Source organism: Corvus hawaiiensis, chromosome 17 (assembly GCF_020740725.1).
Source record: "Corvus hawaiiensis isolate bCorHaw1 chromosome 17, bCorHaw1.pri.cur, whole genome shotgun sequence".
Classification (NCBI taxonomy): domain Eukaryota; kingdom Metazoa; phylum Chordata; class Aves; order Passeriformes; family Corvidae; genus Corvus; species Corvus hawaiiensis.
The window spans coordinates 8,359,335-8,490,096 of NC_063229.1; the positions used below are offsets into that span (position 1 = coordinate 8,359,335).

At 59.2% G+C, this 130,762-nt stretch overlaps 12 protein-coding genes across 29 annotated transcripts in view; 5 read left to right on the plus strand and 7 right to left on the minus strand.

The window, feature by feature from the left end:
* Positions 1 to 11,147: 11,147 nt before the first annotated feature.
* CD40 (CD40 molecule) lies at positions 11,148 to 17,039 on the minus strand. Of its 4 annotated transcripts, none has more exons than XM_048322115.1 (9): positions 16,933 to 17,039; positions 15,589 to 15,670; positions 14,899 to 15,024; positions 14,652 to 14,795; positions 14,326 to 14,425; positions 13,343 to 13,404; positions 12,995 to 13,093; positions 12,547 to 12,572; positions 11,148 to 12,234 (listed from the first exon to the last, which is right to left on the minus strand). In XM_048322115.1, the coding sequence occupies exons 1-9, from the start codon at positions 16,978 to 16,980 to the stop codon at positions 12,079 to 12,081; spliced, it is 843 nt and encodes a 280-aa protein (XP_048178072.1). In that variant the 5' UTR covers positions 16,981 to 17,039; the 3' UTR covers positions 11,148 to 12,078. The 4 variants fall into 4 exon arrangements, with proteins under 4 accessions (XP_048178072.1, XP_048178073.1, XP_048178074.1 ...); XM_048322116.1 differs by lacking the exon at positions 16,933 to 17,039 and adding an exon at positions 16,646 to 16,789 and having other exon boundaries at positions 11,148 to 12,156; XM_048322117.1 differs by lacking the exon at positions 16,933 to 17,039 and adding an exon at positions 16,646 to 16,788 and having other exon boundaries at positions 11,148 to 12,008.
* Positions 17,040 to 18,784: 1,745 nt separating this feature from the next.
* On the plus strand, positions 18,785 to 37,694 carry NCOA5 (nuclear receptor coactivator 5). 3 transcript variants are annotated; one of them, XM_048322110.1, is made up of 10 exons: positions 18,785 to 18,877; positions 21,661 to 21,847; positions 22,351 to 22,458; positions 26,400 to 26,466; positions 29,940 to 30,299; positions 30,549 to 30,640; positions 30,756 to 30,882; positions 32,845 to 33,044; positions 34,965 to 35,288; positions 35,705 to 37,694. In XM_048322110.1, exons 2-10 carry the CDS (start codon positions 21,685 to 21,687, stop codon positions 36,361 to 36,363), a joined length of 2,100 nt encoding a protein of 699 aa, XP_048178067.1. In that variant the 5' UTR covers positions 18,785 to 18,877; positions 21,661 to 21,684; the 3' UTR covers positions 36,364 to 37,694. The 3 variants fall into 3 exon arrangements, with proteins under 3 accessions (XP_048178067.1, XP_048178070.1, XP_048178069.1); XM_048322112.1 differs by lacking the exons at positions 21,661 to 21,847; positions 22,351 to 22,458 and having other exon boundaries at positions 18,822 to 18,877; XM_048322113.1 differs by lacking the exons at positions 21,661 to 21,847; positions 22,351 to 22,458; positions 26,400 to 26,466 and having other exon boundaries at positions 18,800 to 18,877.
* Positions 37,695 to 38,319: 625 nt separating this feature from the next.
* On the minus strand, positions 38,320 to 70,012 carry SLC12A5 (solute carrier family 12 member 5). Of its 3 annotated transcripts, XM_048322108.1 has the most exons (27): positions 63,421 to 63,689; positions 56,430 to 56,524; positions 56,067 to 56,198; positions 55,711 to 55,857; positions 55,022 to 55,076; positions 54,032 to 54,162; positions 53,658 to 53,899; positions 53,370 to 53,581; positions 51,311 to 51,478; positions 50,258 to 50,356; positions 50,029 to 50,086; positions 49,200 to 49,374; positions 48,214 to 48,332; positions 47,825 to 47,923; positions 47,612 to 47,731; positions 47,335 to 47,439; positions 47,078 to 47,246; positions 45,976 to 46,171; positions 45,726 to 45,895; positions 45,508 to 45,639; positions 45,208 to 45,315; positions 44,912 to 45,034; positions 44,645 to 44,832; positions 44,292 to 44,306; positions 43,609 to 43,742; positions 43,012 to 43,120; positions 38,320 to 42,872 (listed from the first exon to the last, which is right to left on the minus strand). In XM_048322108.1, exons 1-26 carry the CDS (start codon positions 63,470 to 63,472, stop codon positions 43,029 to 43,031), a joined length of 3,336 nt encoding a protein of 1,111 aa, XP_048178065.1. In that variant the 5' UTR covers positions 63,473 to 63,689; the 3' UTR covers positions 38,320 to 42,872; positions 43,012 to 43,028. The 3 variants fall into 3 exon arrangements, with proteins under 3 accessions (XP_048178065.1, XP_048178066.1, XP_048178064.1); XM_048322109.1 differs by lacking the exon at positions 63,421 to 63,689 and adding an exon at positions 69,930 to 70,012 and having other exon boundaries at positions 38,320 to 43,120; XM_048322107.1 differs by having other exon boundaries at positions 38,320 to 43,120; positions 63,421 to 63,688.
* An 851-nt stretch (positions 70,013 to 70,863) lies between these two features.
* On the minus strand, positions 70,864 to 75,451 carry MMP9 (matrix metallopeptidase 9). The gene is made up of 13 exons (XM_048322175.1): positions 75,181 to 75,451; positions 74,738 to 74,976; positions 74,254 to 74,402; positions 73,917 to 74,045; positions 73,661 to 73,834; positions 73,412 to 73,585; positions 73,107 to 73,280; positions 72,806 to 72,961; positions 72,465 to 72,717; positions 72,204 to 72,343; positions 71,942 to 72,092; positions 71,738 to 71,841; positions 70,864 to 71,457 (listed from the first exon to the last, which is right to left on the minus strand). The coding sequence occupies exons 1-13, from the start codon at positions 75,319 to 75,321 to the stop codon at positions 71,348 to 71,350; spliced, it is 2,094 nt and encodes a 697-aa protein (XP_048178132.1). The 5' UTR covers positions 75,322 to 75,451; the 3' UTR covers positions 70,864 to 71,347.
* A 9,812-nt stretch (positions 75,452 to 85,263) lies between these two features.
* On the plus strand, positions 85,264 to 94,972 carry ZNF335 (zinc finger protein 335). Of its 9 annotated transcripts, none has more exons than XM_048321923.1 (28): positions 85,264 to 85,281; positions 85,752 to 85,983; positions 86,329 to 86,602; positions 86,988 to 87,065; positions 87,296 to 87,625; positions 87,771 to 87,899; positions 87,977 to 88,135; positions 88,249 to 88,507; positions 88,599 to 88,776; positions 88,857 to 88,969; positions 89,153 to 89,171; positions 89,378 to 89,494; positions 89,580 to 89,656; positions 89,736 to 89,896; positions 90,021 to 90,250; positions 90,326 to 90,434; positions 90,516 to 90,610; positions 90,735 to 91,015; positions 91,119 to 91,260; positions 91,331 to 91,720; positions 91,808 to 91,950; positions 92,282 to 92,415; positions 92,843 to 92,946; positions 93,075 to 93,152; positions 93,291 to 93,374; positions 93,544 to 93,609; positions 93,784 to 93,865; positions 94,216 to 94,972. In XM_048321923.1, the coding sequence occupies exons 2-28, from the start codon at positions 85,783 to 85,785 to the stop codon at positions 94,332 to 94,334; spliced, it is 4,152 nt and encodes a 1,383-aa protein (XP_048177880.1). In that variant the 5' UTR covers positions 85,264 to 85,281; positions 85,752 to 85,782; the 3' UTR covers positions 94,335 to 94,972. The 9 variants fall into 9 exon arrangements, with proteins under 9 accessions (XP_048177880.1, XP_048177879.1, XP_048177888.1 ...); XM_048321922.1 differs by lacking the exon at positions 85,264 to 85,281 and adding an exon at positions 85,388 to 85,402; XM_048321926.1 differs by lacking the exon at positions 85,264 to 85,281 and having other exon boundaries at positions 85,589 to 85,983; positions 94,219 to 94,972.
* Positions 94,973 to 96,942: 1,970 nt separating this feature from the next.
* Positions 96,943 to 98,173, plus strand: LOC125334927 (iroquois-class homeodomain protein IRX-2-like). The gene is made up of 2 exons (XM_048322167.1): positions 96,943 to 97,242; positions 97,548 to 98,173. The coding sequence occupies exons 1-2, from the start codon at positions 97,060 to 97,062 to the stop codon at positions 98,034 to 98,036; spliced, it is 672 nt and encodes a 223-aa protein (XP_048178124.1). The 5' UTR covers positions 96,943 to 97,059; the 3' UTR covers positions 98,037 to 98,173.
* A 308-nt stretch (positions 98,174 to 98,481) lies between these two features.
* Positions 98,482 to 100,408, minus strand: LOC125334926 (E3 ubiquitin-protein ligase RNF182-like). The gene is made up of 2 exons (XM_048322166.1): positions 100,306 to 100,408; positions 98,482 to 99,820 (listed from the first exon to the last, which is right to left on the minus strand). The coding sequence occupies exon 2, from the start codon at positions 99,787 to 99,789 to the stop codon at positions 99,064 to 99,066; it is 726 nt and encodes a 241-aa protein (XP_048178123.1). The 5' UTR covers positions 99,790 to 99,820; positions 100,306 to 100,408; the 3' UTR covers positions 98,482 to 99,063.
* A 1,588-nt stretch (positions 100,409 to 101,996) lies between these two features.
* Positions 101,997 to 113,605, minus strand: PCIF1 (phosphorylated CTD interacting factor 1). 2 transcript variants are annotated; one of them, XM_048322154.1, is made up of 17 exons: positions 113,503 to 113,605; positions 113,160 to 113,268; positions 110,362 to 110,500; positions 110,068 to 110,192; positions 109,484 to 109,621; positions 109,195 to 109,325; positions 108,825 to 108,979; positions 108,450 to 108,597; positions 108,174 to 108,257; positions 107,333 to 107,432; positions 106,974 to 107,136; positions 105,598 to 105,770; positions 105,064 to 105,150; positions 104,389 to 104,573; positions 104,200 to 104,293; positions 103,819 to 103,994; positions 101,997 to 103,060 (listed from the first exon to the last, which is right to left on the minus strand). In XM_048322154.1, the coding sequence occupies exons 3-17, from the start codon at positions 110,483 to 110,485 to the stop codon at positions 102,808 to 102,810; spliced, it is 2,136 nt and encodes a 711-aa protein (XP_048178111.1). In that variant the 5' UTR covers positions 110,486 to 110,500; positions 113,160 to 113,268; positions 113,503 to 113,605; the 3' UTR covers positions 101,997 to 102,807. The 2 variants fall into 2 exon arrangements, with proteins under 2 accessions (XP_048178111.1, XP_048178112.1); XM_048322155.1 differs by lacking the exon at positions 113,160 to 113,268.
* Positions 113,606 to 115,426: 1,821 nt separating this feature from the next.
* LOC125334921 (phospholipid transfer protein) lies at positions 115,427 to 119,795 on the plus strand. Its single transcript, XM_048322156.1, is given in 16 exon segments — positions 115,427 to 115,570; positions 116,355 to 116,470; positions 116,656 to 116,755; positions 116,829 to 116,957; positions 117,085 to 117,240; positions 117,383 to 117,446; positions 117,563 to 117,626; positions 117,743 to 117,834; positions 117,972 to 118,148; positions 118,301 to 118,360; positions 118,464 to 118,625; positions 118,807 to 118,874; positions 118,950 to 118,992; positions 119,146 to 119,209; positions 119,295 to 119,371; positions 119,465 to 119,795. Coding segments are annotated over 15 exon segments (1,506 nt in total). The 5' UTR covers positions 115,427 to 115,570; positions 116,355 to 116,361; the 3' UTR covers positions 119,606 to 119,795.
* Positions 119,796 to 120,089: 294 nt separating this feature from the next.
* On the minus strand, positions 120,090 to 124,430 carry CTSA (cathepsin A). The gene is made up of 15 exons (XM_048322157.1): positions 124,328 to 124,430; positions 123,959 to 124,119; positions 123,776 to 123,887; positions 123,607 to 123,657; positions 123,233 to 123,319; positions 122,976 to 123,131; positions 122,558 to 122,649; positions 122,171 to 122,255; positions 121,962 to 122,053; positions 121,678 to 121,756; positions 121,391 to 121,539; positions 121,244 to 121,319; positions 121,046 to 121,135; positions 120,833 to 120,934; positions 120,090 to 120,698 (listed from the first exon to the last, which is right to left on the minus strand). The coding sequence occupies exons 1-15, from the start codon at positions 124,376 to 124,378 to the stop codon at positions 120,615 to 120,617; spliced, it is 1,467 nt and encodes a 488-aa protein (XP_048178114.1). The 5' UTR covers positions 124,379 to 124,430; the 3' UTR covers positions 120,090 to 120,614.
* Positions 124,431 to 124,523: 93 nt separating this feature from the next.
* Positions 124,524 to 127,481, plus strand: NEURL2 (neuralized E3 ubiquitin protein ligase 2). Of its 2 annotated transcripts, none has more exons than XM_048322165.1 (2): positions 124,524 to 125,732; positions 127,114 to 127,481. In XM_048322165.1, exons 1-2 carry the CDS (start codon positions 125,053 to 125,055, stop codon positions 127,223 to 127,225), a joined length of 792 nt encoding a protein of 263 aa, XP_048178122.1. In that variant the 5' UTR covers positions 124,524 to 125,052; the 3' UTR covers positions 127,226 to 127,481. The 2 variants fall into 2 exon arrangements, with proteins under 2 accessions (XP_048178122.1, XP_048178121.1); XM_048322164.1 differs by having other exon boundaries at positions 124,524 to 125,728.
* A 701-nt stretch (positions 127,482 to 128,182) lies between these two features.
* Positions 128,183 to 130,762, minus strand: part of LOC125334980 (zinc finger SWIM domain-containing protein 1-like) — a 6,101-nt gene continuing 3,521 nt past the window's right edge. Inside the window, 1 exon segment of the mRNA XM_048322220.1 lies at positions 128,183 to 130,762. This exon segment is cut by the window's right edge and continues 597 nt beyond it. The gene's annotated coding sequence lies outside the window, so the exon portion shown is untranslated.

Consider the following 130,762-nt stretch of genomic DNA (forward strand, 5'->3'; position numbering starts at 1 on the left):
TGTCCCCAGGTGGACTGTCTCTGCCAGGCTGGGGCAAACCTGCCCAGCCCTTGGTAGAGAAATGCCTGCAGGGGACACAGGGCTCTGCTGTGGGGGGATACAGGGCTCTGCTGTGGGGGGACACAGGACACACACCATCTCACATCTCCCCTGCCCTCCCTGCTGTCCTCCCACCTCGGCAGGAAGAGCTCCTCTCTGCAGGTGAGCTGGCAGCACTCGCACCTGCTGCTCTCCTCAATCAGGAGATTGCTGTGCACAAGAGGCAGCTGACGCATCTCTTCCTCAATCAGCTGCTCTTCACGCCCAGCTCCGTGCCACTCGCTGTGCCACTCTCTGTGCCATCGCTGCTGATTGCCCTTTGTCTCCTGCAAGGCCGTGCTCGGTGGCAGCGCAGACAGCAGGGCCAGGGCGCTCCCATGGCACTCCCGTGGTGTGGTTTTTCCTTCCACTCCCCATGAACCCACAGTTCCCAGCAGGGGAAGATGCTGGGGCTCTCCCAGTTCCACGGGCTTGAGGGGAGCCCCGGGGATAGGCTCTCTGCAGGGGGCTGGCTTTGGCCCCACGTGGATGCAGGACCCTGCTGCTCCTGCTCCCAGGAAGGTGTCCGAAGAGCCTGCAGCCGGCTGGGTCTCCAGGTCTGTCTGGTGATCAACCATGGGGCAAGCAGATGGTCCTGAAGCTGGCAGGGCAGGGAGAAACGCGGGTGAGCAAAGGGCTGATCTGGGAGCCGGGCAGAGCGCCCGGGCTGGGCACAGGGCAGGAGGGGTACAGCCGCCCCGAGCATCGCCCCGAGCATCGCTGCCCGGCCACGCCACCGCAACATCTCCAAAGCACCAGGGAGCAAAGCACCTAAATCTTTCCTGCCAGGCCCTCCGGAGATGTCCCCCTTTATTCACAACTGCTTTTTAATTGCCTTTTGTCAATTACAGCGAGATGGATCGGGTTCCTCGGGGAGGCAGCAATTAGCGCGGGGATGAATGCCGAGGCAACCAAGCTCCCTCTGCACGCAGCAGTGGTGATTTGTAAACCTGTCACCCAGACACCGAGCTCCGCTCCGAGCCACAGCGGTCGCACGGCCTCACCATCGCACCTGCCCCCGGAGCGACAGGACCTGGGCACCCGCCCCAGCCTCTCCCTGCAAAGCGCCCCAGCTGTGTCCCCTCGGTGCGGCCCCGGGGAGGGGGTGTCCGGCCAGTGCCCAGGTAGGCTGTGCCCCGCCGATGGATGTTGAATATTTAGGGCAGGGTGAGGACGGGGACACAGTGCCAGGGCCGATGGGAGCTGCCCCGGACAGGCTGGGTGGAAGGAGCCCCTCTGGACGGGGCACCACCCCCGCCAGAAAGAATTAACACCTACAGTTTCCAGCTGGCTGTGGCCAGCCTCCTAATTAGGTGTGGTGACAATGGCAATTAGTCATCCAGGTTCCCCAGTGCCGTGCAGGGAGCTCTGACCAGGTCACTGCTTTCCACGCTGCGACTCCAGGTGTCGTCTCCATGGCTCAGCCTGCATGGACACACTGCCTGCTGCTGCACAGCCACCACAGCTGACTGTCCTTGAGCTCAGGATGCTCTCATTCATCTCAAATTCATCCCTCCAGATAACCTGGTCAGTCATAGTGATGCCATGAAGATTTTTGCCTTTTCTTTTATACCCCTGTTATACCTTTTTACAACTTCTGTATTCCTAGTGCTTTTTCCCTACATTCTTGGACTTGTTTGTCAAGCCGAGAGACTAAACATTTTAGAAGCTTCGTAGCTAGGGATCAGTGTGCCCCAGACCCCAAGGTCCTCTCCAGAACACATTCTGTAAACCAAGATAGAACCATCCAGGGGAAGGTTCCTTGGGGAGGGGGGCTCACTCGAGCCTCTCATTGGGGAATCTTTGATAGATATGCTAATTAGTAAAACCTATAATGTTACAGCCGAGGTTGGGGGGACACATACTTGGCGGGGTACATCTCGATGCATATGACCTGGACGTGTACACCTAAGGATCCTTAAAATAAATACCAAAGTAAAATCCCTTTTCCCCTTCTAACCGTGTATGACTCTTGATTTTAAGACCAGGAAAAGGCATCAATAGGGCAACTTAGGCAGGGCTTGTCTTGGCTGCATCCAGAGGTTCAGACTACCAGGGCCTTGTTCTCCCTCACACACATCCCTTCCTGGCACTCACTGATGTCTCTCACCATCCTGGTCCCAGTTCTGCAGGGCTTTGGGTACCAAGGACATTTGGCCATCAGCCCATTCTGGGGCTGCAGCAGCCCCTGCCTGCTCCCCCTGAATTCACCCAATCCTCCCTCTCTGCTTCATGGCCTTTGTCTAATTCCCTACGCCCCTTTCCTATTTTTCTTCTTGACAGAAGCAGCAGCCTCATGCATCCAGAGACTCCACAGCCCTTTCTTGTAGCTGTAGATTAAATTTCCCAGCTCAGAGTCTGTTGGCCTCTGGCTGAGTCACTGTGCACAGGTGTCCTCCTGTCCCCAGGAGCAGCAGGCAATCCTGGTGGTGCCAGAACCTGGGGAGAGGGTGCGTACAGGGACACAGGGTGATCCCTGCCAGCTGAGACAAGCTGAGCTAAACTAAGCCAAGCACTGACAGCCTCCTGGCCCATGGCTGTGGGCAAAGAGAAGGGGTAAATCTTGTGTGGGCCCAGCAGCCAAACTCTGCCAAGCATTCCCCAACTCCTGCTTCCCTCACTCCACTCTGTCCTTGACCCCGGGGAGGGTACAGCATGTGGAGGGAGCCCGGCTGCTCTAATTAAACCATGTTTGCAAACTCCCATGGCAAGCATCACTAATTATAATTAGGGAGAGCAAATCTGCCTTCCCGGCCTCTTAGACACGTGAACAAGCTCCCTGCATGCCGACCAGGCTCAGAGGGCACTGAGGGCTGGCACATGGCGCAGCTCAGCCTCCCCTGGGCTGGGCACATCCCTGGAACAGCCCCCATGGGGCAACAGCAGGGGTGCCAGGCTGGGGGCAGAGTGTCACAGTGCAGCTGGCACCAACCCCTGCACCCAGGCATGGCGTGACTGCACCCCTCTCCCTCAGCACGTGCTCTTCATGCTTGAACCATTGGCCTAATGATTTCAGGTTTTTCCCCATTTTCCTGTATTATTATTTGTCGTTGTTCCTGTTACAGTTCAGTGACCATGAATTATTGAACGTCTGCTTGCTCAGTAACTCTTTACTTCCACCTCGGCAGACTGCTGCCGTGCCGCCTGCGTGGGGCGGCCGCCAGCTCCTGCCCCCGGCCCCTCCTGCTGCCATGGGACCCCTCGCCACACTTGGCACACAGCAGGGCCCCACACGCCATGCAGGCTCTGGGTCCACCAAAGGCCCTTTCTCTGGCTCCACTACAGCAGTGCAAGGGGTCTCAGCCATGCGACCCCTGGCTGGGACGTGGGATGCACTGGGATGTACTGGGGTGCACTGGTGGGCATTGCAGTGAGCGCTCTTGGGGCAGCACTCACAGGCATGAGGGGATTTGCCTGGCACCCATCCCTGCTGTCAGGAAGTCTGTGTCCATCCATGGGCAGGGACATGTTGGTGATCATTGTGCTGCTCTGGTGGTGATGGCAGGACAGGGGTTGGAGCTGTGGCTGACTCATGGTGTTTGCAGGAGTGAGGAGGTTTCTGGTGGATGACAGTGCCTGGCCGGGCCACCAAGGCACAGCGAGGGCTCAGGCAAAGCCTGCTGATGCTCCAGAGCTGCTCTGGGCAATGGCACAAGCATTGGGGATGAGCTAGAGAGGTTCATGTCAGAGCCCAACCCAGCCTGGGATGGGAGGACTGGGCTTTCCCAGGACTGTGGAACATGTCCCTCCCCTGTGTCATACTCAGGATGCCTTTGCCAGGGACAGAGGGAAGTCCCGAGGTTTAACAGGCCTTGCAAGTGGCCCTGGGTGGGTGTGAGGACACAGGATGGTCTGTGCCAGCGGAAGCCAGTCCTGGCAGTGCTGGGATAGCCAGGGTGGCTGTGGTAGGAGCTGCTGCCCTTGCAGACCCACTACTTTCCCTGAGCAGCTTTTGTACTTGGGGCAGAGTTGAGAAATATCTGCTGGTATTGTGGGATTTCACAGACATGAAGGATAAAGTCTCTGAACTCCCACAGCTGCATTTTCTGAGCACTGCAACACTCCGATACCTCTGATACGCTATTAAGCACCTGGTGCTGGTTTGTCTTTGCAACTGTGTCCCCTAAATAAATCCCTTCCCCATGCTGAGCCATGCTAATGGCCTATTGTTAAATGGCCAGCCAGTGCACTGTAAGCTGAAGTCATTATTTTTTCCACTCATCACTGGGAAAAAATCTCTCTCCAGCATCCATCTTGTGGGATAAGACTGAAACGTGGAAGCTGCAAGCCCCTGTTCAGGGCACATGCCTCTTGCCCTGAAGCATCAAATGGGGGCCACTCAGGCCCCTGCAGGGCTCCTCACAGGAAGCAGTGAGGGTTTGCCATTATTGGGCTGATGAGGCACCTCTGTGGTGGGACAGGACGGCACCAGGGCTGGGGAGCAGCGTGGCAGCAGCTTCTCCGTCAGGGTGGGCTGGTAGCATCCACAGGGACCCTTGGCCCCCTCAGGCTGTCCTGGACCCACCAGCCCTGTTGGCCTCCCTTGTTGTGAGCCTGGGCAATCGCTGCCCGGTTCTGGGCTGCCTGGACTGATGGTGAGGCCAGGCAGGGGACCTGGCCCTTGGCACATGTGTGTGCCTGGCACAGCCTCCCACCGCATCCCACCCCGGCTGCTCCCTCGCACCCACACCTGTCTCTGTCTGCTGCCATCTCACACATAAGTGGCTCCCTGGGAGATTTGCTCCATTTTTTTTTCCTTTAACCTTGAAATGCAATTTCCTCCCCCAAATATCCTTTTTCCTGTAAACAACATCTCTTTAGTGAGATTACAGCAGAAATCCCTGAGCTCCCAGGTCCCGGGCGCTTTATCACCTGGTGAGCCCCATCCGTCACAGCCACGCGTGGGTTCCCGGCACCCCGCCCTTGCCGACGGGTGATGGTCTTTTCATCATTTTTACAGATTTATTTTACAATAATTTAATTTCACCCTCAACCCTGGGAAGACGAATTGGCCCCTGATCTGACTGGGGATTCAGAGCCAGTGTCATAAATTTGCCGCCTCTACACAAAGCTCTATTTGGAGTCCCTGATGCAGCCGTGAGCGAGAGTTCTTAAACAACAGGGGACGGGCTGTAAATCCCCTGTGTGGCAGAGGGATGTCGTGGTGCCAGTGCTACTCCCTGAGCCTCAGCCTGACTTGGTGGCTCTGGGTGGTCACAGGGGCCAAAGGGCAGGGCAGGGGGCTGGGAATGGGGCAGACAGGGCTTTGCAGGCTGCCCCAGCATGTCCTATGTGGCACTAGGTGCTGCCCGTGCTGCACTGCCAGGATGCCATCTGCCCACATGGGTACTGCTGCCCAGGTGCCCTGGAGTGGCGAGTGCCCAGGACCCATCTCTGCCAGCACGTGCCTCACTTCCTGACTCACTGGAACCGGTGCTGTGCCGGTGCTGTGCCGGGCACAGGCGCCAGGGTGGTGCCACCAGCCCTGCCACCAAGCTCTGCACATTCCTGCACATCTGTGCTTGACACATCTGGGACTTGCTGTGCTTTTGCTGCAAGAGGCTTGCCAATGTAATTAAACTCGAGTGACTCCCCTGCCCCCAGGCACAGCCCCTCATTTCCCTTTGATTTATTATGTCTTCTTAATTTATTTAAATGAGCCTCTGTGTTTGCACAGGCTCGGAGGGGGCTGGCTGGAGCTCTAATTGCCGGAGCGAAGGGAAGGCGGCTGGAGGGCTCCAGGGGATCTCTGCAGGGGTGTGTGCTGTGGGGCAGGGGGCTGCGGCCAGACCTCCAGCTGAGCCCCAGGCGTGGGAAGTGCCTTTGGAGCAAAGCTTCCTGCACATGTGATGGTGGTTTGGCCCCTGGTGCTAAGCTGTGCCAGCACCTGGGGATCTGCCTCAGTGGTGCTCTGTAGGAAAGGCTGAGCATCTTTTGGAGCTGGCATAGGGGCATCTCCCTGGGGCGTCACAGGGCAGTGTGTGCCCGGGCTCTGAGCTGGAAAAGGCAGGGGATGGAGAAGCCTAGCAGGGAACCTCTGCTCAGCCACACACCTGAAGTGTACAGGGGCTGATGCTGCTGGATCTCACTGTAGCTCCTGGCCAGGTGGGAGGGGTGTGTGGGACTGCAGGGGAGGCAATGGCACAGCTCCAAGGGGTCAGTCTGTGCTTGGGGCCAACAGAGGTTTCTGTCATTCCCTCCATCCATTCCTCCTGCTTCCTCATGGCCGTACTCCCCCAGCTCAGAGTGAGCAGACAGCATGCCTCCTGCCTGCCCTGTGCCTGCCCCGTGCCTGCCCCGTGCCTGCCCCGTGCCTGGGTGGCCTCATGCCCGGCTGGGCTCCATGCCACTGGCCCTGCTTGTGTTTGCACAGCTGATTGTTCCCCTGCTCGGCGTACTGCCTTGCACTTGTCCCTGTTGAATTTCATCCTATTTTTTCCAGTCCATTTCTCCAATTTGTCAAGATCATTTTGAATTCTAATCCTGTCCTCCAAGATACTTGTAGTCCCTCCCAGCTTCGTGTCATCTGCAAATTTAATAAGCACTTTCTCTATTCCATCATCCAGGTCCTTAATGAAAACATTGAGCAAACCAGAACCAGGGCAAGCCCTTCGCCATCCGAGCAGCCTGACGCACTGTGCTCACCATGCTGTCCCCAAATGTGATGGAGAAGGGTACCAGAGCTTTGCCATGTTGGCTGTGCCTCACTCCACCCCCAGCTCACATGGTACCGCTCTGTTCTGCTGTCCTGGAGCAGTGCTGGCACCATGGTGTGCGGCCTGGGGCAGCTGCCATGTGCTGAACACTGTGGGGCCATGCCTCACAAACCCCTGCTGTGGGACATGCCAGAGGCACAAGGAGGGCATGTGGAGCAGTGGTGGGACACAGTTCTGATGGTGGCTGGTGCATCCCAAGCTGGGGTGTGTGGCAGTGACCATGGCTACAAGCGGGGTGCCAAGGCAAGCAGGCATCTAGCAGTGGGACAGCAAGAAGCCCTTCACCCCAGTGGGCAGTGTGGGCACAGGGGCAGCAGCCCCTGATGGGGGCCATCTTTCCCCCTCACAGCTGCCCACGTCCTTTTCCAACAGGTGAGCTCTGCCCAGCCCCGCTATCTCCCCATTCTGAGGCTGCTCCCTTGGGGCTGGGACTGCTCCCGGAGCTGTACGGCAGGGCTCCCAAACCAGCCCCAACCTGGAGCCATCTCGCGTGCCACCTCTGGCCACAGCCATCTCTTTTCTTTAATTGATTGTAGAAAGCAATTTACAAAATACAAACTTCTGCTTGTGCCAAGCCCTGCATGTCCAGGCAAAGCCTAATTTCACAGTAAAATTTCAAGTGCAATGCATGGCTTTTCCCAGTACCAGTCCATGCCCAAGCCAAGAGCTTTTCAGTCTGCAGAGGCTGTGCTGAGCAGCCCAGAAATGGCTTTGCACTGCCCTGCAGAGCACGCAGCTTGCTGGGCTGGCTGTCACAATAGCCATGGCAGCTCTGCCAGCACTCACTTCTGGGCTGGTGCTGCCTGGGTTGGCATGGCTGTGTGGGACCACCATGGCTGCAGCCCAGTCTGCAAAGAGCCAAAAGCCCCAGCTCTTCATGCAGCCAGCTGGATGATGCAGGGATCCTGCGTAGTCCGTGTGGCCATCAGGGAGGTGTCTCAGCAGGGCTGGCCAGAGCTGCAATAATGAGGGCTCAGATGAGAGATGGTGCTCCCGGCTCTATCTCCTTTCATGTCAAAGTCATAATTTCATGGTCAGGGTCTAGGAGGTTTGTACACACAGATGCATTAATTCTGCATTTAGTGATACAGGAATAATTGGTGTCACATCAATTAGATCAGTTCTTGGATACTGCAGTGATAAGTGCTGTGCAAAGGCCTCTGGGCTGCAAGATGTGAGGAATTCCAGCAGCGAGTGAGCCTGGTGGGGCTGGCAGCAGCAGGCAGAGTGAGGCTGGCAGTGATGTTGGGTACTCAGAGAGTGGTGGAGTGTCCAGCACTTTTGGCCTTTGCAGGAGAACAGTGAGGCCTGGGGCTCTCACGGTGGTCAGTGCCTGAGGCTGCTGTGCTGGGGGCTGCTGCACAGCCTGTGGGTGCAGGCCTCTGCTTGGGGAGGGGCTGGAAACTTGGCAAACCTCTGAGCCTAATGTCCCAGTCCCATCAAGGTGATCCTCTGTGTCAAGCCACTTGCTGGGCCCCTTGTTCAGCATCATCAGCTGTATCCCTCATCCCTGTGGCATGGCTTTGCACGCACAGTGGATTTCCTGGCTCGCTGCTGCCCGCCCCACCAGCTAATGGGATGAGGCTCAGGTGGGTCTGGGGCAGTGTGGAGACTCCCTGTGCTCACACTCCCACAGTACAGATCGGTGCCATCAGTCCCATCCCTGCTGCAAACTGTAGGCAGAGGTAATTTGCAGATGACAAATATCCCTGACAGTAAATATTTTTCCCACCCTCATCTTTCTACAAGCAGATAAGGTGGCAGCACTGTAGCAATACAGTTGCTGGAGGGAGACAAACTCTTTGGCAGACTTAAAAGTCTATTGTGTCCCCGCAATTATTTATAGATAAAGAGAAGAAAGCCAATAAGCAGAGAATGGAGCTGCACAACTGCATTTGTTATGATGATGATGATGTTATCTCTCCCTCACACCCACACGCACATCTCCAGTGCATGGAAACTCGCTGCTGGCAACGAGTTTCAAATCCCTAACCAGGACAAGGCAGGACAGACTGGAAGTTTTACCCTCTCCTCACTGACTTGTGCCCAGCCTCTTTTCCCCCAGTGAATCCACCACACAACTCCAGTGGCTTCTCTGGAATAGCACCTGCAGGGCCCCAGGGTGCCTCTCTTTCTGGCTGCAGGATATGGAGACCAGGTGGTCTTTGTCCCTGTAAACCAGCCCCTGGTGTGCTGGATCCCTTGTGGTGACAGGGGTCCAGGGTTGCCTGCAGGGAGTATGGGTCCTCACCACCTCGTCCTCACCCAGGGTGTGGGTGCTCCCCACTGATGGCAGGGTGCAGGCAGACTCTGTCAGCTTTCCCTGTTCCGCATGGCCAGGACCTCCTCTCCCATCCCACACCACTACCGAGAACAGAAATGTGAGTGTTTGGAGGGATCTGGGATTAAAAGACGTGGCAGGCAAGAGTGATGGAGGTCACTGCAAATGAGTGCATTTCGGCAACCAGTGGAGCAGAGACACCTTGAGTGAGAAACATTGACTGCAGCGTGGGAAGAGGCTGGGAAGCACCATGTTCTCCCTGTTCAGTGAGCACTGCAGGAGCCAGTGGAGGAGATCAGGGCCCTGGCAGGGCTGGACCCACAGAAGGGAAGAACAAGGAAGCTGAGGGCTCAAGACCTGGAGTGCTACTGCACCAGGCATTGGGGTCCCTAGGTGACCTGTCACATGTGTGACACTGGGGCCCTTGACCAGCCCACGTCTCCCCATGTTCCAGGGTGCTGCATGGCATTGCTTGGCTCCTCCTGGGGCAGAAGTCCTGCACCTTCCCAGCGCATGCACAGCCACTGCTCCTCCCCAGCACTGGGGGTGAAGGAGGGGTATGGGCTCCTGCCAAGTGCTCGGCCCTGTCTCAATGCGACCTCCACCCTGGGAAAGCCCCAGGGTGAGCTCTCCAGCTGGTGAGATATTGCCCAAGACAGCGACTGGGAACCCTTAACTGGAGAGCGGGATGATTTTTCACTGCTTCCTCATAATAAGAGGACAGGAGTAAGTGACTAGTACAGTCCGTTCACTCGGTAAAGATTTATACAATCACTTCATCCGGTAATTGGTATTCTGGAGAGGGAGAGCGAGCTGCAGCTCCAGCATCCGCCTCTATTTGTTTTATCTCTGTCTTTCTCTCTTTCTCTCCCCTTTTCAGAATGAGTAATTCTGTCCCTCACAATCCCATTTAAACAGAGCATTTGCAGAGTGAATAATTAGTTACATTCAATTAGGCCTCACACATTCTCCCTTCTCACTTTGGGGGACAGACGCGCTAATGAGATGGTACATGTGTGACACACGGGAGCAGGCACTGCACATGCTGTGTGCCAGCAGGGAAGGGTCAGCCTTGGGGGAAGTGGGGACATGGCCCCAGAGAGATCAGCCTGCCATCTTGGAGAGACAGTCCTTTGGAAACCATCTGGGGCTAAAGGCTTAATGTTTGGGGCCAAAGGCTTAATGTTTGGGGCCAAAGACTTTGCATCTGTGGCCCACATAACAACCAGCCTTCTCCAGCTGGAGTGGGATCACATCTGTCCCCAGAACTGGGTGTTCTCTGGGCTGGTGCCAAGGGAATGCTGCCCAGCCTGGGACCATCCCACCAGCACTGCTGGGAGCACCAAGCCCTGAGAGGAGGGAAAGCTGCTGCCATGTTTTTATCTCCCTTATTAAACCTAACATTAGGTTTTAAGAGGAGCATTAAATAATGTGCCACTGCCTGTACAGGCAAAGTTGCTCCATGCTCCAGCTGCTCCTGCTCTGGGATTTATAGCCTTTCTCATGCCATGCTGCCTGTGTTCAGGTAGTGGTGGGTCACAGGCTGAGGCTGCTCCCAGTACCTGAAGTCTGCAGTGAGCTCAGTGCCACTGCAGCCCCACACCAGTGCTTTGGAGCGAGTGGTGACTCCACTGCTACACCCCAGCACCCCGCAGCGCTGCCCTGCAGTGGGATGGACCCCACCTGTGCGTTTTACTGCCAGAGCAGAGGCCCAGAGGTGCGGGGCATGGAGCTACGTGCTGCAGGCAGCCCTGCCCACATCTTCCATCTCCTCTGGCGTGGGACACGGGGAGGGCACGGCTGTGCTGGGGGCAGCTCCTGCTGTGGGGGTCAGTGAGGGCAGCCACAGGGGACGCGCATGCACGGGAACGGGCCCAGAGAGGGTGTGCTGGGGAGGGCTTGGGGCCACGGTGGGGGTCAGCATAGCTGGTAGCGGCCCTTCCCTCCCTCCTCCGATGGGAGCCTCTGCCTTGGGAGCACCCGCCCATTCCCAAAGCATCCTTCCCGGAACATCAGAGCTGGGAGCGCCGGTCCCGGGGGCACCGGGGGCTCAGGGCTGCTCACGCACAGGGGCCAGATAATCAATCACGTTTAATCACAGGGTTTCGCCAGCGTGGGTGGAGGGTGAAGGAGCGCGGCCGCTCCCGCACGTACGGGTGGGTGTGTGGGGGAACCGCGGGAGGGGGCCCCGCGCTGGGCAACCCCTTGGGCAGGGCCCCCCGTGCCCACCCGGAGCCTACGCGGGACGGGACGGGGCGGGGGCGGGCGGTGCCGGTCCCGCCCCGCGCAGCCCGCGCCGGTCCCGCAGCACCATCTCCCGGCCGCCGCACGCCGGTGTCTGCGCTCCGGCCCCGCCGCCGCCATCCCCGGCCCCTGCCCCACAGCAGAGCCGTGGGCCCGCCGGTCCTGCCTTTGCTCGTCCCACGGAGCCCGGCAGCGCTGGGCGGCATGGGGGGCCGGGGCCGGGACGGGGTGCCCTATCCGGGTGCAAGCACCGGGCCCTGCTCCAGCACAGGCAACGCTTCCACAGCGCCTCAGACAGGTGACTGAGCTCTGCCGTGGTGGTCTCACACCAGCAGCCCTCCCTTTCCCACCCCTGGCTTCTCCAGCACTCAGGGAGACTGGGCTCTGTGCTGGAGTCTTCCTGTCAGCAGTGACACTGCTGTGGCCAGGGGATGCACCAGGTTCTGCCAGGGCTCAGCAGGCGAGCAGCCACTGAGCAGCTGGGCTCCATTGCAGCACCTGGGCAGGAAGCAGGATGGGGTTCTGTTGCATGTCCCCATGCGGGCAGCCAAGCCTTGCTCCACCAGAGCAGCCCTGTGCAGGTGACCAGACCAGGAGTTGTGGTGGTATTCCCATGGGGTGGTTGTGCCATGGTCCACTGCAGCATCACGTCATTTGCAGGCAGGCCAGATGCCAGATTTCCTCCCCAGCTGGAGAGGGGACAGAGGAGATGGTGCTGTCCTCAGTCTGTGCTCCTGTTGGAGGCAGTGCCCTGTGCCTTCACAGCATCTCCTGCTCTGAGATGCGGCTCTCCTTGCCATCTTCCTGGGCCACAGGCTGGCACCTGAGTAGGGTCTCCTGCACAGGCAAGACATTCTCATCCTGCTCCGTGGGCTGCGGGGTATCTGGGTTCTCTCCGGGCTCCCCAGCCTCTATCTGCACAGGGGCAGGGGTCAGGGGCAAGCAGCTACATCCCCCCGCTCAGCACCCATGTCTTTCCACAGGTTCCTGCTACACTCCTGTGTAGGCCAGAGTATGGGTCCCTCCCAAATGCTCAGCACTTGCCAGCAGCACCCTTGGGTTGCCCCAGCCCTTGTCCTGCCCCAACCAGGCAGCCTAGTTCAGCCCCCACCCCTCCTGCATTGCAAAGCCACAGCCCCTGCTCTGCTGCTGGCACATCCCCAGCTGTGCCCTGGAGGGATCCCAACCCACCCAACCCACTGCTGGAGGGGGCTCTCGTAGACTCACCTCGTTTGGCACCCGTCGCCTGGAATCTGGATGGAAAGAGGGACAGAGAAGGCAATGTTCAGGGGCAAGTGCTCCTGCCCTGCAGGGAGCTTCCTGGGGTCAGAACCAGGGCTGGTGCTGCTGCACAGGTCCTGCAGCTCACATTATGCCTGCTGCTGCTGACAGGTTGGGGCTAACAGTGGGAGCTAGAATGGACTCGTGGGGCACCAGCACTCTCCCCCAAGAGCTGACCCAGCTTGGGCTTGCAGCAGTGCCAACACACCTGCTCCCAAAGACAGAGCAGGGCTCAGTGAACCCTTTCCTGGTGATGTCCCCAGAGGGGCTTCCCCACTCCCAGCAGAGCTGCTGCTGTCCTCCCTGGCTCAGCCCCTCAGGCCTTTACGGCCCCTCTGGCCAAGGTTCTCCCTCCCTCAGCCAAGTCAGCACTTCCTGCGCTTTAGCCCCTCACCTGTGTGGACCAGGCAGTAGATGCAGACACCCAGGAGGCACGTGAAGACTGCAGCCGTGATGGGGATCAGCACTGACAGCGAGGAGCGCCTGCTCGACTCTGTGGGAGAAGATGGGGTCAGTGAGGCACCCACGGGACACCCAGCACAACACAGAGTGCTCTGTTCCAGCCCCACAGGGATCCCTCATAGAGACGGAGGGACACGAAGGCATCACACAGGCCACGCACTCAGACCTTCCTCTCCCAAAGACACCACGGACCAGGCCAGCTTTTCTGAGTGCTGCAGGAGCTGGAGCCCTGGGGGGTCTCTGCTTTGCACCGGATCAGCCCTGGGCACCAGGCACTTACCGCAGATCACATCCGAGGAGTTCGTCCCTTTCACCTTCACCACCAGCCCCTTTTCCTCACAACTGCAGGGAAGAACAAGACCATGTAACCACAGCAGTAACCCGAGTTCAGGGAATAGTTGGGGCTGGGCAGGCACCCAAGCTGCCCCAAAACACATCCTGCTCTGAGCCCGCTGAGCTCCAGCAGGGTGAGCAGGGGGACCCCCACTGACACAGAATGATGCAGACAGCAGGAACACAGCAGGATACCAACCCAGGAGCTTGGCCTGAAGTTGCTGAAACTGCTGAGGATGGGAACAAGTTTAGGGACAAGGCACAGGAGGGAGCAGACCTGCCCAGTCAGGGAAGCCCCCAGGGCTTGAGCACTGTAGCTATGACAGAAAAGCTCAGATAGGCTACAAGTGGCTCTGTGGGGAAGTAATTTCTGGGCATGGATAAAAGCAAAGTGAAATCCAATGGCTGGCAGCTGAAGCAAGACTAATTCAGCTTGGAAATAAGGCTCATGTTTCTACCAGGAACTGCAATTAACCCTCAAGCAGCTTTCTAAAGACAGGGATGACCTGCCAGTTCATGGCATCCTCAAAGCAAAACTCCCCATGGAGAGGGCTTATGCTTTGGCTGATGACTACAGCTACAGAGAGCACTGGGAGGGAGAACCTGAACAGGGCATGGGGCATCCCCATAGATCCTGATCCCTTGCTTCCAGCATGGATGACAACATGGACACCCCTGAAGGGACAAGCAGTCTGTGCTCAAACTGAGGGACAGACACAAGTGCCTGGATGTCTGCCTCGACCTCAGACAATGCTGCCCTGGACCTCACCATGCTCCTAGCCCTGTTTCTCTCACTCTGGCCCTATGCCAGCCAGATGCTGTATCCCTCAGAGGCCAGCCCGGCTGTCCAGTCCCCAAGGCCACCAAGGAAACTGGCAGCAGAGGATGTGCTCACTGGGGCTGGCGGAAGGACGCGTACTCAGACAATACCTTGTCCAGGGATAGCACGGCTCGGTTTTAGAAGAGACATTGGAGAAGGTGCCTTCTGCACAGGGTTCACAGGGGGATGACATCCGGTTCATGGCCTTGGCTGAAGAGGAGCAGAGGTGACAGGAAGGTCAGTAGAGGCTGTGGGGCGTGAGGGCCTGAGGGGGCAAGGGGCTGCAGAGGAAAGGTGTGCAGCACACCCTGTGGCAACAGCACGGCTCTCCCAAAGCCCTGCCAGGGGGCACCATGCCACGGGGAGCCCCCATGCCCTGAGGTTGGTGCTGACAGGGCATCAGTCCTGTTGAGTGGGAACACCTTGTCAGACTTACCTGCCACGAAGCCAGAGCCAAGCTGGCAAGGCTGGTTCTCCACACAGGTCTGGCAGCTGATGTCAGAGCAGTGCATGCCGGCCCGGCACTGGCACACCGTGTTGTGTGTTGCATTTCCTTGCATCTTCACAATGAGGCCAGCATCTGGGCAGAGGGAACATGGGCGAGCTGAGACACTGGGCAGGGAAGCCAGTCCCCCCCCCCCAGTCCCCACAGGTTGGGGTCAGCGGGCACAGGGAGCACTTACTGCCTTCACAGGTATCATGAGGAGCACAGTGCTTCTCCTTGGTCCAGCTCGGCTGATAGTGCCCGCTCCCACAGGGGGCACAGACAGAGTCTTCTGTTTTATTGCACTCAGAGACCAGCTTTTTCCCTGCAATAGAGGCTGGTGAGGAAGGGGCAAGGGGGCTTTCCCTCTCTCCAGACAGCACCTCTGCCAGCAGGACAGGGGAATGCTGGCAGCTGTAGATGCCAGCATTGCTGCAGCATTCTGCATGGTATCCAAGGCTGAAGGAGCCAGCTTGCCTGATGACTACAAACATTGCAAGGGAGGGAGGGCTGTGGGGCCACTCCAGCACTTCAGGGACTGGGAGATGACCTGACAGTGACAGCAGGAGGTGGCAAACACCATCACAATTTGCTACTGCCAGTGGCAGCACTCTCCCTGCAAAGCTGCCTTTGCCATGGGATCCTGCAGCTGCAAGAGCACAAACAGTCCCAAGAGAGCTGTGGCACATTTGGTGAGGTCCAGGGGGTGTCCTAGAGCACCCACAAGGTCCCAGTTGCTCTGAGATGACACAGGGAGGTGAAGCTGTCAGCATTGCTGTCAATGGGGTGGAGGGGCTCAGTCACACCGAGCAGAGCTTGCCCCGCTGTGGCCAGGCAGTAGGTCCTGGCACAGCCCAGCTATGAGGCCCCCAGGAAAGGGTTTCCATACCTGGCTGACACCGGTTGCAGCATCTGCCCTTGTACATATACTGCTTATCAAAGCATGTTAAGGCATCACCAGGCTCCCAGCACTGGAAGAAATAAGACCTGTCAATTCATATCCAACGGTCCCACACCACCACGCTTCCACAGACTAGCCTGCACCCTGAGGTGAGGGCTTCCTCACACCACTATTCCCACACCTCCACTAACCACAGACCACAGCAGCCACCCACGCTGCCTGATGCCATCACTGCTGTCTTTGAAGTGGGGTGGCAGTGATTCTGGTAGAGTTGCTCCACATTTCCCCAGATTTCCTACCATAAGGTGATTGCACATCACCCTGTGCCCCTGCCAACAGTACTGCAGCCTCACACAGAGGGAGCAGCGTTCACCACGATTTCACGCCCAGAGCACTGGCAGCCCCTTCCCAAGGCTGACACATCATCCCTGAGGCACAGGAAAGCCCCAGCCAAGCGCATTACCTATGCAAGCTTTGCCAGAGCCTGCCCTTGCTCCTCCTGGCAGGGGACTAGCTGCACAGGGAAGGGTAAAAAGGAGGCAGGGAATGAGCTCTCGGGCCAGACAGGATGCAGGAGGGCACCCGGAGCACCGTTCCTCTCACAGAGCCAGCCCCTCGCCGCCCACCCGCAGTAGCCCGGCAGCTCCTGGCAGATCCGCCCGAGCCTGGCCATCCTGGGGAGGGGGACGGGGGCTCCGGCAGAGAGCGGGGAAGAAAGGCCCGGGCCGAGGGTGCTATGGACGAGCAGCCAGCACGGCCGGGCGCTGCCCAGCCCCGTGGGCACCTCGAGCAGCCCCGGCTCGGAGACAGCGCTGAGGCCGCGGGGCCGTCCCAGCCGTCACACCCGCCCCAATGGAACCGAAGAGAAGTGAAAGAGGCACTAGAACCGGCTGCCGACATCCGCCCGACTGAGGGTCCCGGCCGAGGGCCCCGGGGCTCGCCGCTGCCCGTCCCTGCCCGTGGGGACCCCCGGGCCAGCGCAGGGCGCGGCTGGGCTGCCGGGCCCGCGCCATCGGTGGAAAGCGAAAGCGCGTGGGTAGAAGACCTGGAGATACCGGGCAGTCCAGATAGCTCCTCCGCCCTGGCGGGGTCCCGGGAGACCGGACCGAGGGACCCGACCGGGCATCGCTGCCGGGTCCCGTCAACGCCACCCGCGCACAGCCCCGGGGCTCCCCGGAGGGGGACGGCTGCGCCGAGGGGACGGGCCGGAGCGGCCGGACCGTGCTCCTTCCCGGAAAGCCCGGCGGCACACAGACACGGGGATGGAGGGATCCCCTCAGCCTCTGCCCCTGTCCCGCTCCCAATCCATGGCCCGATCCCGGCCCCACTCACGCCCAGCAGCGCCGCGCAGAGCAGTCCCAAAAGCCCCAGCCGGTTCATTTCTCTGCGCCCCGGCCGCCGCCGCCGCCCTCCTAAGAACGCCTCGGTCCGTTCCCGCCCAGGAAGGGGCGTCGGGCCGCCCGCCCCGGGGCTTCCCCGCCGGCCCCGGCTGGGGACAGCTCCCCGCCGGCCCCCCCGAGCCCCGCGCTGCCCGCCCGCCTGCGGGCAGGCGCTGCCCCAGCCGGGACCCCGGAGAGCAGGGAGAGGGGTTGGCCGCGGTCCGCGGGGAGGGAAGCGCCCGTGCAGACCCCAGCAGGAGCTCCAGGTTTCACTTCTTCTTTCCGACAGCAGCTAAGAGAGGGCTTTTTTTTTTTTTTTTTTAGCCTTTAAGAGTCCCTGAGCTGTCGCCCTGGAGAGCCCCTCTGGCTGCAACCCTGGAGAGCCCCCACAGCCGCCACGAGCCCTGGCCTCTGCGGAGTGTCCCCGCAAACACGCCAGCCCTGAAGGGGGAAGGGGCAACAGTGCTGAGGCCTGGCTGTACCTCTGTCTCAGTTCCCCAGAGAGGTTCCCAGTAACCCCCAGGGAATTTCCAGGATCCCTGCCTGCTCCGGAGACGTTCCCTGGACTCCCCTTGGCATTGCGGTGGCTGGGCAGCGAACGGTGGTTCCTCAGCACCCCTCGGTACCCCGGTCACTTATGGCACTGCCGCCCCATCCTCCGCGGCCACATAGTGCCCACACTGCCGCCATGCCTGAGAGGACACACGGCAGCAGCCGCCTCCCCGCTCATGGTCACGGTCACGGCCACGGCCTCGGCCCCAGCCGGAGGCTGGTGGCCACAATCGGCCATCGCCAGGTCACAGCTGCTCGCGGAGAGAAGGGCAGCGTGCTCCCCGCGGGCAGCGAGAATTGGGAACCCAGTGCTCTGGATTCCCCAGCCCAATGTCACTTCCCAGAACTGACTCACTCGGGAGCACGAAGGGTCCCTGGGGAATCTCGAGGGCAGAGGGGGCGGCCGCGGCGGGAAGGGGATTTCTGGGCCCGAGTCCCGCGGGCCCGGCCTGGGAAATCCCCGCGGCGCCGGGCACTGCCTGAGCAGGGTCTCCTGTGGCCACGGGCTGTGAGCGCCTCTTGCTCCCGGGAGGCAGCGGGGGCCCGGTCCTCCCGGTCGGCAGGAGCTGCTCAGGCGGGAGCCCCTACGAGAGCCCCCGGTCCCGCCACTCGGAGAGCGGGGCAGCGTATCGGGACAGCTGCTGCTCGGGGCGGCTCCGGGGCTGGCGGCGCAGCACGGGGACACCGCCCCTTGAACGGGGCAGGGGCACTCCGGTCCTGGCCCTGGCCCCGGGTCCGGTCTGATCCCGATGCCGGTACTGATCCAAACTCCGGTCCCCGTCAAGGTCTGATCCCAATCGCTGCCCCGGTCTGGGCTGCTCCATACCCCTACCCGGGTCCCAGTCTGATCCCGACCCCGATTCCGGTCCCTGTCCCGGTCTGATCCCCACCCCGGTCCTGATCCTGACACATGTCCGGTCCCGGTCTGATCCCGACCTCGACTCCGGTCCCAACAGCAGTCTGATGCCGATCCCGACCCCAGTCCCGATCCCACTCTGATCCCGATCCCGATCCCGATCCCGTCCCCGATCCCGTCCCCGATCCCGCCGCCTCCCCCGCGTGAGGTCCGATAGCGCCACCCAGCGGCCGCCCGGCCCCTTCGGCACTACAACTCCCGGCCTGCCTTGCGGTGCCGTACCGTGGGGCGTGCCGGGAACCAGGGCAAGTGGCCTTTGCCTCGGCAGGCATGGCGGTACGCTGCCGCACCGTAAAGTGCGGTACGTCGCCATAGCGACTGTTCTCCCCCCTCCTCCTCTTTGCGACGGCGCCGTGCGGTAGCGGCGGGTGGCGCCTTTGTCCTGGCGGCGGCGGCCTGACGGGGCACCGGGTCCGGGCCGGGACCGGCGGTGAGTCTGCGGGTCCGCGGCCCCGGTACGCGGAGCGCCCACGTGAGAGGCTTACGGCAGCGAGCCCCGCGGAGGGCCCGGTCCCTCCCGGCCCTCGGCTGGGGCTGGGCCGGGCGTGCCTCGCGGCCTGCGGGCGGGCCGCGCCTCCGCCTCGCGTCCGGGCAGCGCGGGACCACCGGGATTCGGTGGGGCTCGGTGGGGCTGCTCCGCACCCCCGGAGTAGCCGGTGCGCGGGTTGAGCGGCGCTGGCAGCGCCCAGGCCCGGGCGGAGGTGGGGGAAGCACGGGTGGGAGCGGCGGCCGCCGACGAAGCTCCCGCCCGGGGGTCCCTCCCCGCTGCGCCAGGAGCTGCCCGGGGTGAGCGGGGGCCCGGGGCAAGGGCGGCGCGGGGCGCGTTCTGCCGGCGGGAGGAAGGCGGAGGCGCTCTCCGGGTTACCGTGTGGGCGGCACCGCGTCTGCCCAGGTACGGGGTGCCGGACGAGCGGTGCCAGCGCTGCCCCAGGAGGACCCTCCCGGCTTTCGGGAGGGCGCGTGTCTGCTCCGGGGGAAACTCCTTGGCACTTCTGCCTTCCGTGCTGGCTGTTCGGCTCTCGGTGCCGGCTGTTTCTGTTTTGCCCCCGAACTTCTTGGAGACTTGTGTTTCGCTTGTGGCACATTAGTTTCAATATCGCACTGGTCTTATGATCGCTAAATAGCCCTTAACTATGTAATCTGCCTAGTGGAAAATGGTAAGAGGCAGTGAATGATCTTAGATGAGAGTTCTGGAGTAACTCCTCTGTTTGGGATTTACTGATTGTTTAGAAGTGGGAAAATAACGCTCTGTTTTTCTTAATGTGGCAAGTTCTTGCAGCCTCTTTCTCAGACACCCCCAGCTATCCCCACCCCTCAGGAAAACAAAAGGGAATTTCTTACATCTTTTTATACTGAAAGTGAGGTGTCCTACCAGCAGTTACAGGCCTGTTTGACACCTGTTTGCTGTGTGTGTCTGTGGCATCTGGAGACAACCTGCACAGGGGCTCTGTGTTCCCATCTCTCTCCCTGGTGGTGCTTGGAGTCAGACTGGAGAAAGCCATGACCACTGCATCCTGCTCCGAATGGGAACTTGGTCTAGATTGCACCTTCCATGTTTTATTGCCACTTTATCATTTTGAGGGAATTTTGAAAGCTTCTCCACCCTCGACTGATGAGAACTTGAGCTGCAGTAGTGGAATAGAAGTCCACTGCTTCCATGTAAAAAATTTTGGTTTTCTTGGTACTTCTCACGGGGAAGATGAAACTCTGTGTATGTATGCGGACAAACTTGCAGGGGGATTGGGGCAAATATGATAAAGGAGATTAATTTTGTTGGATTTTGGTTTGGGTGTTGGGTTTTTTCCTCACTCCAGTTCTGGCAGTTAATTTTAAAAAGTTCATTAGATAGGGAAGTGTTCTCTGCCTCCCATCTCCACAGGGTTTCCTAAAAAGGGGTAAGAGTGATACAAATGTGAAGTTGATTGATCTTTAAAGGATAAATAAATACATTTTATGTCTCAAATCTGGAGTAGATTTATTTTTCATGCCAGTTAAGTGTTGCAAAAGTATTTATATAGAGCCGTCTTATCTTTTTTGACATTTATTTATTTAGAGATTGCTTTTAAATTGTATGTACTCTCGGGTACTGTTAGGGAGTGTGTTGGTTGTAGGCATTGCATGATTAAAAGGAAAAGTTTCTGTTGATACACTCAATTTCATCATCTTTCTTTTTGCAGGCTTCTTGCATGTTACAAACAGAAAATCCCATCCCGCATTCCTGTAGATGAATGTTTAGGAAGCAGAACAACTTTATTAAATAGTTTTCAAACTTTTAAGTTCACCTTGAAAGTTTCAGTGTTATTAATTTCTTTAAGCTTTGTCTAATGGTGAATTTTAAACCAGAGAGTCAGAATCACAGGGATGGTGGTTTTTGTTAGCTTTGGCAGTGTTATGTTATTTTTTGTTTGCTGGGGTGGTTTTTTTTTTTACTTGTTTGGGTGAGTTTGTGCAGTGAATGTGGCTGACTGCTCCAGCTGTGTGCAGGGGTGTGGGCTAAGGGAATGTGCTTTTGCTGCATGGGGAAGGTGGGGAAGGGTGCAGCATTTACCTGGGGGTGGTTAAATTCCCAGCTATGGACCCGCCTGCTGTGGGAGCTGACATCTCCATGGGGACAAGGATATGCTGTCTAATAGAGATGCAGATGAGAAACTGTGCTTTCTGGGATTGGAAAGCTGAGATTTCACATGTAGTGAAGTGATCCAGGTATGGTCACTTGGGAGTATTTCAGCAGTATTTCCTGATGCCTCATTCCAAGCCCTCCTGGAATATTTGGGTGCTGTTATGCAATGTTGCAATGAGTGTTTCCTTTCTGCTTGTTAAAATATTGCATAAATTTCAACACTTCTTATCAGTGGATTGAAGAACTAGATGTGACAACAATGGGTGTGTTGAAAAGCTTAAAGTTAAGGCATTTTAGTGGAAAATTAGTTTTATTTGTATCTTAGTTTGGAGTTAAACCATTAAAACCTATTTGCAAAAGAATTAGGTTTGCTACCTTTCAGTATTACAGAAAAGCTCGACCAAAATGCTGCAGTGAGTGTTTTTGCCTGACCTCTGTGTCCCTCGTATTAAGATTTCTCTGGAGTGAAGTTTGCGTCAAGCAGACCCAGTTGGCTTCTAGTCTGCAAAGCTGTTAAGTTTAATCTTGTTCCAGTTTAATTTTAATGTCATGGATTGAAATTATATGCATGGCCATTTTTTTTTTTTGCGAAGAGTTGCATTTGGAACGAAAGCAAAATGGCTCGAGGACGCAAGAGCAATAGCATCAAACAGAGCGACTTCACTAACAGCACCAATCCTCAGGATTTAGAGAGAAGACTTTTTGTCGGCAATTTGCCCACAGACCACATGACTCGTGAAGAAATGGAAGAGATATTTTCAAAATATGGCAAAATCAGGGGTTAGTATATTATCTTATGCCTTTTTGTGGCAGGGATTTCAGTGAGAAATATTGCTTCATGCTTGTCAAATGCTATTTGATGATGATGAGAGGAGTGACCAATGTTGTTCCTAAATAGTGACCTTTTAATGATAATTTTCTCTGCCTGCATTTTCTCTGGAAAAGTGATTCCTTCAGTACAGCTCAAACGTAATGCAGATATATGAGCTATGTTTTAGCTTTTAGCTCTCAGTGTGATGTCACAGTACTCTTTCAAGTGACTCCATAGCCTCTTAATTAAATCTTGGTCACTTCCTGGGCTGTATTTTGGTCACTGCCTTGTCAGAAGGAACTTGATCAGAGTCTTTGAGCTCTGCATTTTGATCCTGGTGGATTTGATTTTCCCAGGAAGCTTGCATAGTGGTTTCTGGGTAGAGCACAGCTGGTGGGGTTAGCGATGGCCGGGTGTGGGTCAGCACTGTCTGTGGTTGTAACCGGTCTTGCCCTGCTGTTAACTCTTGCAGCCCTCAGCATGTACCATGGCTATGGGTTCGTGCAGTATGACCGTCTAGAAGATGTCCAGGCCGCTCTGGACGGTGAGAAGGGTCGCCTTTATAAAGGGTATAGATTAGGTAAGGAAAACTGCTCCGCGCTCTCCTGACCCCAGCATGCGTTCGGGAGAAAGAGTGCTGTTGTTTTAAAGCCCTCTGGAAAGGTCACAATGTGACACTTGTCTGGCCTTAGTCTCGATCACCTTACTCAGTATGTATTTGCCTCCTGAGTTCCTGCTGTGTGCTTCACCTGCAGTGTGGTTCACCTTGCTGCCTGGGTCTTACCCTGAGTTTTTATGTGCTAGTATTTGGAAAGCTCTGTTAGCCTGTGTAAGAAACTGTGCAACAAGTAAGCCTTGAAAAGGGATCATTGAAACCTCCAGCGCAGAGTTTAATAACGTTTGTAAACCAAAACTGGGCTTCATCTTGACATACTCAAAGGAATTGGTCACAGCACTTAGCAGCTAGTTGGCTAAGTAAACTTAGCTGGGATTTTTGCACAAGTGGAGCCAGCCTTTAAGCAGTGCTATAAATACTGGGTGCTTTAAAAAGGAAATTTTCATAAAGATGAAGATAATTCTGCTAAATGTGCTGGGAGCAGACTTAAACGGAAATGAATGGTTAGAAATCCACGAGTAATATTTTAAATGCAAGGAAAAAAATTACTTTCAAAGTAAGCCTATGATAATTTGAAGAAAAACAGTTTGACTTTAAAAAGAATGACAGGAGGAATAAATAGTAACCTGTGGGAAGGTGTATGTACAGTAACAAATAAGAGCCTGAAGATGGAAATGAAGGCAAATAGACAAGAAGGGTAGAAGGATACAAGAAGAAATGATGTCCAGCATTATCCAAGTGTAGAGGCTTAAATAGGAACAACTTTGGCTGTTTTAGAAGCTAAGGGTAACTGACTGGCAATGATAAAATTTCTAACTGGAGAAGACCAGTTAATGTTTCTGCTGTCTGTTTTTGGAGAGGCAGGAGGTGTATTTAATATAATTTCCATTTCATTAGCAAAACCAAAAAGGGTAAAACTGCAGCTACCAAAACTAGATCTCTCAAAAGAATTAACATCAGTAAGGCTCAGTGAAATGCTGACCTGCCTAGTCTGTTACTGGTGTTTTTCCACAAGCCTTGGAAAACTAGGGAGTTTCCAGGTAGCTAGTAGAGTGCTGCAGGTGAGCCAATAGGCAGGGTAAATGGGATGAGCCTGGCATCAGTGCCTGGGAACAAAGGGATTCTTTCACCTGACACTGGTGAGAAGGCAATTGACTAATGTCCATCAAAATAAATCCTGTCTTAGTTACTGTTATAGTACTGCAAGCTCAAGGGCTGGAAGCAGCAGTGTTGATGTACAGATTGCTGTAAGGTGTTTGATTTGATAAGAAACAAGAACGGTTGAAAACAACAGAGTTAAATGGATTTAGAATCTAGAATGGAGTAGATGTAAGATAGATGGAATTTCTCGGTGCTTTGAGTGGTGGTCTAGAAAAACTGAGTCCTGGCCATACAGTGCTTTTATAAGTGACTTGGAGAAAAAAACATGTTTTAAAAAGAGGATGAAATAGTGATGATTGACTCATTGATGGTGAAGGGACCTGGACTTCCTATCCTGGATGCAGACAGACCTGAGCTTTAAGTGAAGCTGACAGGGAAGGTCTGCACCCAGCCAGAGTGCTTTGGTCATCCTTGGCTGTGCTAAACACAGGTGTGCAAGTAGGGAGGCTTTGGTACCTGTGGGATTTTGCTGCTGGAAGAGTGCTCAGTTTTGGTATGCCTGATTCAAAAAGGATAATGCTGAATTGGAAAAGCCTTGGAAAAACCTGACAGAGGTTTAGAATTAAAGAATGAGCCCTAGTAAAAACCTCAAGAGAAAGGAGTGATGTGATCTGTGTGTTACAGACAGACCTGGAGATCAGGGAGTTTTAGTGTAGTAGGAACAGGTGTGACAATGCCTTAAATGTGAATAAAGTCTTTTCTCTAACAGCAGAGTAATTGGCTTCTGGAGTAATTTATTGGATCTGTGGTGGTTTCTGTGCTCTGAAGACTTTTAAATTGGAATTGGATGTTTTGCTAAAAGATAAGCACTAGTTCAGTGCCACTGCTGCACTTGAGATAGGATTGTGATTCCAGAAGTTCCCGTCACCTGTGTTTGTTCAGAAGGTTAAACTGTGTGATTACAGTGGCTCTGTCATCTCAAAATCCTACAGGACAGAAGACTTTTTATTTGGGCTTTTTTTTCCCGAAGTTTTGTCAGTGTTCAAATACTTAACTTGTAAATGCTGTTGGCATTAAATAAAATGTTACTAAATGTGTTATTTTGCACAAGAGAAGGATCCCTGTCAAATTTTTTTTTTCTTCTAGAAAAATATTTTTGTGCAGATTTAAATACATTTTTAATTTGAAAGAAATGTATGATACTAAGTGTAAAAATCATAATAGGTTTCTTCAATGGCATCTTAAAACAGAAAATAAAAATAATCTTAAACCAAAGAAAGCAGCTAGTGTCTTGCTTAAAGATAACACTTGACTTTAAGAGGAAAAATTATCAACTAAAAAATAAATGCAAAGAGAACAGTTACTTCAGTTATGCTGCCTTAGTAGTAAACATAATCGTTAATAACACAATAAGGTAAAAAGTTTTGGGAGGGTTTAAATCCAGTGTAGCATTATACAAGTATTTCCACAAATGCACAGAAGTGTTTTCGTATCTTTAGTAGCAAAACCATTTCAAGAATAAATGTCCTTCAGATGTAGTTTGTAACAGTAGACCCTGCAGCTGTGTGTGATCCTGGAGAGATGCTCTGGGGTCCTGTGAGTGGTGTTATGCTGCAGTTGTAGGTAATGTTCAGATTGTACTTGCTTCTCTGCCCCCACAGAGAGGCAACATGCTGCTTGATTGACATCAAGAACAAAAATTAGACCTGATCCTTTAATTACAATTTTAATCTTGAAAATAATGAAGGATAGTTTGGGATGTTACAGAAGATACTAAGACTGAGTGTGCCTAAAGACATCATGGCATGTTTATATTCTCCTGCAAGAGCTTTGAAAGTAGTTAATGCAAATAAGTCATCAGAAATGTTAATTGTTGATAGATTCTGGGGGAGCAGATACAGCCTAGGTTTGGGTTCTTTTCCTTAGAAGGTTCTCAGTAAAATGTCCAAAGTCACTTATCTGTTTGCTCTTGCCCCCCTCCAGTGCATTATTTAATCTCCAGTCAGTTGTCATGGGAGGCTTTGAGAACAGTGGGGGTCCCTGACAGTTCTGGGCAACTTCACTTTTGCTGGTTGAGGACAAGATTCTGTTTCTTCAGCTCTCTTACTTCTTGGTGTTTCCCTTCATGGTGTTTTTCACGGAGATGCTCAGAAGCCAACCAATTTTCAAATTTCTGATCTGTTGCCTCAGTTTGCATCACATTAACAATGGTGTTTTGAATGCACCATGTTGACTTCATAAGGAGCCTGTGTTCCAGGCTCCCGGATCCGTTTGTCAGTGGTGGGGGCTGTGCACCGTAACACTGCAGCAGTCCCTTGGAAGGCAGTTGCACGTGTCCCTTTGAGAACCCTTGGATTATTTCTGACAAGGGTACCAGCATGCTCCGCTGAACAGGACTGGCTGTGATCTTAAGACTGTGCTGGCCATCATTCCTTTCTCGGAGGTTTTCAGACTCTGCTTTTTCTCCTAGAGTCCATGAGTCGCTTTCTGCTTGCTCATAGACTGCAGAAGAAAGAGATTCTCTTACGGAAGAAAGAGTCTGGATGTAGGCCTGAACATGCAGGGTTAAAACTTCACCCAAGATGTCCACCCTATTTTGAAGTCAGAGAAATCCATGAAATTTTCATTATGTTGTACTATCTAAACTTAATAAAAAATTGTCAAAGTGACAATGTCTCTCTGCTGAATGGATTTCCTTGCACCATCTGGATGTTGTTGAGCTTAAGTTGCTTTCATTTGAATTGTGCTGATGATCTTTTTTTTGTTTCATAGCATTGAACAGATGGGTTGATTATTCTTTACAGATATTAATAAAGCAGTGGAAAGAAGAAATATGAATAAGGCTTCATCAAGGTCCAGTCCGACACGAAGGTAAAGTACCTGGAAGCAGTGAGTTATACTAGGAATTCAGGCCTTCAGGGCATGAGCCCAGCGGCCTGTGCTAAATGTCTGTGTCTCTTCCCTACTGCCACTTCCCCAGTCAAACGGTGATGCTCCAGCAGGAAAGTGGCCACTCCACTTCTGAGAGCCCTTTTGGCTCTGGCACCTTGGGAGGCACGAGGGAAACTCTTGTGTCTGCTGCCGTTACTGCAGCCCTGCATTTGGTTTTGCAGCACAGGCTGTAAGAGACTTGGGAGGAAGAATACACTTGATGTTTGCTCCTGCCTCCAAGGATCAGAGAAGCCGAGGCATATCTAGAGAATGCAAAGGGGCTGCAGCGTTTGCAGTGCTCTGCTGCAGAGAATTTTGGGGTCTTGCCTCTTCTGATGTTGAAAGCTTCCAATGCTGCGATGAGACTGGAAAAGATCACTTGAGCGACACACAAGACAGAGCAAACGCCTCTTGCACGGTCCTGTCTGCCCATGTGGTTGTGTTATCAGTGCCTGGAGCCAGCCCACTTTGTGCAGTCACTGATGTCCCCTCCAGCTTCTGGCTTCCCACCCCTCAGTGGGCACAGCATGTTCAGCTCCTTCACCTCCTCTGTGTGGGCAGCCACAGGCAAGGGGAGAAGGTATGGATTGGCCTGTCACAGGAAGATGACTTCAGTTTCCTTTCCACAGCATCACTAGGAAGCACACAAATACATGCTCCAGTGTAGCTTGGTACATGGCATCCACCCTGTGTGCCTCTGCTGTAAAGCTTTCCATGAAAAGCCATGGTGCTTGTTGGACTTGAAGGTAATCAAGGTCCCACATGTCTGGTGTGCTTTACTAACTTGACCTGTTAAATTACCAAAAATGAGAAAAAAGTGCAACTAGCAAGACATCTACACAAAAAAAAAAAAAAAAAAAGCCCGGAGAAGGAGTAGCTGCAATTCTTGGCACCATCTAGGACTTCTACATGCTGCACTTACCCTACACAGGGCCAAATGTGCTTGCAGAGACCAGTGTGTGGGCATCAGGCCCAGGAAGTGCTGGGATTCCTGTGGCAGATGTAGCAAGTCTTGGGCCTGGGATGTGCTCGATGCTGGTGGGAGTACCCTGGGAGTATGTGAGCAGTAGGCACTGATGGCACATCTTTGGCCTCAGTGCCACCAATACTGCAGGGGTGAGGGGCAGGCGTCTGTACAATGAGCGTTGGTCCTCGGACCACACTGCAGAGGGACAAACAGCAGGCACTGATGCCATGGGCATTGCAACCTGTGCCATCCTGGCTGTGTGCAAGAGCAGGTGCCTGTGCCACAGTCCTAAGGAGCACTGGAGGTGCATGAGCCGTGGTGCTGTGAACCCCAGGTTGTGGACCGGACAGCATCCGAAGGCTTTGGTGCTGCTGTGATAGGCACTGGATTTCAGCTGGCACTGCATACACTGTGGACATCCCATGTGGTTAGCACCAGGTCCCAAGCAGCACTGTGGGCACAGGCGGCAATGGGGTCACAGTCATCAAGTCCTGGGCATGGCTGTGGACGATGGACTCTGGACCACACTGTGGCCTGGGAACAACAGCTGCCAGTGCCAGTGCTGCGGAGCCCCACGCTGCACCGCATGCAGCAGTGCTGGGCCAGCAGGGCCGAGTCCCCAGCAGATGCAGGTGGTGGTGCTGATGCTGCAGGAGTCAGACCATGGTGACTGAGGTGTGGAAGAAGAAGGTGGAAGCTTTTCCTTTGTGCTGCCATCTCCTTTGAGCAGGGAAGCCATGCAGGCACAAGAGCCGAGGGTACCTGTGCCACATCTCTACTTCTGTCGCAGTTGTGCGTTGTTCATTCTGGATCTATTTGTCTCTGCGGATAATGAATGTGGCCTGTTCTGGTCACCCCCGCTCCAGCTGGAATAAATGTCATATGCCAAACAATTCCCCTGCATCTGGTTGTTTTGCTAAATGGTCTCACAGCTATGGAAAGTTCAGTGATTCAATATCCATTAGAGCAAGTCAGAAGTTTCCCCTGAGCTTCTGCCATTGTTCATTGTAGGTTTTGGGGGAAGGGGGCTATGATGTGTCTCTCACAGGATGTGGTTTCGATGCAGGTCACAAACAAAAAGTGGATTTATATGTCCAGGAGGCTGAAGGAGTTTACACCTGGTTGTCTGCAAATTCAGTATGTCACTTTGAGGAGGAGCCTGTGTGTGCTCTTGGTGGCATCTCTTAATTTCTCCCAAAACCTGCTTTGTACCTGACATGCCAACAGAGGATGCCAGCACTCTTAGGTGTTCCTAGCACAGCTGGGTGTCTGACACCAGAATCCTTGCACAGACTCTGCTCTTCCGTCTCATTCCTGTTGCTCTGCCTGACACCAAACTTGGGCTCATCCACCTCATTCTCTCCACGTGATCACTATGTGACTGCACTGCAGTGGATGCAGACTTAGGTTCTGCTTATCTTTCATAAATTAGATTAGGCTGTTTGAGGACTGTAAAAGTCATGTCAAGTATGGGAAATAAAAAGATTTTAAAAGCTGGAGTTTTTTTCCTGATGGTTGTCAATATATTGGGGCAAAACCAGTCCAAACACATGGAGCTCTGTAGTTTCTCTGCAAGATTTTTTTTAATGTTTGGTTTTGACTGCAGTGAAGTTATGGTCTTCTCTGGAAAACAGAATGCAACCTGGAAAAAACCCTACTACTTTGGGAAAAGATGAAGACTGGAGCATTATTCTTCCTTCCCTCTCAAGACTGCAATACAAAGTCTGAATGAGATGGATCATTCAGAACCAACAGAGAAGCCTTTTGTGGCCACTGCGGATGTGGTGCTGGTTGGGTTTAGTATCTTCTTAACATGGGCCATTATAAACACAAGACTGGCTTTCTACAGAAATTATCCCTCAAGTCCAGGACAAGGCTATACCTGTCTTTACTTTCTGTCAGCAGCACAAACCCAACCACAACATGGAACCTGCAATGGCTTTGCTCATAAGCTACTCCTTTTTTAATCCTGTGCCAATAATGTTACTTCAAGTGTTCTGCTGTCATTGATGAGTGAATTTAATGGATCCCTTGAACACTCCTGGCTATCACATATTTGTGGGTATTAGCCTACATCACCTTAAATTCTCTCAAAGAATTTGCCAGACATGATTGATAGATGAGCTATGGCTGATGTTGGAGGTCAGAGGCCTTGAAATGATGGTTTCTGAAGTGCCCGTTCACTTCATCCACAGGTGCTCTACACTTAGTGATGCTCCATTAAGGAGCTTTCTGGGTCTTGTTTGGCTGTGCTGAATATTAGAATTAAGAACCTTCTCCAGACTGCTTCAAAAATATGACTTTTGATCAATTTTTGTTGTTGTGGGATAGGAGGGAGGATACAGCTGCTGTGAAAGGTCGCTTTGGCACCTCAGGTAAGAGATCTAGGGGTAACTGTACTCGTGTTGTTAGCAGGCTAATGGAATTTCCCTGGTGTTTTCCTCAGAGAGCAATATGCCTACGGGGATGGCCGAGATGCCAGGCGCGACCGCTCCCCTCTTCGGGGGAGCCCACGGAGAGACCCCAGAGATGGCAGGGATGGCAGGAACGGGCGAGATGCCAGAGATGCTCGAGACATTCGAGCTAGAGACATGCGTGATACCAGAGACCACAGGGACCCACGGGACCTGCGAGACCCACGGGATATCAGGGATCCAAGGGACTTGAGGGACCCACGTGATGTTAGAGATCTTCGTGACCCACGGGAGCCACTGTATGATCGATACAGGGATCCGCGGGATATGAGAAATGCACGAGATGTGAGGGATCCACGGGATATGAGAGATTCTCGGGACCCTCTGTACAGGTAAACTCTGCAGGATCCTATTTGCCAAAATGATGTTTTTATGGCATTTCTGCCGCAATTGTTTGAGGTGTCAGGTGTTTAAGCAAATCACCCTGGCTGGGGACAGTTGGGTGCTGCTTCGTGCCCTGTGGGGAGCGGATGGGTACCTCAGAAATTAAACTTGGGGGAGGTCTGTGTGTGATGCGTTGGCCAAAGTCGCTGCCTGAGATGGTGCTGGAGGAAACTCTGTGCTGCTTCTGAATGTTGCAGACGAGACGAATCTTACGACCGTTACCTGCGCCTCGAGGACTACTATCGGCGCAAGGACGACTCCTACTATGACCGCTACAAGGAGCCAGAGGGTGAGTACCTGTACCGCTTCAAAGGGAGGGTGCAGGAGTGCTACGGTTGTGGTGCTCTGGTGCTCTGAGCAGGTCTGAAGGGTGTCACTCCTTGTGTCCCTGCGGCTCATTTCAGACCGCCTGAAGCGCGAGGAGCGGCGCCGGGAGGAGCTGTACCGTCAGTACTATGAGGAAATCAAGAGACGTTTTGATGCAGAGAGACCCGTGGATTGTTCTGTGATAGTGGTGAATAAACAGACAAAGTAAGAAAATAGTTATAATCAGTTTTATTATTGCATGGTAGAAGAGAATGGATTTAAACTTAGTCCTGCCTTGAGGCTCTTTGTCTTAGAGGTTGCTCTTGAAGAGAGTGGCTTTAGAGTCCCCAGAAAGCTACCTCTCCCGTTTTTCTTCTGGGTACATATGTTGATGAGATGAGGAAATGTATCTTGTGCTTTGCTTGTATTTCTGCCTTGTAATCTATCACTATACCTTCTCCGATACTTTTATATGTACTGTCCATATAAGCCTACGATTTCAACTGGTTGTAGGGGCCTGTACTTACTTTTTCCTGGATAGCATGATATGGAACTTAGGAATATGTGCCAACCAGTTGACAGTACAGAGCAGGGGTCAGGGTGGATTGGGGGGTGTTTGTTCAGAGTTCCTGCCAGATTGTTTCCTAGGCCAGACACCAGTCATTGTCATTAGTCCAATGTGCAAGAAATACAAAATCACTGCTGAAGGCAGTTGTGGACGGAATCGAAAGTAGGTATAAGTAGTAACCAGGGTGATCTCACATGGCTGGCTGAGCACTTAATGAGTTAACGGGGCAGGCACTCTTTTGGGAACAGGAGGTACACCTGGCACAGTAGTAGAGGGCTGTAACAATGTCACCAGTCTGATGTCTGTATCTTTACAATTAAATATGCTAAAGAAAGGAAATAATGTCAATAAATCACAGATATGGCTTGTAATCTGGGGAAAATGTTTGTCAGGGGGGATGTTAAAGCTGTCTCCTTCACCCTTCAGGGAAAATATCAGGAGTTGCTTTTCTTTACTTTGCTGTACATGTGGGGCAGAAAGAGACAGCTGGCGCTTGCCTCATCTGCTGGTAGAAAACGGAGCAGGAAATGGGAACAGCAGAAGCAGTGAAACTAGAAATAAACTTCTGATGGAGTTGATTACCTGTTGGAACAAATCTTGAGAGGAAATTTTAGATCCTTTATCCCCTGGTGGCTAAAAGTCTTTGGAAAATATTCTAATAGACCGCAAGTTATTGTGCTTGACACAAGAAGAACTTTTTTGTGTCAGAGGATCAGCTTAATGTCCCAAGAATCATTTGGTTGTAACAGCTACAAGCCTTAAGAGTTGGAGCCTGCTCATAAATCTTGGGTATTGACTGATATCACCTGCTATACACCTGTTGAAAGATGACTCCTGAATGCCTTAGATACAATCATTTTACTTGGAAGCTCTTAAAAAGATGGTTGAAGAGGGGACAGTTTTGGTCTCTTACAGACTTTGCCTCCAAAGACAATAAAATTACCCTCTTTCTTGAGGTGTGGGTGCACACAGACTGAATTCCTCAGGCTTTTTGTGCAGTCAGTATTGCAGGTTTGGTTCTAAGTACAGTAAGCTTAAAAAAACCCTTGGTAATTTAAACTCAGCCTTGTGAGCTGTGGTTTGTGCTTGGAAGGGGAAGTCTGTAGCAGGGTGTACAGGAGCAGTGGATCCAGAGATGCTGTGTTGGCAGTGGGTTAGAGCAGAAAGCAGCTAGTAGAAAAGAGCAGGCCAATAAGGAATGAGGCACATGTGATACTGAACAAAGCAGGAGTAAATGAGTTCCCTAGGTGGGCTCCTCTGCTCTGTACCCCTTGGACCTCTTCTGGTGTAAATTTCTTCCCCTGATGAATTCAGTTGAAGCACATTTATGTGTAAACAAATTTGTAATAGTGTAAATCTCTTTACAAACAGTGTTTCTCAGCTAAGCTAAGGCTTGATTTGTAATTTATTTCAGCTGAACTGAAATGACTGATTCAGATCAGAATAAGGGCTTTTATATTGCTATAATGGGATTGCTTTAGTACTGTCCTGGTAAACACCATGAAGCTGGGCAAGTAATCAGAAAAGCAAATCTGAGACAGTGGAAAGGATGCAAGTGCCAAGGTTTCTGTTTCTGTATGTGACTGACTTGTTAAACTGCTGGCTTTGCTTTGTGGTAGGGAGTACGCGGAGTCAGTGGGGCGGAAGGTGCGGGATCTGGGCATGGTAGTGGACCTGATCTTCCTCAACACAGAGATGTCACTGACGCAAGCCCTGGACGATGTGAGCAGAGGAGGGTCTCCTTTTGCCATTGTCATCACCCAGCAGCATCAAGTTCACCGTTCTTGCACTGTTAACATCATGTTTGGCACCCCACAAGGTACTGAGGTCTCAGTAGGCTGGGAACTGTGTGGTCATTCTGAACCTTTCTTTCCGGCAGAACCACACAGGACAAAGTTCATCCTTGCTGTCACATAAGCAGTTATTAATGACTTGACACCATGTCATAAATGTGAATATCATTATTTACAAGCTTCCGTAATACTCTATTTGCCCCTTGTCAAAAGGAATGTCTAATTCCTGCCAAGAGGGAATCTCGGCTGTGTTCTTGGTTCCTAAAACTGCCAGCCTTTGCATCTCAGGGCAAGTCATGGACCCCAGGGCTGCGCTGCTCTGGGAGATCTCAGTAATACCAGCCCAACTCACTCTACCACTTGTTGCTCTCAGAAGGAGCCTGTTGGGAATGTGACAAATGAAAGGACAGGTTTTAAAATCAAATGTGATTTGATAAGGATTTGGTAAAGGTGGAGATTTGATAATGAAACTGGGAAGAGTTATGAAAAAATAGAACCTACAGAGTGTTTGAGTATACAGGCTCCACCTTCTTAGCACCTTTACACTTGTCACATCACTCTGCATCGCCGCAGGGTGTGACTTAGTTGTTGCATGAGGGTGGGTGTAGGTACTAAAAATGCCTTGTCAGAATGTGATTGGGGAAAGCAGCTGTTGCTCTCGTCATAGGCCTGCTCATGTAATCTGTCAACACAGGTGACTGGTTTGATGACAGCTGAGCTTTCAAAGGTTGTTTCTCCCTTGCTGTGTTCCCAAGTAATGTTCTGTGAGTTCATCTGGAAGAGGAAATGTCTGAGTGCACAGTCAGTGTTTGGTGTGTGCTCACTGACTGGAGAAGCCGGGCTTTTTAACATCAGATGCAGATGTGATAGGAGAGTTCCCTCATTTCCTGCAGACACACAGCTCACACACACTGTCACCAGGCTTCCCACTGCCTTTAGTTTTAACTCTTAACTCTTTTGCTTTAACACCTGTTAAACCTTTGGCGGGAGGCCAAAGCTTCTTTTCATCACTGGATCTGCCAGTGTATCAGACCTGATGGGAACCTCAGTCATTAGCTCATCCACAGCTCATTCCAGAGATTAAATATGCTCACTTCAACCGCTCGTGGCCACCTTTGCCTGCATGTTTGTTTCAGGGAAGTGCTTCACAACTTGTACAAAGCCTAATGTTAAAATGAACCCAAGTTTCCTGTTAGGAGGAAAAGGCTTGCAGGATTTGTTGTTCTGCATCTGTAAAAAAGACCCTGCCCAGAGCTTTGGGCACTTTTGGGAAGGTAAAGGCTCTTTTGATTTCCCAGTTTAAATCTATGTTCAGGTGAATGTTTATGTGTGTGCTTTGGGAGGTGGAAATAAGGACCTCAGAACTCACCACTGGAATTGCTCATTACTCATTGTATCACAGAAGAATTTGATTGCTGCTTATTGCCTCAGAGTGGTGAATGTGAGCACCATGTGACACTGAGCCAGTGCTGCTCCCTCCACAGCTACATGTGCACATGAGATGTTAAGGCACTGGCAGTACAGAAACAAAAGTATTCCCATGGCTGTCCTTTTCTGGGAAGCATACAGCCTTCAGAGGGCAAGTTTTGGATCTGTCCAAGTGTTTAGCAGTAAAATGACTGGGACCGTCTCATCTTGGAGCACCGAGGATTTATGTGAGAGGTAGAGGGAGCTGCTTTCCTTTTAACTGGTGAGAGACAAGAAAGACATTTCTGGGCTGATGGGATGACTGCTTAGAGCCCTCAGCTGTGGAAGGAATGGCTGGCCTTGCTGGGTGATAGCCGTGGGCCTTCTGTTGGCTTTGGAAATGTAACTGTTCCCATGTGCCTGCACACACACTCCCCGAGCAGTTCCTGCTGCTAACTGGGCTGTGCTGGCAGGTGGGAGGAACAGCACCTCTGTCAGGGTCACTTTGGGTCACTCAGAACATTTCTTCCTTCATGCAGAACACCGCAACATGCCCCAGGCTGATGCCATGGTGCTGGTGGCAAGAAATTACGAGCGCTACAAGACAGAGTCCCGGGAGAAGGAGCGGGAGGAGATCGCCCGGCAGGCTGCCAAGATGGCAGACGAAGCTGTTCTGCAGGAGCGGGAGCGCCCACCCCCCATGGAGGAGGGTGTCAGAGGAGGTCACCCTCCCGGGATCCAAACTCTCTTGAACCTGCTGGCAGACAATCGCTATGTGACTGCTGAAGAGATGGATAAAGTCATTAATTACCTGAGAGACCGGAAGGAACGGTTGCTGCGGGGCAGCACTGAACCTCTGCAGGGTGAGTGCCTCAGTCGCAGACAGGGTTTATCATGTGGTTTGTGGCCCTCAGGACTGGGACAGGAAAAGAGTCCTGGGACTGCAGAGGAGTTTGGAAGCATAATATCCTCATACAGCACCTCATTTTACTGAGATGGACATGTCCTTGCATGTCATGAGACAATTTCATGTGGAAGAGTTTTCATGTGGAAGACCTTTTATACTGGATTCTCTCAGGGCAACAGCAGGACTGCCATAACTGGTTGGGCTGCTACACTCAGTTCTGCAGAGTGGTTTGGGTTCCCAGAGCGGTGCAGCTCCAGTCTGAGGGTGGATGTTCACTTACGTTGTGTCTTTGGGAGCTGTTTCATTAGTTTTCTTCAGATGTCCCTTCAAGGGCATTTGCAGGGCTTTAACCTTCTTTCCTTTCTTTCCCAGCACCCATGTCAAGACAGCCTTTGGGGGCACCTTCAGGATCATCACTGGGTAGTCAGTCCAACCTTCCAAGTTCTCAGGCTCATCAGAGTTCACAGCCTCTGGTCTCTACTCCCTCTGTTCCAGTGTCCTCTTCTACTCCTCAACAGGAGCTTCAAGCGAAAATCCTCAGTCTCTTCAACAGTGGGGCAGCAGCGGTGGCAGCAGCTGCCGTGGCAAACAGTGGTCCCACAGCCTCTGCAGGCTCTTCGGGCAGCACTCCCAACCAGAACTTTGGTAACTTGGCCGGCGGGCAGCCCCGGCCAGCACAGATGAATGCTGGAAATTTAAACCAGCCTCAGCAGAGATTGCAGACTCCAAACACGCAGATTCCTGCTCTCCCGGGCCCTTCAAGAAACGCAGGTCCGAGACCTGGGGCTCCTCCACAACCTCAGCCGCTCTTTGGTCAGCACCAAACCCGCCTCCCTGCGCCTGGCAATGTGCCTGCCCAAAGGCCGGTGTCTTCTGGTATCAACTTTGACAACCCCAGTGTACAGAAAGCCTTGGACACCCTTATCCAGAGTGGTCCTGCACTCTCCCACCTTGTGAGCCAAACCGTGGCCCAGGGGCGAACGGGGTCCTCAGCCCAGCAACCGATGGGTGCCTACCAGCGACACTATTAGAGCTGAGCTGTTGGACCCATTCCCCTTCCCTTTGCCATTCCATACTTATAGCTGTTTAAGGAGTCTCCCATCCTTGACCCGGGACAGATGCCCTGGATATGCATGTCCTCTCCACTCTGGCGAGAGCGTACCCCCTGCAGCATTGCTGCCAACGGTTGCTGGCGCTGCCCTCCCTCTCCTTCGTCTGGTTAGCAATGTTTGGAGCAGAATGCTCAGTTTTCTCCACAGCACGATGTGCTGAACTGTGTTGGATCATTGGTTGTCTTGTCCCATCCCAGAAGCTGCCACAGTTATTGATCCTGCTGCATTTTCCTTACTCCCAGCACCTGGTGCACCTTCCCATTGAGGTGCAGTCTGGGCTCAGTGATTGGTCTCAGTGTAGTTTTGGATTGTCGGTTTTGAGGAATTAGGGGACTGAACAGAGCAGCATACTGATGGGCCTTAGACACCCACCACTGTGGAATGGGCACTATTTTTCTTTGGATTCCTTTTTTTTTTTTTTCCCCCCCTTCTTTTAATGGCATATAAACCATTTGGGAAGTCCAGTGGTAGTGCTGGCAGCCAAAATCATGAAGCACATGCCTGACCACTCCTCAGTAACCAGGACTGTGCGGTCCATCCGCAGCTGGCCTGCCCTGTCCAGGCAGGGAGGCTGGTGTTCCTCACCTCAGCCCACTCACAGAGACTGGCAGCTGTGGGCTGAGCACACATCTGCAACGCAAGAACTGCCAGCCAAGGCAGAGTTTTCAAATGGTCTGTCAATTTTCCTACCCTGAGTAATCACTGTTAAGATCAAGCTGGTAAATTTGGCGTGTAAATTTCCTTTTCTTACAATCTTTGGCACGGTTGTTAGTGTAGCTTAGTTGCAGCCATGCTGATGTGCTGCTGGCTCTCTCTGGGAATACCTGTCACCAGGTATTGGGGGCAGTGCTGCTCTATCAGACATCTCATTGCTGTTGATGGATGTTCGGTCCATCTGAGGAGGAGAGGCAGTGCCAAGATTTGATACCATAATTTTAAATGTTTTTTCAACACTTTAGTAGCTGCAGCAGACAGTGGAGTGTAAATCAGGCAGTGATTCCTCCCCGTGTTTTTAACTGGGAACATACTTTGATACCAGAACACAAAACATCACTTAACTGTGTGGTCCTCCCTGTCATGGCCTTCTTGGAGTCTGTGGGCTTCCTGCAGGGAACCAAGAGACACTAAGAAAGCAGTGGATTGAAGCAGAGGACATTGTTTGTCCCAGGTTGTTTGTGTTGTAGCATTTCTTTTATCTCTGTGCTGTTAACAAGAGGACATTACTTTCTAATAAAAGGCCAGAAAAATTACTTGTTGCATTTTTTGACACTTTAGTACTTCCAGAATACATCATTCCACTGTGTTTGCTGCTAATCTCCTCTCCTGGATAAGCTGTGCTGGAAGCTCCACACTGGATGCTGAGCAGAATGTGTGTGGACCTCACAGGTCCTGACTCTTGTACAGCACTGGGGTAGTCTCAGGCCGGGAGTTGTGGTGTGGCATGGCCAATGTGAGGGGTCCAGAACCTCTCTGGTGACACGTGGTGGGAGGGACAGGTCCGGATCAGTGCCACAGCCAGCGTGAGGTCAGGGCTGCAAGTCCCTGTGCCTTCCAGCACTGGCATCCCATGGCTCCATGCTGCCATCATCCCACAGCCAGAGTCTGGACAGCAGTGTCTGTCTGCTGTCTCTCCTCCTGTTAGATCCCTTTCTCCACCTCTACAATCCTGCAGCCAGGTAGAACACTTTTGCTGGGGTGACCGGAAATCTTTGTGAGGTGAAATGTGGGAACTGCATCCCTTCGGAGAGGCTGTTCCTCTCCTTGTGCTTTGCTTCCTCTGCAATCTGCACCCTGTCAGAGTTAGGACGTGTTATGGAAATGGTGCAAAGTAGCTGTGAAGACCTGGAAGCAAGTGAAAAGTCCCCGTGCAAGTAGTGAAGGGTGTAATAAAATCATTTATTGCATTTTGTGCAGACAGGAGTCTAGAAAAATGAATACAGGTAAAGCAGTAAAGCAGTAACAGGGAGCATTCAACAGCTGAGGAGCCACTCCTCCATGAACACCTGCACAGAGAACACGGGGTCTGCACCGAGGCGGCCTAATGCACAACACTGAAACACACACAGAAATTAAATGCAAGCCTAATAGGGTTTTTTTTTTTTGGTTTGCAACCTGTTTTATTTACAAGGTTTTAAACTTAATTGCATTGCTCTGCACACAGATTCTCTAAAACACAAAGCATTCTAGGTCACTACATGTCTATTGAAATATTGCACTCGAATAAAAGTCACTTGAATGGACAGAGAACATCTAGCTACAGTGATTAAAAGAGTATTGAATGAACCGACTTCGTGATAACATTCATAACAAATATATTGCACATGTAGCACAGAAAGTGTTGTAACCAGCAAATCTCAGACCTTTCGGTCTTTCTGCTAGTTTTTAGTCCTGCTACACAGAGGAGGGTCTTGACTCTTCTAGTGCAACTCTTGCCCTTGTGCAGTCTCTTGTCCTTCCTCTCGTCCAGCCACAGACCAGCACCCGTCCAGGCTGGACACTGCCTGTGCCTCCTGTCTCTGCTGCCCTGTGGCTTGCTGTCTGTGCTGCGTGGTGGCCACAGTGACCTGAGCTGCCCACTGCCACTCACAGGGGCCAGGGCTGCTTGGCCCTCCTGCAGCAGGGACTGGAGCACAGGCCACCAGCACTGTGTGCTGGCCGAACTTTCCCTGCCTGCTGTGGCCACACTCCAGCCCACCCTCCCATGGGTTGTGCTGCTCAGTGCTGCTCCAGCAGCAGCCTGCCTGTAAAACAAACTGGGGGGTCAAGACCTTCCTGTCTGGAACAAAAACCGGACCGTGTCTGCACATGTGCCAAGGAGGAACTTGCATGTCTACCAGAGGAGGACACTGTCTTCACCACGGTGGAGCAGCAGAAGGGTGCTCCATGGGGAAACTGAACGCTCACAGAGGCCAAACGTGCAGGGCTGGGTTTGTAAACTAACATGCAGTGCTGTCTGCTAAAACTGGCCCTCTCCCGCCGACGGCGAGGGGACACGCTGTGGAAACCAGCTCCTGTCTTGCCACAGCCAAACTGCCTGGCAGGGGTGTGGAGCAGCCCTGACTGTCCAGAGCTGTGCCCCTGCTCTTGCTGAAGGATGGGGAAGGGGAACGCCTTTTTTCAGCAGTAGTGATGGAAAGGAATGGCCTTCCTGCTCCCTGGGAGAGCTGGGACCATGCCTTTGCCGTCAGGGTGGAAGTGGTGCTGAGGGGAACGGGATCCACTGGTGATGCTGGGGGGATGAAGCAAACCTGTCAGAAGTGTGCCCTGGCTGCTCTCACCACTGCTCTGCAAACGTCATTCCTGGCTGCCCTGTACCTGCGGCCAACGGAGGAGCCTCTCCCTGATGCTGCAAGGGTGGCTGCTGTCTGCAGCCTCGGCAGAGGCTGTGTATAACCTGCCTCTGCCCTCTGCCCTGCGCCATGTGCCAGGGCAGGAGGGGACCACGCTCTCTGCCTCAGGCCCAGCAGCACAGGGGGCAGCAGCCAAGCTGCAATTAGAGGGTGACTGCAGGGAGCAAGTGGCATCTTGTGAAGAGGCAGAGCAGCTGGCAAGTGCTCGAGGCCCAACAACATGGTGCTAACACATGAGCTGTGTGGGCAGGCTGCTGTGCCTCCCCCGCTGCTGCTGAAGTGCCTCAAATAATTTTGGGAGGCTGGAAACAGCCCCTCAGCTTGTGTGTGGTGGTATAGGGCCAGCTCCAAGGGGCAGAGCAGCTAGACACTGGCAAATCCTGGTTCCCATGGGCTGCCCTTCCCAAAACTAAAGGAACTTTTCACTTGCAGACCCCTACCTGCTCTTCCCACAGCTCCCAGGCTGCTGAGGCAGCAGCAGGACTGGAGAGTGCTGCCCTGTGCATCTGCACAATTCGTCAGCCCTGAGCTCCTGTGCTGAAGCCAGATCTCAGCTCAGCCTGACAGTCCCCATGTAAATGCTGAGCTCCCCATGCCTGTGGGACCAGCTTCCACAGCAGCATCTGTGACACAGACCAGCAGCCACACAGGCAGCTACCCTGGCAGAAAGTCTGGCTGTGACTGGGACTGCTCTGGAGAGAAGGGAGGCACTTCGGGAGTGATGGAAATGTAGGAGCAAGGTATGAGCAGGCACAGATGTGCAGCTGGGGCTTGGTTTTGGTCTAGGAGTGTGTCCAAGTAGTATCTTATAGCAAAAAAAATCCAACATCAAAAAACCCACTGCTTTTTATCCAAGCATCCCCAAATAGCTTTGGCCTGGACCTGGAGTAGAGGTGCTCTGAAAGGGAGCACGGGCTGGAGTGGCTGGTGCCAGGGAGGGGTTTCCTGTTCTCAGGGAGGCAGGAGTCAAGGTTGGCAGGGAGTCAGGTGGGCAAGGAGCTGGGACCAGTCAGGGCTGCCCATGCCAGGCAGGAGGCAGCTGCTGCCTGGATGGACACCCGCGGGGATGCTGTAGCAGCACCAGCTCCCTCTGCGCCTCCTGCAGTGCAGAGCAGCACTGGGGAGCGTCTGGAGGGGCAGAGGGGGCGAGTGCTTCAGCACAAGGGCTCAGCTCTGGCCGGGAACAAAGTGCTGCTCCAGGGCCCAGGCTGGCACAAAGCTGCCAGCGCTGCCAGGAGAGGGCAACTCTTAGCAGGCTGCACTTTGAGTGGAAGCTCAAATCTGCTGTGAAACAAGTTCAGAAAAGTCTGTGACTTCTTTTCCCTGAAAACTCTTAATAAGCTAAATTGAGAAGAGAATGAACCTGCGACCTGGCCCTTTCCCAGGGGCTGCTGGTGGCCGGGGAAGGCTGCAGCCTCCACCACCGCTCTGGAGCACTTGGTGCAACGGATGGGCTCCTGGTTTGTGCAGGAGCAGCCCGGCTCAGCTCCCCGTCCCTGCGGCCTGGTGCTAGCAGAGCCCTGCATCTCTCAGAATAGATATAGATCTCTATATATAGACTTCATCTGGTTCTATTAACATAAATATGATCACTTTAAAAATACACGTACTGTATTATGTACACTATGTACATGGGGCTGGGGCGGGCGCCAGCGGCACCCTGCTGCCCTCGCACCGCTTCCTGCGTGGTTCCTGGAACCGTTCACATTTGTTAAAAGCGCCTCAGTTTCTCTTCTATGAGAGATGCTTGGGGGGGGGGGGGGGGGGGGGAGGGGCTGGGAAACGGCGGCGGGGGCGACCCTGCAGCTGCTGCCAAAGATAAGAGGTGTTTGATCTGCCCCGGGGGCTCTGCTGCCTGCGCGGGGGCTGACGGCTGTGGTGTGGCTGGTGCCTGGGCTGCCCTGGCCAGCCGGGTCAGAGAGTGTCATGATGCCGGGGGGCGGTAGGACCCCTACAGCCCCCACCTCACTGTGAGGTCTTGCTGGTCAGATTAGCAAACAGCCTTTGCATATGTTAAAAATACACACAGATCCAGACTGTCCTACAGCCCCCGGCAGCATCTGCGACTGCCTGGAGCCGGGGCCAGGGCTGGGTTAGCAGCGAAGCCCTGGGGAGCAGCAGGGAGCGCAGCGGGGCACGGGGGGGACCCAGACATATGTGCAGGCGCTGGGGCCAGCCGGGCTGGCTGGTGCCGGGCCCTGAGAGCCCCCAGTTTAGTGCGGCGGGGGAGCAGGGTGGGGGTCCGGGACACCCCTGTGCCAGGCAGGAGCAGGCACTGGTGCCTCGGGGGTCCCCAGCACCCATGCGGCTCCAGCCGCCGAGAGAAGCCCCGGCTCACGCTGCGCGTGGCAGGGCCGCTGCGCGGCTCCCGACACCGCAGCTCCGCACCGCGACTGGTGCACCTGGAGAGCGTGAGGGAAGAGAGAGCCTGGAGTCAGGCAGGGAGGACAGGGAACACCCGCAACCACCCTAGGTCAGGGCTCTTGCTCTCACGGCCTTGCTGTGCTCCAGCACCTGACCCCTCACAGCCGCCCCCCACCCTCTGCCTCCTCCAAACCATCGTGCTGCATCTCCACAAGCTCAGCAGCCTCCAGAGACGACGGTGCCGAGGCAGCGGCGAGGTGGGGCTGTCCGGGTCCATGGCGGTGAGGGGCAGCAGGGGTGCAGCGCCGTGGGAGGCAGCCTCGGGCGCTGCTGGATGTGGGGAGAGGAGCGTCCGGCGAGGGGAGGGTGACGGGGGCCTCTCTCTTCTCCCAGCGCCTCGCAGGGAGGCACGGCGCAGGCGGCGGGCACGGGGCACAGGCGCATCCAGCCGAGTCTGTGCAGGAGTAGCAGCACGGTGGGGCCAAGGTCCGTCTCGGCACAGCCGCCCTCCTGCCCGGCCAGGCGTTCCAGCGGCAGTGCTGGGGCTGGCGGCGGGGCTGGCCGTGCCAGGGCGGGCGGTGGCGGCAGCGCCGAGCTCTGGTGCTCAGTCCGCGGTTCACTGTATATATTTATATATAAACAAGGACAGCAGTGCTGTGGTGTTGCAATGAGGAACAGCTGCTCTGGTGCTGGATGCTCCCGGAAGATCTGGTGCTGCAGTTCGAATGGAGAGATCAGGGGCACGGCCAAAGCCAGGTGAAGGTTCTGCGCACCGGCTGCCATCCGGCCTTCCCTCCTCCCCTCCGGGAGCACGATGCAAAGGGGTGGCGGGGCTCTCAGTGTGCAGACAAACCTCTCTCGCGCCATCTTTCAGGAGTAGATGGTGATGACCTCCCGGCCCCCACCACGCACCAGGAGCACTCGGTCCAGATGCTCCGTCAGCACCTCCAGGAACTCCATGTCTGCACAGCTGTCAAGGAGGACAAACTCCACACTGGAACATGGGGACAGCCCTGTGCCATACCTTCGCAGCCCCAGCTGAGCCTGCAGCACTGACACCTCCACACCAGAGCCAGGAGCTGGTGGGGCAGTCCCAAGCCAAGGGGCCAGGGGACCCCACCCATGCTGATGCTGTGCGATGGGGATGGTGGCTGAGCCAGCAGGTGGCTGAGCCCCACAGACCTCTGCCCGGGCCCCCGTCATGTGCCATTGCACTCATGGGTGTAGGTGCAATGTCATGTGGCCCCACCAGGTGCCAGAGGGGCAGGCTGGTGTGAATGACAACTGCTGGACCCGGCCAGGAGCAGGAGGTGTGGGGGGGTCCAACCTCAGGAACTAGACCTGTGCCTCTTGGCATTCACCTAAAAGACCCACCAGTTTTGGGGAAGATGTGGACCCTGGTCCCCCTGGCATAGAGGGGTTTTGACGAACGGCCCCATAGGAAGGATACAGTTCTCATCCCCTTTCCGGTTACGGGGAGGCCCTGGCATGTTCAGCAGGACCAGCTTGGCATCCTGGGACTTCTTCACAATCACCTCATTGAGCTTCACAGCTGTGTGCATCCTTCGCACGTTGGACTGGTTCCTGTGGGTGACAGCACGTGTGGGCACGGGATGGGCACAGTTGGCCTCCAGCCCCACACCAGGCCCAAGGGGCAACAGGGCACCCTGGCCTCCTGCCCTAGAGCAGTCCAGTCTGGGCTGCAGCACAAACTTGGGGTGCAGCAAACTTTGCCAGGCACAGCGCTGGTGACTCTGAGCCTGCACCAGTGGCCATGAGATGCAGGGCCACACAAAGTGCCCACAGGCAGTAGCAACTACGTCTGCTCAGGGCCAGGCCACGTGGGAGCGAGCAGGAGCAGTTGGCATTAGTGTCACCGTGGGTGCCTGAGCCCAGGCTCACAGGGAGCTGCTGGCAGCATAACAGGGCAGACGAGGAGCGTGTGGTGCGGGCAGTGCATGGAGCTGGCAACCACAGCCTGCTCGGGTGAACTGTCTGGCACTGCAGCTGTCACAGCTCACTGAGCCGCCCTCCTGCATGGGGGCAACTCCGACGGCTCCCATCACACTGCCCCATGAGCACAACCCAGCTCCCTCCACTCCAGCCCCGGCACCCAGCCAAACCCAGACTTACAGGTTCTCCCACTCCCTGCCAGGAGCATGATGGGGTCGGAGAGAGAAAGAGAGAGAGAGAGAGAGAGAGAGAAAGGTGGTGAACACCAGGTGTGCACCCCCACTCCCTGCAGCACACCCAGCGTGGGCACCCATCCCTTGCCAGCACAGTTCTGCACAGGAAGCCCTCCCCAGTTGCCCCCAGCCCCTCTGCAAGGGCACACTCAGAGTGCCCAGGCTGCCTGACCACTCCTCAGGGCAAGGATCAAGCTGGTGCTGCCAAGGCCCTGCCTGCACCCTCCTGGCTGGGGCAGGCAGGGGTAGCCAGGGACACAGGGCATGGGTGGGAGAACGTGGCAGCATAGGGGGCCGTACGGCTTCATGTTGAAGAAGTCCTTGATGCCCTCAGGGCTGACGGGGCTCTTGCTCTTGTTCTTCTCAGCAACAGACTTCTCCTTGGTCCAGGTGAGATGCACCTTCTCAGGGGCTGCCTCCACCTCATCACCAGGGGACTGGGAGCTGCTGGAGAAGGTGGTGGCATTCTTGTCGTGGATTAGTTGGACCTGCAGGCAGAAGAGGGGAATGGTGGGCAGGGCCTGGGGCCAGTTACCTCCCTGACCCTGTCTTGGTACAACTCCTCACCTCCTCCTCCGGCTTCTCCTCGCCATCAGCAGCCTGTTCCTCGGGGACGTTCAGGCGCAGGCGCGTGTTGGCCGGGTTCTTGCGCCGGATGGAACCACGGGACTCATCCGTGATGCTCTGGATCTGTGTGGGAGGGGTCAGCCAAGGGAGTGGGGCACAAGAGGGCTTGGCTGGGCAGAGCCTAGCCTGAAGCCCAGCTCTCCAGCAGGACAAGCACACAGAGCTGCAGGGCAGCTCAGTTCACATCAGAGCCACCACAGGGGTCAGAGCCCACCCAGCCTGTCCTGCAGGCTCACCTCCCGCTCCCGCTCATTCTTGGTGAGGTGCATTTGTTTGAGGATCTGGGAACGCTGCTCCATCACCAGTGTCTTCTCATAGGTGTAGGCAGAGATGTCACTCTCATGCTGTGGGGGAAACAGGAGAAATTTGGGGCAGGGTAAACTGTACTGACTGCTCCCAGCATGGCCCAGCACATCCCAGCATATCCCCGTGGTGCTGTGTCCCTCCGTGGTGCTGTGTCCCCCATGTCAAGGTCTGTCTGGCTCTCCCATGCACAGCATCCCTGACTGCTGCACGTGCCCCGTCCCAGTACTCACCATCTCCACCACCTCCACCTCTGCGGTGATGCGCAGGTGGTACAGGAACGTGGTCAGGTCTTTCTTCATCTGGATGCTGTTGTCATCCATCTGTGCCACCGTGAAGATGCGCATCTTGCATTTACGCCACACCTGCAAGGGAGGGGGTAGTTTGGGCATGGCTCGACAGGGACGGCCGCAGCCCAAGCCCCAGCCCCGCACTGCAGGGCCCAGCCTACCTTGTGCTGCCGCAGGAGGAAGGGCAGCAGCATCAGCATCCCCCCGTCATGGACAATCCACCAGACATCGATGTGGCCCTCCGAAAACCGCTCCTGGTTGCCCGGAAACATGGCAACATTCTTGGCCACCAGCAAGGCCAGGTGCCCAGCTGTGGTCTCTCGCACCAACTCTGGGAGGGGAAGGGCCACGTCAGCCAGGGCAGCTTGCAGCCCTCCAAGCCCAGCAGCACCCACCCTCCACGGTGCCTACCAATGAAGTTCCTCCAGGTCTGGTGGTCCTCCTTCTGGCGCCAGCTGCGGGGCCAGCCCACCAGCACTGTGTTGTGCTGCAGCCCCCCCAGCCCGCTGGACTGGATGAGGTGGGACATGCCATCCCGCAGGTTAGAGGAGATCACCACCTGACAAAAGCCCTTCACCTTCTCCGCTTCCATCAGGCGTCGGATGGACTGCAAGGGAGAGGGAAGTCAGAGATCCCAGGGCCTCGAGGACGGGCACGGATCATGGGCACAGCAGCTGCCAGGCCCAGCAGTGGCCCAACCCAGGCCAGATGAGGTGCAGGGTGCAGGGTGTATGTAGGGTACAGGGTGCAGAATGCGGGGTGCAGAGTATGGGGTACAGGGCTGTGAAGTGCAGGCTGTGGGGTGCAGGTCCTGGCAGGGTGCCTGGGTCTCCATGCCCCGTGGCAGGCTGGTGGCTCTGGGCCAGAGGGGTGATACCCAGTGGTGCACAGAGCTGGCACACGGCTCTGTACCGTGAAGAGTGGAGGGTGTTCTTGTGCCAGGGCTCTGACGGGCGGTGGAGCAGCAATTAGAGTTATTTACTCAGAGAAATTATAACATGTCTGCATGGGAGAGAAACTGTTTGCTTCCGAGGGTTTAATCTCATTAATGTGCCGCCCCGCGGGTGCGGGGGGTGGGGAGTGCTCTCACTCTGGCAGGGAAAGGCTCCTCTCCCACCCTGCCTGGCACCAGGGCCACAGAGACCATGGGGAGGGTCGGGGCTGTGGAGTCCGCTCAGCCCAGCAGCACAGCAGCCCCTGGGTGGGCACCATGCTGTGCTGTGATGTGCCACGCTGTGCCAAGTCCTGCAACAGCTGGCCAGGACTGGGACCACTGCTTGGCTGGTGCCAGGATCTCTGGTATCTTGGAGAGGAGGAGGGGTCCAGAGGTCCCTGCAGTGCTCTGAGCACCAGTGAAGCATGGAGTCCTCAGGCTCTGCCTGATGCCACTCAGAAGCTCTCTGGGCCGTTTGGGGCCACCAGCCCTGGCCATGGGGCAGACACAACCCTGGGCACCTGGGGACCAGGAGCACCTGCTGCTGGCACAGCCCATCTCGGTGCAGGCAGGTCTCACCTCCTCCGCCCTCTGCGCCTGAGGGTGGTTGTCCAGGAAGGTCCCTTCTAACACAGAGGCCACGATAGTGAGGCCCTTCCCAGCCTTGAGCTGTGATGTGAAGGACAGGAGCTGCGGGTGCACCACATTCTGCTCCTGATCCCCGCGGACCAGGACCAGCAGCTGCGGCCTAGAAGGAGGGTCCTGCAGTCAGTGCCCACATCCAGCTGGTCCCTGCCCCAGCACCCTCAGATCCCCATCTCCCTGCCCAGCCTCACCTCCAGTTCTTGGTGTGCGGGGGCCCTTCCTCCAACCGCAGCAGGGCGTAGCGGGCTGCACTCAGGGACAGGCCCCGGATCCCATCACCCCACTCCTTCTCTGCCCTGCAGGAACCAGCAGCACATAAGGGATGCCCATGGCTCTGGCCGTAGAGCACCACACTGGCACCCTGGAGCATCCTGGGACAAGCAGCCTCAGGGAGCTGAGAAGCCACACTGAGAGGCCATGTGGCCATGGGGGGCTGGCCAGGACCTGCGGTGCCACGGCCTCCCTTACCCGCGGTACTCGATGTATTTGTAGATGAGGCCAGCAATCAGCATGGCCACCAGTGCGTAGTACCAGGAGCAGATGAACATCAGCGCCAGGCACAGGCTCATGCCCAGGAAGGACAGGGTCCTGCAGAGAGCACAGAGCTGTCAGCGTGCCCTGGGGTCCCCACACCAGGGTGTCCTGGGGCGTCCCTCTCCTGCCCCATCCCAGCCGGCTCACCAGTGGTAGTAGCGGAAGCGGGGCCGCCAGTTGGGCGTCCGCAGCAGCGTTTGCACCGCACACGCCAGGTTGACAAACATGTAGCACATGAGGAAGAACCTGCAGAAGAGAATAGGAGGCTGAGTGGGTGCACTGTGAGGAACTGAGGTCTCCACACCTCCTGGCCCTGGGGTGGCCAGTGCTGGAGCGGGCCCTGCTGATGGACAGAGAAGCAGTGTCACAGAGTAACCAAGTCTCAGTGCTGGCCAGGACGGGACCCCAGAGTCCCCGCAGGGCCTCCCTCTTCCCAGAGAGGGCCCAGGGCAGCAGGTGTGTCCCCCCTGAGGAGCAGAAACCCACACACGCCACCCGCTGCTTGTGAAGGTGCGGGTTGACAGCACGCTGCCTACATGGAGAGGATGGGAGCCACCTCGTCCAGGGAGGCGATCAGGATCCCGATCTCGCAGATGCAGGCTGTGAGCAGCAGGGCCCATGTCGGCTCCCCGTTGGCTTTGCCGTGGCCGAAGACCTGGAAATGGGGGGAGAAGGGCGTGTCAGGCTCCGCAGTGCCCTGTAGCCCTGGGCAAGGGTACTTAGTGCAGCCCGATGAGACTGGACCCTCCCGTATACCCAGCCCTGGCGGGAACAGGGACTGGGAACACCGGGTGCCATGAGCTGGCACATGTCCCATGCTGGATCCTGCCAGGGCAGCAGTCCCAGGGCTAGCAGGACTGGCTCCTGCTGACAGTACAGTCCCATTCCCGGCAGATCCCGTCGCTGTCCCCACACCCAGCGCAGCAGCCCCTGTACCCCTACCAGGGACCAGCCCCAGCTCACAGCCTGGCCACAGCCAGCGCAGAGTCGGGCACCCTGTGCCTGGGACGGACAGGCTGCCGGGGGAGAGTGGCCCCTCCTGCGGCTGTGGGGACGCGGGGGGGGTCCGGAGAGGGGGCCGGGGGCGCGTGTCCGGACGCATTAGAGGGTGCGGGCGGAGCGAGTGAGAGAGCTCGGGCTGGGGCTGGCAAGGAGAAAGAGGGAGGATAAAATTAGCCCGCTCTTCCCTGGGGGGAGCTGTCGGGTTGGATTCGGAGAGATGAGGTTGTGGGAACGCGTCTTCAGAGAGCAGATAAAATATGAAGCGGCACGGCAGCGGGGGGGGGAGGGGATCCTGACCTTTCCCGACACTCTCCTCCCACCGATACCGCAGCCAGAGCCACCACGGCCGCCCACCGCCGCGCCGGTGCCGGCGGGATGAGGGCAGGGAAGCGGGGCTGCTCCGGCAGCATCGGTGCCGGGAGGAGGTAGCGTGGGTTCCCACCGGTCACTCGTGCTGGTGGCATCTGCAGCCACAGTGGGCTCTCAGGGTGCGGCAGCACCGGACTCGGGGTACACCTACCCTGAGGAAGGGTACGATCCCGTCCCTGGAGATGGCTTGCAGGAGGCGGGGGGCTCCGGTGAGACTCTGCAACCCAGCCCCACAGGTGGAGAAGAACGAACCGATGACAATGACCCACGGGGATGGCCATGCCAGGGTGCCAACCACCAGGTTCCCGTTGACGGCCTCACCAAACCTGCAGGGCATCAGCATCACCTGCGGTTCCGTCCCATGACTGAGCCCCGAAAGCACCAGCACCACAGTGGCACAACCCAGCCCCCCAACACGACACCACTTTGGGGGGATGTGACACAACCGGGGAAGGGCCCGCCCCCCTGGGGGTGAGCAAGGGAGCAGAGTCAGAGGTTGCCAGGGGTCTGTCCTCATCCCTGTACCCGTAAGCATGGACAAGGACAGGTGTGGGACAGGACTCCTCGTCCATGTGCCAGGAGGGCAGTGATGATGCATGCAGTTGGATCCTGTTTGTGTTGGTGCTGGCGACCCAGAAGTGTCACCTGCCACGTGCGGTGAGCAGGGCTGCCCCAGATAGGCAGGAGCACAGGCAGCCCTGCCTGTTGACAAACAAGTGGCTGCCTGCAGTGTCGGAGCAGGAGGAATGCAGCAAAACGTGGACGGTCAGGGTGCACACAAGCCCTCAGTGCCTGTTACAAGCTCCAGGCCCCCCTGCCCAGTGACACCCATGAACCCTCCAGTGCCACCCTGTCTGCCCAGTGTGTCCTGGTTGCAGCCTTCCCCAGACCTCTGCCTGCCCCTGGGGCTGCCCTGCCCCAGCCTGTTCCAGGGGGCTGCCAGACTCTCCCCATGCCCCACATATCCTTGGGACACTCACTTGTCACGCAGGACAACCCCCTCGATGCATGCTCCAAAGAGGACAACAGAGCTGATATCTGCCAGGTGGTCAAGGAGAGCCAGGAGGATGCAGCGTCCTGCCTGCCCAGCCAGTGGGGTGCTGGGACCCTGTCCCAGCCCAGTGAAGCACCCAAGCAGATCAGCCCTGCAGAGCGAGCCCACCCGCCCTCAGCCCCACAGCCCAGGCTCAGGCAAGCCCTGAAGGATACAGACCGCAGAGGTGGTGGCAATGGCCAGGATGGTGCCCGTGGGGATGGACTTCTGGGCATCCCGCAGGTCTCCAGAGCGGTTGGAGCCAGCCATGATGCCTGGGGAAAGAGGGGATGGTGTCAGGGGGAGCAGAGCTACAGCTCATCCCCGTCCCAGATAAACCTCATGCCAGGCACCGTATGAGCCCTGGGCACAGCAGGGCACGGCTCGGTGTGCGCCAGGATAGGAAGCAGACATGATGGGTAGTGGAGAAGGTGCTGCTGCGGCGTGGGGCCCCCAGCCTGCTCTTTTCATCCCCCCAGCACTGCCCCGCCTACCCCAAACCGCAGTCTGAGGCCACTCAAGGATTAGGCTCAAAAGCTCTCAAGTGCCGTGTCTCATTAGCCCTTAATTAGCTCAAGCAGGGACGGTGGCTGCCGCAGGGGTAGGGACAGGGTCCAGCCCCGACGCTGCTCTGGGAGGGCAGGAGGTCACGCAGGGACACGGCTGCACCGGCGGGTTCAACACAGCCCGAGGGATGACCCGTGCTCCGGCCGCAGCAGCAGCCGAGGCAGGACCCCACCGCCCCCGGCAGCGGGGGACAGGCGTCCTGCAGAAACCGGGACCTGCTGCTGAATGGGCAGCGGGAGGGAGCGCAGCGGAGGCTGAGCGGCTGCCGGGGACCCCGCAGCGCGGGACCCTCCAGAGCTCGCCATGCCCGGGGCAGACCGGGGGGCGATCCCGCCGGCCTTGGCCCCGGCGGAGCTGCAGGGGAGCCCCGGAGGCTACGCCCCGCTCGGTTCCGCAGCGGGACTGGGGCGGGGGGGCTCCTCTGCCCCCGGAGAGCTAAAAATACCCAAGCGGCGGGACGTCAGCGCGCACCGGGCGGCACCGTCAGATCTGGAGCGCGGGCGGCTGCGTGGGAGGCGATGGCGACCAGCCGCCCCCGCGACGCCGCTGTCACCGCCGCACCCACCGCGGGGGTGGCACACGTGTGGGGCTCCGCCGAGCACGCCCGGCGGCACGTGCCCGGTGTGCCCGCGGCACGGAGCGGGGCCGGCGGCGACTCCCACCTGTGACTGAGGGGAAGTAGATGCCGACGAGCAGGGTGAAGTAGGACGTCATGTCGCTGAAGACGTAGGGCTGGTCCATGTCCACTGGGGTGTCGGGGGAGCTCACTGAGGGCAGCCCTCGCTTCTCCACGATCACGCCCTTGGTCAGGTATGAGCTCCAGAGGTTCTCTGTGAGGAGGGAGAAGGGCGGGCAGTGCCACCGGCATGAGATGCCCACAAGCCCCCATACCCAGCACAGCATCCCCATCCCACAGGGATGGAGCCGGGGGGCGGGTCTGGCTCTCCCTCCCCTTCCCCGGCCTCACTGAGCAGCCGGCTCAGCCAGCAGAGAGGACCATGGGCATCCAGAGGGTGAGGATGGCAGTGCAGGTGGGCAACCAGAGCAGGTCCGTGCTGCTGCTGGCAGTGTCCCCACAACATACTGCAGCAGCTGACATGGGATTGCAGTAGCAAATAATTAAGAGGGTAATATAATTAATGCTGATCAACACAGGTTTAAGGGAGGTGGATCGTGTCAAAGTAACTTGATAATGTTTTTGATGGGATTATGAGTGCGGGGCTGATGTAACAGGTTTAGTGTCCCTCCGTGTGCTGCCTTGGCTGCAGATCACGAGCAGAAACTGGAGCAGTGGAGAGCAGCCAGCACCGGGCAGGGCGGGCAGAGGCAACTGCCCTTGGCATGTCACTGCCAGGGGGCTGCTGAGAGGGGCAAAGGGGCCTGCAGGCACCAGCCCTCAGCCCCCGGCACTGAGCCCCCTTCATGGCTACTCACAGGTGACAGATGAGGCTGGCAACCCTACTGGCCTTGCCTGTCTCATCCTCCCAGAAAGCTGTGTTTGTCCCCACAGGGAGATCCCTCACCTGGGGCACAGCAAGGTCCAGTCATCTCTGTCAGGGCTAAACTGTGCCACCGATCTCAAGATGCTGCTCGCCCAGTCACCCTCACCACTAGCCAGCCCAGAGTGGGGTCCTGGCTCTGTCCCAATGCCCCCAATGCAGGAGTGTTTGCTGCCTGTTGCCCTGAGAGAGACCAGCTGGATGGGTGGGGGTCTGCACCCCGTCCCCAGCAGTACCATTGCCAGCAGGAGCAGGTTCCACCCAGCAGCCAGGAACTCATTATCTGGCCCAAAAGACCTCAGCATGGGATACCATCGGGAGGCTCCCAAATCCCCTACAACTGCACTCCACTAACCACAGTCACAGCTGCAGCCCTGAGCACCACGTGCTTAGCCAAGTCTGAGCTCCCATGCCTGTGTCCATGCAGACACCAGGGCAGGATGGCTGGGGCAGCCTCACAGCCACCAGGAAGGACTGATCCTGCTTGTGGCTCTGCTGCTCTCCTGAGTCCCAACAATCACTCTGGCATGGGGGTCTGCAAACACCCTCTGAATGTGGCACACAGCATCAGCCTCTGCCACCCACTGCTGAGCGTGTGCACCTGGCAGATGTACCAGCATCTCCGGAAAAACGGGTCACAAGTGGCTCCTCCCAGCAAATTCACGCATCTTTCTGCGGTCCTGGCCATTCTCCCAGCAGGGCTGTAGCCACAGCAGCTAAGTGGCCCCGAGGGGTGATCGCTTCTCTCAAAACCTCAGATCAATACCAGCCTTTCCAAAGGCCAAGAGGAAGCAGAGGGAGGATTTATTCATCCCCAGCCTTTGGGCATCATTCTGAGCCACCCCGTTGGCTGACACAGGCTGCGTGCGGGTGGCTGCAGTGCCCTGCTCTGTCACCCAGTGCAGGAGTTGGTCCCACTGCCTGGCACAGCATGAGCACAGCTCACTCTGCCTCAGGGGCAGAGCAGCCCCCAGCAAGGATCACCCACATGCCCTCTCACCTGGACCCAGCACTGTTTGCCCCCACAACACCTGGCATGGCTGAGGAATCCTGCTCAGGGCAGCCTCCCACAGCACACCTCCACCAGCCCTGCTGGCAGAGCTGCCCAGCAGGCAGGGCCACTGCCCCACCACAGCTCCCCTGCACTTCCTTCTCCATGCTTCCAGTCCCATGCCTTCATGCCCATGCCCATGTTCTCATGCCTCTGTCTGCCTGTGCTCACCTTGGATGAGGCCGCTGGCAGCGCCGGGGATGCCCTCGATCTCAGTGACGTTGTTCATGCTGAAGTACTCGTCGCAGGTGGCATTGAGGAAGCGGGAGGTGCAGAAAAGCTCCCAGAGCTTGGAGCCAACTGTCTCGTTCCCCTCCATCACCATCTTGGTGCAGAGGTCAAAGCCATGGCGTGAGAGGGTTCTGTTGCCCAGGAGGCAGATCCTGGGGGGACACAGGCACTCAGCTGCGCATCTGCACGCCCCGGCCCTGCTGCATCCCTGCAGGACCCCGTACTCACGGGAAGCTTGGCGGGTCGAAGGCCGATTTGATGACACCAGCATAGATGGCGAGGATGGAGAGGATGACACAGCCCAGGAAGACCAGGGCAAATTTGTTGACATACTTGACACCCACGAACACAACGGTGGCCATGCAGGTGAGCACACAGGTGCCGTACACACGCATGTTGTTGAGCATCGCAGCCGCCTCCCCGCTGGCGTCCTCTGCCTTGAAGATGGCCATGGCCGGGAAGATGTAGGCCTGGGAAAGAGTTGTAGCATCACTGCCTGGCTAACAGCCTGCAGAGGGGACCCCAAGGAAGGGTCCTCAGACCCCCTGCCCTGCCAGGACCTGAGCCCTTGGCACTGCACAAGGCAAGGACTAGGTACCTACCAGCAGGATTTCGATGGTGCCCAGGATGTACATGGCACCAGCAAAGGTGGTGCCCAGGTAGAAGCAGAGTCCCACGGCCCCACCAAACTCAGGTCCCAGGGAGCGTGAGATCATGTAGTAGGAGCCACCCGCTGTCAGAGAGAGCAAAAGTGGGTCCCAGCCAGACCCCAGTGACACCCTCAGCCCTGCCAGGTATCCCATAGGGCAGACTGGAGCCAGGATAGCCATAGGCCCTGCTCCAGCATTGAGCAAGATGCAGAGCAGCAGGAGTGACCACACTGGCAGAGTCATTCCCCAGGAGCCCTGCAGCCAGGTGCAATGGCCAATGGCACAGGTGTTCCCTGGACACCAGACAGGAGCTGTAGCCCCAGGGACCATGCCCTGCTCCATCCTCCCAGAGGAGCCCTTAGAGCAGGGCTGCCAGGATCGATGGTCCCGCTGCGGCAGCAGGATGATAAATAGCTTTAATTACACCCCGTGTTGAGCTGTCAGTGCCGTGCCCAGCCTGGCGCAGCTCACGGCTCCCCAGGGCTCTGCAGGGCTGGCGTGTTCTGGGGGAGGCAGCCGGGGCACCCATCGGCCAGAGCCCGTGGTGCCTCCCGGGGGGCAGAGCCCACACACAGCAGCATCCCTGTGTCCGGCGGTGGCAGAGCCCACCCCGCCACCCAGCCCGTGGCACCCAGCGTGCCCCGCTCCCATCCTCCTTCCGTGCGTCTCCCGGCTCCCCGCGGCCTCTCCAGTCTGGCGGAGGGAGGAGCCGCGGCTGGCGGCTCTCGCTGCCATCTGCACCTCGCGGCTTTGGGGACGGGTGGCGGCTCCAGCACTCGCTCCCCCGGGCCGTGGGGATCCCGCGCGGGCTGGTGGCAGAAGGCTGGGGAGCGGCTGGCGGCCCCGGGGAAAAGCCTGGGAAAAGCCCCTGCAGGCACCCCACCCGGCAGGGACCAGCTGCCCGCACACGTGGCACACGCATCGACGCGGGCTTGGCTCTACCTGGCACCACACCGTTGGTAGCGATTGCACTCATGGAAATGGCCGTCAGCATCGTCTGCAGGAAGAAACACAGTGTGGGCACCCGGCGGAGCTGGGCAGAGGGACAGGGGAGTGGAAGGGAGAGCTGGGGCCATGCTAGGACATGGGGCTCCCTGGGGCCACACTGAGATGTGCCACGGGGCAGGGATGCCCAGGGAGGACGGATGGATAGATGTATGGGTGGGTGGGTGGGCAGGCAGGGCTGTTGGCTGGCAGCACAGCTGAGAGGGCTGAGCCCCTTGGAGAGGCTGGCAGTACTGCGCGGGGGCGGGGGGGGGAGCAGGGGGCTCAGGCTGCCCAGGACACTGGGCAAGACCAGCCTTCCCAACCTCTGCCCTGGGGTGACTGTCCTGGTGAGGTGGCTCTCTGCAGCACAGTGTGGTGCCAGAGCAGGGGACCCCCAGCACATCCCCCTACATGGCAGCTATAATCTGGGTCACCATTTGAGCCCCATTCCAGTGCTGATTCCTTTGGGAAGCTGAAGGCTTCTCCTTGCTCTAAGTGGGGCAGGAGCTAGGGCAGGGGCAGAAGCTGGGGCAGGGCATGGTGGGCTGGCAGCTAGTGCACCTCTCCATAGTCCAGCCAGCCAGACTGGTGACCCCCAGGCCATGGGCAAGGCTGGTGAAGGCTCATCTGGCTCCAAAACTCACACAGGAGCAGCAGAGGAAGACCATGCAGAATGACTCCATGATGCCAGCGATCCCCACCACCCAGGTGAGACGCAGGAAGAGGATGACCCCAAAGATGTTCTGGAGGCAGGGCAGGTAGACACCCATGAAGGTGCCCATCCGTGGGGCCTGTTGAGGGAACAGCAGTTACTAGGGCTCAGGGGCCTGGCTGGCAGGGGAGCAACAGGTCCCACTCCTCCTGCAAAGCAGCCAGGAACCCAGGGTGAAACTGCCCCTGGCTGAGGCCAAGGAGTCCCCTGTTCCCAGGGTAGTCTGTGGCCTGGCACTACGCAGGCAAGGGCTGGAGAGGGAGGGTTAGTTCCCTCCTAAGTCCTCACCTGCACGGGCTTTTTCTTGCCTCCATCATTGTTCTCAGCCTCCTCATGCTCCCGGCTGCCCTGTGGCAGGTTGGTGTAATTGGCCAGTCCACTCAGCAGAGACGAGACCATAGGGCTTGTGTCCATCTCCTCCTGTGGAGAGCAGAGCCCGAGTCATGAGGACAGTCTCTTGGGACCCTAGCCAACCCCAGGAGACCTCACCAGATGCTACCCCACTGCCTGCCCCTCCAGGAATGGCTTTGGCAGTGTGGCAACCCTAGCCTGGGGCTCTGGCATGTCCCAGTGCCCGGGGTGCAGGTCGGCTGTATGGGACAGCTGCCCAGCTCAGCCCCCTCCCCCTGCCCCACTGCCTGCCTGCCCTACCTCAAAGAGGGCCATGTTCTTGCCATCATATTCCTTGCCCTTCTCCAGGTCCGTGCTGTTGATGAAGGGGCTGCTCTCCTTGGGATTGCCATCACCTGTGGAGACACCACTGAGTCAGTCAGGCAGCCCTGCCCTGCCCATCCCACAGGCTCACCACTGTGAGGGGTCATGGCTGCCCGTGGCTCCTGCAGGAGAGCTGCCGGAGCTGTGGGCACCATGTTCATGCCCAGTCCCAGCACAGGCAATGGCAGGCCGGCATCCCAGCCACCAGCATCACCTCCCACACCTCACACCTGCAGGGGCTGCCGTCCCCAGGAGCCACACGCTGTCCTGCCCAGCTGTGCTGACGTATGGACCCACCAGAGCACATCCACACAGTGAGGCGAGCGGAGTGGATCCAGGGGAACCCTCCAGCGGGATGGCTGGCAGCAATAACTCACGGCACGGGGTGCCCACGGGTGAGCGCACTGGGACTGCCCTCAGCGCTGCATCTGCAGGGGCAGGATCTGGATGGCTGCTCAGCACCAGCGCAGAGGGGATGGTCCCGGCACAATGCCGGGGAGTGGGGCAAGTGGCCAGGTGTCTGGTTCTGCTCCCAGACACAAACCACAGGAGTGGGGGCCACAGGGTGGGAAGGCATCCGGAGGTGACACCACTGAGGGCAGGTGATGCCTGGGGCAGTGGAGCCACCCACAGCAGTGCAGGGCCCACAGAACTACCAGGACAGGGGCCACAGCCACTCACTGCATTAATGACCTAGTGCAGAAGAAACCTGGAGATGCTTAATAGCGATGAAAACAGCTGAGCTGCAGAGCAGCAGAAATAAATCAAGCTGGAAATGGAGCAGCAGTGAGGATGGTGCTGCCGGAGCAGCACAGCTCCAAGAGAGGGCCCAGAGCAGAGGGGGACCAGAGCATGGGGGCCAGGAGCCAAAGGACACAGTGCTGGGCAGAGCAGCTGAGGGGGCAATGGCACCCATGGCACAGGGAAACCTGGGCTAGTCCCCAGCCCTCAGTGGGCGGAGAGAGGCTCCCTGCCACACACCCATCCCACCACCACGGCCCTGCAGCCAGAGCAGTCACACTGCCATTAGCCACCGCACCGCTGGGCAGGCTGCCCACATGGGCAGGGTCACAGACCAGCTCCACACTTTGGGGGCAGGGAGAGAACTGCCCCCTCCACCATCCTTCAGCATGGAGCCGATGAGTGCCCCGGGGCAGAGGGATGGTGCCCTAGCAGTGTAGTCACCCACTCATGGTGGCACCCCCAAGACAGACCCTGCGACCATTTGGAGCATCCTGGTCCTTTGAAGGCCACTATTCTCCTGGCAGTTGACTCATATTTGGGATCCTGGAAGCCCGCGTGCAGTGGTGATTCACCATCTGCAATTCCCTGGCAGACATGGTACTCCTGGCTGACCAGGAGGTGAAGTCTCAAGTGCTACAGGTGACACTGACCTGCAGGCTGCCCCCAACTCCCACCATCCCATGGCTCCTCCAGCATGGGGCAGCGGGGCAGCAGGGCAGCACTGTCCCTAAGGGCACAGCCAAACACCAAGGCACAGTTCACAGGTTCCCCCTGTGCAGGAATGGCCATGGCAGTGGCACTGGGACACCCTAGCCCACACATCCCAGGAGCTTCACTCCAAAGTCCCCTTGGACCCCAGGTTACACCACCGGCATGTGCCCTGCCCTGTATCTCCCACAACAGGTCTCAACACGGACCTCATGTGTTCCTTGCTCTGTGTTTGATCTAAAGCCCCAAAGAATCCTGCTCTCATTAGGTAACAGCAGTGGTGTGGGCTGGCACCCACCCATTTGCCACAGCTCCTGCCCACCTGCACCAGCTCTGGGGACCACATTGATGTGAAATGTCCACCACACTGACAGGACACCCTCCAGGCTGATGCTGTGGCCATCCCCAGTGTGGCGACACAAGGGAGCAGGAGCAGGGGTGGCTGGAGCCCACCACCCCCTTAGGGCTGGGTGGCATCGGGGGACACGGGCAGTTTGGCAGGGAGACGTGCTCAAAACGTGGCAAGGCTCTGGGACCCCTCCGGGAGAACGGAGCCCGCGGGGGCCTCGTCTCACCGCCTGGTACCCAGCCGACGACATCACCGTGCAGGTTTCCATGGCAACGGCGAGCCACGGCCGCCTCAGCTCCCGCTCTTATGTAACGGCGGAGGCAGCCGGACGCTGGCCCCACATGGCACTCGCGCCCCACGGAGCCTGATGGATGGCGCGGCCGGACCCCCGGCCCCAGCCCACCACAACCCCACGGGACTGGCCCTGCTCGGCTCCATATGACAGGCGCCAGCAGCACCCTGGGGTGCCCACGCTCCAACCCATGGCACCACAACAGCACCCACAGCTCGCAGTCCCTCCACCCCCACCTCTGGCCAGCGCTCCTCACGCCGGGGCCGCGGCCCGTTCTGACATCACCCAGGCTGCTGGGGCTGGCCCGTGGCGCAGGAGCCCCTCGCCTGGTGATGCTGCTGCGAGGAAGAGCACTGGGAGAGGCCCCGGGCTGGTGAACATGAGGATGCAGCACGGCTCGGGGAGACCCTCAGCCTCCCACGTCGCTCCAGCCCCACAGACTGGAAGGAGTTAATCACGAGGGCGCAGGGTCCCAGGTGACAAAGCGCTCCCGCTTCTGCTCCTGCTCCTGACGGAGACCATTTTGCCGCAGCGGGGCTGGTGCAGCCTCTCCTCGGTAGCAGCCTCAGACCCGTGGTCTGAAGGAAGGGGCAGGCAGGGCAGGCAGGGGCAGGGAGGGCAAGCAGGGCGGGCAGGAGCAATGCACCCGTCCCTCACCTGCCACCGCCACGGCCAGTCCTGCCCGGCGGCACAAAGGGGGTGCTGCCTCCTGGCCCTGGGGACACGTGGGACATTGCCAGTCCCACCAACGCCCATGGGCCTCCCCCTGCCCTGCCACATGCCCCTGACCCGCTCCCCCAGCGCAGCCAGGACAGAGCAGAGCGGGGCCGGAGCGCTGGACGGGGCTAGCAGCACCAAGGCCAGCGGCCCAGCCGGGAGAGACAGTTGTGAGCGGAGCAGAGCCGAGCCGTGCCAGGCTTCGATCCCGGCGCTCGGCCGCCCCCCTCCCCAGGGATCGCTCAACATGAATCGGCCTTTTAATTTGCTGCGGCGGCTGGAAGGGCTGGCGGCGGGATCGCTGGCAGGAACCCGCAGCCCCGCCGCGGGCATCGCGCAGCCCCACTCTCAGCAGGGCTTCCACCAACCTGCCTGCCCGGGGCAGCCCAGAGCCAACTCGGCAGCGCCAAAGGACTGTCACTGCACCCTCGGAGCCCCCCCAGGGCAGCGCTCGGACAGAAGCGCCATCCACAATTTGATCTTCTAATGGCCTTTTACTTAGCCCTAAATTGGGTTGGGAAGCGTCATGTCCCTTATCCCAAATCCTCCCTAATCGCTTTACACGGCACAGGGCACTGAGCACTGGCTGGGGGAGCCCCAGCAGCCACCCCCCACGGGCTAATTAACCAGAACTGCTGCCGGGGTCGCTAGCAGGTCCTGCCCGACCACGGCCGGCCCGTCCCCTCCGCAGCATCCAGAGCACAGCGAGCCCCAGCCAGGAACATCGGGCACTAGGGCTGCGGCACTGGCCAGGAGGTGCAGTGGTTGAGGGGGGCCGTGGCGGGGGTAGCCCCAACCTCACAGCTCTCCGTGCCTCCGTCTGTGCTCCTGCACAGGGCTGCTGGCAGCTCCGGAATCCCCTGTGCCACCCCCGACTCCGGTCCCCGCAGCCCTGGAGCAGCAGCGATTCGATGGCTGCTCATGGCACTAGGGGTGCCCTGGGGCTCCCCTGGAGGTACACAGGACACCTTGACTTTTGCCACAGGACACCTGGACTCTCGGGGCTCTGCCTGCGGCAAGGGGCACCCCAGGGTGACCCCAGCAACCCAGCGAGCACATGGGCGAGCACGTGGCCCTGGCTGATGTCCCCAGCTGCTGCCGTTTTGCAGGAGCTGCTGGCCAAGGAGGCCACGCTGCTGTTCTGTCACCTCCGGCTATCAAGGGGACTTGGCTGTACACCCACTGCCTGGCCCTGGGCTGTTGGCCTGGGGCGCCTAAGGCAGATGGGGATGGCCAAGGTATTCTTATGGCAGTGACATCTCTGCGCTCACCCGGCTTCCTTCTACCCTGCGCAAGGGTGTCTGACAGCTGCCCTGGGGAGGGCGACCTTTGGAGGGGCCACACAGCCCTTGCAGCCTCACTGAGGCAGAGACCACTGATCATCAGAGCAGTGCTGGCTCGTGCTGGCAGTGTCATGCAGAGCCGGCTCCAGCTGCAGTGTGGCAGGGGAGCAGGGGGTGGGGGTCGGGAGTGGGGGTCAGGGGTGGGATGGTGGAGTGGGATGCTCCCCCCATCCCAGGGCTGCGCTTTCCCCCTCCAGCCAGCAAGCACACTCAGTGGCCTTTTGGGCTGGATTCCTTCACTGCCTGACCCAAATTGGACCAACTGCTACTTCAGACCTATCCTCTTCCTTCCTAAACCCGGGATTATCCTCCCTTTGATCAGCCGGCCCTGCAGCGCAGGATTTCCAGCACAGGCGTTTTGGCTGGCTGCATTTAAACAGCTTCCCAGATTCTCCGACAGTCCAAGCCCTGTCTTGGAAATGGCCGTGGACACAAGTTCCAGCAAAGCTCCTGGCCCTGTATCTGCTCTCCCCAGGCATCCGGGTGCCCCCGGGCTGGGTGTCGGCATGGCACCCTGCAGTGGGGCTGCGGCTGACATCCCAACACCCCAACCAGAGCAGTGCAAGCTGCCAGCCCGGACACTGCAGGCAGCAGCCCTGCCTGCACCCCGCTCCCAGCATCTCCCCAGAGGGTCTGTGCTGGTCCAGCCCCCGCTGGGTTGCTGGGGCTGGAGCCCTTCCAGCCGTTGTCATGAGGCTCGTGCATACTGTCCAGAGCACGACTTGAGTGGAGACACTGCTGACCTTTCTGACAAATAAGGCCTAAGTGGCACCCAGGGCTTCAGTGGTTGTGCTGGGCTCGGCAAGTTGCTGGACAGCCAGCACTGGAGCAGCCAGGACATGCGGAGGGGGCCCACTGGCATGCAACAGCTTTGCCACCCACTGGATTTTCCGTGGTCCCTGAAGACAGACCTCGTGATGGGAGTTCAGCTGACCCTCGGCATGGGGGGACAACCCATCCCCCTCACCGCAACCACCCTTGTCACGGGTGTGGGGAGTTCTAATGAGCCCCCTCCTACAGACAATCCCTGCTCCCCCAAGCCACCCAGGCCCCTGGTTCCTCCAGCCCTTCACCCGCTGTCCCACAGGGCACCATCTCGCCAGGCTCAGCTCCAGGGACAGTCTGCCTGGTCCATCTGTAGTGGCACTGTGTCCAGCCCTCCTGCCAGACCCCAGCATGGCAGAACCGCCTGCTGCCACGCCGCCGGCACTGCTGCGATGGAAATCGGTGAGTGGGAGAGATCCTGGTGCTGCAGAGGGCAAGAGGAGGGCAAGTGCCGAGGGAAGGGCACGGCCGGGGGCCAGTGCGACAACCCCAGCCCAGCAAGGTGCCCCCAAAAGTCTCCTGCCAGCCCTGACCTTGAGCAGAGCCGCAAATAAACAAGAAAATAAACAGCCTGGGGTCGGAAGAGCAGAGGAATACACAGAGCCTGTCTCTGGCTGTACCCAGAGCCCCACTGTGGGCAGTCGGGACAATCGCTGCCATAGCCAGCCATGTGCTCCCGGCTGGGGCTTTGGAAGACCCCACAAGGGGGCCTGGAGAAGGGACTTCGCGGGGTCTGGGAGGGTCAGAGGGGCAGAGCAAGTCCTTCTGGGCACACATTGTATCGCCCTGGCTGCAGCCCATCCCTATACCCGACAGGAACACCCACAAGAACGGGGCCTGTGCTACCTGGTTGCCTGGTGCTGGACGTGGCCCCGGGGGGAACGGGGACCCTCACACAGCTTGGCAGTGCCGGGTGCCGGGAGGGGCTGAGGCCGAAGCGCCAGCAGTGACAGGGCTGCTGCGGGGCCGAGCGGCCCCTCGCCCGCGGCGGACAGCGGCCCTGCGCCGGGGCTGCGCCAGGGCTGCAGCGGGACGAGGCACGGCGCGGCGCGGCACGGACTGGGCCGGACCGGACCGGCTCGACTCGGCACGACAGGGTTCGCTTTGGCTCAGCTGGGCTCGCTTCGGGTCGGCTGGGCTCGGCCCCGGGACGAACGGCTCCTGCGGCCCCGGAGCAGGGCCCGGGCGGCCACTTCAGCACGGTGGACAGCGGCGGCGGCCCCGGGGGGCGGGGGTCAGGGACGGGGGGGCGGGAGGGGAGAAGGGAGCAGGGGGCGGCTGCCCGGGATGGGGGGGCGGCTGCCGGAGATGGGGGGGCGGCAGAGGAGGGGAATGGGGGGGAGGGCAGCGGGGGTGAGAGAGGCGATATGGAGAGATGGGGGGGCGGCAGCCGGAGATGGGGGGCGGCAGCAGGGAGGGCTGGGGGGGCTGCAGCGGAGATGCGGGAGGCAGGGGTGGGGGGCCGGCAGCTGGGCGCGGGGACCCTTGCGGGGGGTCCTGGGCGGGCGGGAGAGGGACCGGTGCGGCGACTGGCGGGGGCTGTCCGGGAAGCGGCGGGGCCGGCCCCACAGGGTCGCTCGGAGCACAGCAAGCAGCCCCCGCCCGGGAGGAGGCTCCTCGGTGAGCCCCGCACGGCTCGACCGCACCGCCGCTTCCCGAGGCTGCCGCAGCGGCGGGAGTGCTGCCGGGGCTGAGCGGAGGCGCCGGGAGCGGGAGCATCCCCGCACCGCCCGCCGCAGCCCCGCGGGGCCGCGGGCCGAGAGCCGCCGTCGCGGCCGGTGCCGGTGCCGGTGCCGCCCGCCTGCCCCGCGGCAGGACACCCCCATCCCTCGTGGCCCCCGGCTCCGCGCCGCTTCTGCCCCGCGCCGCCGCCGATCCCCGGCCCGGCGGGGGCGGCCGCCCCGGGCTGTCCCGCTGTCCCGCTCGTCGGTGCCGATGCCGGTGCCTCACCTTGGCTGGCGCCGCCGTCGCCGTCCTCGCAGTCGGTCAGGTTGTTCAGCATGGCGCCGGTGCCGCGGCCGCTCGCTGCCGCCGGAGCTGGAGCTCTCGCTCCGCAGCAGCCGCGTCCCCGCGCCGCCCCCCGCGCCGGTGGGAGGGGGCTGCAGTGCGGAGGCGCCCGGGCTCACGGCTCACGGCTGCTGCCGGCGGAGCCCAGCCCGGCCGCCCGCTTCATCACGTATGCGGGAGGCATTGCCCCCGCCGCGGCAGGGAGGGGGGACGCGGCGGCGCGGGGGGGCACAAAGACGAGCGAGCAGAGCGGGGCCGCCTCCCGGCTGCGCCAGGCGTGGGGGGGAACTAGGGCAGCGCTGCGGGCCCGGCTGGCGCGGGCGGGACGGGACGGGACGGCCCCGCAACCGCACCGACCCCGCACCCGCCCCGGCCCCGAACCCCGCCTCCAGCCCCCGCACTCCGCACCGGCCGCGCATCCGTCGCCAGCCCCCGCACCTCACACCGGCTCCCGCACCGGACCCCGGCGCAGCCTCGGGACCGGGAACACACTCGGGGTGTACAGTGGGGCAGAACCTGTGCCTGCGGGACCGACGCATCCCCAGAGGTGGCTGAGGCCCGGGATCAAGGCAGCCCCTGTCCAGGTGGCCCCTGCCCCGCGACGGGCGGCTCCCGGGTGGGGGCGGCTCCCGGGTGCGCAGCACCACGTCATGCAGGGGACCCCTCTGCGGGTGTCGGGGTCCCGGCCGTGGGTGGAGACCCCTGCCCCAGCACCAGGACTATCCAGGGCACCCGTGGAGGGGTGGACGTCCAGACCACCCCACAGTGGGGCTGGGGGGACGGCAGAGGTGATTGACCCTGCTCTGCCTAGCTGACCTGCAGCACAGAGAATGCTGCCTGCAGAGGGGAGTAGGCTTGATGTAACCTCCCCTGGTGCCCAGGGGACCAGGATCACACCCGTAACAACCTTCTCAGACCTGGAGAAGGGTTGCAATGGGGCCAAAACCCCCAGGCCCTGTGCCGCCTATGGAGGCCCCAGCTCTTGCAGCTATCACCCACAGGGCCAGGGGCACATGCCATTCTCCAACTGGGGTTGTTGAAGGACCCTGCAGGGCTGCTTGCAGCCCCCTGTTCTCTCATGCACTTAATCCGGGAGGATCCCCCAGCCAGAGCTGGCTGCAGCTCCCGGCATCTCCTCCGGCACAGGCTGAGATCATGACAGCCCGCTGGCCTCCGTTACTTCTTGACGGCTGTAATTAATTGTTTACTTTCTCCTGGTGCGGAGCCAGCTGCTCTGCAGCGCGGATGCTCCCCGGCCTGACCCCGCTGCCAGGAGAGAGGCTCAGACCCCTCACCCCAGCCCAGCAGGCAGAACTGATCCCTGCCCTATGGCTGCAGCCAGGACCCCGGGACCTGGCATCCCTGGGGAGCTGCAGCAGCACAGCCCCAGCTCCGTGGCAAGTGGCACAGGATGGCTGCAGGGAGGATGGGCAGTTCAGGGTGGGCAGTTCAGGGTGGGCAGCTCCCCACCCAGGACGCTGTGTGGCAGTCACCACATGGGGCTGCCCCTGTCCAGCTGCAGCAGCACCAACCCCTCACACCTGCATCCCTCAGCCCTGAGCAGGAGCCAGTGCTGGGGCAAGGGGCTGGCCCACTCCCAAGGGTTGTAACTGGAAGGAAGGGGCTGCATACAGGATGTGCTGGACAAAACCCCACCATCCCGTGTGGGGCTGGGGGGTTAGCAGAGGACCTCCCCGACCCCCCTAAGGAGGCTGTGGCTGGGCAGAAGGGCAGTGGGCTGGGGTCCAGCCAGCCATGGTGAGTGCCAAGCACCAGAGGGTGTTTTTTTGCAGGAGGCCACAGAGCATGGGCTCGGCACAAGAGGGATTTTCCTACTAAAACAGATGCGGGGGAGGGAGCACGTGAAAGACCACTAATCCCCTAATCCCTGGATTATGGCTCCATTTCAGGGGTTGGGATTTGACGGCAGCACAGGGGGCTACGCTATCAAGACTGCATTGGCTTAGCCTGTGCGCAGGGTCCCACCAGCATAGGGGGACAAACTGAGGGTGTCTCTGAGGCAGAGAAGACTGAGGGGACTTGATCTCCCAGCAGAACACTGACCTTAACCCTGGCCCAAATGCCCAGGAGTGAGGTATCTGGTGTAGTGTGTCGAAAGGAGAGAGGTCTGACATGGTATGGGCATCATCCATGCCCTTGCATTGCTTGCAGTCCTGCTGCAGGCAGCACAAGGGCATGGGGAAAGAGGAAGAGAGATGCTTTTCCCTGGCTGTGGAGTGGGGAATCAACTGCAAGTGGCCCCTGAGTCCGAGTAGCAGGCAGGGTCCTGGCACTAGGCCAGGCAGAGCATCAGTGCCCCACTTAACTGCAAGAGGCTGCCCAGGAATGACGACGGAGAGCAGCCAAGCCAAGAAGCATCCCTGCAAAGTGTCCTGTACCCCTGCAGAGGCTCCCGAGAATGCCCCAGACCCCTCTGCATAGAGCCTGGGTGTGGGGAGCCATTCTCACAGACATTCCCAGGGCCAGAATCCTGGCTGCTGGCCACACAGCTCTTGCCTGTCCTATTACCAGCAGCGGTCAAACCTCCCAGGAGTGAGACACGTGCTGGAGTCACTGGGAAACCTCCTGAGGGCAGGGAGCGGGCAGCCTGGCATCGTGCCGCTCAGGCAGTGAGGGCGGCTGTGCTGTGGAGATGCCGGTCAGCACACTGCACTCCCTGCTGTGATCCCTGGGCACTGTCAGCAGCCTGTCCATCTGCATCCTGCCAGGATGGGACACCCTGCGCTCAGGGCTTGAGGGCATGAGGACAAGCAGCTCCCAGGGAGAAGAGCTGGGGTGGGAGAGACCCCAAGAGGATGGAGGTGCAGCAGGGCAGAAGGGCAGTGATGCCAGATAAATGTTGTGTGTGTGTGGGGGGTCCATCACAGTGTACCCTCACCAATCTGCCCTGACAGCCCCATGAACCCAGGGGCAACACATCCTGTAGCACCTTGGCAGGATGGAGTGGTCTTGTTCTTCCCCATCCAGACAGGTCAGGGCCCTGCCTCCAGCATGGGACAAAAGCAGAGCCCAGAGCTGATATGGGCACCAGCTGGCACTTGACACCAGCTCCAGCAGTGGGACAGGACATGGAGGGAGGTACAGTGTCCCATAGGGCTGGGAGGGGAGCACAGGAGCCACTGAAGCTGCCTGAGGCCGAGAGCAGAAGGGCAGCAGTGGGGCAGGGCTGGCAGAGGCCATGGGGCAAGGCTGTGAGCTCCTGCGTCACACAAACCCAGCACAGCATGCAGCTGGCGCGGCGTCCCCAGCTGCCCTTGCCCAGATGTCTTGCCAGCAGCAGGGCCACAGCAGTGGGCGGCTGGGCAGCCTGGCACAGGGATCAGCGGCAGAAGCAGCCTCCTTCCACCAGGCCCCGCTCCAGGCGACACCCCCCAAGCAGCCCTGTGCCAGTCTCAGTACCCCGGGGACACCAGGCAGCCGCTTCTGAGCCAGGGCCAGAGGGCCCAGTGACGGCCATGGAGCAGCTGCATGGCCACTTGCCAGCTGCTGCCAGGAGGGTTTGGGTTCAGGATCAGCTGAGGAGGCAGTGGAGTGTCCTGTGCCCCACATGGCACTCCTCACTCAACCCCACAGCCTGTGCAAGGATGTCCACTCTGGCACCCCACCAAAGCACCTGTGGTGGGTTCAGTGGCATGGAGACTCCTTGGGAAGCTGCTGCAGGCAGCAGATGGGGTTTCGGCTGCTCCAGCCCCGTGGTAGCATCCCAACCCCCATATCATCGGCCTCTACATGGTGCAGACCCTTGGCACTCGTAATAATACCCCAAGGGCACCCAGTCTACCACAAACCTGGGTGCCTGTGAGGGGGCTGGGGGAGATGGGGGTCTGGGGGAGCCTCCTTAGCAGCCCCTGTCCCTCACATGTACCCCTCTGTGCACGGTGCTTCAAGTGGGGGCCCTGCTCCCACCCTTGTATCGTGGCCCCTCTGGGCAGGGCCCCTGCATGGGGGTGCAGCCGGGGCTGGTGGGGTCCCTACTCTACCCTACCCCCTTCAGGGTCTCACCTCACACCCGGGGTCAGCCTCACACAACTGCCCCACAGAGCCATGTCCATGGCTTATGGCCACAGACCCATGACCCCACAGCCCCCAGGGGGGCCGAGAGAGCAGCTGAACCCCCTCAGCACCGGGAGTCGTGGCAAGGGTGACACCGGGACCGGTTTCCACGGCAACGAGCGAGGCTCCTTAACTGGTTGGTTGCCATGGCTACTGCTGCCGAGCCCGACCGCTCGGGACACAGAAAGGGTTCCGCCGCGGGGATGACCCGGTGCCCTCTCGGGCAGCGGCGGCTGCCCCACGGGCAGCACACCGGGCACGGGGGGAGCAGTCCCACGTGCACCTCCCCGGGGGGGACCCGGCCCCACGGTGGGTCCCAGATGGAGCACATCGATCCCCGGTCCCGCGGGGTCCGGCCCGCGTTGCGCTCGCGGCGGGACCCGGTCCCCGCGGGACAGCGGCACCGGCGAGTCCCGGGGGCGGGGCCGGGCGGGGCCGGGCGGGGCACACCCCCACCGGAGCCGGCCCGGCCCGTTATCGCCCCCTGGCGGCGCCCGGGCCCCGCGCAGCCCTGTCCGCCCCCGCCGCCGCCCGCACGGACCCCGCACAGACCTCGCCAAGACCCCGCGCAGCCCTGTCCGCCCCCGCCGCCGCCCGCACGGGCTCCATTTCCCGGCCAAGCCCCGGATCCGGCCGTACTCCAGCAGTGACCTCCGCCCGGCCCCGAGGCCCCCGAGGCGGCGTGCTAACCGTACCCTGCCCTGCCCGGCACCGGGCGGTCCCTTGCCTCCGCCGCCCCCGCCCAGGGGCTGAGATCCCTCCTCAGCACCACCCGCCTGGGGCCGCTCCCGGGCAGGGCCTTCCTAAAGGGCGGCCCCGGGAGCCACAAGGTGGCCTGAGCACGGCACCAGCTCACAGACGAGCAGGGGCCTTCCAGCTGGCCCGGGGTTCCGACACCGCGCCGGCACTGGCAGCACGGCCGGCTGCGGCTCTCGTTCCCAGGTCCCCAGGATCTCCGTCACTCTGTGCCCCACGCGCGACACTGACATGCGGCCAGCAGCACCGAGCGCTCGCCCAGGGCCGAGTCCTTCCCGGAACCACCGCTGTCCAGAGCTCCCGCCTGCCATGTGCAGCCCCTGACAGTCCTGCAGCTGCCAGCCCCCTCCCATCCATCTCCCCGCGAGGCAGCATCCACAGTCCCCGTGCTGTGGAGCAATGTGGGTTGTGAGGAATCCCTGAACGCTGCCAATCCCTAAGTACAGACCCTGCCATGGCCGTGACCACCCCATGAGACAGGGCACCTCCAGCAGGACCAGCCACTGGCTGTCCTCTGGGAGGGCACAAGGTCACAGCTCAGATGGAAGGATGTGTCCCTTGCTACCACCATGGCCTCTCGGCATGCCCACCCCAGCTCCCCGCAGACCCCCACCAGAAGACTGGCTGCCAAACTGAGAAGCTGTTCCTGGAGGGCCCCAGAATTCAGCCACAGCCCTGGCTCATCACTGTCCACTCTGCCCCAACACAGCCCACAGGCCAGGCCCAGTTGGCCCAGCTGCCACAGAGTGACAAGTGGCCCTGCATCCCCTCGCCACCAGATCCAGCCCTACATCACCCACGACAGCGTGATCCTCGACAGGGCCCCAAAGGCCAGAGCCCACTGAGGGAGGCACAGCCCAGCCTGGGTGTCGTGGTGTCCGTCCGGCTGCTCGCGCCTCCTACCCGCGCCCTTCGCCGAGGGTGCAAGGTCACAGCTCCAGCAGCACGGTGCCGCCGTCGGCCGGTTTTCTGGGATCGATACGGCTCTGGTGACAGCAAAGCTCCACCGCCACGTCCCCTGGGCACCACGAGGCGATGGCTGCCGGCTCCAGCGCCTGTGCCCATGGCAGCCCAGTGGGCACTGCTGCCTCCGCAGGCTGGCCACAGCCTGCCCTCCCCACACCCTTGCCCCGGCCCGGCAGCAGCCACCCTCCACCACGGCTCCCTGGGTAGCAGTATGGGACCTCGCACCCACAGCCGTAACCCCGCTCCATCCCGCTGCCGGTACGGCAGCAGCAGGGCCTCGCTCCAACAGCCCCCGGGATGGGGACGGAACACTGGAGCTCCCTGAGGAGCGGAGGTGGCCCCAGGGAAGAGTCTGGGACAAGGGGTCCTGCCCGGGCAGCTGAGCCCCACTCCCTGATCTGCACCTCTCATCTCCCGGATCCCGCAGCTCCGTGCCATCCCTACTCCGGGGGTCTGCATCGCCTCCGAGGGGCCAGACCGACCGTGGCTCCGCACCCCCCGCGGTGCTCCGACGGCCCGGCCCTCCCCGCGGACCCTCCCCACGGACCCTCCCTGCGGGCCCTCCCTGCGGACCCTGTCCTGCCCCGCGGATCTTCGTCGCGGCCCGTATCCCGCCTCCGGAGCCCCCCCGGGCCCCCCTTGCCCCCGGCGCTCACCCCCGCCGCCGGTGACGGTGAACCGCCCGCTCATGGCCCCGTCGTCGCCACAAGTGGCTCCGGCCCCGGCGGTCGCTGAGCGCGGCCCCGCCGGGCGCTGACCGGGGTCCTAGTGCCCGCGGCACCGCCCGCCGCGCCGCCCCCGCGGCCGCAGGGCTGGCTCCAGTCCGAGTGGATCGGCTCGGCCCCGCTCCGGTCGGCTCCGTTCGGCCCGGCCCGGCTCGACTCGACGGGACGGGACCGCTCCGCCGCGCCCGGTCGGTCCCGCAGCCGCCGCCGAACTGGGGGGGCTGGGACCGTGCCTCAACGGGACGGGAGGGGTTGGGGCCGCGTTTTGCCCCCGCCCTGTCCGGAGCCGTGGCCGCTAATTACAGCTAATTACAGCCCCGGAGCTGCGGCCGCCCCACCCTGCCGCAGACCCGGGCATCCCCGGGCACGATCCCGGCCCTGGCCCTGCCGCCGGGCTCTGTGGCCACGCAGGGACAGGCCGGGGCCGGGAGAAAATGCGGGGCCAGCCCGCGGCGAGGTCTCGGCTGCAGTGGGGAGTCCGGTCACACGCTGTGTCCCGGTCACACGCGGTGACAACTGCCCGCTCCTCATCGCGGTGCAAAGTCGGAGGGCAGGGGAGGGCAGTGGGTGGAGGATTATGTGAAGCCAGGGCTGGGGAGATCGGGGGATCGGGAAGGGGTGGTGCTGCGCCTGGCATAGGGCTGGTGGTGGACAACGTTGGGACCAAGGGACATCCTCCCCCGTTGGACTGTGTCCCTGCAGGGTCCAGAGTCCTTAGCAAAGGGGGACTTGGTGACAGCCCCTCATCCAGTGCCCCCTTCCCAACTGGTGCTGGCAACCCTGGACGGGGGGAGGATGATGTCCCCAGCATATGGAAGTTCTCCAAACCATGGCCCCAATAGCTGATAGAGCACTCGAGGCTATGTCCAAAGAATTGTCTTTATTACAAATGGGCAGGCAATTGGCAGAGGGGGTGGTTGGCAGAGTGGGCAGTGGGCAGGAGTAGGCAGAGCCCCACATCCCGCCCTGGCGTGTCCCCAGGCGCCAGCTCCCAGTGGGGCTCAGCCTGACCTGGCATCGTTGGCTCAGGAAAAAGACAAATTTGTCCCAAATCCATGTGCGGTTTGCACCAGGCAAACACCTCTGTGCAGTGGAGCTGGCGCTGGCAGGGGTGGCAAAATGCCAGCAGTGGCAAGAGTCCTTCTCCCCAGCTGGGGCTCCCCAGGCTGGGCAGCTCCCAGGGGGTGACCCCAGGACCCCCTACCCCTTTCTTCCAGGAAGATGGTGACCTCATCTGGGGCTACCCACAGCCACAAGGCTCCCAGGGGTCAGCCTATGAGACAGGAGCCCGCAGGTTGGGAGCAGTGGGCAGGGAGCAGCACTGGCAAAGACGGTGGCTGGTCAGGCCTTCAGTGCTGGGGACACTGCAGGATGTCATACTTGACGTAGCCCACTCGGTCCACCTGGTAGCGCGGTGTCATCCTCCAGTAGAAGCTGCCCCGGCAGAAGTGATACTTGCCTGGGCAAGGAGAGGGGCAGAGGGAATGGAGGGTCAGCAGGAGTTTGGCCAAAGACCCATCCCGGTGGCTGCTCAAGCAGCACAGGCATATGGCACCCTGCACCCTGCTGGTGCCCTGCCAGCTCCACCACAAGCACCCACTGGGGCTGATGGCATGTCCTGTCCCGGGGCCATTCCCCACACACCCGAGCATCCCAGGCCAGGAACTGGAGTAATGCCACGAGAGGCTCAGGTAGCCCAGGCCTGAACACACAGCACCCACCCACCAGGGTCCACTCACCTTGGTAGAGGAACACGTTGCGTGCATCAAGGGGGACGCCAGTGAAGACATCGTCGGTGGCACGGGGGTAGCCCTTGTCCACCCTCTGGACCTTCACATCCAGCCTGTGGGAGAGCAGAGCCGTGCTCAGGGCTGCTGGGAACCCCCCTCCCAGTCCCTTGCCAGGGGCTCGGGCAGGCGCTGCTGCTCTCCAGTCCTGCTCACCTCCAGTAGCTCTCCCCGCTGAAGAGCAGCACTTTGCCGCGGCCCCGCTGCAGGGCCCCCGAGATGCGGCCGGCTTCCTTCCCTATACCCAACTTCTCAATCCCCCGGGGGCCCAGCACACTCTTCCCAGAAAACACCCAGAACTGCCGACCTGCGGTGGGAGATAACGGGGCTGTCAGACAGCCCTGAGGGCTCCCAGGCTTCACCAGGCTCCTCCCACTGCCCGTGGGACCGGGCTGAGGGCAGAGGGGACAGAGCTCACCGGCAAAGAAGAAGACCCTCTTGGTGAGCAAGTCCTGGAAAACAGCATCGATAGTGTCTGGGAGGCCAGGCCAGGTATCAGCAACAGAGAAGGCACCCTGGATGCCCGATTTCCAGAAGGATGAGTAGGTCCAGTATTTCCTGGTGGGGAAGATCAGCTGTCCTGATCACCTCAGTCTGACACAGCCCATGTCTCTCACATCCCTGTGCTCCCCGACACCCCACCTCACCAGGGCAGGAGGTGCTGGATGCTGCCACTCACCCATCCTTGAAGAAGTACAGCTCCCCATTGATCTCTGTGACAGCATCAAAGTTCTTCTCCATGCAGGCATCCCGGCTTGGGTCCACAGGAATGGGTCCAGCTGTGGGCTCTGGCATCTCCTCCTCCTCCTCCTCAGTGGTGGAGGTGCTGCCAGCCTCTGTGGGCATGGGTTGGGTCTCCTCTGTGGGCACGGGCTGGGGCTCCTCAGTGGGAGCAGGTGCAGGTGCAGTGGGCTTAGGGCCAGAGCCACGACCTGAGTGAATACAAGGGAGGGTGTGAGGCTGGAGCCAGCCTGGTGCTGCAGGACACCCAATGTGCCCAGCTGCACTGCAGCTGCTCACCGTAGAGGTACTGGATGCCCTGGACATCATCGGGGTGCAGCTGGAAGTCCTGGATGTAACTGTACATGGGGTACATCAGGGCCTCACGCACACTGGAGTGGTCCAGCCCCAGTGAGTGTCCAAACTCATGGGCAGCCACCAGGAAGATGCTGTAACCTGGAGGAAAGCACTGGCCTAAGTGCCTGTTGGGGCACAACAGGACAGCACACGCTGTCCAGAGACTGTGACCCCTGCAAGAAGTATGATGATATGGCATGGGTCTGGGAGGCACAAAGGGGAGCGCAGGCAGAGGGGCCAGTACCTCTGTCAGGGCAGAAGCCCCACTTCTTGTCGGTGTCATAGTTGCTAGTGGTGGCACACCAGAGCTTGCCGTCCTGCCGGCCCTCGCTGGTGCAGGTGCTGTAGGACTGCCCCAGGAAGGTGAAGGGAAAGACGCACGGGTCCCCCTGGGAGTTGCCGCCAATCACCGCCGTGTCTGCAGCGAAGTGTCAGTGAGGCTGTCCCTGGCCCCTGGCTGCACCGGCCAGAACCTGGGACAACCCTGAGATCCCTCACGTGCCCACCCTGTGTGCCCCCTCCCCTGCATGCCCCCCTCCCTGCTGGCACCTCGGTTGGGGCAGAAGCCGTATTTCTTGTCCTGGTCGAAGCTGGAGGTGGTGGCACACCAGCGGTAGCCATCGGAGCGCCCATCTGTGGTACAGGTATCATAGGAGGTGCCATCAAAGACGAAGGGGAAGACGCAGGGGGCTCCATCGCTGTTGCCACCATTGGTGTAGAGGACTGTGGGGTGACGGAGAGTGAGGAGGGCCCCAGGCACTGCAGGGCTGGGCAGGGGTCACGGTCACCACTACTCACGCTCGCTGGGGCAGAAGCCATATTTCTTGTCCTGGTCATAGTTGGGGGTGGTGGCACACCAGGGCACCCCATCCTTGCGCCCCTCCGTGGTGCACCGGGAGTAGGAGCGGCCCTCAAAGATGAAGGGGAAGTGGCATTCGGCTCCATTGGCATTCCCGTGGCGGGTCTTCACCACTGCTCAGAGAGGGGTGGCTCAGTGCTTGGGCTGGGGTTGGCACCATCAGACCCCCCCCAATCTGCCACACCCTGCCCTTACCTAAGCCGGTTCCCAGTGTCCAGAACTCATCATCGTCAAAGTGGGCATCGCCCTGGATGCCCTGGCCTGGGGGAAAGGCGTGGGCCAGGAGGCCGTCCTTGCCGTCGAAGGGGTACCCGTCCCCATGCTCTGCAGGAACAAGCACCCTCAGCTGGCCCTGTCAGAGGAGCCCTCACATCCCCAGCATGCACACGGATGGCCAAGCCCTGCACACTTCCTGCACTTGTGGGGGCAGGAGGACCTTGGGCACGGCCCAAGGAGACATGGGATGAGGATCCCATAGGCAGGGTGTGTCACTAGCCCCCTCCTCATTCCCTGCCTGCCCATAGGACATCACCTTGGCTGCCAAACATGATCATGATGTCTGCCTCGCCACTGTATATCTGGGTGAAGGTGAGAGGGGTCACATCGCTCCACACTTGGAACGCCCGTCTGAAGGCATCATCGATCACGGCACGGTCCAGGTCGGGGGAGTAGTTTATCACCCTACCAGGGAGACAGGGGGTCAGTGCTGCTAGGTTCCTTCTTCATTCAGGAGTGACCCTGTTTTGGGCAGGAACAGACCCCCACCCCCAGACGGGATAGCAACCACCATCCCCCTTGAGCTCACCCAGGGCTCAGATGCTCTTCTGGGCATTGGGGAGCAGATGCTGCTGCTGTGTCAGCTTGGCCCTGGCAGCACTGGGACCCAGCTGTACAGGCAGCACCAAGCCTGGACAAGGGCTGAGCAGAGGCTGCTACCCTCCTGGTCCCTCAGGCTCTCCATTCTCCTGGGACCATCACCCTGGGGACACAAGGGTTCATCTCCGGAGCAGACTCACCGGTAAGTCAGGTCCATGTGGTCCCACTTGAGGTCCCCGTCAAAGGTAAGGAAGGTTCCCACATCAGGGACGCCGCAGCGGGGGGCTCGCATGGCCTCCAGCGTGGCGGCATCCAGCTCCCCCGTCTCCTCCAGGCCCAGCTGCTTCTGCATCTTGAGCAGTGCCTTGCCCAGGGACACGTGCCTGCCACCAATCTTAGCCTCTGCCTCCGTGGTGTAGCCGAACCTCTGCAGGTAGCGCTGTGGAGGGAAGGCAGATGAGGGGGATGAGTGAGGCGGGAGGGGGCTCTGGCAGCCCCGGGAGCCCATTTCAGCCTGGGTACCTCCCTGAGCTCAAGGAGACAGACAGCTCTCAAGCTCTGCCTGCAGCCCCTCACTGCCAGCCTGGGAGCCCCTTGGGGTCCTGGGTGCCAGAAGGGCACCACGGGGCCATGCTCCCCTCACCTCTGCCAGCTGTAGATCCGGCAGGGTGCTGATCAGGTCCCCCGGGAAGGTGACAACCGCCTGCGGCTTGCCCTGGAGAGGGGCCGCACAGCAGGAGACGGCCAGCAGCCCGACGACAAGCGGGGCCAGGAGGAGTGCCATGGTTCGGCGGTGACAGGAGGGATGTGGCTGTGCTGGTCCCCGCTCTCTGCTCTGGGTGCCGCCGGGCTACCCGATCCTATTTATGGGGTGGGAAGGCAGTGAGTCACCCTCAGACCCCTCAGCGCCGACTCACGCTCCCTTCTCCCTTCCCACGGTGACGAAACGAACACTCCATCTCTGCCTTAACTGTTTCATCACCTTGTTTACTAAACACGCTGCATGCCGCAGCCACGAGAGGACAGGAAGGAGAGTGGCTGGGCAGCTGCACTGGGCCACAGCATTGCATGGCCACCCTGGGGCTGCCCTGCACAGGCACTGCCCTGCTGGCCCCAGGACCATGGTAGCTGTGGGGACAGCAGGGCATCACTGTAGGCCAGCCGAGCACTCAGGACTGTGTCATCACACCGGCTAACACTGAGCTTTGCTGGCCAAGGGTTGAGGGTGCTGGACCCAGACCCACAAGGGCGTAGGTGGGCATGGGGGCAGATAGCAGTGGAACCTCCACCTGAGCCCCAGCACCTGGAACCTCCTGGGATTTGGGAGCTTGGACCCTCACCAGGACTCTGCATCCTTCCCCACCACAGCTGCATCACCCCAGTGGGTCAGAGTGTTTCCAGTACTGGAGATGCCCATGGCTCCTCACCCCACAGTACCTCTAAGCCCACACGCCAGCAGTCGAATGGCGGACACCCCTGGGACCAGGGGCAGTGCCTGCCCAGGAGCAGCTCTGGGCACGGGAATGCTCCACCTGGGGCCCTGGGACATTAGGGGTGCCCTATCCTTGCTGCCCTGCTCCGCAGGGTGCTGCTGACTCAGGTTCCCACCCAGCACAGCACAGATCTTGCCATGGGATGGTGTTTTCCTGCTTCTCCCAAAGTGCCGACGCTTGTGGGAACGATAGCAATGAAGGGGAAAGCAAACAAGGATGAGGAGCGAGGGGAAAACAGATGGCAGAGAACAAGGCGCAGCGTCAGCGGGGGGGAGGGAGGGCTGGTGCAGCCCAGCGAGGCTGCCTGAGACACAGGTCCCAGAAGAGATCCCTGGCCCCAGCCCTCACAAACCCCATGAGCCCAAGGGGTCCTCAGCTGGCTTCATCAAGAGGATCCTCCTGTTCACCCAGTGCTGTTTGTGCCTGTCCTCCTGACTCCCAACTGCACCAGACTGTGTCAGCAGCCACCTCCTCCCAATATCATCCCAGCTCTGGCGGAGCCAAGCCAGCAGCTCCTGGCACAGCCAAAGGACAAGCAGGTTATGGTGGTACCCAGCACAGCTGGGGACAGTGAGAGGTTGGGGCTGTGCTCCCTCTGCTCTTGAAGAGGAAACCCCATGCCCAAGGGAGGGCTCATCCCTGGGGCAGTACCACCTGCCAGGTGCCCTGTGCTGGTGGGATGCATCCCAGGGCCACAGCTGGGTGGGCACAGGAAACTCACCGGCAGCGTGAACTAAGCTGGGAGGAAGCAATGGTGAGAAATCAGGGGGTTGCCTCATTCCCCCACCACAGCCCTGCAAGAGCAGCCCCCTGGTACAGGAAATTGTTGCACAAGCAGCCGCCATCCTGTGCCCTGTGTGACAAACGTCCCTTAATGGTGGGACACAGCCCAGGGACCCTGCAGCCAGGTGACCCTACAGCCCCCTCCCACGGGGTCCAGCCTGCCCCCCTTGTACCTGTTATGGCCCAGCTCTTTGCCAGGCAGGAGGCAGTGGCTCTCTGTGCTCCCTGTCTGGCTGGCAGCCAAGGCAAGAAGAACCCCAAGAGGTACCCCAAGAGCCCGTTGAAGCTGGTGGCTCCTGAGGCATTTAGGCAGCAGGCGCTGCTCCACTGTCCAGGCTGCCAGGACCTCAGCCCACAGCACAGAGCTGTTGTGGGAGCTGGGTGCTAAATAAACGCTGGCAGGATGCACTTGCAGGGAAGCCTCAGCAAGGAGACGTCTGACTCCAGCCCAGGGATGTAGTCAGAGAGTCAGATCCAGCTCCGGTCTCCCTGAAACTGTGGCAGATCCCTTAGCCTTCCCCATGCTATTCCCATCCCTCATTTCCACCACATGCAGGAGCTGCAGCTCCAACAGCCTGGGCACTCTGCCATGGCACACCATGGCATCATGCTGCCTGTGGCACCCTGTGGGCAGAGCCATGGCCCAGCAGAACAGAGTAGCGCTGGCAGAGATGGGGCTGGGAGGGGAGTGGGGCCTCGGAGCAAGTGTTGGCAGAAGGAGATGAGGGCCAATGCCCCACTGTGCATCAGTCCTAGCAAGCCCTCAAGCTGGGCAGTGGGAGCCCCAGCGGGGGTTGCCAGCCGCAGCTCTGCCCCTGGCCTGGCCGCTCCCACTGACTCACGGCCCCGCTCACCAGCTTCCTCCTGGAACTATCCCAGGGGATTTTCTGGTGACTCTCTGGAGGCTCGTCAGGGAGCAGGGCCAGGGCAGCAGGGAAACCCCCGTGTCTGGCAGTGCCGGCAGCCTCTCTGCCAGGCAGGGAATTGTGTGGGATGGGCTCGTCGCTGCTGGCATGAGCTCTGTGCAAGGCAGCCTCAATCAGCTCATCTACAGGAGATGGGTCAAGGCACAGGTTCCTCAGAAAGTGCACGTGTGGAGGGAGGCTTGGGGCAGCCACTGCAGCTGGTGGGAAAGAGAGGAGGGTGGTAGTGACAGGGGCAGTGCCATAGGCAGAAGAGGGCTGTGGATGGCAGAGACCCCAGGAGCTGTGCCCAGCCCAGGCTGCCCATGGCCTTTTTCACTCCCAGAGCCCCTGAAAGGAGTGAGATGGAAAAACCCACGCAGACATCCTCCATCCCAGACACTGCCCAAGCCACGAGGCTGCCGGTCACCACCGTCGCTGCTGAAAGGGGAAGGAAGAGCCACCGCAGCCCCTTCATACACACTTACTCACAGCCACTCTCATGTAGACCCTCTGTGAGAAATTGGTTCAGGACCTCAAAGGGGACTGGTGCCTGCCTAGATCCCTGTGCAGGACAGAGGCTGACAGGATACAGTGGCACCACTGAGAGGCTGCAGGTCTGCTGGGAGGCGCTGGCTGGGCCAGTAGTAAGGTTTGGGGGGATTGAATGGAGCCAGGGCCCCTAGACACCCCCTAGTTCTATTCCCTCCACAGAGGTAAGCAGGGGGACACAGGAGCAAAGGACAGGCACAGGCGTGTGGATGGCATCAGGTGCCCTACCAGCACAAGCAGGACTGTGGTGGCAGGGGGAAGTGGGGTGCGAGAGTCAGCGTCTTGTGCGGGTGAGACAGCACTGGATCGGGGAGAGCAAGTGCTGGTTGCACTGGGAACACGACCTGGGCAGAGGGAAGGGAGCACTTGGACTCAGCAGAAGCCACAGGGAGAGCCAGTGCCATGGCCACCATGGCACAGCCAGACACCCTGAGCAGTGGGCAGAGCATTACTGCGTGCCTCTAACTGAGCCAGGCAGCCACCGGCCCCACTGCCCTGAGCTACAGTGCCCCAAACCCATCCCTGCTCCTGTCCCATGGGCTCTGCAACACCCCATGCCCAGGGAGCAGAACTGACACCCCAGCACCGGCTGCCCTGGCCAGCACCGGTCCGTGGTATGCAGTAGGGACACTTGGCGTGGGAGCAGGACGGGGCACAGGGAGCAGCTCTGCGTCAGAGGCTTGGAGCCCCATCACTCCTGCTCAAGGGCTCCAGACAGAAACAACATTCCTGCACACACTTCCCGTATCTGCTCCCCAGCACTGGGGCCTGCGTGGGCTGGGACTGCAGTCTCCAGCTGGGCCCAGGACCCTTCCTGGCAAACCACCCCACGTGCTGCGGACCTACAGCTCTCCAGCACCACCAGTCCCTGGCCCTGCATCACTTCCCTGCCTGCCCCAAGCTCTGTGGATACACCTGCTCAGCTCCTTGCCTGCCCCTTGCCCCACCTGGGGAACTCCCCACCCCTCGGCATCAGCTTCTTGCCAACCCTTCACCCCTGCTTGTCTGGTGTCCTGCCTCCCTCAGCCCCTTACCCCTTAGTCCCACTGCCACCCAGCCCCACTGCCCCCAGGCTGATGCTGTGGCTCCCACACCTCTTGTCTGGGTGAGGATGACGTGGCCGCTGTCACCGGCGGCTCACTCCTCCCTGCAGGCGCTGAAACCAGTGCTGCTGTGTCACCACCCACCCCAGCTGCAAACCACACATGACGGATCCCTGGCCTGCCACACCGACTCCCGGTATCCAAGTGGGCGGCACAGTCACCTCCTTGTATTGGGCTGGGACATCCCCCTCCATGCCCATCCTGGGAACCCCCCACATCTGTTGGGGTCCCACTGGGATGCTGGAGCAGGAATCCCACCCAGAGCTCCATTCACCAGGCTCTGAGGCTGACAGCTGGCACTGTGGCACACCTCACACCGAGGCCACCAGCAGCCTGCTCCAAACATCGCAGGGCTCTTGTGCTTCAGGACTTCCTTTGCTGTAAACTCCATCCCATCCCTTGACCCTTCTCCTGCCTCAGCTTCTGCCTCCAGCTTTGACCAACCTCTGTTCTACCAAACTTTCCCACCTGCTGGGAGCAGGACCACGGGGCATTCAGACAGGTGAGAGGGGCACAGGGTCCAGGTCACCTGGGGAGCATTTGGGAAGGGATATCCATGGGCAGCCTCATGGCCATCATCCCCTCAGCATCCGCTCTAGGGTGACCTGCTGGATCAGCTCCATGGAAGCATCTCCTGTGCACCACGGGAGTGAGGGAGGAGCTGGGAGGGGAGCGGGGCAGAACAGAGCTGGGTGGCTGCCAGCTCCGGGGGGCACAGCTGCCACGGTGAACCATCAGCACCATGGCACAGGACAGGTGGGCAGCACTTTGTTCCCGGCGGTGACACGGGCACAGCAGCTGCCTGCTAAAACAGGAAGAGCAGCAATTGTGACAATGATGGGGAGCCTGACTGGGTGCAAGGGGACAGTGCACTACCAGGAATCCATGGCTGTCAGCAATGGAGCGGCTTGGGAATAAGGAGCGGGGGTTTGTGGAAGGTGGAATATGGGCAAAACTGGTGGTATTTAATTGTAAACTGCGCAAAGCAGAAGGAAGGGCGGTGGATGCAACACGTTCGGATTTCAGTAAAACATTTGACAACTGTTCCAGCACTTGCTGCCAAATTAACTCAGAGCAGCTCAGTTGTCAACACAGGCATATGGACAAAGCCCAGGCAGCCCAGGAATGGCACACAGCCTGGCTGTCCGCCAGGAGCTGCCTCGGCCACACGACCTGAGACCTTTCAAAACTGGGCATCGTGTGAGCGGAGGAAGGCAGACCCTGGGCTGAATGAACACCGGGATGGACAGAGCTGCCGTGTTGCCCAGGGACGAGAAGAGCTGGAGAACACCCAGGCAAGAACCAGCAGACCTGTGGGAGCTGCCATGCCCCCACAGAGTGGGGAGCAGCCCCAGAGCCTGCCTGCTCTGTGCTGGGGTGTAGTGACCCCCTCCCATCAAGGGGCTGGAGCGAGGGGGACTGAGCAGAGCAGCCTCGCAGGACCAGCCAGGGGCAGGGATGCAGGACTGGCAGGGTCAGGACCCAGCCAGTTCTGACCCCCTGCAGCGCCAGGTACTGACCCCCTGCCCCAGGAGCACTTGTCCAGGCACAGTTTGTGCAGGGGATGAGTGCAGGGGACAGAAAGAGCCCAGCACACCGCACACCCGAGGCCTTTGGGGCCCTGCTACACACACACCTTGTTTATTTTACTTATATTTCAGTAATTTGCTGATTACCATTTTTTAACTAACCAGCAGTGATGAATCAGCAGCACAGGAGAGGGTAGAAGCTGGTGGCCTTGGACCGTGGCTCCAAGGTCTCAGGGTCTGGGAAGGAAGCCACAGGATCCCTCCAGAAGGGGAAAAAAAACACTCAGCAGCAGCAGCAGCAGTTCTGGCAGGCGCAAAGGAACCAGCTGTTTACATCCAAGCACATCCTGGAAAGGCTGTTGTTATTCCCCAAAAACTTTCAGGAATGGCAGCCATGGCGCTGACCTGGGTGTGGGACAAGACGTATGGGAGAGGGAACGCACAGCTCGGTGCTGCTGTTGCTCTGTCTTGCAGTCAAGGCAGGCACTGACAGGACAAGAGGCACCAGGACCACACCAGGAAAGCCCCTCCATGCCCAAGGCACAGCCACCAGCAGCACCTCCAGGGCCAGTGAGCTGCCTCCTGCCAAGGGGACGGTGTGAGGTTTTGAATGGTCTCATCATCAACTTCCAGGAGCTCCTCTGCGGGGAGTGGCTCCTGCCTGTCCCGGGAGTGCCCTGCCTGAGCCCAAGGGTGGCATTATGGCTGAGGTCACGGGTTCAGCCGCAGCTTTGGTGGCCACAAAACACAGGCATTATCCTATGGCACTCCCACTCACGCCAGCGCTCTGGGAAATGGGGATCCCAGCAGGAACAGCCAGCACCGGGGGAGGCTGCTCGCCACAGAAGCACCACCCCGGCACAGGGCAGAGGGGCCGAGGCAGTGCCTAGCAGGAAGCTATCCCAGCTCTCACGGCCACCCTGGCATGGAGCGATCCCCCAGGAGTGCCCCAGGAGCCTTCTCCAGGAGCCGGCATTGCTGGGAAGGCACAGAGTGGTGAGGCAATCTGGTGTGAAGAAAAACCATTTCCTGCAGCAAGGGCTGCTTTGCTCAACGTTTTACAAAATGTGCTGATGCAACTGCCCTTCCCAGGTGGGATATAAATACAAGCCTTGATGTGGATTCGTGCCCTGCAGCTACACAAACATCGCAACAATGTTTTCTTTGAAAAGGAAAAAGAAAACAAGGAGGAACAAACAGCGCGGATGACAAAATCACTGGCAGTGGAAGTCCAGGGTTTGGGTTGCAGCGGGGGGAGGCTGAGGCTCTGCCTTGGGCACTGTGCTCAGCGCAACCATCTCCTATTTTGGGACAGTGACGGGGGCCATGAGCTCATGCAGAACCCATTGTGGGGGTGGGACAAGCCCCATCGGCAGCTCAGCAAATTGTACCGGGGAGGGGGCAGCCCGGTGTGGCCACGGGGCACAAGCAAGGTCCCTGACCAGGGTCACCCACCATCGTGCGCTCACCCCGCCTGAACGGCAGCTTGTCAGGCTGTAGCTCCTTCCCAGCGCTGCATCCAGGCTGAAGAGTACGGAGCTGGGAAACCTCCCACGGCCTGAGACAGCCTGTCGGTGCAGCTCATCAAGCAGCCTGATAAAACCAGCCTCATACTCTGCCGGAGCCTGAGCTTTGTCCTCCAGGCACAAGCGCTGTGTTGTCTCCTCAGCCCGTTCCCAAAAGGCCTTTAACCTGCTGCTCCCCCCGCTAAGGTATTCGGACACACATCCAACACGTGTTGCAGCCATTTTTGGATTCTCTTAAGCCTCTTGCTGAGATTTCTTTGTGTTTTCTTTGGCTCTGAAGTGATTTCAGGCTTGGAGGCACAACAGTAGAGAATTACCAGCAAGGAGCTGTGCCTCCGGAACCAAGGACGGGAGCCGTGCTCTGCCTGCTCTGGAAATCCCCCGCTCACCCCGCTTGGGGGCACGCAGCACTTTTAAAAATAGCAGGTTACCCATCACAGCAAAGCTCTGCTAGGACAATTCACCGAGACAGAGGACATGGGGCACCTCTCCAGGGTGAGAGGGAAGCTTGACGCAACTTTCCATCAGCCGAGCCAGCACCAGGAGGGTTTGTATGAGCCCCTGAGGCCCCCGGAGCTCAGGCTGTTTTATCCTGCAGCCATCACCCGTTGGGAAAATCCTTCACTTGTCTCACACTGCAGCTGACTGAAGGCAAAAAGAGGAAAGCTGCTCGTCTGACACAAATCCATCCTGCTTCCTCTACCTGGCAGGCAGCTTGTGACAGGGGTTCCTCTGACACCACTCCCCCTCCCCAACAGAAACACGGGGCTTCCCCCAACAGGGAGCACAAGGGCATTCCAAACCTACACAGAGCCGGTCACAGGCAGTGCTGGGCTCTACCGGTGTGAGCTACAGAACTATGGAGAGGGGACATCAGGCATAGGAGCACCTCCCTCCCATCCTCCCCAGCTCCACTTCCCCCACTGAGCTACACAGGGCTGCTTTAAAAAGCAGTGGTGGGAGGAAAAAAGCTCAAGCCCTTGGTCTTTCTGGGTTTCTGACGTGACAGCGACGGCAGCAGCCGGGCACACGTGGGGACTCAGCCCTGAGGCACCGGCAGCAGCGCTGCGGCAGCAGAGCTCACACAGCCAGCCCGAGGATGGCTCTCACCGCTGCTGTCTGCCCATGATGGATGAGGGCATAAACCTTTCAAGGATGCATTTAATTAAGCTTGAAAAAGAGCCGGAAGGTGCACACGCAGCAGCTGGCAGTGCAGCTCCTCTACTGCCTCTGCCGGGCACATGGTGCCTCCGGGAACTCTCACCTGGGGCAGGACACAAGGGACCCCCAGAGCCCCAAGGAAGAGCCCCGGGCTGTGGGGGCGGGACCCAGGCACTGCCTGCCTCGTCCAGGAGCAGGGGCACCACAGCCAAACGCTGCAGAGTACTGATCCAGAGTGCTGATCCAGCCCAGCACCCATCGGCTCGGATTTCTGGCAGGCTACGTCCATGCTCGCAGACTGCGTCAGACGAGACGCTGTCTGTTCTCCTGCAGCTGGCACCATGTCAGCAGCGGCTCCGGACCGGCCGTCCTGGCAGTGACACGATGGCACTGCCTGCCCCGACCTGCACTGCGGGCTGGCTTGGTCTGAGTGGCCCCGGATCCGGGTGGGATGCAGAGCCCTGGTCCCCCTCACCGCGTGTGTCCCTTCCACAGGGACCCAGAACCAGAGTCAGCCCAGCATGGCCCAGCCCCAGCAGCGCACAGGCGCAACACAGCTGCCTTTATTCCAGAAAAGAGACGGGATAGAGCCGTTCTCAATGGAGCACTGCAACATGAGAAAATATCAGTGGGAACAAGGAGCCACCTGAGGGTTTGTTAAAGCCATCACCACGGAACAGAGGCCAAGCCCAGGCCATGCACAGCTGAGCACAGCTGGAGGATGTGGAACAGCACCGCGATCAGCAGTGGTACAGGGAGCTGGGACAGCAGCAAGGTCCGAGAGCATCCCTGCAGGGAATGCTGTGGCATCAGAAGGTGCCAGCAATGCCCCACTGCCTGCAGTGCTCTGGGAGCGCCCGGTGAGGCCAGAGCAGCCCCCCAGAGCTGTGCACCCCAAGCGTGGGAGCCGGAGGTGCTGCCAGCAGCCAGATCGGGTGCCCGTCGCCATCTGCAGTGGGGGGAAGCCATCCCGGGGGACAGAATTTGGTGAGCGAGAGCCCATCAGAAGGTGGCTACTGCTCAGACGCAGAGCTGCCATCCAAAGAGGCAAGTTCGGCTTCAAGGAACAAACGGACAGTAGGTGCCGTTGCCCGCCAGAGACCGAGGGGGAAAGTGCTCAGCAGCCTGAGGCTGGTCCGCCACTGGGGCCGAACGCGGCAAGGCCCCGGGCCTCGAAGGGAAGGGGATGGGCGGCCCCAGCCCCCATCAGCAGAGGCATGCCGGTTTCAGCGCCCACCGCGGGCTGAGGAACGGGAGCCGGAGCGCCGGGGCTGCACGGTCCACCCGAGGTGCCAACCTCGGGTGGGGGAACGCGCTCTACCGGGTCGGGTCGAGCCGAGCCCGGCCGGGCCGGGCGGGAAACGGAGAGAGCGGAGAGAACGGTGCGACCGCACCGACCACTGCAGCCCCGCTCCCAGCCCAGCCCCGCGGCCACTTCCGCCTTCCCGTCACGTGACCAGCGCAACCCGGCGCGACGCCGACGCTCAGGGCCCGGGCGCCGCTTCCTGACGCCATGACGCACGGTCTCACCACCGCCGACCCTTCCGCGGGGAAAGTAGTCCCCGGCGGGGCGCCGAGGCCTCTCCCCTCCCGCGGGGGGCGGGCGGGGCCGGAAGGCGCCTGAGGCGGCGGCCGGGGCGAGGAGTGTGTCTCCGCCACGGCGAGCGCTGCAGGCGGAGCAGGGGCTGGGCGGCGGTAAGTAGTCCCGGCGCGGGGCCAGCGCGGCCGTATCGCTGCGCGGCAAGAGGGCGGGGGGGCATGGCGGCCGCCGTGGTGCCGGCTCCGGCGGGGGCGTGGCGGGGCCGCGGCAGGCCGGGTGAGGGCGCGGGTCGGCGGGCGGGCGGCGGCGGCGAGACCCCCTTGCCCCGGCGTGGCGGCGTCTCCCCCGCCCCGGCGGCACCGGGGCCGCCCCGTCGTGTGCGCGCGCGCGGAGGCGGCGGGGGGGACCCCGCGGCAAGATGGCGGCCGAGCGCCGGGCGGGGCCGCGGGGCATGACGGGACCGGGGGCGCCAGGTGGCGCCGGGACCCCCGTGAGGGTTCTCGGGACCCCCGGGAATGGGCCCGCGGCGGCTCCGGGGCCCCGAGCCCGCCCAGCCCGGACCCCCTCGGTGGAGGGGGACAGCGGGAAGCGGGCGGCGGCCCTGACGGCGGCGGTCTTCCCGCAGGTCGAGCGTAGCGGGCCCCGGCAGGGCGGGCATGGAGGAAAATGCGGTGGAGAGCAGCAGCGACGCGACCCCGCAGGCGGCGCGGGAGGAGCCCACCGAAAGCGGGCTGGGCGTCGGGAGCTCGGAGGCCGTGTCAGCGGACAGCAGCGATGCCGCCGCGGGGTCCGGGCTCCTCTCCCGGGCCGATGACTCCGGCGTGGGGCAGAGCTCCGACAGCAGCGCGGCCTCCTTGGTAGGCGCTGGTGGGAAGGATGGGGTGGCAGGGAGGGCAGCCGTTGTTCTGCTTCCTGGGGGTTTCTGTAGACATTTCTGACGATCTGAGCTCTGCGGCCTCGGCAGACACTGTTATACCTCTGGTCCGGCGTCTGCTTGTCAGTCTGAGGAGCAGAACTCCCCTTCGTAGCAAGAGCAGCCCTGGAGGTCCAGGTTTTTGTCAGTACTAAAAGACTTGCTCTGATGCCTTTCCTGGGAGTTTTGCAGTGATACGCCTGGTCATTTGCATAAGCTGGTTGCCCCAAGGGCTTGGCCTGGCAAAGATGTTTCACCTGAGCTCTTCTGGACTCTTTTTATCTGCCAGGAAGAGGTCTCAGAAAGCAGCTCCAGCACAGATGCCATTCCAAGGATTTACCTGCCAGACTCGTCCTCTATTGCCCAATCCACCTTGGTCTCCAGCGTCTCCACTGTGAGCCAGTCCGTCATGGTGTCAGAGTCCCCACAAGTCCTGGTCCACTCCAGTGTCGTCACCGATGGAGCCACAGTTGTGTCAGACTCCACTGCATCCACCTCCTCAGACCTGGGTTCTGCCATTGACAAAATCATTGAGTCCACAATCGGGCCTGACATCATCCAGAGTGAGTGTGTGCTCCCATGTGGAGATGGCTTGGTGGGCTGGGGAGGGAGCTGTCACTGCACCAGACCTCAGGAGGTGGGGGAAATGTGGACATGGAATCATTACGGCTGGAAGAAACCTCTAAGGTCATTGAGTCCAACTAGTCAGCAGGGTTTTCTCTTCATGCCTTGCTGCAGTGACTGGAGGGTTTGGTGAGGAGCCTGTGTTGCTGGACAGCCTTCCTTCTGTCCAGCTGCTCCTTCAGGCCAGGGCAGGCTCCATCCCCAGAGCCAGACCCTCCTCACACCTTACGGCTTCTGTCTGAACTGTGAGAGCCCCAGGGAGCCCCAGTGACTGTACAGCCCCTGGATCTGGCAGTCACCACTCTGCTCTCCTCTCCCTGCCAGGCTGCATCGCCGTGACCAGCGCAGAGGATGGAAGGGCAGAGACCACGCAGTACCTCATTCTACAAGGCCCCGATGATGGTGAGGGAGCTCCCTGGGCTGTCCATGGTGGCCAGCTCTGCCTCTGAGCCTTGTGCCACTTGAGTGTGGCCTGGAGTGGGTGTCCCAGCTGCATCAGCCATGGTGCCTGTACCACAGTCCTGTTGGGAGCCTGTTCCTGAGCTTGTGTTCAGCCCTGTGCCCCTGTACGGATGCAGCCTTGGATGCAGGTGAGGGTCTGCCGCTTGGCTGAGCGGGTTTTGGCGTTTCAGGTGCCCCCATGGTGTCCCAGATGGCCACTTCTGCTCTAGCCAATAGCTTGGCGATAGAAGGTGTTGCTGATGGACCTACCTCCACGTGCCTTGACCAGCCCGGCCCTTCAGAGCCTTCTGAGCAGTTGGAAGTGCTGGAGCTGCCTGCACAGCCAGACCGAGCCCAAGAGGCAGATGGTGGGGAGGAGCTGGACCAGCCAGACTTGGAGACCCTGGAAGAGATGATGGAAGTGGTGGTGGTGCAGCAGTTCAAGTGCAAGATGTGTCAGTACAAGAGTGTCTCTAAGAAAACACTGATTAACCACATGAAAGAGCGTCACTTCCAGCCAGGTGTGTGCCAAGGGCTGAGGGAAATTCATCTCACTGCAGATAGGCTCTGCTCTCTCCAGGGGAGAAACAAGAGAGGAGCTGGAGCATAAGGGTCTGTTCTGGCACACAGTCTAGTAAAGAGCTTTCACCCTGTTCTCTGTGGCAGTGGGTTCAGCTCTGGCTTTGAAGAAAGGACGACCACGAAAGGTGGGAGCTGCTCCAAAGACTGAGGATGAGGTCCCAGAAGAAGAAGATGATGATATTATGGATGCTGGTGCTATTGATGATCCTGAAGGTAGGACTTGGCATCCCCACATCTTACGTAGCTTAGTCTTTTCCCAGTCTCTGATGTTTTGTGTCACTTGCCTGCAGAGGACAGTGACTACAACCCAGCTGAGGATGAGCCCCGGGGGCGACAGCCCAAGTACGGCCGCACTGTCCCCACATCCAGCGAGGAGAGGCCACGTCGACGCCCAGGGAGACCCCGCAAGCTGCTTCGTCTGGAGGATATGCCTCAGGACATGCTGGAAGGTGAGGGAGACAGGAGGCAGCACCCCCGTTCAGAGGTGGAGCAGGGAGTGGCACACAAGCTCCTGGAGCCGCAGCAGGAATCTGACGGAGCTGTGCTGTGTTCTGTGGAACAGGAGGGGAGGTGGAGCCCTTGGTGACGTCCCAAAGCACACCAAACCAGGAGCTGCATAACTCAGAAGCAGCCAGTTCCTCCAGCATGGAGAATGGGACTGGTGAGAGCCTGGCAGAGCCCAGTATCAGCCAGTCCGACTCAGAGAACAAGGACCCTTCCTCCAACACTGGTGCTGAGGAGGCAGATGTCATCCCCCGGCGGCGCGGGCGGCCCTCGCGCCGCTTCCTGGGCAAGAAATACCGCAAGTACATGGGGCACAGGTGAGGGGTGTGCTGGGCCCTCTGGCCTGTGCCCAGGGCTGGTCCAGCCCGTTTGCCACCGCAGCTCTGAGCCCTGTTCCCATTTCTGCAGGTATTACTACAAGTCCCCCAAGCCCCTGATGCGGCCCTACCTGTGTCGGATCTGTGGCTCGCGGTTCCTCACACACGATGACCTGCGCTTCCATGTCAACTCACACGAGGCCAATGACCCGCAGCTCTTCAAGTGTCTTCAGTGCAGCTACCGCTCCCGGCGCTGGTCCTCCCTCAAGGTGAGCTTCATCTGCCCTGCCCCGAACCTACAAGGTGCCTGGTAGCCCCTGGTTTCATGGCCCTGTTCTGCCTCTCACAGGAGCACATGTTCAACCATGTGGGCAGCAAGCCCTACAAGTGCGAGGAGTGCAATTATACCAGCGTGTACAAGAAGGATGTCATTCGGCACTCCACAGTGCACAGCCGGGACAGGTGAGGGCAGCACAGTCCTGGGGACTGAACAGCACTGACACTGTTCTTCCTGCCCTGGGAGGGTGGCCGTGACTGCCTCGTCCCCTGACCCTTTCCAAAATGGAGAGTTTTGGCGTCTAGGTATAAGGCAGCTTGGACTTAGGGTGTAGCTGACAGAAGGGGCTTTTCTTACTTATTTTTCAGGAAGAAGAGAGCTGATCCGGTGAGTTTGAATACTCTGTTGGCTTGAATCTCAGCACTGTTATATGGGAAGAGGCACATCTGGGTCTTCCACAAAACCTCGGTGCCTCGTTGAGGGCATTGTTCCTGGATCTCTTGAGGAAAGACAACCCAGGTCCTGCAGTGGGGAGAGGGTAAAGAAACTGGTGACCTCATCCGGGTGATCTCATCTTTATGCTCTCCATCCAGCCACCAAAGCTGAACTCCTTCCCGTGCCCCGTCTGCAACCGTGTCTACCCCATGCAGAAGAGGCTTACGCAGCACATGAAGACACACAGTACAGAGAAACCACACATGTGTGACAAGGTGAGGGGGACACAGCCTGGGGAGGGGCTGGCAGTGGGTGAGGCAGGGCAGGAGGTGAGCGCTGCTTTGCTTTCTTTCACCATAGTGCGGGAAGTCCTTTAAGAAGCGTTACACCTTCAAGATGCACCTGCTGACGCACATCCAGGCCATCGCCAACCGCAGGTAGGAGCCCAGCATGCCTAGGCAGAGCCCGTGTCCCACTCCCCTTCAGCAGGTGTGACAGGAGGCTTTGTCCTGGCAGGTTCAAGTGTGAGTTCTGTGACTATGTCTGCGAGGACAAGAAGGTGCTGCTCAACCATCAGCTGTCGCACATGAATGACAAGCCCTACAAGTGCAGTGTCTGCAAGTATTCCACCTTCCGGGAGGACTTCCTGGTCTCGCACATGGCAGTCAAGCACACAGGTGAGAGGAGCTGTTTGACCGATACCCTGCATCCCCCGTTCTCCCAGAGACAGTCAGAGTCTGCCTGCTCTCTCTGCCATCCCCTGGGGACCCTCTGCCTGACTCCCCCTCCCGGGCCCTGCAGGAGGGAAACCGTTCGCTTGCGAGTTCTGTCACTTCACCACCAAGCACAAGAAGAATCTGCGCCTGCACGTGCAGTGCCGCCACGCCGACTCCTTCGAGGAGTGGGCACAGAGGCACCCCGAGGAGCCGCCCTGCCGCCGCCGCCCCTTCTTCACCCTGCAGCAGATCGAGGAGCTGAAGCAGCAGCACAGCCAGGTGCAGGCGCCGGCTGAGCCAGAGGCCAGCCCACCGGTGAGTGCCGTGCCTGGCCCCAGCTCCTCCTGGTGCTCACTGCCCACTGTGCTGTCAGCTCCCTCTCTCACACAGGCACCTCTTGGCCCCATCACCTGCCACACGGTCCAGGCTGTCGCAGGTGCAGAGCCCTCTGTTCTCTCGCAGGGTTCCCTGGAAGGGGCCACCATCATCTATGAACAAGGTGAGTGAGCTCTTGGGAAGGGGGTGGGATGGGGAGGATATTAGTGAGCTCCTGCCTGACCCTCCCTATCCAACCCCCTAGATGTGGCTGGATCAGCAGAGCTGGCCACGCAGACGGCCCTGGATCTTCTGCTGAACATGAGTGCCCAGCGGGAGCTGGCCACCGGCTCACTGCAGGTGGGCAGGGTCAAGGGAAGCCAGGCCTGCTGGGGGCTGGCACAGGGAGGCTTCCCAGTCCTGTTTTGTTGCAGGGGTGTCTTGCAGAGCTTTGCCCCCTTGGCTGAGCTGCTGTATTGCACAGGTGGCAGTGGTGAAGCCAGATGACCCAGAAGAGACACCAGGCCCCTGTGAGCTGCAGACACAGGAGGAGGAGGCAAAGGTGGACTCCAAGGAACAGCAGCAAAAGTTGGTGATGCTGCACATGGCAGAGCCCGGGCAGACACTTGTGCAGGAGGCTTATGGGGAAGCAAGCCTGAGTGGCTCAGAGCTGCAGCAGATCACCATCCCCTTCAGCGGAACAGCAGAGTACAGCATCATCGCACCCATCAGTGAGGAGATCCAGGCTCCCACCACGCTGTACAGGTCAGCTGTATGGGAGGAGTGGGGAGGTGGAGGCACTTCTGGCCTCCAGTGAGGAGGCTTTAGTGGTGAGGAGGCAGATCCTCCCTGACCCTGTGCTCTCCAGCAGTGAGGAGGAGAGCCCTGTGGAGACCTCCCACGCAGTCGTGGTGAGTGGAGCTGTGATGACAGAGGAGGCTCTGAAGGACCATAGCAATCACTACATCATGTCATCTGGTGTCCCAGGGAGCCAGTTCCAGACCATGGAGGTAAGGATCTGAGCCTTCTCCCCATCCCGAGCAGCAGTGTGAGCAGGTGTGACTGGTGTTTCTCTTGCAGCCCCTCAGCGGGGATGCTGCCTTTTCCTCACCCGCGGAGGGCCAGGAGGCACAACCCGCCAGCGTCAAGTGGCCCCTGGTGCAGTGTGTCGCCAGGCAGCTCCAGAAGGACTCGTCTTTATCCCCAGCCTCCGAGGGGCAGGAAGTCTCATCCCCAAAGGTCAAGTGGCCTGCACTCCAAGGCATGGCCAAGAAGCTCACATGCAAGGTTTCCGCAGCCAAGAAGCTCTCATGCAAGATTTCCACAGCCAAAAAGTTTTCATGCAAGATTTGCACAGCCATGTTCACAGGGAGAGCAGAGATGGAGAGTCACAAGAGAGCCCACATTGGGCCCAGCACCTTCAAGTGTCCCGACTGTCCCTTCACTGCCACCCTCTGGCCAGAGGTCCGGGTAAGTTTCCTGGTGCAGAGCAGCCTTGGGAACAAGGGATTTGGAGAAACGGGGGTTTTTCACTGAGCACGTGTCCTCCTGCCCTAGAGCCACATGGTTCAACATGCCAACCTCCGGCCACACAAGTGCCCCCACTGCAGCTTCGCCTCCAAGAACAAGAAGGACCTGCGCAGGCACATGCTGACCCACACCAACGAGAAGCCCTTCGCCTGCCAGGTCTGTGGGCAGAGGTGAGTGATGCAGCTGGGCTGTTCCTCCTTTGGGAAATCCCACAGAGCTCTACAAGGCTCAGGAGGAGATAGAATCTTGGCAGAGCTTCCCCAAACCTTCCCGAGAATCCGCCCATTAGAGGGGACAGTGCTCTTGGCAATGGTTCCTGCTGCAGGTGGACCCAGCTTTGTCTCCAAGGACCCTCTGCATGGGAGGGTTCAGTCCCTGGGCACTGATGGGAACGTGCTGGGAGAGGGGACAGGCCATATTGTAGGATGTGCCTGTGCTGCCTGTAGCCTGCAGAGAGCACAGGGTCCTGTGCACACTCCACCTCACTCTGCCTCTCTGTAGGTTCAACCGTAATGGGCACCTCAAGTTCCACATGCAGCGTTTGCACAGCTCAGAGGGCAAAAGGCCAGGGCCAGCTGCTGCCCAGCAGACCATCATCCTGAACAGTGACGAGGACACCCTGGCCACCCTACACAGTAAGACATGTCCCTGGGACCAGGGCTGACCTGTGGGTGTCCTGCATCCGGAGCCCCATGTGGGATTCACCCAGCTTGTGGGTCAGGTGGGGCTGAAGGGCCAGGAGGATTCTGGTGGAGACAGAGACCAAGGGGCTGGGCACGGACAACTGCGTAGAATGAGGGGGCCTGTGTTCCCTCCAGGCAGATCCTGGTAGATCGGTGCATGTGGGAGCAGCTCACGCTGGAAGCAGAGTTCAGCATCTGACGTGGAGGGTGTTTTCTGCCCATAGTGGTTTAGTTCTGACCTTGTGTGAGCAGAGCCCAGAGACTACCCCGTGCTTTTCACTGGGCCAGGTGCCAGCCAGTGGCCACTGGGGAGCAGGGCCATTGGCAGCCCTGGCATGTCCCCAGCAGCATCCCCACCGGCTCTCTCTCTGTGTTGCAGCGGCTCTGCAGGCCGGCCAGGCCGTGCTGGCTCCCGAGCGGCTGCAGCAGGCTCTGGGGCAGGAGCACATCCTTGTCGCACAGGAACAGAGCGTCACCAGCCAGGTGAGTTGGGTCCCTCGGCCTCAACCTCCTGTCCTGTGTGGCCACTCCCCATACTGTGGGAGCCTCCTGGGGGGAATGTGGTCAGGCCCAGCCCCCCTGACCACACTGGGCACTTGCTGACATTGCAGGAGGAGGCAGCCTACATCCAGGAGATCACAACTGCTGATGGACAGACAGTACAGCACTTAGTGACTGCTGACAACCAGGTGAGGGGACATGGCCCATGGATGGGAGACTGCCCGGTGGGAAGAGCTGGCAGCAGTGGGGAGAGCAGGGCTCCGTAGAGAGAGACGAAGGCACTGGGGTGGTGACCTTTTTCTGGGTCTGAATTCCCATGTTTGCAGGTTCAGTACATTATTGCCCAGGAAGGCGTCCCGCACTTGCTTCCCCAAGAGTATGTTGTTGTCCCAGAGGGACATCACATCCAGGTGAGCTTCAGAGTGTCTGCTCCCATCACATGGTGGGTGGGGCTCATGGGCTGTCATGTGTGAGGCTGGGCTCCCTCCTGCTCCCTCTTGCTCAGTCTGTTTGGGTCACAGCATTGTTGGGGGCCTGGACACCCACAGACCCTGCCGCAGCCTCACTGTTTGTCACCAGGTACAGGACGGTCAGATTACCCACATCCAGTATGAGCAGGGCGGCCAGTTCCTCCCAGAGTCGCAGGTAAGGAGCCACGTGTGGTGGTGGGAACTGGAGGGTAGGCCCTGAGCCTGCAGTTGGAGAGGGATATGTGAAATAGAGGGAGCTCGTGGGCTGGTGCCTGAGTGCAGCAACCGTGGCTGGAGCAGCTCCAGGAGGAGCCCTCCCCTCAGGAATTCCCTGTTTTCCTCTCTGTAGATCCAGTACATGCCAGTGTCACCTGAGCAGCAGCTTATCACCCAGGCACAGCTGGAAGCAGCAGCACACTCAGCCGTCTCAGGTAGTAGCAGGGCCCTGTGCCAAAAGGGCCAGTCCTCCCAGGGTTTGGGGGTGCCAGTCTTGCCAGTGCTGTTGTTGCTGTTGGCAGGGAGCCATGCAGCAGCCCTTAGTGGGAGGGATGGAAAGACCAGGCTGGATCACTGTTTTGCTGCTAGTCATGGTGTCCAAGGGCAGACCTTTGCTGGTCCCAGCCTGTCAGTTCTGGAACAGGGTTAACTGGAGCCCCACATGGGCAGGGGGGCCTTTTGTCCCTTCCCCGGGGACAGGCGAGGAACATGGAGGGGAGCCCTGAGTAGCCACCAGCTCCCCCTGCCCTCGGTCCGAGGCAGCACTGACCCCCCTCCCCTGCAGCAGTGGCGGATGCGGCGATGGCCCAGGCACAGGGCGTCTTCACCACCGAGGCAGCAGCCGAGCAGATCCAGCAGCTGCAGCCGGGCATCCACTACGATGTCATCACGCTGTCGGACTAGCACCGGGCCAGGGCCGCACTGTGCTGGGCAGGCGGCCGCACCGGCAGCAGCCGCCCCAGCCAGCAGTTGCCTTATTGTGCCGGGGCTGCGAAGGACACGCCTGAGCCACGGCGGCACAGACACGACCACGAACACGCTGCCGCTGGGCCCCGCGCCCTGGGGGTCCTGCACATTCCCCCAGAGACTGCTGAGCAGCCACGGGGGCAGCCCTTGTGTGGACTGTCTCTTTGCCTGTTGCACTTGATGGTCTGAAATCCCTTTTCCTGAACGGTCTGTGTGGGCAGCCATGGATCACCATCTGCCCAGCACACGAGGATCCTGGGGAGGCTGTAGGGCTGGGCACAACTGTGTGATGCAATGTCAGAGGTGAGGTGTGTGCAGCCACAGCCACTGCTCCTGCAGCCATGGGGCCAGTGCTCCTAGTGTGCCAGCAGCCAGCCCTCCTGTGGCATCTCCAGCCTGCAGGCAGGCAGCAGCAGGGCTCTGGACTGGAGGAACCTGAGGACAAGGTGGAAGATGCTCTATTTTTCTTCTGAAGAGAGATGGACTCTCGTGTTGGTCCGTTGGTGGTTGTGGGAGGGGTTCAGCTGTGACATTCTCGAGCTTTGACTATGCTTACGAATAAAAAGGGATGGAGACCCGTGTGTGTGCCTGCCTGGGGGTCCAGACAGCAGGAGACAGGGATGGGATAGCCCAGCCTTCTCAGCCCAGGCCTGGGGCTGAGGCACAGGGGGCCTGGAGCCCAGCACTGCGCTGGGCCGGTCGCTGCTGGCAGATGCCCTGGGCTATCAACTGCCTCCCGCCCGAGTGACCTTGACTCCTGGGAAGTGAGCCGGGCAGCTGGGACAGCGGTGGGCTTGGTGCTGGAGTCATGAAATTAATCGAGTGGTAAACAGCCTAAATCCCGTGTAACTCTGTCCCGAGCCACACAGCGCCCTCCTGAGCGGCTTGTCTGGGCCTATTTACATGCGATTATAACAGCTAATCGCAGAGTTTTAGTTCTCTGCTCCTGCATTAAACTGATTATCCGCGGAGGGGAAAAAGGCTGGGAACCACCCTGGCTCGGTGAGAGCCTTTGTGACGCCTGAGCCCCGCGGCTGCGGGCCCGGGGCGGGGTGGTCTCTGCTGGGCTCTCCGTGCCCTCATGCAGGGTACGGCGTTGGCGCCGGGGCTGCTGTGGGACGTCCCCCCGACCACCAGAGAAGTGGGGTGTGGGTGGCCCCGCACCTCCCCACGGTTGGCTGCGGCTGACGTGGCTCTCCCAGCTGTGCTCTGTCCTGGCCGTAGCTCTGTCCCGCTGCCTTCGCACCAGCCCTGCCCGTGCCCGGTAGTGCTGGTGCGCGGCTGTGCCTGCCCGGCTGCGGCTCGGGCGGTGTCCAGCTGTGTCCGCCCGCTGTGCCGGCGGCTGGCCGTGGCCCTCCCTCTCCAGCTGTGCTGTGCAGGGTCAGGGTGCTTCGCGCAATCCGCAGGCGCTTTCCTAGATTACAGCCCCATTATCTAATCAAGCAGATCCACGGTGCTGATTAGGGCTGGGGCTGGAGGAGTCCCGTGGGGACAAGGTTATGGGGCCACTGCGGGGCCGTGGCCAGGTCTGGTCCCAAACAGCAGCACCAGTGTCCTGGCTGGCTTGAGGCTTTCGCACCTGTGGCTGTCCAGAGCACAAGACCAGCCCACGGTAGGATGGATGGGACCAGAGCTCTGGCTGCTGCATGTTGGGAGCTCCAGGTGCTGCTGGGGCTCTGGCCACGGGGTAGCGCAGGGGCTTGAGACCGCTGGGCACTGGCACCTCAGCCCTGGGACCTTCTGCTGTCCCCAGGGCCTGCAGGGATCCAGGGATGTGGCCGGGCTCATTAGCACCAGTGACCTTCGCCTTCCTGTCCTGGCCAGCGCTAAGCGGGTTTGTTACATATTTAATATCCTGAGAGCGTTATTAGTCGGTATTTAACGACGGATACAACCTGTGGGATAATCCCAGTCTTAGCAGGGAGGCGTGGCAGCAGGACCAGGCGGCTCAGGGGGTCGCGGCTCTCGGGGCCCCTTGCACAGCTGCCCACCACTGCCTTGCCCACCCTCTGCCCCCACTGTGCCAGCCACAGGAACCCCCCAGTGCCTGCAGGGATCCCCACTGTCCATGGGGCTGCAGGACCCTTCCTCTTCACCACTGCTGCCGGGAATCCAGTGGCAGGCATGGCAGTGCTGGGGCTTGGGTGAGGACCTGGCCAAGCCAGAGGAGGAGCAGCAAGGGTGGCTGTCCTCCCACCAGGCTATAGTTTTTCCACCAGTCCCTGGCCCTCCAACTCGCCCCTCCACAGCATAGGGGGAACCACAGCCCCGTGTCAGGCCTGGGGTCATAGATGAGACACAGCTCTCGGAACTGCAGTAAAACCCCAGGTGTGCTGTGTGCTTGTGGCTGTGGGTGGCCGTGGGGCTCACGGTGGGCCGGACCCCATGCACCAGCCCGGGGGTGCTGTTGTAGGGGCTGTGTAGGCTGTGCATAGCTGGGGGCCTGGGAGGGACCAGGGCTCTGGCTGGTGGCAGGCAGGCGAGGAGGACGGTCCCTGCCGGTCCCTGCCCAACAGTAGCTGGGGAAGGGGGGGATATCAGGTGCCCCAGATCCTGCTGCCGCTCTCGTGGGTGCTAATACCCCCTAATCAGCTGTCAGTCACTGCGGACCCCAGCAGCTATAAAACACCCGGGAGCAGCTACCCGGCTCCTCTCCTGCAGTATGGCAGCACCTCGGGGCGAGAAGAGCTCAGGACAAGAGCTGGGGGGCTGTGGGGGGTCTTGGGGGACCCTGCGGGGGCCACCCCAAGCCTTACTGCCCTGCCCCTACTCCTACTCCTGCCCCTGTCCTATTCTGGCCGGGTACAGCCTCCTGCCACCCCCTCTCAGCCTCCTGACACCCCTGGTAAGTGCCGCGCTGCAGCTCTGGGGGAGGAACGGGATATGGGGCTCTCCCAGGACCAGGATGGGACTGTGTGGGGTGGTTGGAACCGGGGCTGGTCCCTAGTCTTGCTATCCCGAGTCCCCTGCCCGTCCCCAGCATTCCCCTGCCCCCCCACACACCCTCCTGCACCTGGCACTTTGGGTGCACACAGGATAGGAAGACAGTAGGCAGGAGACAGCTCTGCCCTCTCCCACACACAACAGCCCCTCTCCTCTGGCCGTGATGCTCTCCTCCCGTCCCACCCTGACACCTCTCTGCCCCTCCAGGTCTCAGCACCCTATGAGGTGCCGTTGGGGCTGCCCACGGAGCCGGGGCGGGCGAAGGCGGCGGCAGCGCGGGAGAGCACCGGGGCACTGAAGGCCTGGCTGGCGCGACACCCCAGGAACCCCTATCCCAGCAAGGGGGAGAAGGTGATGCTGGCCGTGGTCAGCCGGATGAGCCTCACCCAGGTCTCCACCTGGTTCGCCAATGCCCGCCGGCGCCTCAAGAAGGAGAACAAGGCAAGCTGGGCCACACGCAGCACCTCAGATGGCGAGGACAGCGAGGGCGAGGGTGTCCCATCGGCGGCTGTCCCCATTCCCAGTTCCAGCCCCGTGCAGGATGGGTGTGAGGGCAGCCCCGAGGTGAGGACAGGCCCTGGACAGGGCAAGCAGCCCGAGAAACCCAAGATCTGGAGTGTGGCAGAGATGCTGGAATCTCCCCCCAGCAAGAACAGGTGTCCCCTGAAGGTGCCAGTGGTGCTGGAGCAGGTGTAGGACTGGGACAATCGTGTCCTGTCCCCAAGGGCATGGCAGGAGAGACAGCCATGGGACCCAGCAGCTGCCTGGCCAAGGAGAGTGGGAGATGTGGGTGGGGAGGAACACAGCACAGTAATAAATATGACTGTCTTGGGTCTCCTGGTATTGCCTGTCTGCGGTGGGGATGCTGGTGGGGGATGCCAGCAGGGACGCCTGATATCACTGGGGATGCTGGTAGGGATGCAGGGGTGGGCAGAGATGTGGGTAACTTCACTGCCAGTGCTGCTGAGAGCAGTCCCTGGGGAGCAGGGCAGATCCAAGGCAGAGATCAAAAATAGACTTTGCTCTTCTTGATAAAAGTAATAAAATGGTTAGTGGTGTTAAATTAATCCTTACAAAATAAAACCCAAGGAGGTTAAATAAAGCCCGGAGGCTCCGCATAAAAACCACGACGACTACAAAACAGCTGCAAAGACATCTTTACACACCAAAGAAACTCTTCTCCTCTGCTCCTCCCCTCTCTGGGACACAATGTCAGCGAACACGGGACTCACACATGAGAAAGAAACACAGATGCGATGGGAGCAGCCCCACGGGAGCGTGGGCGCCACAGACAGAACTATTTACACTATGGACACGGAGCTGTGCTGGGGCCAGTCCGGCCGCAGGAGCCCCCGGGCTCTGCCCGTCCCTCTCCTGCCGGGGCCCCTCCGGCCGCGGCGCTCAGCGCCCAGCACTCGCGCTTCCTCAGTTGGAATTGGTGTCCCGGCTCCTGCTCTTTTTCTGCTGTGGAGGAGGAGGATGAGGAGCTGAGGGTCTGGCCCAAATGCTTGTAGGCTGCAATGAGCTCCTACAGCCCCTCCAGTGTGAGCACCCACATGGAAAAGCCAGTGCTGTTCTGCATGGGAAGGCACCAGGCACTGAGCTTCTCCCCATGGTCCAGGCAGAGCATGCTGTGGGTCAGAGGACACCTGTACCTCAAGGGACAATGCTCCAAGGAACCCAAATCCTCCCTGGCTCAGGCACAGGGGTTGGCCGTGCAGGGTCAGGAGTGGGGGAACCCAAAGACCTCCAGGCACAGGCACTGGCAGAGGCTGTAGACAATGCAGAGAAGGAGGGTGGAGGGCACAAGGCTGACCAGGATGATGCCCAGGCTGTGGTGCTCGATGAGCAGGAGGTAGATGCCGAAGGGCAGGGAGCTGAAGTAGAGGAGGCAGAGGACGCCCAGGATGAAGCGGGGGATGGCTCGCCATCCCCAGGAGCGCCACTTCTGCCCAGGGCCGTGGCAGGGCAGTGCACCCAGGCTGGTGGGGCGGTACAGCCGCACCACCTCCAGCCTGCCCAGGCTCTCTGGTGGGGCCACATCCTCTGGCACCTCCAGGATGGTGACAACCAGGCAGTCGGGGCTGGATGCGGGCTCCAGCACACTGGGGCAGAGGAGCACCTCAGGAGATCGGGGTGGACCCCGTTTCTTGGCCCGTTCACCGCCTGTCAGCAGTGCCAGTGCCTCACCGTCATCCTGCAGCTGCTGCACGTCCCCGCCCGGCACTGGGCTGTGCTGGCGGCAGAAGGGACAACGGAGCTGGGGGGTTAAAGCGTCCCCCGGGGGAACAATCCTGCGCAGGCAGCGGGCACAGAGGCGGTGGCCGCAGCGGAGCAGCTTGGGCCTGCGGGCACGGGCGTCGAAGCGGCTGTAGCAGATCTGGCACTCCAGCTCGGGGGACGGGGGTGCCACCGGCGGGGACCCCAGTTCGCTCTGTGGCTGGGCCATGCTCCTGGCGGGCTGCTGGTGGCTGCCCGGGCTGCAGGGAGAGGGCACCGCTGTCAGCCAGGGCTGAGGGCAGATCCCCGGCCCGCTGCCTCCCACGCGCGGGGTCCCAGCTCCGCTCCACCCCACGGTCATTGTCCCGGTCAGTCCCCGGGGCTCGGTGGGAAAGAGGGGCAGGGAGAGCAGAGTGGTGGCGACGGTCCCCTCCCCGAGCCCGACTCCAACCCCCGGCTGGTGCCACCGGCGCTGGGACTCGCCGTCATCCCGGCCCCTGCTTTGGGGGGGGAAAAATCGTTCCCAGGGGCCGGCACCGGCGGGAGGGCAGCTCCCGGACACATCTTTGGCCCTCACGGTGCGTGCGGGTTCTCTGGGGCCCCGGGGCGGGGACGGCTCCGGACGCCGGCTCTGCCGGCGGCGGGGACCCCCCACCCCTCACCCCGCTCCGGCTCCCGGGGCCAGCAGCTCTCGGTCCGTACTCCCCGCCCCCGCTCCCGGCCCGCACCGCATCCTCTCCCGTACCTGCGCTCCGCGCCGCGGCTCCCGGCGGGGACACAGCGGCGGGTCGAGCCGCGGCCCCGGCGGGCTCGGTGGCACCGGTGGGCTCCGCGGCGGCGGACGAGGGCCCGGCAGCCCCATGGGGGGAGGCGCGGGGCGCTGCCCGCCGCGCTGCGGGGGCGAGCGCGGCGCAGGGGCCGCCGGCAGCGCCGCGGCGTTGGCCCGGTAACGGGGAACGAGGGGGGGAGCTCGGACGGGCCGTGCTGGGGCCCCGCGGAGCCTCCTCGCCGGGCTGCGAGGGGTAGGCGCAGGTGTCGATGCGGTGGGCGGTGCGGGTTTTGGTGGGGGATTGGTGCGGCTCCCGGTACCCCAGGGTTCTCTGCTCACGGTCAGCCCTGAGGATGCTCCTTCCCGGCGTGGGGCCTGTGGCAGCGGCGCTTGGGGTTCAGCATTCCCGGGGAGCCGAGCCGAGGGCACTTGGGGGACACAGCACTTGACAGGTTCAGGCTGGGTACAGCCAAGCCCCCTGCACTTCCCACGCTGTAGGTTGTGCCTCCCAAGGCTGGTCAAATCCACCCCCAGCTGCTGCCCTCACAGAGTGTTTACAACAGCCCCAGGGGGACAAAAGCACTCAGGGACCCCCTCCTTCCCCCCAGACAAGAGAGAAGCAGCACTGCCCACCACAGGGACAACGGTAGTGAGGGCTTTAGTTCAAATCGTCCAGGTTTGGTACAGTCTGATGGAGCTTTTATGTGAGGGCTCCAGCTCCTGGTGTGCCTCTTTCTCCCCAGTCCTGCCCATACCACCCACTACTCCCACAGCTGCCTCTCGCACCACAGCCCCTTGCACAGCTTGACCTAGTCCTGGTTATCTGCCCTTGAAATGCCCCCAGTGTCAACTTGATACGCCCTGTCCACCATTTCTTGCTCTGTTAGGATAAAGGAGACTCCAAAAGCAGCCCATGTCACCGGGCTTCTGGCCACTGATGTCGTTTACATGTCCCCTGTAAGACCACAGCCACTGGATACTTAACCAGGTAACTGCCCCTCACCTGAGGGAGCAGGCAAAGGGCTCATGTGCACTGACTGACCAAGGAATGGGTTAGGGACACTCCCAGCATCAGCACATCTCTGCTCACCTGTGCCTCGGGAGCAGGCAGTCTTGGCTCAAAAACAATGATTAAAAGGGGAAAAAAGGGCTTTACAAACTGCCACTTTCACAGCTGACATTCCCAATTGCCCTGACTTAAAGGACATTAACGATCTCCTTGCCCCACTGAAAGCATCTCTGGAGAGCTGTGAAACCTCTGGGAGCCGGCAGCATCTGGGGCTGGGCAATTCCTGCCCGCCTCGGAGTGGCACTGTCACTGCTGTGGCACTGGCACCAGCACTGCTGCAGCACCGGTGCTACTGTGGCACTGACAATGGTCCAGCACCAGCAGTGCTGTGGCACCCCAAGGAGTCCAAAGGCACTGCACTTCCCTGCACTTCTCCAAGGGGAGAGCACCAAAACCTCACTGGAGCAGGGGGGTGGTCAGGCTGCTTCAGGGGCTCAAACAAAACTCAGCAGGAGGGCAGGACTGCCTGGAAGGGGGCAGATGCCAGATCATTCTGAAAAACCAAACAGCAACATTTTTCTGCCTTCCACCCAGGCAGAGACCAGACAGGGGTGAACACAGACCCCAGACGCCAAAGAAGGAAAGTTATGGACACAAGCAGAGCTGTATGCTGGTTTTAATGTTCCTAAGAACTAGGAAACAGAAATCAAAAATAGACTTTGCTCTTCTTGATAAAAGTAATAAAATGGTTAGCTGTGTTAAATTAATCCTTACAAAACAAAACCCAAGGAGGTTAAATAAAGCCCGGAGGCTCCGCATAAAAACCACGACGACTACAAAACAGCTGCAAAGACATCTTTACACACCAAAGAAACTCTTCTCCTCTGCTCCTCCCCTCTCTGGGACACAATGTCAGCGAACACGGGACTCACACATGAGAAAGAAACACAGATGCGATGGGAGCAGCCCCACGGGAGTGTGGGCGCCACAGACAGAACTATTTACACTATGGACACGGAGCTGTGCTGGGGCCAGTCCGGCCGCAGGAGCCCCCGGGCTCTGCCCGTCCCTCTCCTGCTGGGGCCCCTCCGGCCGCGGCGCTCAGCGCCCAGCATTCGCGCTTGCCATCCATCCCTCCATCTGTTCCGCCGTCCTTCTGCCCGCGCGCGTCCCAGCTCTGGCTGCCCCTTCCCTCGGCACTCCGGCGTTGCGGAGCTGCCGGCTCCTCCTGCCGCGCCACACTGGGCTCCCTTGCCCCTGGTGAGGGCCACGGCTGAGCCTCCTCTCCCACCGGCTGCCGGGCGCTCCTGGCTCCTGGGGGCTGGCGTGCAGTTCGCAGAGGAGAGCAGGTGCCATGGAGCTGCTGCACAGGAGTCCCGGGCCGGTGCTGTGCAGCCAGCAGTCTCTGCTGCCCCAGCCAGCCTCCCCCGGGGCCACCGGCACCTCCCCTGCTGCCTCGCACCTCTGCCTTAGTTGGGATTAGTCTCTCGGCTGCTGCTCTGGTCTCGGCCCAGCTCCCTCTCTTTGTCCGCTGTGGAGGAGGAGGAGGAGGATGAGGACGAGGAGGAGGAAGACGAGGAGCTGAGGGTCCGGCCTGAATGCTTGTAGGCTGCAACGAGCTCCTGCAACCGCTCCGGCGTGGGCTCCCACTTGGCAAAGCCGGCGCTGTTCTGCAGGAAGAGAACGGCTGTGTTGTGCACAGCCTTGTAGTACATCTCCTCCCTGCAAGGGAAGAGCACAGGCATCAGCACCTCCCCTGGCCCCTGCCCAAAGCCATCGACACCTGCTCCTCCTCTTCCTGCCATCACTAGGTCAAGCATTTGTCCTGTCCTTTCTCTCATTATTTTGAGAAGGGAGGCACAGTGCAGCCTCAGGCAGTTCTGAGTACAGTAGAGGCTCCTGAGCTTTCACAGAGGGAAGAAGCACTGATGCTGCAGAGCCCCATCACCCTCTACCAGTACACGCATGTGCTGGAACCTTGCTGTCCCTGCAGAGCGGACTCAGCACAGGGAGGCATCAGTCCTAAGCAGGTGAGAACTTCAGTGTTCAGGCACCTGTTGCTTAAACAAGCTGTTGCTCAAACTTGTTGCCTCAGCAGCAGAGCAGAGGCCAGCCGGCGCCGCTGGGGATCAAGTCCCCGCTGCCCCTTGCCTCTGCTCTCCCCGTGACATCCAGCTGCTGCAGCACAGGCAGCTACCAGGCCTGAGGGCTGGCAGAGGCACGCATCAGCGCCACAGGTGTGACCTGCTCCAGCTGGACTCCTGCCCAAGGCATACACCTCTCACAAGCTAAAGTTAGCAGTCATTAAACAGACATTGAATTCACCATGCTGTCTGCCCATCCTAAACACCCAGGGTGATGATGCACTGTGCTTGTCCTTGACTGCTCCCTCCTTCCCACTGTTTTCAGCTTGGGAGAGGATATTTCTGTCACACAGCTTCAGAGCCGTGTTCCCAGAAGGATCTGAGAACAAAGCCTACTTTTTGCAGACATGCTGGGACCCGCTGCGGTACTCATGATCGAAGGCCGGCAGGATGAGCTGGTGTCGCTTGAACTTGCTCTGCTCCATGCGGGTCAGGGCTGGCGTGGGGGGGTCCCGCCACTCGGGGATGAAGACAATGAAGGAGAGCGGCTCGCTGGAGCTCTCCAGCAGTTTCTAGTGCAAGAAGAAAAGGAACAACCTCAGCACTGGCTGAGCAATGACGTGTTTAATGAGTCCTACAGAAAGGAAATGCTGCTTCAAGAGCAGTGCCCAGCTGTCACTGTCCTCTGCCCCTGCCCTCAGGGCGCAGGAGTGGTGGGGAGCAGAGGATGGATGGCAGAGCTCCATCCCAAACAACCCCACTGGTGAGCAGACATACCTCAAAGTGAGAGACCATGGCATCCATCAGCTCCTCACAGAATGGAGGATTTGCCTCAAAAGAGCCGCTTATAGGGAAGAAATCCAGGCATGGGCTGGAGAAAGAGGCAAAGATCCCCATCAGCTCATCCTGAGTCATCTCACGGGCATGCACCCACACCCACACAGAGCAAGGGAACATAATACTCACCCCCTGGATCCAAAATACCCGTCTGTGTCCAAGAAGGCTGAACAGTACTGTTTAAAATAGCAATTCAGGGGCGAGGCAAAGCATTCAAAACTCACTCCAAAGAGCTTGTGGAGGGCTTCAAAGATGTGCACGGGAAGTGCCCCTTGCAGACCAGTCCCTTCGTACAGCCCCACACCGAACATCATCTGAGGAGAGCAAACCCTGGTGAGCCATGCCTGCTCTTGCTGTTCCTGCTGCTCCCTTCACTGACCACAGACCCAGGGCCACATGTCCATGCACCCACTCCTGTAGGTATGCAGGGCCCCCTCGTCCTTTCTCAAATTGATATAGGTCCCTGCATGTACCCAAGAATGCTCTTTAGAGATTTTATCCAACTCTGACCCCACAAAACCATCAGCTTTCTCTTGTACCCAAGTGAGCCTTTAGCTGCCCCTCAGAGTCAAGAGCTACTGAAGGTTTCCTTCACAAAAATCTTTACCCACACTGAAGTCTCATGTCAAGACCACAACTGCTCCCCAGAACACAGTCCTACCTCAGCATAGCATAAGCAGACTACAGATCCAGTCTAAACCCTGTGTTGCTCCAGGCCTCCAAGGCCGTGGCCCTTTCCCAGAGCAAAGAAAAGTTCCCAGTGCTGCCAACGCTTTCTAATGTACAGCTGTGGTGAGACCGTACCTGGTATCGACGGAGAAGGCACCAAACCCTGGGCAGGAACTTTTCAAAGCCCGAGTCATCGATGCAGCTGTACCGATAGAGAAGCCACTGGAAGAGAAAGCCCAGATATGGAAGACACCAGGAACAGCCGAGCCACGGTGATACACACACATTGCGACAGGGAGAGGGAAGCTGAGGAGCAGGTGGGCTCTGCAGGGAGTTGTCAGCACATCTGCTGTCACTGCATGAGCCACCAGCTTGTCACTATCATGAAATGAATGAACCACCACAGCAGCATGTGTCTCTCAGCAAGGGTTGCCTTGGTTTGAGTACAATGTTCTGGCAGCACACTTATTCAGAGCACACACCCAAAACCTGGGAAATACTCCCAGCAGAGCCTGATCCCAGCTAAGGTGAGAGTACATGTCCTCATGCCCATGGCAGCATCTGACAGCCCTGCAGGGTCAGTTGGCCATCCTCTGCCCAGCCCTGCCCTCAGAGCACATGGAGATGACCCTGCCCTGAGGGGCAGTGGCCTCAGTGCCCAGCCCTTACCAGCTTGCTGAAGTAGTTGCGGCTCACTTTGACCATCTCCCCCTTGTACCGCACACATGCCACGTTGTTCTCCATGTGCATCTCCACGCTGGGGAGCGGCGGGGAGGGGATGGCCAGTCTCACAGGGTAGCAGTACACCAGCCTGTCCTGGACCTCAGGAGCTTCTACCTCAGCTATGGAGAATGAACAGAAAGGCAGCCTGTGAGAAGCCAAGGGTATTCAGGACCACTCTGCAGTCCACCTCAAAAGACACAGTGACCCAAACAAGGCTGAAGAGCAGGGTGGTCCACCCAAAAAACCACCATGGTGGTCCCTCACAGATTTCGTAGGCAGCTACCTAGGTTCAAAGCTGATTCCCCAAATTAATTCCATCTCCAACTGCCAGAGCACAGAGAGGAACCACTTGAAAGCATTTCTCCACCTCTAACCCAGCAGAACTGCAGACAGCACACAGCCACCCCAGCATCCTGAGGCATGCTCCAAACACTCTTTTTGTTGCTACTGTTTCTTATTTCAGTTTGCCCCAAACTCATCCAAAGCACAATAAAAATTCCCAGGCTGCCAAATGCAGGAGGCAAAGGAATCTCCCTCCACCTTGTGGTTATTCATCGCCTCGGCTTCAGGGAGAGCTCACAGATTAGCTGTAAGGAATCCCTGACTTAGTGGGGTTGGAAGACAAGCATCAAATACAATGGCAAAAGGCAGACATTGGGACCTGAAAGGAGTCCGAAGAGAGGCAGGACCCAAAATGGAAAAGGACTACAGACAGTGGTAATGAAAGAAGCAGACTCCACAGAGGAAGGAAAAGGTGACTAGAGGCAGATGTACAGATGTGAACTAGGAAGAAAGAACACAAAAAAGATCAAGGAACGTGAACTCTCTGCCAGGAAAGGGTGCACAGTGAGAAACTGGGAGGCAGAAGGGTGCAGAAAGGTGCTCAGAACACAAGAAATGTGGCAAATGAGAATAAAGGGAGAACGCTCAGCATTACTAAGGGGGTGTCAGCTGCCCCCAAGAATTCATGAAACAGCAGAGCAAAAAAGCAGGGTTCAGAGAGATTAAAAAATGCCCTGCTCAGTGTGACCTGCTCCTAACAAGCTACGTCATCCTGGCAAATCACATTATTTATAGTATTTCATGTTACAGCTGGGCACAGCACCTGATGGAAAACAGCCTCTCACTGCACAGACACTGTGACTGACAGCTGAGGCCTATGCTGGACCGGCTGCTTCTTACTTTGAAACACAGACTTTCTGACTTTTCGAGACAGAGCTATCCTCCCAACAGGTAACACTCTCTGAACAGGGACAGTCCAGAGCATGGAGCCTTTAACTGCAGTGCTGTAGCTCTACAGCTCTTCAAAAATGGCTGCGTACCAGAGATATTGTTCTCTTTGAGTATGGCAAGATGCTTCTCCCGGATGCGCTTGACATATTCCAGGGATATGTAGTAAATTTTACTGCAGATGCCTTCGACAGAGTCCTTGGCTGCAGCAGACACATGGGGCCCACACTGTTTGCGTAAGTGCTCCAGGCGGTCCTGGGGAAACAGAGAACCAGAGTCTCTCACACGGCCACCACTGGCTCTCCAGGGGTGCTCAGTGTCTCCAGGCTGCTCTCCCATGGCACACAGCAAGAGGAAGCAATGGCAGCCGTCTCCAGAAGGACCTGTACCTGTCCCCACGTGTCTCCTCCCCAGCTCCCTGTGCCCAGCCCCGTATCAGCGGGACACTGACCATGTAGTCCTCCTTGGAGGCAGAATGGTCCCGTCGCAGCCAGCTGAAGGTGTCCTCCACATTCCACTTCACCACCTTTCTGCTGTCTGGGGAAGCACTCCTGCAAAAACAGAGAGGCAAAATTTAACTCACGGCTGCACAGCAAGATATTCCACCCCCCTCCAAAGTTTTGTCAGTGGGGAATGTAGACACTGATACTTCCTCAAGGCCCATCCCTGTCACTCCCCTCCAGTTCCCTGGAAAGTGCTTCCAGACGTTTGCATGACTATGGACTGCCACGCTCTCTCCAAAACTTGGTGTAGCTGGCTGCTATCCTCTCTGCAACAGGAGAGGCCCACAAAGCCTTTATCTGTCACGGCAATGGACCATTTTGATATTGCCTGTAACTTTCAAGTACTGCTAGGGGCTTGTGACTCTGAGAAAACTACCCTGTTTACAAGCTTTTCCTTTTCCCCACAAGGTTCTCCCCACAATCTTCCCCAGTTCTGTCTCCAGAACTGGTCAGAAAAACCCTACCTTGTATACAAAATACCACTCTAAGCTCATTGCTTTGCAACAACAGTGAGTGCCCAAGCACTCCTGATTTTATCTCAGGGATAACAGAAGACATTCCATACCCAGTACTTCATTGTCTCCACACACATTCAGCCTCCCAGTATTATATTTTACAGTAATGTCACTATCAAAAGATGGCTCCAGCACCACTGTTTTTCTTCTGTATGTTCCTAACTTTTCTTTTCCTCAATAACATTATGACCAGTGCTGGATAAGGCAGGATGAGCAGCCCCTATAGCCCTTTTGTCTTTTCTGAACGTGACAGCACTGCGAGAGGAGCTCCCACCTGGATTCAATCAATCGTTTCGCAGCCTCAGCATACTTGAAGAGCAGCCTCTTGGCTTCCTCCCGGAACTTGATTCTGGATAACCTGAAGTTAAATTCATATGCATGAGTCTCACAAAGGCGTGGAGGCCAGGTTCAGCTCCCCAGCTTTCCTTCACCAGCATCCAATCACTTCATTAGCCAAAGGGAAGCACCGCAGCAGAACCATGGCAGGTAAATCACCGCACCAGACTGACCCAGAACCATCCCAGCAAGGTATCCTGTCTGTGAACAGTACCTGATGGGAATGTCATTCATGATCTCTCTGAACATGGAAGGAGACACTACTGGCTCGCAGTCACTCGGTAAAAGAGGATCTGTCCCTTTATCAACCACCTTCCTCTCCAACATCCAGCGATTGAATGACTCCCTCGGGGGGTCAATCCCTGAAGACGTACAGAAGAAGGGTCTAATCAATACAACACAGAAATGCCCAGTAGCTCTCATAAGGATCATCACACGAAGTTCTGCCTAATCAATTAACCAACAACATCACAGAGTATAACCATCACAAAAAGAGAACACAAGGACTAGACAGGCATAAAACAAAAGGTAGATCACCACAGCACTGCAGGACTGAGAAGGAAATCAAGGGAGTCCAACAGAAACTCACCTTCTCGCTGCTGGCAGAGCTCTCGGTAATGCTGCCGCAGCTTGAGAATGAGCTGGGACCTGAGCAGCTCCACCTCAGGGTGTGGAGAAAGCACTTCCGATGGTGCTCTCTGCTTAATCACGGCGTTTGTCTGAATATCCAGGTCCCAGTATACTCTGTGGCAGAAGCAAATGTCATCAGGATAACCAGATCATTGGCTAATTATCAAATATTCTAAAGATGTTTTTCGGATTGTTTCACCAGCCAGGAAACCAAATTATCAAGACTCCTGGCAGTGATTTATCCTCAGGTTCCTCAAAGATATCTGGAAACCTGTGTGTCTCTAACACTCTGCTAAGAAAGGAAGAGAAGACAAATGGATACAACTCACTCAGTTGGTCGTAGAAGAGCTGCCTGCTGTTTGTCTTCAGGTGAAACACACCATGCCTTCAAAACAGAGGTTCCTGGAATACTGGGAGAGCTGGGGACTGGCTGAGCACCTGGGTTCCCTGGGACATCCGCCTGTGTGCGTGAAACATGAATTACTACACCAGAGAGACAGGTAAAGGAGTAGCAGCCCAATGAACCAAACAGTCCCACACCAGAACACACGTGGGAGACTCCCATGAGCCCCCTTTGGTTTCAGGCTGCACACATTAGTTTCAGAACACCACACCCACCTTGGGCTTCTTCACACTGTTGCCACTTGGTGGAACCTCCTCGGAGAACCTCCTCTTCCTCTGCTTGCTCTCCACAGAAGCATCTGCCACCCCACCTTCCAGTGGCATTGGAGCTGCGTTCAGTCCCAGAGGGTCTGACTATGAGAGTCCAAACAACAACAGCACACGTCAGCTCCCCCGCTGCCACTGCAGCGACCCAAACGAAAGTGGAAAGCTCTTAACTTCCCATTGCACTGCTCCCGGCTCCCATGTGGATGGAAATAAGGACACCACTAGTCACACCTGCACAAAGCTGAAAGATTCTCTTCTAGATCTGTGCCTATATGCCTTTTTTTAAGACTTTAATGAGAAAAACTCATCACAAATCCCCCACGCTGAGTGTTCTTTGAGCGGTGCATGACGCCTGGAACAGCATCACCTGACAGGCACCTGACACAGGAACACTTCCCCAGAATCACACCAGACAATGGACTGAGCAAGGAGCTCTGAAGGCACAGAAGACTCTCCCACACCTGTAATCTGAAGTCTACAGACCATGAACACCCCAGTCCTGGCACAGTCCCCCAAAGTGAGTGTGCACTTACGATGACATCGTGCTGTCCCAGCACAGGCATTTCCCACAGAGACTGGTTCGTGAAGCGGTTGAAGTAGTACGGGCGGTTCTCCCGCTTGCTCCAGCACTTCTCCCAGCCAGCCTGCACCAGCTCATCTGAGGACAGTGAGAGTCAGGAGAGGAGCATCCTGCATGACAGCCCTGGCCTGCAGGTGCCCAGCACTGTCACAGCACACTCTGAAACACACATCGTTCCCCGCCAGCCTCGCTTCACCCCCTCCTCGCTGCCAGGGCCCTGAAGAATTCCCAAAGGCAGAGTCGGTACCTGGCAGGTCCTGTACCAGGCGCATGGGTTTGGGGGAGCTGGGCTGGCTCTGGTTGGAGGTGCCAGGTGAGTGACTCATGAGAGACGCTTCCTCCGCAGGGCTTCTGTGATTCTCATTGGCCATTTCTCAGCAACCACACTAGAAAAAACAGAGTAATATCCAGTGTTACAGCAGGAAAGGTCCCAGATCTGCTTGGTGCACTCAGGTGTAGCAGTACAAGCTTATTCTGACAACAGGAATTGAACCAGAACACACAAACAGCACCTCAGTTCTGAAAAACACCTGTTATCCTGGACACGACTAGCTATGAGGAATGCTCAGTGTTAAATGGGGTTAACCAGGGTGTTCTTCAGGCCAGCATTCAAAATATTCCCTCTTCAGTTAGCTCTCCCCAAAGAGTGGAGCATCAGATTGTAAAAATTAACATACACTCCTCTGTGATTATGTGCCACCTTCTGCTACACCAATACCACTGGCCATGTCTGATCTGTTATCCTCAGAGACAGTTTAAATCAACTCACACACACATAACTGCACATCATTTCAACAAAAGGCTTTAATTAAAAAAAAAAAAATCTGCTATATAAAATAGCCCTGGAGGCTCAGGAACAACTTCTGTGGTTCAGAAAACCACAGGCTGGGAGTTGGGAGCTCCCGAATTATCACCCTCTGCATGTCCCAGGCCAACATGTCCTAGTCCTAGTCCCACAAGCAGGGCCTCAGCTAGCTGTTTCAGCCCTTGCTGCTTTTTCATCTGCATAACAACAGTTATGCAAAAGAAGGTCTGTTGGAACAATAAAGCTCCTCTTAATCATAATTTAATGTTGCCAGCTGGAGAGAAACAGCCAGGCTTTTCCTCTCTTAGTCACCACTCTTCCCCTGGGGAAGTTTCTGAAACAGTGCCGCAGATTGCTCTTCTCTGGCAGCCCAAAACACACTGGCAATGAACTGGGGGGAAACAAGGCATTTTACATAATTCCCAGCTACCTCAGACACTTAACTATATTCAGGCTTTGGAGACACCCGACAGCACACACCAGCACAGTCAGGGCGGCAGCAGCACAATGCTGTGCACAGCGTGCTCTTCACCTGAGCACCACAGTACCTGGCAGCAGGAGCCACGTACAGGAGCTCTTCAATAAGAACTCTGGATTTTTGTGGGCTAAGTCACTTGGATTTAGTTACCTTCCTGCCCTTCCTGTGCATAAAGCCCACTGACTACTTCAGTGGAACAGAATGGCAGGAGCAAACAGTGGTCAAGAGCGAGTGCTCAGTAGCTCAGCTGCCCACAGCATCGGCTGTGAGATCAGCACTGAGGAACTTGACCCCTTCAGCCCCTCGGAAGATGTTCCCATCCTTCCAGGCAGGGTACATAAGGGAAAGTGTGGAACACTGTGGACACCTGGAGTTTGGGTCTCTGCTCTAGGGCAGGGAAGTAACGTTCCGTGCCTGCTGCAGAGCGCAGGATGCAACTGGGGACCTTTAACGGCCTCAGCAGGTGAGCGTTGTGCAATCTCACACTCCCTCCTGAACTCCAACCCCACCATGCCCTTACAGTCACTTCACAAAGGTGCCAAGGTAAGCTGGGCCAGCAGCAGCAGCTCAGACTCGTGTCAGCCAGTTGGTACAGTGACCCTGGAGACCGAGGGGCTGCAAGGTAGGAGCGCGGGAGCCTCTGAAGGATGTTTAGTCCCTCCTCCTGAAACTAAAGCTACACTTGCACATGCAGCTGCTGCTGCGTCCTGCACATTACACAGAGCACATGCTGGAGTGAACTGGTGTGTACTGCGGGGACCAGAGCTCCCAAAGTGATGTATGTCAGGATTCAGAGACAGCGCTGGGCACGGAGCCCTGCCCAGCTTGGATGGCACATGCCAGCTCCAGTGACCTGCCAGTGTTTTTCATCACCCATCACTCAAAAGAGCTGTCAGATAGGGTCACTGGCTCTGCCTCCTCCCATTTATGGATAAACTGGAATGGTGGAAGTAGCCAAGCAGCTTTATCACTTGATCAGTGTTAACAAGTATTAAATCCAAGTACCCTTAAGGCCTGGGAAAAGGAAACAGCCAAACTAACAGGAATCCTGGCAGAAGCCACTCTTACTTTTATGTAACTACACTGGGACTTAGACAGTGACAGGGATCCAGAGGAAGCATTTTATGGTGATTACGGTATGTTTTTATACACCATGGCAATGCATACAGTGCTTCACAAACACGGTACAACGCTGTCCCTGCCCAGAGAGCTTACAACCTAGAGCAGCAGCACAACCAGAGACCACACAAGGGGGAAGGAGACACAGAGTAAAGAAGTACAGCAAACAGGACCGGTATTTGTTTCCATTTCACCGAGATAGGATTTTGTACAAGACAACAGCAAATGCAGACAAAGGAGATCAGCGACAGCCCCCCGGGACAACTCCGCGGTTCTCCCCCATCCCAGAACCACGGCTGCTCCAGGAGGCTGGCAGCCAGGCCACCGCCTCCCCCATCGGTACCCATCCCCTCGGTCACCCAGCCCGGGGCTGAGCAGCGTAGCGCTCCCGGGGCAGCACGGGCACTGGGGACCGGGGCACCGTGTCTGCGCGGGGAAACGGCCGGGAACCTCCTGGGGCTGCCCTGCCGGCGGCGAAGACGGCACGGAGCTCCTCGGCGCGGCGGGCCGGGACCGGCGGGCGGCCACGGGCGCCCAGCGAGTGCGGAGCGGAGGCGGCGGCGGCGACAACTCTGCAGTCTGGCCGGGAGAGGTCCGGGGGCGCGGCCTAAGCGGGGCGGCGGCCGGCCGGGCGGGTACTTACGGTGGCGGGCTGCCTGGCGGGACGCGTGGCCGTCGCTCCGTGCTCGCCGCTGGCGCGCCGGGGCCGCATCCTCATAGCGGGGCGTCCCGCGCCTGGCCCGCGGGGGCGGCTGCGGAGACAGGAGCCCGTTACGGCGCCGCGGGGAGGGGCCGCGGGACGCGCAGGCGCGGCGAGGGCACAGCGGGGGCGCGGCGGCGGGAGCGCGGCGGCAGCGGTGGCCGCGCTCTAAGATGGCGGCCGCGGGCCTGCGCCGCCTCCCCTCCGCCGCCCGCCCGCTGCCGCTGCCCGCCCCCGCCGCCTCCTCCTGCACGGCAGGCCGCGGCCACGTGGTTGCGCCGCTTACCTGGGCGTGAGGCCAGGGGCTGCAGGCACCGGGCACCGCTGCGTCTGCCACCGCCGCCGCCCCACCTCCGCCTCTCCCGCCCCGCCGCCGCCATCTTGCGCCGGGGCCGCGGGTGTGGAGCGCATGCGCGGAGCAGAGCCCGCGCTCGGGGGAGACGCCTGACGCATGCGCAAAGGCTGCGCTGTCGCCCCGCCTGCCCGGCGCCATCTTTGTGGTGGGCACCGCCCCGCGGTGGGTGCGGAGTGGCCGCCGTCCCGCCCGCGCTGTCGCGGAGCCGCTTAGTGCGGACCGGCCCCGCCCTCTCACCCGCCGCGGGCGGTTCCCGGCACTGACAGGGCGCGGCAGCAGCGGTCGCCGCCAAAGGGCCTTTGAAGAGCGGCGGCGCCGGGGTGGGGCGGCGGCTAGGCCGGGGGGGCTGCATTGATGTACGGGCGCGGGGCTTCCGCCGCCCGCCGGGCACAGCGGTCGCTCCTGCTGCGTTTCAACCCGGGCCGGCTCTGGCAGCCGCTGCCTGTCCCAGCGGTCCTTCGGGCACAGCGCTGACACGTCCCTCTCCACAGTGTTGCCGTGGCCGTTCCCTGGCCCGTGGGTCCTGGTGCCAGGCGGCGGGCGCTGGCAGTGAAGGACGGGGTGCAGCGCTGGGCACAGCCTGATGGTCTCTCGGGTCGCTCCCTTGCCCCGTGGCTGCTGCTGCACAGCGTGTGCTGGAGGATGACACGGGACGGGGAAGGGGGACACGGCTGTTACTGGGGAGTCCCTGGGGGCTGCAAGACCCCCTCGCAGCCGGCGGAGCTCCTGGCGCATCCACCCAGCAGAGCGCCCGTCCTGCTTCGGCCCCACCTCCCTGGGTAGCCGATGGCCGGTGCTGGCCTACGGCCCCCGGTGAAGACGGGACGGAAGCCTCTCCTGCCCTTTTCCTCTGGGATATCCCTGCTGCCCAGCTTTCCAAGGGGTTTCCCATCTCCCGGAGTCCTGCCCTCTGCTCCGGGAGCACCGGGGTCAGTTTAATGAGTTAACGCTGGCGCAGCAGTTCTGATGGGATAAGTGCTGTGTAAGCACTGAGGCTCCCGTTTTGGGCTTCCAGCAGCCCGGCTCCGCTGCCCAGAGCACCGATAACCGTCCGGGGCACAAAGGGCCGGCTCAGACCGACCCCTGAGGGCAGAGAGGACTCTGTGAAGGGACAGTGAAATTCCAGCCTTGGAACGAGGCAGCTCAAGTGGCCGGGGGGGGTGGTGGTGAGGGCAGGGGCAGTCCCTCGGCATGGCTCGACCAGGCAGGATTTCAGGAGGGAGTCCCGGGCTGAGGAGTTGCCCATCCCTGCCGTGATGGGAGCAGGACGGCAGCGTGGGTGCTGATGGGGACAGTCTGGCAGTGTCCATCTCGGCACTGCAACCCTGGTGCCAGCCCAGCTGCCGGTAACACACGGGGCAAGGACATCCAGAGGCATCTGCGGAGCCAGTGCTGCCTGGCTTGGGGTCAGAGGCTGTGGGGGCAGCCCTGAGGGTCCACAGCCTCGGCAGCTTCTCTGCTCAGGTTCATATTACAGATGGGCACGAATCAGCCCCCAGCAGCACCCCCGGCCCGGGGCCGCGGAGTCTGCACTGGAGCTGGGGTAGCTCAGCACTGGCAGAGGCTTCATAACACAGATTGGGGGTCCCCAACACCACAGGCCCTCCTGGACGCCGTTTGCACATGTGCCCCTCGCGCGGGGGGTGCCGGAGAGATCCACGGCCGGGGCTGCGTGTGCAAGACGCAGGGAGCGGTGTTTTTGGGGGGAGGAAGCCTTCGTGTCCAGCCTGAAGCTGGGGTGGCCAAGCGAGCCACTGTCTGTGCCGGTGCTGGCAGCCAGCCGGGCTCGGCGGGACACAGACCTGCATCCTCCCCGTCCGTCCGTCCCGCTGTCTCCTCCCAGCTGTGGGCCCGCAAGGAGTGGCAGCTGGGGGCTATATAAAGGCAGGGAAACCTCAGCCAGCTCAAAAGAAAGTCTTGGAGTTGGTGGTGTTCTCCCTCCCTCCTGCCTTCACGTGATTCAGCTTCCTCACGTCGGGAGCCGAGGACAAGCCTCGCTGTAAGTACCCGAACTGAGCCGGCATTGTGTGGGGAAACCCCCCAGCCTCCGGGCAGGACGGTGGCTTCGGGCCCCGGGGAAGGGGGTCCCCCATCCTCCCCCTTCATAGAAGTGGAGGAAAACGCTGTGAGGGAGCCCCGTCCCGTCACACAGCCGCGGGGAGGGCGTCCCCCATCCTCTTCCTTCGGAGAACTGGGGGAAGCTGTGAGGGAGTCCCGTCCCATCTCACAGCCTCGCAGGCAGCTCTGCCTGTTGCTGCGGGATGGACAGGCACCAGCTCCCGTCTCAAACCAGTCTGGGGGTAGGCGGCACATCTCGGGGGGGCTGTGAGGGTTGTGGGACGGTCCCACGGGCGAGGGCTCGCTCCTCTGCGAAGTGCTGGGGCTCCCCGCTGCAGCAGCACACACGGGGCTGGCGCTTGTCTCTGCGGTTTGGGGAGCGGGGTGTGTTCAGGACGGGGGGAGGGCTGGAGTGGGTGTTTCCAGATGTGGGACCCTCGGGCTCCGCAGGGCCAGTGCTGGGGCTTGTGCACAGCACCCTGGGGTGGGGGCCGTGCCCCTCATGGGTCCAGGGATTTTGGGCTAAGGGGACCTGGGCAGCATTGGGGGGTTTCAGGGAGAACAGTGGAGCCGTGGGGAGTTCCTTGGAGCTATCCCCAGCCCCGGGCAGGTTGGACAGCAGCTGTTTCCCTTCCAGGCTAGCCGGGAGTCCCCCTGGCCCGTCCGTGCTGACACTCGTGCACGTCCCCAAGCCAGTCCATGCTGACCCTGCTCTCTGCCTCCAGGTGCGAGATGGCTGCTGGCAGCTGCCTCCTTCTCCTCCTCCTGCCCTCGCTGGTCACAGCCTCGCACAGCCCTCCTGGCTGTAAGATACGGATTACTTCCAAGGGGCTGGACCTGGGTAAGGGGCCGGCCAGGATCTCACACATTCTGGGAAAGAGGGAGGCTGGACACCCTCCCGAGTCTGTGCTTGTGTAGGGCTCTGCCTGCACTGCCCGCCATGGGGCGGCCGGGAAGGAGTGGGGGCTGTCAGGGGCCATGCTGCCGAGAGGGCACGTCCCAACCCAGCCTCGTTTTTCCCCGCAGTGAAGCAAGAGGGGCTGCGCTTTGTGGAGCAGGAGCTGCAGAACATCACGGTGTCGGACCTGCATGGGAATGAGGGGCAGTTCCAGTACAACATCAGCCAGTGAGTGCTGCCTGCTGCCCATAGCTTCCCATGTCCATCTGTCTGTCTAACCAGCCCTATCCTTTCCCTGCAGGGTCAAGGTGACAGACCTGCAGCTGGCCTTTTCAGACCTGAACTTCTAGCCCCAGCAGCACCTTGTCTTCAATATCAACAATGCTTCCATTAGCCTACGCTTCCGCAGGCAGTTGCTCTACTGGTTCTTGTGAGCTGCCTCCCCCTCCTGCTGCCCTGAGTGCTAGCTCACCCCACAGCTGTGCGCCACAGGTGCCTTGCTGTCCTGCAGCTGGCAGGAGCTGTGTGCTCCTCTCATCTGCTTTCCTGGCTTCCAGCTATGACATTGGGTCCATCAATGCCTCTGCGGATGGTGTCCATATCTACACGGTGCTCCAGCTGGCCAAGGATGAGGCTGGGCGCCTCAAGATCTCCAATATGACCTGCAATGCCTCCATAGCCAGAATGCATGCTGGCTTCTCTGGCACACTCAGGTACACCTGACCCCTCTGCCTGTGCCTGGCTCCCTGACCCCCTTCCCACACCCTCAGTGCTTCCTTTGCCCAGCTATGTGCTGAAATGGGCATGGAGCCACAGAGAGAACAGACAGTGCAGAGCCACTCTTGTGTCCCTCAGGAAGGTCTACGAGTTCCTGAGCACCTTTATCGTCACGGGGATGCGCTTCCTCCTCAGCCAACAGGTACAGCTGAGTGCAGACAGGCGATGGAGCCTGTGGGGCTGAGCCTTGTCCTGCCTTTGCAGCTCCTCATCCAGTCCTGGGAGTGATTCCCCTCAGCCTGGCTCCTTGCCTTGCAGATCTGCCCATCCCTGGAGCATGCCAGCCTGGTGCTGCTGAACTCTTTGCTGGACACAGTGCCTGGTGTGTGTTGCCCTGGGAAAGGGACTGGATCCCATTCACTGTAGGGCAGACAGGGCTGGGCATCAGGCTGCCAGGCAGCTCCAGGCTTAGTCACACCACCACATCTTCCCTGGCAGTGAGGAACTATGTGGATGAGCACATTGGGATTGACTACTCCCTCCTACGGGATCCATCTGTCTCCACTGAGACCCTTGACCTCGACTTCAAGGTGAACACTGGGTCCTGCCTTGCTGGCCCTTCCCCATCCCTGTGGGAAAGGCTGTGCCAGCAGGCACGTTGGGCTCCATGGAGCAGGTGGGGTGGGCTGCTGTGTGGCTGTAGGAACCTCTCCTGCTCTTGGTCCAGGGCATGTTCTTCCCCCGGGTGAGAGAGGACCAGGAGCTGGAGAACCACGCGGTGGAGCCGGTGATCAAGGAGACTGAACGCATGGTTTATGTTGCCTTCTCTGAGTACTTCTTCGACTCAGCCATGCACTCGTACTTCCAGGCAGGAGTGCTGACCATAGAGCTCCAGGGGGAGAAGGTAACAAGCACCAGACACAAGGACTGTGGTGTGCAGGCAGGAGGGAGGGGTGGACTCTGTCAGAGCCCAGAAGAGGTGCCATCCAGGGGGCAGCTTTGCTGAGACCCACAGCAGTGGCTCGCTCTCCCTCCAGTGGTTTGTGCTCTCCACAGGTGCCCAAGGACCTGGAGGTTTTGCTGAGAGCCACATTCTTTGGGACAATCTTCATGCTGGTGAGGAGCCCCCATAGAGGGTGGAAGACACAGTGGAGCCCCAGGGCAGAGCACGGCCCTGCCCTGCCCTGCTCCCTGCCTCCAGCTCACCTACCTTCCCCAGAGCCCCTCCGTGGATGCTCCGCTGCGGCTCGTGCTGCAGGTTTCTGCTCCCCCCCGCTGCACCATCAAACCCTCGGGGACCTCAGTCTCTGTCTCTGCCTTCCTGAACATCTCACTGGTGCCCCCGGACCGCCCACCTGTCCAGCTCTCCAGCATGGCCATGGTGAGGGGAGGGGCTGGGGTTCCTTGTGCAGTCACCCCAGTGCATACAGGAGCAGTGTCCCCCATCCTGTGTTAAAAGGCACTGGTGTCACCGAGCAGAGGGACACTGGGCCTAGGGGATGAGAGGAGCAGCTGGCCTGGTTGTCCTCTGCCTGCTGTGAGTCAGCCCTCTCCCTCCCCAGGAAACCAAGCTGAGTGCCAAGGTGTTTCTGCAAGGGAAGGCGCTGCGTGTGCAGCTGGACCTACGACGGTATGGCTGGGGTCCCATGGGGGCATGGGGAGAGTCCCCTCCACGCCCTACTCACAATTGCTTCCTTCTGTCCAGGTTTCGCATCTATTCCAAGCAGTCGGCGTTGGAGTCGCTGGCGGTGAGAGCATGGTGATGGCCTGGGACCCCTTACATGCAGCCACAGCGTGGGGTGGGCTGGGGAGAGGCTGTCCATTCAGGATCACCACTTCCAGCCCTCCCTGCCCTGGCTGCCAGCTCTGCTGCTACGCTGACCCCAGCTCCTTTCCCACAGCTGTTCTCACTGCAGGCCCCGCTGAAGACCCTGCTGCAGCTGACCATCATGCCCATCATTAACGGTAGGGACTGCTGCTCCCACACAACTGGGAGTGTAGGCAGGGGCACAGCAGGGCTCAGCTTCATCCTAGCTCTCCCTCTCTGCAGAGAGAACAAAGAAGGGAGTGCAGATCCCACTGCCCGAAGGCATGGACTTCACCAGGGAGGTGGTCACCAACCATGCAGTACGTGGTGGGATGGGACAGCGTGTGCCTCCATGTCCTGCTGGGAAGGGCATTGTCACCTCCAGCTGTGCACTGACCCTCTTCCCTCTGCAGGGATTCCTCACAGTGGGAGCTGATCTCCACTTCTCCAAGGGGCTGCGGGAGGTGATTGAGAAATACCGCCCACTGCCCACTGCCGCTGCCTACTCCAGCTCCTGGCCTGCAGAACCCAGCCTGGACCCCAGCTCGCTCTAGTTCTCCTCCCTGGACCAAGGGCAGATCCTGGGCTGGACCCGTAGACTGTAGGTAGGAAGCAGCTTCCCTGGTACCACCAGCACATTGTCAGGGCATCCAGGCCCTGGTGCGGCGCAGCAAGGTGGAGAGAGTGCTCTGGGAACCCCTGCTGCACCCCTGCTTATTACACTAATAAACCACCTGACTCCAACCACATGGCCTCATTGCTTGGAGGACATGTCCATGCTGGGGAGATGGAAAGGAGGCAGCCAATGCTGCTGCCCAGCGCAGGTCATTGGGAGCAGACGCAGCTTAGTGCAGTGCCAAAGGGCTCAGAGTGACTGTGCTGCTGTCGCTTAGGCGGGTCACTTGTTTCCAGGATGCAGGGACCCCTGCAAACAGGGCACAGCTCACAGAGCCCAGGGCTCCCTGGCACAGGGTGTTGGCACTCACTGGTGCTCCTCAGAGAGCAGAGGAAATCGAAGCAGGGGCTGGCGCAGAGGTGTGAGGAGCAGCAGAACCACCTTGGTCAGAGTTTATTGCGAGTTCCTGAAGCACTGCGTGCCCTGGCAGTGGGATTGTTGTGGTAGTGGTGGTAAGTCTCCTTCAGTGGGAGCAGAGGTGGTGGGAGCAAGGTAGAGGTGAGCAGGCCCCAGCTGCCCCCCACTGCTGCTTCTCATAGCCTGCTCAGGCCGTGTGCATGTGGGGCTGAGAGGAAGTGCTGAGGATTGCTCCCTGCCTGGGAGGGAAGCAGCTGCCACCGCAGACAGGGAGGAGGCAAAACAGGAAGTCACAAGGGAGGGGGTGGCTGCAGCAGGTGCACGCCTCTCCCACAAGGCCAGCGCCCCCAAGATGGGCCCCCAGCCTATGCCCCCCACCCATGGCAGTCAGCCCCATTCAGCCGGGGGGGAAGGCTGCAGGTGTGAAAGGTCCATGGTATAGCCGAGCAGCAGCAAGGACAGGCTGTGCAAGGTGCCGGCAGTGAAGGCAGGTGGGGTGGTGAGAGCAGCTGGAGCTACCTCTGCAGCTCTTAGTAAGGCTGGTTCTTAATGAAGCGGCAGAACATGGTGAAGGCAGCAAGCGGCCGGTCTGTGGGCACCATGTGGCCAGCTCCCTGTAGGAAAGGGGCAGTGGTGGTCAAGTGGGACTAGGATGCTGCCACAGCCCAGCCAGCACCACCCCACCCTGACTGCAGCCTTGGTGTCCAGCACACCCGCCCACAGTCCTATCCCTGGCTCCCAGCCCTACCTTGACAGTGAGAAAAGCGATGTTGGTGAATTCCTTCACGAAGCCACCGATCTGGTTCTCGCCATTTTCAGTGTAGAGCCAGGGCCGGCGAGCCACCTGCACCTGGGAGTAGCAGCAGTGCCTTCAGTGCCTGGGGCTGGCCCTGCCCATGCTCCTGCCACAGCACCTAGCCTGGAGCCAGAGGCCAGCCTGGCCCCAGCCCTGCCCATTTACCTTCTGGCACAGGGAATCCACAAACCACTCATCCCCGAGGAAGTTGCAAGCCATGTCGACGTCCCCATTGTACACCAGAATCCGGTATTTCTGTGTAGCAGACAGAGAGTGAGCTGTTGGCAGGGCAGCAGCCCCAGCCAGGTAGGAGGCTGGGCTGGCAGAGACACTCCCAGGATCCATAGGTTTCCCTGCACACACCGTGGCTCCAAGCAGCTTGAGGTACTGCTCATTCATCTGCATGTACAGGCGCTTGTAGTTGCGGTTCACGTCGAAGCTGTGGAGGAAGCACTGGCATCATGTCTGCTCCTTCTCAGAGCAGTCCCTCCCCACCCACAGCTTGCTCACCTGCACACCTGCCACTCTGGGGCCTCGGGGGAGATGTGCAGAGCCTTCCGCACCTCGGGGGAGTTCAGATACATGCTAGGGGCTGTGGAGTTGGTGCAGGGTGGGTCCATCCGGACCTTCTTTCGGGCTACTGGCATTCGGAACAGGTTCTAGGAGAGTTGTGAGAGTCACTGTCACAGCAGCACCTGCCCCATGGAGCAGCTACTTTCTGCCCCTCCTGCCCACAGCAGCACAACTGGCTGGACAGAGGTTGCTCACAGCCCAGTAGCATGGGCACCTCAGCTCACCTGCCGCCAAGAGAACCTCAGTGGCATCCGGATGAAGGAGTTGCCCAGGTCATGCGTGATGAGATAATCACCCTCATACCTGTAGCCAGAGCAAGTACGAGGACAGACTGAAAACCTTGAGGAACAAGGGTTCAGGGCCCTCCTGGGGGGAGTCCTTGGCAGCAGCCAGACACCATCCATCTGTCTCAGAGGGGCCCCCTGCCCAGCCCACCATGTCCCTCTGTGCCAGTGCGACCAAAGTAAGCTGCTGCCTGTGGAACCATTTTCCCTGGGGCCACTCTCACCTCATGCTCCCTGGGACACCTCCATCACACGGGGCATAGAGGTTGTAGATATTGAGGCCAGACTCCTCTACAATCTGAATCATCTCCCCCATCTGCAAAGAGCCACAAGAAGGGTTTGGGACTCAGCAGGACCCTCATGGAACTGTAGGCCCACCCTGAGCCAGGCACATGCTGCTTGGCACATGTCTAGGGGCTCTGGCTCCCCTCACCTTGAGCGTGCAGTTCAGGTTGGAGTTGTCATGGAAGTTGCACTTCCCCTGGGAGCAGCAGAAGGCCTGCAGGTCTTTCCACAGCCTGTGGGCAGAGACCAGGATGACTTGGAGCAGGTGGCAACACTGAATGACAGCTGCCCTGCAGCTCTCTGCCCAGTGGCCACAAGGCACACAGCTTGGCCCTGTGCCCTCTGTACCCCACAAACAAATGCACCCATGGGAGCTGCCTGGGACAAGGGGCCACCTCCACAGCCCAGCTCCTGGCCCAGAGCAGGCCAGGTGCTGCCCTTTCCCAATGCTACCGACGCAGACAGCCCCAGCCTCAGCTGTGCACTTATCCTGCTTGCACAGGGACAGTGCATCCAGCATTCCCTCTGCTCTTACTCGGTCCCCAGCAGCCCGTGGTAATAGGCAAAGTAAACCAGGGAGTTGTCATTGATCTCATAAGATGAGAGGCCGTTTCCCACAGCGATTCCCTGCAAGGCAAGAAGAAAACAACCCTGTTGTGTTCCAGCTCCCCGTGGGGCAGTCACAGCACAGCAGCCACAGGCAGGAAGCAGATGTGGAACTGTTTACACTGCAGAGGGAACAGGGAGGGTCGGGGGTGCCTGAGGACGCTCCCCCAGCAGCAGGGACAGACACGTCCACCAGTAACTGCTGCCAGAACCCCAGGAAGAGATGAAAGGCTGCAAGGCCAGGCCTGCCCTACATCCTGGCTGGTCCCCACCGCAGCACTGCTTGAGGGCCCCTCAAGCTGTGCCAAGCCCTCTGCTCCCCAGCTGGGCAGAGCCAAGCTGCCCACCTTCAGGTTGAGGCTGGGGTCCTGCATCACCCACTCTGCCAGTGTGGGGATGTAGACCCCTCCATAGCTCTCCCCTGTGAGGAAGAGATCGTTCTTGGAGTACTCAGGGAAGAGCCGGAGGAAGTCCTTCAGTGCCAGGTAATTGTTGTGAGCAACCTGCAGGGAGAAGGTGGCATGGTCAGATGGTGAGGCTGCACCCCATGCCCAGGAGGGGGCAGGCAGGGCAGCAGGGCTCTCCCTGCACCCCAGTCACTCGCCTCCGTGTCATTTGTGCCATACTTCTTGTCATCGGAGTATGAGAAGCCAACACCAGCAGGAGACTCCACGTAGAGGATGTTGGCAATCTGCGAGGACAGCAGAGGAGCCGGCGATCAGGGGAGACCCTCTTCTGGCTCAGTGAGGCCAAGGGCTGCTGGCCTCGCCCAGGGCAGCACCCACAGGAGCCTGGCCCGCCCCAGGGCTGCACTGGGGTGGCCACATTCCTGCACTGCTCAACAGCAGACTCGAGAGGAGGGTGTGTCGGGTGGGAGGGGAGCAGCGGAAGGGTCGGCTCCGTGGAGAGGGCAGGAGGAACTGGCTCAGGGCCACCCCATCTCGCAGCCACAAAGGGAAGCAGTGCCTGTGCCTGTACCTTGTTCCACGCGTATTCATTGTACTTCAGTGTGACCCCATCGGGCTGGATCTATGGAAGAAGGTGGTGACTGATGGGCAAAGCAGGATAGGGCACAGCGGGATGGCTCATGCCACGCAGCCGGTCATCCCCTGACTCCCCGGGCCGCGGGACAGCAGTGACTACTAACCAGGAAGGGGCCATGCTCCTTGAGGAAGCCCTCCATGGAGCTGCAGCCAGGGCCCCCGTTCAGCCACAGCACAAGGGGGCTGCTCTGGGGATTGCTCTGGGCCTCCACGAACCTGTGGACGTGCAGCCGTGAGTGCCTGGCGCCGGCCGATGCCCCCCCATCGCCGGGCGCAGTCCCACGTACCAGTAGTGCAGGTACTTGCCCGGCCCGGCGCAGAGGTAGCCCGAGAAGTGGCGGAAGGAGGGCTGCTTGGACAGCCCGGGCAGGTACGTCACCTCGTGGTCCGGGGGGGCGGCCCAGCCCAACCCCAGCAGCAGCAGCAGCGACGGCAACACCGGCCCCATCTGCGGTGGGCGGAAGGGACCGTCAGGGCGCTGTCGGCCAGGAACGGCCGCGGCAGCGCCCCGCGAGCGCCCCGGCTCGGCTGCCCCGGCCCGGACCCCCACTCGGGGCTGACCCCCGGCCCGGCCCGATCGGCTCCCCTGGCGCCGGTCCCGGTCTCTCCCTCCCGTCCCCCCCGGCCCCGTCCCGGTGCCCCCCGGTGGCGCTGACCGCGGCCGCTCCCGGCGCGGCGCTCCCAGGCGGCGGTGGCGGCGGGCACATGACACGCGCCCATATGACCTGCGGCGCTGACGTAAGCGGGGCGGGGCCCGGCGGTGGCCAATCAGCGCTCAGGGGAGGCCGGCCCCGCCCCGGCCCCGCCTGCGCACGTGGGAGCGGCCCCGGGCCGGGACCGGGACCGGGACCGGGACAGGGACAGTGGGAGGAGCACCCACGGAGCCCCCGCACCACGGGGGCAGCCGGCGGGGGGTGCGGTGCGCCGGTGGTCACTACCGGGCACCAGCGGTTACAGCTGGGTACCGGGCACTGCTGGGTATAGCCGGTACAGCTGGGTACCACCGGGCACTGCCAGGCACCACCGGACACAGCTGGGTAAAGCCGGGCATCACCAGGCACTGCCAGTCATCACCGTGTGATGATCACTGGCCGCTGCTGGGTATAGCTGGTACCACTGGGCACCACCGGGCACTGCCAGGCACTGCTGGACAGCATGGGCACAGCCAGGCACCCTGGCCCAGGTGGCAGCGCTGGACAGTCCAGTGTGGAATGTCTGTGGGGCTGGTTTGGGCCTGGTTGTGCCCAGCAGCCACAGGCCCCCCCCCGACCTCCCCCATGGTGCTAGAACCCCCCCAAGCCCTCTGGTTGTCCCTCCCAAGCGGGCTGTCACCACCTCGCAGCAGCTGTGACAGGGACAGTTAAAAATAGCTCCGGCAGCAATGGCTGCCCGGTGCCGGCTTGCTGCACGCTTCCACCACATCCACGGCACCAACGTTCGCCTGGATGCCTCACACACGCAAGCCACCCGGGTGGAGAGCTTCGCCAACGGGCTCTGCTTCAGCCAGGAGCCTCTGGCACCCGGGCAGATCTTCCTGGTGGAGATTGAGGAGAAGGAGCTGGGCTGGTGCGGGCACCTGCGCGTGGGGCTGACGGCCCACGACCCCCAGAGCCTGGAGGTAGTGCCTGAGTACTCGCTGCCGGACCTGGTCAACATGGGGGACACCTGGGTGTTCGCCATTACCCGGAGCCACAACCGCGTGGTGTTGGAGGGGGAGGAGGCACAGGCGCGGGGGCGCCCCTGGGAGCCCTTCCTGCTGTTCGCACGGGTGCGCATCCCCCGTGACACGCTGGTGGGGCGCAGCCGGCCTGGCCGCTACAGCCACATCCTGGACGACCTGTACAAGATGAACGTGCTGCCCGCGACCGCCCGGCGCAGCCGCATCGGGGTGCTGTATGCCCCGCAGCCTGACGGCACTGCCGACATGCACATCGTCATCAACGGCGAGGACATGGGGCCGAGCGCCAGGGGCCTGCCCACCACCCGCCCGCTCTACGCCGTCATCGATGTCTTTGCCTCCACCAAGAGTGTCCGGGTCATCCCGGTGGATTATGGCTGTAGGTACCTATGCTCCTTCTTGCGGCACGTGCTGCGTGGGCCAGGAGTGGGGGAGCTCTAGTGGGGTCATCCCATATTCGCCAACAGTGAGAATATTGGAGTGTGCCACTGGACAGAGGGATACAGGGGGTAAGAGGGCACAGGAAAGCCTCTAGTCCTTGTGGATCACAGGAGAGATCCACAGTACTGCTGATGGGAAGTGTCTGCCAAAAGCTCTGCCATGGGGGCTGTGCCCGGGCCAGGGGAGAGATCCCCAGCGGCAGCAGCAGTCAGGCAGAGCCCCCCGGCCACTCTTCCCAAGGAGAGTGATGGGGGTGGATGTTTGGGGCTGCCCCACGGCTGTGAGGCCTCACCGTGCCCAGCCTTGCCTACAGCACATGGCAGCCAGAGACAACCAAGATCCTGCCCTGGCACCAAAACATCCACCTACATCCACCACGGCTCAGCACACTGCGCCCACGCACCTGCCACGTGCCCCAGACACGAGTTCCCTGCGCAGACACCCTGTGATGCCATCAGAGCCTGGGCATTATCCCTTGTCCCTTGGCTTGCTGGGAGGGACCAGGATAATGAGTGCTAATTAGCACCACGCTGGAAAAATCAGGAGATGGATCAGGTGAGACAGAGCCAGAAGAAGAGCTAGAGCCAGAAAATCAGCTGCCCCCGGCACTGGGAACCACTGCTTCACATGCTGGTGTCAAGAGCAGCTGCTTCTGTCCCAAGGCTGGAACCTGGTATTTTCCCTGGTTTAACACCTGAGGAGAGTGCTGGCTGCAGCAGACAGTACCCACACTGCTGAGCCACCTGACGCTCTGGGAAGTGAAATCCTATGGGGTTTGTGTCACAGGAGCAGGAAACAGGCAGATTCTGTGCAGGTGCCCAAGGGGACAGTTCTCACGGTGGTCTGCCCCAAAGGCACAGCAGGCATTGTCTCTGCAGGCAGAGCAGCCCCAGCCTGCAGGCACCCACCCAACAGCCTGGTGCTGGGGCCAGTGCAGGCAGACCAAGGGGGTGGGATGGAAAGGAAGCACAGCATGGGTGTGTGAGCCCCTGGAGTTGCTTGACAGCCACCAGAGAAAGAAATGCAAACCAGGCACAGTCACACACAGCTTGGGCACATAACTGTCTCCCAACCTTCCTCCTAATAATGGGAAGAGTTTTGCTGCCCGGAGCCCTTGAGCTTCCAGCCCTGCCAGAACAGCCTGGCACCAGCCCCCGCACAGCCAATTGGAGCCCAGGGCAAGGACGATGCCACAGAACAAACTCACCCACCACTGCCTTTAACCACAGTGCCTCCGAGAAGCTCCGCCAGCTCCTCCACCCCTCTGTGCTCAGCCTCACTGCCAACTTGCCCGGCTCAGCTACTTTCTCTGTTCTCTTCCAGTTCCTTCCCTGCAGACGCTGTGCCGGCTGGTTATCCAGAAACACATTGTGCACCGCCTGGCCATCGATGGCCTGGACCTTCCCCCGCTGCTCAAGAGCTTCTGCCAACATGAGTGAGGTATCGAGGGTGCTGCTGGGCTGCCCCCCACATCAACAGCCACCCAGTGATGGCTGCCCAGCAGGCTTTGTGCCTCTCCCTGCCCACTCGCCCCAGCATGTGCTGCTGAAGGGCTGACATGAGAGCAGGGCAAAGTGGGGTTGGGATTTTCCCCACACTGATGGTGTGGCATGCCCAGAGCGTGGGCAGGGGGGTATGATATGGGTCAGAGAGAGCAATAAAGTGCTTCCAGACAAGAGTCTGTGAAAGGAGGTTTGCAGGGCTGAGACCCCCCTGTGCTTCAGCAACCCCTTGTGGGAGCAGTTCCTCCACCAGTGAGGAAGGGAGCACAGGCCACAGCCCTGTGGGGCTCAGGATGTGTCCCCAGCCCTGGAATTACACTGGGATTGTCAGTGGATCAGAGCGAGTGCTGGGGCGAGTGGAGCGTGGGAGGGCACAGCACAGCACTCACGTGGAGGTAAATTACAGCTGGACGCTCATCCCGGCTGGGCAGTTTCACTCTTGGGAAAGATGTTTACCCAGAGAATGATGAGTTATTTCCTGTGTGTTCAGCTTGGAGGGGGACGAGTCAGACACTGGAGCACCCAGAGAGCAGCGCTGGCAGCAGCCGTTGCTTGGGCACGTGTCTGTGGCCACAGAGCCAGTCACAGTGACCTGGTGCGGGGCCCAGCCATCCTGACTTGGAGCTCCATGCCCTCGGCTCTGTGCCCTCAGCCAGACCTTTCATCTGCTGGCTGGTGGGGATGGCAGCCAGCATCCTCCAGTCCCTATGCCAGGCTGGAGGGGAGGCAGGGTGGGAGCTGTGCAGAGGAACAGGCTCGGGGGGAGAGGTTTCTGAAAATCAGAGGGGTGCCCGCGGGAGCCAGAAAGATGAAGGGACTGGCAAAGCCTTCCAGGCCTCTTCCACAGCACCACCAAAGGGGAAACAAGCAGCTCTAAGCTTACAAAAAGGTGTTTTAAAGAAACAGGATGCTATATTTAGTCAGAGGCTCGATAGTATCAGATCATGTTACAAAACTCTTGCTCAAAGGAAATCCCCAGCCCGCAGCCACAGCCAACTCCATCAACACCAAAGTGTTAATGAAGGAATTGCTAAATGGGGAAAACATGGACAGTGACCAAACCACAGCAATGGATCAAAGTCTCTGACATTCCCTGCTTCTCTGACATTCCCAACAACAAGCTGGGAGCTGCTGGGGCTGGAGCTCATCTGGCTGTGATGGGACTGGGGAACTCACCCACTCCAGAGCAGCGCCCATGGACCAGGGAGTTTACACTCCAGCCTGCTTTCCCTCCCCCACCCTTGCGTGAAGCCTTTGCTCCCCACCTCCCTGCAGTGTTATCTGCCCGGCAGTGACCCCCGCACACGAGGGCGGGTTCCTCTTCCTTGAGGAATTGAGAGCAGCTGCTGCAACCAGATAAACAACACCCCTGCTCTACAGCGGGCTGCAGCACAGTGGGATTGCCACCCTCAGGAGCTGCCACCTCCTGCCACCTGGGGCACCACGGACCAAGGAGACACGACCAAGGAGCACTGCCCAAAGCCCTGCCTGACTCCCCATGCCCTGTCGCCTGGGCAGGGAGGGGTGGCTGCAGCTGGCACAGGGACAGACTCAGCTCCCAAACAACACAAGGGTGATTTATTGGCTTTGTTGCACAACACCTCACAAATGGATGCTGCAAGGATCCGCAGATGCTGGCCACAGATGAAATAGTTTTGTCACATGCTATTATACCTAGATGTCTACAAATCTTTGGGCCCTTATGGGATTCATTCGAGAAACTTCAAAGAGCTGACTGATGTCATCACATAGGCTCTCGATGATTTTTGAGCGGTCTTGGGAATCTGGAGAGGTCCCCCATGACTGGAAGCTAGGAAATGTTGTCCTGATTTCAAAGAAGGGCAAGAAGGAGAACCCTGGAAGCTATAGTCTCACTTCAGTGCCCAGTAAAATAATGGAAAAGATCATTTTGGGATGTATTGAGAAACACCTGGAGGAGAACACAGTCACCAGTCACAGCCACCATGGCTTCATGAGGGGAAAGTCCTACTTGTCAAAAGTGATTTCCTTCTACAACATCTAGTTGACCAAGGAAAGCCAGTAGATGTAATGTTTTTGGACTTCAGCAAAGCTTTTGATACTGTCTGTCCCAGTATTCTTTTAGACAAAGTGTCCAGCTTGGAGCTGAATAACCCTGTTGCACAATGGGTGAGCAACTGGCTCACAGCTTGGGCACAAAGAGTTATAGTGAATGGGGTGACATCAGGCTGGTGTCCAGTCACCAGTGGGGTTCCATAGGGCTTCATCCTTGGCCCAATTCTCTTCAACATCTTCATTAATGACTTGGACACAGGACTTTAAGGGATACTAAGTAATATACTAATATTTAGTGCTGACAGCACTAATTTGGGAGGAACTGTCAACTCCATCAACGGCAGAGAGGCCCTGCTGAGGACCTTGAGACCTTGACAAATTGGAGAGATGGGCAATCACCAACTGTGTGAAGTTTAACAAGAGCAAGTGACAGATTCTGCACCTGGTACAGGGCAACCCAGGTTGTATATATAGACAGGGGAACAAGAAACTGGAGACCAGCACTGTGGAAAGGGACCTGGGCGTTCTGGTCAGTGGCAAGTTGAGTATGAGTCAACAGTGCCCTTGGCAGCTGGGAGAGCCAACCCTGTTCTGGGATGCATCAGGCACAGCATCGACAACAAGGGAAGGGATTGTCCTGCTCTGCCCTGCACTTGTGCAGCCTCATCTTGAGTCCTGGGGGAAGTTGTGGCACAACAATATAAAAAAGACATTGAGCTATTAGAGAGCGTTCAAAGGAGCCCGTGAGGATGGTGGTGGGAGTAAGGGGAAGCTTATGAGACACACTTGAAGTAACTTGGTTTGTTCATCCTGGAGAAGAGGAAACTCAGGGAAGACCTCATTGGCATCTTCAGCATCCTCATGAGAGGAAGCAGAGGGGCAGGTACTGATCTCTTCACTGTCATGACCAGTGACACGACCTGAGGAAATGGTATAAAGCTGAGTCAGGGGAGATTGAGGTCAGATATCAGAAAGTTTTTCACCTAAAGGGTGTTTGAGCACTAGAACAGGCTCCCCTGGGCAGTGGTCATGGCACCAAACCTGTCTGAGTTCAGGAAATGTCTGGACAATGCTCTCAGGCACATGGTGGGATTTTTGTGGTGTCCTGCACAGGACTGGGAGTTGGACCCGATCCTGATGGGTCCCTTCCAACTCAGCAGATTCTATGATACCAGGACCTCCCACATCGCACCACCCAGCGCTGGCTCCTGGCCACAGCTGTTAGCCAGGTCAGTGACTGTTACCCTTCCTGTGGGATCAGGAGCTCCCAATCCAGTTCCTCTGCTGCCCTGTGCAAGAGGTGACGCTTGCTCAGCAGATCAAGGACCCAAACTGCCTCTTGCACACCAAGGGAACGACAGGCTGAGGGGAATGAAGGTGCAACACAGGACACAGTGGAAGCACCTAGCTCAGCTCCCACTCAGTGCTAGAGCTTC

Coding starts and splice junctions, on each gene's coding strand:
- NCOA5 (XM_048322110.1), top strand. CDS start 21,685: ATGGCTCGAGGACGCAAGAGCAATAGCATCAAACAGAGCGACTTCACT. Junction 30,883..32,844: donor GTGGTGAATAAACAGACAAA/GTAAGAAAATAG, acceptor GCTTTGTGGTAG/GGAGTACGCGGAGTCAGTGG. Junction 33,045..34,964: donor CATGTTTGGCACCCCACAAG/GTACTGAGGTCT, acceptor TCCTTCATGCAG/AACACCGCAACATGCCCCAG.
- NEURL2 (XM_048322165.1), top strand. CDS start 125,053: ATGGCTGCCCGGTGCCGGCTTGCTGCACGCTTCCACCACATCCACGGC. Junction 125,733..127,113: donor CCGGTGGATTATGGCTGTAG/GTACCTATGCTC, acceptor GTTCTCTTCCAG/TTCCTTCCCTGCAGACGCTG.
- CTSA (XM_048322157.1), bottom strand. CDS start 124,378: ATGTGCCCGCCGCCACCGCCGCCTGGGAGCGCCGCGCCGGGAGCGGCC. Junction 123,658..123,775: donor AGGAGCATGGCCCCTTCCTG/GTTAGTAGTCAC, acceptor CTTCTTCCATAG/ATCCAGCCCGATGGGGTCAC. Junction 121,540..121,677: donor TGAGGTTCTCTTGGCGGCAG/GTGAGCTGAGGT, acceptor CAACTCTCCTAG/AACCTGTTCCGAATGCCAGT.
- CD40 (XM_048322114.1), bottom strand. CDS start 16,726: ATGCCCGGTCGGGTCCCTCGGTCCGGTCTCCCGGGACCCCGCCAGGGC. Junction 14,426..14,651: donor TGGCTCTGGCTTCGTGGCAG/GTAAGTCTGACA, acceptor GCTCCTCTTCAG/CCAAGGCCATGAACCGGATG. Junction 13,405..14,325: donor CCGTGCTATCCCTGGACAAG/GTATTGTCTGAG, acceptor TCTTCCCTGCAG/TTGTGAGGAAAAGGGGCTGG.
- LOC125334927 (XM_048322167.1), top strand. CDS start 97,060: ATGGCAGCACCTCGGGGCGAGAAGAGCTCAGGACAAGAGCTGGGGGGC. Junction 97,243..97,547: donor TCAGCCTCCTGACACCCCTG/GTAAGTGCCGCG, acceptor CTGCCCCTCCAG/GTCTCAGCACCCTATGAGGT.
- LOC125334926 (XM_048322166.1), bottom strand. CDS start 99,789: ATGGCCCAGCCACAGAGCGAACTGGGGTCCCCGCCGGTGGCACCCCCG.
- MMP9 (XM_048322175.1), bottom strand. CDS start 75,321: ATGGCACTCCTCCTGGCCCCGCTTGTCGTCGGGCTGCTGGCCGTCTCC. Junction 73,586..73,660: donor TGGCTTCTGCCCCAGCGAGC/GTGAGTAGTGGT, acceptor GTCACCCCACAG/TCCTCTACACCAATGGTGGC. Junction 72,093..72,203: donor GAGGGTCTTCTTCTTTGCCG/GTGAGCTCTGTC, acceptor CTCCCACCGCAG/GTCGGCAGTTCTGGGTGTTT.
- ZNF335 (XM_048321923.1), top strand. CDS start 85,783: ATGGAGGAAAATGCGGTGGAGAGCAGCAGCGACGCGACCCCGCAGGCG. Junction 93,153..93,290: donor TAGTGACTGCTGACAACCAG/GTGAGGGGACAT, acceptor CCATGTTTGCAG/GTTCAGTACATTATTGCCCA. Junction 93,375..93,543: donor CAGAGGGACATCACATCCAG/GTGAGCTTCAGA, acceptor GTTTGTCACCAG/GTACAGGACGGTCAGATTAC.
- SLC12A5 (XM_048322108.1), bottom strand. CDS start 63,472: ATGCTGAACAACCTGACCGACTGCGAGGACGGCGACGGCGGCGCCAGC. Junction 46,172..47,077: donor AGGCGCAGAGGGCGGAGGAG/GTGAGACCTGCC, acceptor TCTCCCTTGCAG/TCCATCCGACGCCTGATGGA. Junction 45,035..45,207: donor AGAATGAGCGGGAGCGGGAG/GTGAGCCTGCAG, acceptor CCTCCCACACAG/ATCCAGAGCATCACGGATGA.
- PCIF1 (XM_048322155.1), bottom strand. CDS start 110,485: ATGGCCAATGAGAATCACAGAAGCCCTGCGGAGGAAGCGTCTCTCATG. Junction 105,771..106,973: donor CAAAGAGAACAATATCTCTG/GTACGCAGCCAT, acceptor CATTCTCCATAG/CTGAGGTAGAAGCTCCTGAG. Junction 105,151..105,597: donor GCAACTACTTCAGCAAGCTG/GTAAGGGCTGGG, acceptor TTTCTCTTCCAG/TGGCTTCTCTATCGGTACAG.